Genomic DNA, 141,206 nt, shown 5'->3' on the forward strand with positions numbered 1-141,206 from the left:
CCTCGTAGCTAAGCTAGCTAACGTAGCCAAGCAGAAGCGACATGAGCCGAGACGTCCATTTTGGCTCAAATAAATAAGCTGCTTACCTTCTCCCAGGAACAGCCGAGGAACTGAGTTGGGAACAAAGTTATCCTGAAAAAAGTGTTGGTAGGTGAGAATAACACAGAGATGATGTAGCGCCGCCTCCTCTGTGTCAGGCAGGTGTTTCTTCTTCTTTGGACCGAATAACTGATCCAACCTGAACATGGCCGTGATACGGAAGCCCATTAGTGCCAGTTAAAGAAACAAAAATATTAAGCACGGTGAATCAAAAATATGAGATAAGAAGTCATAATTATGTGATAAAAGGTTGATATTATAAATAAAAAAAGTCAAAATTATGAGAGGAAAAAGTCATAAGTACGAGTTAAAAAGTCGAAACAATTAGATAAAATGTAATTAATATGAGATAAAAAGTGAAGGTGAAATTCTGAAATAAAAAAGTCATGATTATGAGATTTTAAAAAAATCAAGATTATGAGTTAAAAGTCATTAATATGAGATAAAAACACAAATTATGGAATAGAAAGTCAAAATTATGAGCTAAAAAAGTGTTAATTCTGAAATTAAAAAAGTAATTAGATACATGAAAAGACAAAATTCTGAGATAGAAAGTCATTATTATGAGAAATTATAATGAGCAAAATCATTAGATCAAATGTTACAATTATGATTAAAAAAAATTATGAGATGAAAATTGTCACATTTATGAGATTCAGATGTCAGAATTATGCAATAAAAGTTGAAATTATGAGATAAAGGGTATAATTAAGGCCGTAGAAAGTCAAAATAATGTTTACTACTTGTATAATGTACAAGTACCCCGGGGAAGCCATCCCATGTATCTATGGACTCCCCAAAATACACAAGGAAGGAGCACCACTCAGACCCATCAGCAGCAGCATCAACTCACTTACCTATAACATATCCAAGCACTTAACCAGTATCCTACCTCCTTTGGTCGGAAACACTCAACACCACATCAAAAACTCACAGGCTGTCACCAACAAGGTGAGAGAAATATCACTGGACTCAGAGGAGACAATGTTTTTTTTATGATGTCAGATCCCTTTTTACATGCATTCCCACTCAAGAAGCGGTAAATACGGTGAAGTAACGCCTGCTACAGGAGAGCACTCTGTCCAGCAGAACCAACTTTACCCCAGACCACATTTGTGCCTTACTTCACCTCCGTCTGAGGACCACCTACTTCCAATACAGTGAAGGTTTCTACAGACAGAAGCACGGCTGTGCCATGGGCTCACTGGTGTCCCCAGTAGTGGCCAACCTCTACATGGAAGAAGTTGAGAGCAGAGCCTTGATTACCTTCACAGGAACTGCTCCTAGACACTGGTTCAGGTATGTGGATGACACCTGGGTCAAAATCAGAACAAAGGAAGTGGAAGTCTTCACAGAACATATAAATGCTGTGGACAATAACATCAAGTTCACACGGGAAGATGTCAGAGGAAACCGTCTGCCCTTCTTAGACTGTGCGGTACACACTGAAGAAGACAGAAGCCTCAACATTGAGGTGTACAGAAAACCTGCACACACAGATCAATACTTCCTGTTCGACTCTCACCACCCACTGGGGCACAAGCTGGGGGTCATCAGAACCTTAACCCATCGGGCTGAGACCGTGCCTACAAAGACAGAGGGGAAGGAGGAGGAACAGAAGCACATCAGGGGAGCATTTAAAACCTGTGGCTACCCAAACTGGACCTTTGTCAAAACCTCTAAAAGATCCAGAGCAGACAGAGATGAAAGAGACGAAAAAACTTAACATCATTCCTTATGTCGCGGGAATATCTTAACATCATATCCCAGTTCACTTCAAACCTACCGACACGCTGAGGCGGAAACTTGTCTATCCTAAGTTAAGGAGCTTCAAAGTACCTTAGCGATGATTAATGGAAGACCTGGAAACTCACAAGTTAAATCAATATGATTGTTCACATAATAAACCTCAACAAGAGGATGAAGGAAAAATAAAGCAAGCAAGATTTACATGTTATATACACATGTGGTGAAATACTTCTATATAATAGTGTCCAAACTAATATAATACAACGCTGACTGCTTTTATTGGCAAAGCTTTTATTTCATATTAAATGTTCTATCTTCTATTTTCACAGGCAGCAGACGTCTCTCTTCAACAACCTGACCACAGATTCAATGTGTTTTATGAAACCAAAGAGTTCTTCGCCTCAGCGTTAGTCCACTGCCAATCAATTGGACATATTCAGTGTTTCCATGGCGATGCAAAAAGGCTAGAGATGACTCGTCTTTATGAAAAGGTGCAGTCACTGGTGAACTCTGTTTCCGTGTGTGGGTGGATGGACAGGATTTAAAATACCAAGCCTCGGCCACAGGCACACTGCTGGGCACCTTCTGTGACTTCTGCAGGCCAACGAATGCAAGTGACCAGTAATGCTATACGTAAAGGCATTGAGCTTGTTTAGGAGATGTTGTAATGGATAGTAAAGATTTAGTGCAGTACACCAAAGGAACACGTTTTTATATTAACACCCATAATAAAAAACAACTTCACACATGGAAGTATATATTTATTTAAAAAAAAACAACCTTTGTTTTCTTTATTGTTGCTTAAAATTCACACCAGGCAAAGATCAAACTGGTATGAGATGCTGGAGGATGTGTGTGTGGCTACTTCCTCACCTACTCCCTCCACACTTACAATTCATTACCAATAATCCAATCAGTAAAATGAGCATTACAACAAACTCCACTTTTCTCTAATCTTTGCTTTGTCTATGAAATATTGGATCGTTAGGCCTCAAACAGGTCAAAAAGATTATGAATCACTAGCTTGATTTTTAATAATGCACCTAGTTTTACAAGCTTATATAATGTTTTTAAATGTATAAGCTTTAACTTAAAGTAAGAATACACTAAAGCTGGCAAATAAATGTAGTCAAGTAAGAAACGCACAAAATTCCCCTCTGAAATGTGGAGTAGACATGTGAAGTAGCATAAAATGGAAATACTCAACCTCAAGGCTGTACTTGAGGAAATAGAGGTCAAAGCAGAAATAATGCCACTGCAAAGGGGGATGCTGCTGAAAAGGGGACAAGCACGGCCGGGTGAGCGAAGGGTTAACATGCTGTGAAGCTACAGGGTGTGATGTCACACATCGAGGTGAGATTTAGTGGATCAACGTGCCAAAGGTCAAGTGTATCGCTACGAGTGTGATTCTGCAAATCCCATGAGAATTATTTCAGGTTCATTTCTGCTTTTCTTTGAGGGACTGGGATGGATCATGGCAGGAAAGATTGACAGCAGTGTAAAAAAAAAAAAAAAAAAGATTGTCACCTCTACTCACCTTGAATTACAAATCAGGATCTTTCAAATAAAAATATTGCCAGATCAGGTCTTGTAATTCAGACGTAAAGGACAACTGGCAGCTACTGCAAGCGGAGGAGGGATGTGATCACAGGCTGACCTCTGTTCAATTAAAGAGCCACTGCAAAATAAAAGTGGAACCACACCCTCATCCCTCTGCACTGTATCACAGTCCACGTCTTGTCTCCTGCTCCCCATGTCTACTCAGTCTCTCTCTATAAATACATAAGGTGCTGTTTCCAAGGTAACAACTCTATGGAGAATTGGCCACCTGAAATCTAGATGGAGCGGAAAAACAGGGTGAACGGGGGTCTGCAGGCTATTGGATTGTCAGGAAAAGACCCTCATCTTCACTGCGTCACCATCTGTCCAGCTCTGTCCCCTGGGACTACAGCCTTCATTAACCCAGTACAAGATGTACCTTAGACCACTTGTGTCAGGAAAAAATGTCTAAGATGGTTCACATTAGTGTCTCAGGTGTTTTAACTTTAGCTGGATGGATAATTTTAAATATCTTGTCATCTAATTCTCAGCTCTAAATCCTGGAATAATCCCGTCAACATGTGAAGTTCAGAGCAGGAGATCTCACTTCGAGCGCATTTTGAAGCCTTGGAGAATTAATTTTAACACATTTGACATTTGACACCATCAAACATATTGACAAAGTGAATGTTCACTGCATTATTAGTAAGTGAATATCACAAATAACAGCTGTAGAATCTGTCTTGTTAGTAACTGTATCAATAAAGAGCTCATTTAATAAAGGTTTCCTGGTGTGGAGATGAGTCTACCTGCTAACGGTGAGTATATTCACAGTTTTGATGAATCATTTTCTGTTTTTAAATTAGTTAATTTTGAAAGTCAATGCAAGAGGTGTTCTCCTCTCTGACATACTTGTGCGTATTAAGAAGTGTTCGATGCCCTCCAGTGGTCACAGCCAGGAATCTCAGCATTACGTTATATTAGTCTGTAAAAAGACCATGTATACATCTGTATCTAACTGCTTATCATCCTGACATTTCTGAATGGATTGATTTTCAAAATTTCAACATTGAAGCCTTGATCAGGCAAGAAGCTCGAGTAAACAGATGTCCGTTAAATGTTCCTGTTTATTGTTTTCTAGTGGTCACAGCTAAACAACAGTTCTTTATACTGATTATTTCTGTTTTTTACATGTATAATATCAATTAACATGGTAATAAGGTCAATGTTTTTTTTTAATAATAAACTTATCAAAACAGTATAAGGTCCTACACTATGTAATACATACTAAAGATTCAGGATTAAATGCTACCTAAACTGAATGTAAACATAAACCATAAAAAGGGTGAATACGATGTGGTGAAAATGATAATTCTAAGTGCTATATTGTAGGCAACGACGATGATGATGTGACGTTTGTTGGAGTCTACACCAAACATGTTTTCTTACATCAGAACAACATTTGTAAGCCAGGACATCTCTGCAGCGCTTCATTATAATGATGCTTTGTCACACATTCTACCTTAATCAAAAAAAATTGCAGCTTCTTGCAATTTGGATATTGCATTTAGCTATACTGCAATTTCAGTTATATTTTGATTAATTGAGCAGCCTGAACTGTAAAGGAATTCAAAGGATTACATTCATCACTGAGCACAGACATTCATTTCTCATATGACTACATTTCATGTTAATGAAAAGGCAGTGAAGGGGATGTACAATAGAGATCTCTTTATTATAGTGCATTTATCAGATGTTACAAGATGAGTTTAAAAAAGCGCAAAAGGTAATCAAGAAATACATATGCACATACCTTGTCATTTGTACAGAAACGATCTTGAAAATTAAAGCTTCACATCTGAACAAGGGTAGGTGGATGTCAAGTTAAAATACATTTTCTTACAGATTATATACACATTTGTAATTCTTGCGGCATACCAGATCATGTCACTTATCCTATGAACTCTACAGATGTTTACCTAACAGACAAAGGACAAAGAAAGCCCAAAAGAAGAGTCAATCAGTTACTCAAACTTTTCAAGAAAACACCTAAATGTCCAGTTGTAGAAACACAAAAAGGGGAAATTAATATTCCTTTAGAGGTCAGTGTGATAGTATGACCTTAGAGTCATGTTCATTCAGTCAGGACTGTGCACAGTTCAAGATGATAGAAGAGCCTTAGAGGTGAATGGATATGTTGGAAATGGTCTTGTTACTGGGTTAACTGGTGCAGCATTCATACTTGCACACTTAAACTGCTGGTTTAGAGCAATATGAAAGGTTATTGTTGAAGTTCTTTGCAAAGGCTGATGGATAAACTGCAGTCTTCACATAGGCCTGTGTTGTTCAAGCTGATGAGGTTGTGCAAATGGCATCAGAGGGAGATGTCAATAACCCCAGGGGAAGTGCCCGAGCTACATGTAGGAACGAGACCATAAAGCCTGAAGCATAGAGGAAGCATTTACAGTGCTGATTCTTACAGCAGGCCAGCGCAAACACTTCCAGTTCAACTGTACCGTCTATCACAACGCTGACGATTTGTTCAAGAGCATGTGTGTCCTCACATGAACAAAGGAGGAGGGCAAATCTAGAACTGAACCAAACACAATGAGCCCTTTCTGAATCCAACCAATTGGTCCCGAGAGCATTTTACTCAAAAGACTGCACACCTGGCACGTCAGCTCGCGCTTAAATAAACCAGGTCAAGTACATTAACAGTAACGTAAAAAAAACAACAACAAAAAACAGACCCTTACTGAAAGAATGACATACAAGAGAGAAAAAGACTATTAGTAATTAAAAAGCCAGAGTGGGAGCAACTCTAAAAAGGCCTCACTGTTCTAGTGGACTGAATGTAGCTGAAACCCACACATCCACCGATAGTGCCACACTTGACAGACCTCCACATGATTTTAACATGAAACATTTATTGCCTTTTATAGACCCAGACATGACGGATATTTTAATCTCCATGAAAATAAATATCAGTCAAAACCATGATGGGAGGAAACTTATCTACAGGAACCGGTTCTGAATACAATACAGTGACCATTAACAGGAAGATTTAACGGGGCACTATGTAGTTTCGGACAACAAAAATTCAAACTCAGAATATTTACAATATTGATGATGCACACTCAGAAATATTTTTTTTTTTTCCATTTTCTGAATAAACAATGTAAGCTTTTCTCCGAGGAAAATAAGGTACCCACAACACTATTTGAAGCTAGAAAGGTGGCAGGGTCCACCAAATATAAACAAAGTAAAACAGTATGAGACTGTGTTGTCGGTCTGTTTATTCAGTCATGAAAACGAAGAGTTTTTTTTAATTTAGGCATTAAAAAAATGTTTCCCTAAAACTACATAGTGCACCTTTAAACTAAGAATCTGAAGAGTTGAACTGTTGAGAGAAACTGAAGCAGTCATCACCAAAAGTCATAATTTTCAAATGAATGTGAACTGCTCTGGGATGTCAGGTATTTTATTGTATCAAACATGACACGGTTACACTGTGTGGCTTCTCAGAGTGAATTAACTGTTGTCAACAAGGCCTTAATGTCACTAGCAGATGTAAAAACTGAATTAGTGGCTGTTGAGACCAGTGCCTTTGGATGTGCTGAGAGTTAACTGTTTTCAAGGCACAGCAGGGCTGCTCCCACTCAGCTCTCACACATATTCATTCATCCTAAAATAGTCATTCAAACACACCCACACAGAACACAGAGATGCTGGGAAGCACTGGCCAACAAGTCCAACGCTCCAGATGAAAGAGAAGAAAGTAGAGGAGAGTCAAACCAGGACCAGTGCTGCCTCCCATCACACTGCAGACAGAGATGACAGACAGGAGGTAGAGTGATGGATCATTTTTGGCCCTTAAGCTGGTTTGAAAGCCAGTCTAGACCCTCGTAGAGACCATCTCCACTAGTAGCACACGTGGCCTGGATATACCAGCGGCGGTTTCGCAGGGAGTGCAGGCCAAGCTTGTCTGTGATCTCAGCTGCATTCATGGCATTGGGCAGGTCCTGAAAGAGCAGAAAACACAACACTTAATTTAAACAATAATTGCTCATTTTCAAACAGCTTTGTATTAGGCCTGGGCGATATGGCTGAAAAGTATAGCACAACAGTAAAGTAAATTTTGGTCGATATCAATTTTTTCAATTATTGATCATTTTTAATGACCTGTGCTCCTTTCATCATTTTCCAAGACCAGGCGAATTTGGTTGAGTTTAATTCAACCATTTTATCAGGACACACTGGTAATATTCTCTGTCATACAGCGGAGCTGACCTGTCCAATTTTTATTCACCATTTCCTTTCCGTCAGCACTCATTTGGTTGTTAAACAATCAGCCAGTGGTAGAGCTAGTACGGCAGATTGTGAGCCGTGGTTGTCCCGATGGTCACACCAACCACTTTGACTTTTGCAACTGCAGCGTCTCTGGGCTCGTAGGTAGAGCTAACAGGCTGGGTGGCAGAGCAGCAGCAGCCTGCCCTGCGGACAGTAACAAGCCCAGTGAGACTCCTCCAGTGAGGAGCAGCTTGGAGGATGAGTGACACCGAGAGGAGCAGCAGATGTCCAGGACAGAGGCCAACAAGGTCAGTGTGTGTGCTGGCGTAGCTGTGGTTCAAAGTCTGCCATATCAGAACGCAGACATTACCATAACTACTGTGTGAGTTAACTGTTTGATTCAAGAATAGAGAACGGAACCAATGAAGCAAACAGTTTACAGGCAGAGAAGGGCAGGTTTTGTGAGAACTGCCGTGGGGTCTGTAATAAAGCCTCACTCAATGCTCTTCTGTTGTTGCTGATTCACATGGCAATTGTGCCATCTAAATACACACGTTAGCAGACAGCAGACACGTTGTTGTCTGCTGTTCTGCATTTTGAATACAAGCCTGTTATGCTCTAATGATGACAAATACAAATGTAAGCATATGGCTTTAAAGTAGGCTTACACCTAGAGCTCATGTTAGCTGCTCCAAACTGCTATTCCATGTATCAAGAGCCCTGTCCCTTTCCTGTATAGGCCTGTAAAATAAAAGTTGCATAGTGTACCTTCAATTAAAAATGTGTCTGACTGGAGCAGCTGGATCTTACTTAATCAGACCCACACATTTTCCAGGAGCTAATAGAAAACTATTAAGTTTATAAGATTAATTTATTGAGTATTTGCGGACTGAACCTTTCGGTGACGAGCCCCTTTCTCTAATCTTTATGATGCAGCTGCCTCTGCCATCTTTGTTTCTTTAGTAGAGTGCCAAACCCCTGTTCATACATCAATGGCCAAGTGATGGAGACCAAGTTCTCCAACTAACGGAGCTTGTTTCATTCTTTTTTTTTTTTTGACAACAGTGACTCAAACTCACCTGTTTGTTGGCAAACACAAGCAGCACGGCATCCCTCAGCTCATCCTCAGCCAGCATTCTCATCAGCTCTTCCCTTGCCTCACCAACTCGCTCTCTGTCATTACTGTCCACGACAAAGATAAGGCCTGAAAATAGAAAAGAGGTGAGGATTGTGCGAAAGAAAATAAATTAAGGTCTCCAGATGCATTAGCCCAAAATTGAGCTAAAGCTTGTACAACAGACTTGAAGAGATCTAGAATCATCAGAAAGACTCTCACCTTGTGTGTTTTGGAAGTAATGCCTCCAGAGTGGCCTGATCTTGTCCTGACCACCGACATCCCACACTGTAAAACTGATGTTCTTGTATTCTACCGTCTCAACATTAAAACCTGCGGATGAAAGGGAAAATAAAGAGATGAAGAGTGGTTGCACTGCATGGTCTCTTGTTTCCAGTCACTTAGGTGTAAGCTATGAATTTCTCATTAATATGCAGGAGAGGACTCACCAATGGTAGGGATTGTGGTAACAATTTCTCCCAGTTTGAGCTTGTACAGGATGGTGGTCTTTCCAGCTGCATCAAGTCCTACCATCAGGATCCTCATTTCTTTCTTTCCAAAGAGACTTTTAAATATGCTTTGAAAAGCCCCCATCTTGGCTCACCTGCAGAAAGACAAAAAATATTAAGTGCTCAGGTACCTAAAAGTGTGGATACCATACGAAGACAGAGAGATAATAAAAGTGGTAATTTTCCAACTTTGGAAGCTCATGTCGTATAAAAGGCCCAAACCAAAATCAAAAAATTGTGGCGATGAAAACTGACTGTTATGTCGCCTGCGTCTCAGCTGAACAACACAACACACCGCAAAGACTACAGCTGACGGCTGACTGCGTGAGAGGAAATAACTATATACCACCAGTGATAGGAGTCCTATTCGTTATTCAAAAAGGGAATCTGAAAATACTGCAGATATATAAACCGATTTTATGATAAAGCAGCATCCCCCAGGATGAGCTCAGGGACATCTGTACTAATCACTTGCATTTAACCTCCATCATCCAAGTATTTAATTTACAAAGACTAAGAAATAAGAAAATTAAAACTACTTTATTAAAACTAAGAAGTGGATGCAATTCTTTGTACTAAAGAATGTGTTTTTACTTGACAAAAGACTGACCCCGTAACGAATACCTGATCTATCAGTCAATCTGATTATAATTTATATTATTATTATTAATCACCTGGTCAAAAAACATCAGAAAAAAGTTTAAAATGCCCATTAGGATTTCCTCAAGCCCAAAGGGATGATCAGATGTCTTGTTGCTGACTATGATCAATTAGGAAATAGTTATATGGTGGATTCATTTTCTGTTGTTCAGCTGATCAACAGAAAACGAATCAGCTTTATTACTATAATGGTTAAAGCTCTAAATGACTAACAACATTTTTTTCTTTATCTGATTTCTGTCAAGATTCACCCTAACACTCAGCAGATTCTAAATCCTAAATAGTTATGCTCAATGAAAGGAAAATAAAACAGGACATAAACAACCAATATTGTCAGCATATTCATAGAGTTGTTCAATGGCCAACTGTTGGGTTTCCTCCACCTACCATCTGCTTACACTCCAATCATTTTAAGACTTTTACACAATGTTTGTTGACAACTACAGACAGCGTGCCTCAGCTTGTTCTGCTCAGCTGTGTGTTAAATGCACAGGCTAAGAGTGTAACTGGGATAAGCACCATTAAGTAAAAGAGAGCACATTCCTCCAGTTTAGAAACAGCGCGAATGAGGAACTTAGATGACAACATGCCTTCTGGCTGTGTTGGATTCTGGACAGCTGCATCTATTGTCAGTGAAGAAATTGCTATCACTGGCTAGTGTGCGACAGATTTGTGCCTACATGATTGTTGGCTGACATGCAAAAGGTCCAGTCTTGGAAAAAAGCCTGTTTGGTTTAGTTCTGGGGGGTGGACACCAAAACTGGCATTTTACCAATTATGTTTTGAGTTAAACTGTAGATGTATAGTAAATACTTGCAGTACATCACAATCTACTGTAGGTCTGCACTTTTAATTAACAGAGAAAATAATTCAGATCAATTAATTAAAATATGCAGTTTATAAAAGGGACACGATTTATCCGAACCGAAGTGGACATCTCTTAAACTTTTTTGTTGGACCAACAGTCCAAAACCCAAAGATATTCAGTGAATAGTTAGGGGTGTTTTGGCTTATCCAGGATGTCTTAATGGATCTGTATTGGCTAAAATAAAGCAGATAAAAATGAGATTATTTTCTTTACTATATCTGCTATGTGTTGTCCACCTCAGCCTGCTGCTCTCCATATTGACAGCTGGCTCTACAGTGCAGCACTTCACTGCATGATGAGCGAGTGAACATTTGAGTGTGTGAATGTAAAAACTGATTGGCGATTATTATCAATCGACTAACTGTTGCAGCTCCATTATGCAATATTTCAAAATAACTTCTGACACTACAGTATATACTCATGACCAGCAGCTGAGGCTGATCATATGTCAGCCACATTTCAAGCTCTCCAATCCAATCTTACAAGGACGTTTACTGAAACTACCCAATAAACGCACACCATTATAGAGGGTGAAGAAATGAATACAGACTGGTTCAACCTGATTATTTTATGTGCACACAGCACCAGCAAGTTAAAATTTCTAAAGAAAAAACCTTATTCGCGCCTGATTTCTTAACATTACAACATTTCCTCGGGAGCGTACATAGCAGGTAAAACAGTGTGGTAATACCACCAAACTTATGCAACTGCCTCACCTGACTCCACCTGAATATCTGCATGCAACAGTACTCACTCACATCACTGTATCAGAATACAATGTGGTAAAATGCCAAGGATTGATTAACAGGGAGGCTCAGAGTACATGGAGGGGCTACTACTAACTTTATCCTCGGCTTTTATGACGCATCTGTGCTTTGGTTTAACATAACAAAGACAGAGTAGATCATGTTAAGAAGAACATTATTTTTAATGACACTGTAAATGTGCCAAATAAATGCTCACATTTAAAAAAAACAGACTAAAGACAGGAACACCTTAAAGACAACATTAATCATTTCGGTGCAACACATTTAACAAAGACCTGGCTTGTTTATCCAGGTGACAGCATGACAAAGCATGCAAACAACTTCGCTTCTGCTCTCCCCATTATGTTTTCAGTAATCCAAACATCCCAAACACTAAGCTGTGGGAGGTAATTAGCTAAAGCATAATCAAGTATACAAACAATACGATATTAGGATTTGCTAACTGAATTTTAATTTGGTAAAGTAAATATAAAAGGTGTCTGGTCCTGTCTGTGTCATTTAGGATTCTGAAGACTGTGAAGGCTGATGACTATAAACTACAGTCCTGTGATGTAGCACAGCCAATTATGAGTCAGCTGAGGCAAACTGTCAAATACAATGACCACACAACAAAGGACCTATTAACAAACAAAACAGTGTGATCAGGCAACGAGCACTTGGAACAATATTATACCTGAGGCTAAATAAAAAACAATGACAGATAGAAAGAGAGGCTGATATTGCCAAGTCTTTCTTCAAATGTACACAATAGGGTGATTTATAGAGGAAAAATTAAAAACAGTTGTGAAGCCTTTACACGTGCCAGGTAACACAATCAAGAGCCTAAGTTATGCCCCTTCCGGTGGACCACCATGGGACATTATTTCGGGAAAAAAATGTATGGTAGTGAATGGAGAGGGACAAAAAGTTCTGCTCCTGCTTGAATTGTTCAATGAATTACGCACAAGATGTTCGATCATTTAAAAAGGTAATTTTTCAACTTGAGAAAGTCACAGTTTGTCATTAAACAGTCTTGAAATGTAAGACTGTGAAAAGACTGTGAAAATATATAATTCTAATCATACATACCCAAATGTTGCGTTAGTGCTGTCATCTCATTGAACAGTCAACAAAACCCTTAACCTAAACTTTCTAGAGCTCATCCTGTATATTAACCTGCTTGCAGAACTGATTAATTCTCCTCTCACATAACTGCAGCTGTCAATATGACCAGATTGTAAGTTTCACATGTGCTAATACTTTTCTTTGGGAATATATACATCATCAGACTTTATTTTCCACCAGCATTAACATTTAACATAATTTCTGAAATATTCAAATCCTCAATCAGTCATTTAGGGTTGGGTATGTCTTACACGCATGAGGACGTGCTGTTAAACAGTCCCTCCTTTGAGTAAACATGAATGACAGGTTTTTGTTAACGCAATAAGATTAAGGAAGTAGTCATCGAGATTTTTGGATAGTACTACAGAATAAGTATTCACGGTCTGAGATCATTTAAGACCTTGTGAAAACAGAGGGCGCAATATAAAATGTAGCGTTTCTTTATTGACCATTAACTAAGAAATGACACCTACATTTACAGCACATATATGGATTAAAAAGGGCATCATCTGTTTTGCACTGATAAAACTAATCATTTGGAATACTTAAGGTCGGTCACTTGAATCCCCCGCCCTCAAAACAAAATGCTAGCATCGACATCTTTACCATCGCCTTAATGAAGTTACACATTTGTTGACACTAAGGTACTTTGAATGAAGTGTACGTGTTCCGATATCCCTCAACGGTTACGGTGAATTAGTCTGTGGTTGGGTAATTAAGCACCTTTAAACTCTCATTATTAGTGAGATAACATAAGCTATAGGGCTAAGAATCTATAAAGTTTTAGGTTGCTTGCCACAGAGCAGGAAGAGGAGCTGGCGTTAGCCCCGTGCCCAAATGGATACTCGTTAATGTTAGCTACCGTTTCCTCCTAGCCTAGCTAGCTAGATCTTTTAGGAACCAAAGATGAACGTCAAGATTAACCAAAACAATGCACAGAAGCAAGACCCCGTACGCACAAAGATGACACTGTCTGATAATTTCCCTGACTATTATTTAATATGAGTTTATACTTAGAAGTAAAATGTTAAAAACTTCCTCATCACAGTCGTGCTAAAGTTAAAATTGCTAAGGAAACCGCTAACCAACTGTCCCAGGTGTCCGGCTTCAAGCTACCACAACTCAGAGGGAAGTGTAACTATAAAGAAACCAAAAGGCTATTTCGCTCCATCCTTATTTAAATTAAATTTATATCTATGACACTATTATATTACATGTTTCCAAATAATATTTGTAGATACCTTTTACTATTGCTTCTCGATCCTTCGCCGCTGGTCCTGTTCAACAACAAAATGGCGTTTTCCGGCTTCGTCGTCGTCGTCGTCTTCTTCTTCGTCATCACAAGCGTCCGTTTCTTCTTCGTGGTATTTCAATGACGTTGGCGGACGTCGAAATGGTGCTGTAGCGACACCACACGGTATGGAGCGAGCTTGCGCTAGTCAGTATTGTAAAAGGGTCCCCAATAGTCACACTTGAGTAAAATAAAGATATTGTGTTAAATTATTACTTTATTATTACTTTAAAAGTTCATTTAAAAGTCTGATGCCAGTCTAACCAGTGCGACCGGTAGCTTGTTGTACGAGTACATCCTGTCAGTGGGATATATCACTGAAGCTTTAGGCCATTCAAATAACCAGTGTGACTAACACATTCTGACACATTTTAATAACATAAGCCAATGCAAACAAATGTGTCATTCAATATATTTTTTAATATAATGTGTACAGCTGTAGAAATACCAAATATCCGTGACGGCAACTGATTTGTATCTGGGACCAGAATTTGACCTGAGGCAGACAGCTGCTTTTAGGACTTCATCTGACTCATGGTGACTAAAGCTGCAACGATTAGTCGATACATCAATTAGTCGATCGTTTTGAAAATTAATCAGCAGCTATTTTGATAATTAATCATTAAAGCCATGTTCCAGGCAAAAATGCCAAACACTCTCTGGTCCTAGTTTCATGATTGTGAGGATTCGCTGCAAGAAATTTGAGGACATTTGACTTTCTATTGATAATTTTATTTAACTTTGACTGTTTTCAACTAAAATTCTTACATATTGCACCTTTAAGGCGAGTCAAGTCCCAAAAAGAGTTTAGAAGTTTATAAAAGCTTATTTAATTCTTAATTTCATCTCAATAAAAAAACAATCCCTTCATTTATTTTCTGTCGAGAAAAAAAACAGTGACTTGAGTCGACTCGTGCCCAAGTCCAAATCTCTGGCCTTTACAAAGTTTAACTCCATGTTCCCAGATTGAGTTTCTATATTGAATCCACTAGATGGGGCTCCGTGGTTGGCTTTCCTCTAAATGAAGGTTGACAGAGCATGGAGTGTAGTTTGATTGGAAGAACAGACCATAAGGCCTTTAATAACACACTGCATGTTAGTGTCCTTTAATCTCCGACTCCATGGATCATTTATTTCTCATCCATAAGGTTCTCTTGAATGCAGAAGGCTTTAATTTGTTCTTTGAAGTTAATGGATTTATGCTGCTTATCACAATGATTATAACTAGAATGGGGAGATTCTCTTTTTACCTCCGCCAAGGAGTTTATGTTTTCACCTGTGTCCATTTGTTGGTTGGTTGGTTTGTCAGCAGGATTACACAAAAACTACTGAACAGATTTCCACGAAACTTGGATGGCGGATGGGTCTCGGCCCAGAATAGACCCCATTAACTTTTAGTGCTGGAACATTTTTGTTAATTTCTCAGGGAATAATGCATGGATCTTGATGAAAAAAAACAGCCATATTCAAGTGACTGGTATCTATGACTGAGCACAATTTCATGTGCATAAAGGGGAGCATTGGGTCTTAGCGGAGGTATGCGCTCTACTGAGTGCCATTCTAGTTTTTAATTTTTCTTCCCCATGGTCAGGGATGCAACCTGTTGCTCAAGGACACTTCAGAGTGGATGTTAGCTGCCATTCTGGGTTAAACTTGAGGTCTTGTGGAGGGTCACCAGCACCATGTTGCTTTTAAAGATGCTGGGTATCATTTGTCAGGAATGCTGATCGGAATGTTAGAAAATCAGTGGCTACATAAGGAGTTGAGACAGACCACATAAAATGGGCTCAGTCTGATGTTTTGATTCCAGCCCATAACCAGGATGACGGCACACCTGGACATACAGTGATGGGCACCCAGGTGTATTATAGATGTCTATATCACAGCAGGTAAACCCAGTCATTTTGCAGCTCTGACTACCTGGGTGGCGTTCCAGTGGGAGGGAACATACAGTAACAATATTGGAGAATCCAATGAGGGTGCAGTGAGATGATGCCCTCCCCTCCCTTCCTCCTGTCCCAAAGGGCCCTGCCTCCCAGCTGGGCCTGGCTGCACCAGATTGAAAGTCTGTGTGCATGTGGGGCCCCTTAAAGAGGTGCGCCGACCAGACGGCACGGACTTTCTCCGTAGAAGAATCAGCGAGATGAAGAGCAGCGCCAACCCGGCACCATGCGCTCCAGGCTCCCGCGGACCGCCTGCCTACTGCGACTCATCGCGCTCTGCATCCTCCTCTCGCACTCTGCAGCTTATTTTGGGTCAGCAGATTCTATTTTTTACTTCTCTCCAATTCATTTATTGATTGCGTTTGTTGCTTTAATCCTCGGAAGGGATCATAACAATAAGCTTTACAAACTTTAGCCAAATTACGCACGCGTAATTGTGCACAAACTATTGCGACAAATCGTTATTGTGCTGTTCGAAACTTCTACACTTTCTGCAATTTGTCATGCTAATTTTGTTGCGACATCATCAGTGGTAATTAAATGTGTATCTCAAACTAATTAATCTGAATTATTTGGACATTTTTACGCGTTTTTCCTCGATTTGTTTTAGTTTTTCCTGTATGCATATTTTCATTTTTCACTGTATTGGCATTAATCAGGAGAATTAAGACAGAACACCGATTTTTGTAAAATCCACTAAATAAATTAAAACTACAACACACAAGTTAAAAATGCAACTTTATAATGTGTTTCCTCTCTGCTCTCCAAGGCTGACAGGTCGGGAGCCCTTGGTGTTTTTACCGGGTCCGTTCTCCAATGAGCCTCCGACAGGAAAGGCCCACCTTAAGCAGTGCGAGCAGATGACTCTGACCAGGCGGCAGAAGAGGCTGTGTCGCAGGGAACCTGGTTTGGCCGAGACGCTGCGGGAGTCGGTGCGCCTCAGCCTGCTGGAGTGTCGCTATCAGTTCAGGAATGAGCGCTGGAACTGCAGCCTGGACGGCCGAGGGAGCCTTCTGAAGAGAGGTAGGTTGACCATCCAGCCTGTAACTTCTTAGCACTTTGTTGGGTAGTGTGCTTGGTTCTGACCTGAGAACATCCAGTTACGCACTCTTCCTTATCTTTGTTTTTAACCTGAGACAGGTGCACAGCATAAAACTCATCTCTGTGATATGCAGTTTGTTTTGAATAAAAGCGTCTGTCTAGATAAGGTGTCTCTGGGCAAGACACCAAAATGGGATGCTGAACAACATCAATTTATCTTGAAACCAAGTGATTATCTACAGCAGGAGGTGTGAAAGTGGAGACATTTGTTTGTTGAAATTGTGCATCCCTAGTTTGGAGACAGGAATAAAACATGATTTCTTTCCAACTTTTATAAAATATTGACAGTTTTGATTAAAGGCTTGACACACAAGCCGAATTCAAATATATATTTTGCTTAAAAAATCATGTTAATTATCATATTAAGTAGAATCAAATCAATTGTGACTATCGTTTTTGGACTGTACATTTCTGTGTATGATCATAAACTTTAAAGCACTATGTAGTTTGGGAGAAGAAATTTTAATCAGAAGAGAAAGAATTTTTTTATACCTTAATAAACTAAATAAACAAACTCTCTTTGTTTTCATGACTGAATAAACAAACTGACCTTAAAGGACAACACAGTTTCATACTGTTTTACTTTGTTTTCCTCTATGAACAGCTTGTTCATTCAGTTTTGGAAAAAAAAATAATTTCTGAGTTTGTTTTATTGCCTCTTTCATATGTTAATATTAAAATTCTGTTTGAATTTCTTCCCCAAAACTACACAGTGCCCCTGATGTTTTGCCCAGTCCCTTTACTTTACAAGTTTTCAAAAGTTGCCCGTTTGAATGCTTTTCCATGGCCCGATACAACCATTGATTAACTACACTTGAAAAAAAAAAAATGTCCATACTAAATCACTAAGTCCCCTGCAGGTCTACTGTACACAGAAAACGCTTCCAGGCTTTATGCATATGGATATCAGTGTGTGGGAGAACATGAACAGGTCAGCATGGAGGTAATGAGGGAGTAGAGAGCCCAGAAATGTGGTGCGGTGGTGGAGAGCGCTCGAGCCCTGTGGTTATTTTTATCTGGGGAAAGCGCCCATTCCCAGAGGAAAAGGGTGGCTTGATTGCCCACTTTCATCTGGGAAAATCCTTCCTAGTCAAAATAATAATTAATTGGATCAAAATATACCCTGGGTGAAGCAAATAACAGTGTGTGACCAAGAAGAAAAGGTCAGGAGAGGAATGATGACACGAGAAAACGTGCAGAATAATGCTGAGGTTGTGTTAAACCATGACAACGTAGTGAGCTCTTTGTAAACATTATGGCTTTAAAGGATTACTCAGACGCACAAAGGACAGTTTGATGCTTGCAAACTATCAATTAATCCCTTAAGTTATAAGTAGTTTGTACTCAGAACACATGTTTTTAATGCCACTAACAGGTCTTGCATTCAAAGCTCTTTAAAGGGGCACTACGTAGTTTTGGAGAAGAAATTCTAACACCTAATTTTAATATTTACAATATCAATGAGGGAATAATACAAACTCAGAAATATTTATTTTTTTCCATAGCTGAATAAACAAGCTGCTCTCAAAGGAAGACACTGTTTGAAGCTAGAAAGGTGGCAGGGTCCGCCAAATATAAACAAAGTAAAACAGTATGAAATTGTGTTGCTCTTTAAGGTCAGTTTGTTTATTCAGTCATGAAAACAAAGAGAGTTTGTTTATTTAGTTTGTTTAGGCAGAAAAAGATGAAGCTCTTTCTCTTCGGATTAAAATGTCTTCCCCAAAACTACATACTGCTCCTTTAAATTTGTCCTTGATAAAAACAAACTGCTGTACATTTTAATCTCTCCCCATCTATCCCAGCATTCAAGGAGACGGCCTTCCTGCTGGCGGTGTCCTCTGCGGCGCTGACCCATGCGCTCGCCAAAGCGTGCAGCTCAGGCCGCATGGAGAGGTGCACGTGCGACGACTCCCCCGGCATCCAGCATCGAGAAGCGTGGCAGTGGGGGGTCTGCGGCGACAACCTGAAATACAGCACCAAGTTTCTCAAGAAGTTCCTCGGCCAGAAGAGGGTCAGCAAGGACCTGAGGGCTCAGGTCGACACCCACAACATCAACGTCGGAATTCGGGTGAGTGTGAACAAACAGACCCAAAAGGAGTGGAGCAGAAATGTGACATTGAATGTAAAGAGTTGCCTCCCAAGCCCGAGGCGTCAAAAACATCCTTTACAGCCCTGAGCTCAATTAGTTGGGCTGCAATTTTCACACGACAATTATACCTCTGCCACACTCCTGCGCCATCAGACGATACAGAATCGTAATCCTCACAGTGCCAGCCAGACAAACGCCCCCTTATTTGCTGCCGTCGTTGGCCTTGGCGGATAACACAGAGGCAGAGGGTGAGGCAGTGCAGCAGGGAGACAAGACGGCTGTGGGATCGTTGGAGCCAGGTGTTCTCAGGCATGATAAAGCTTGCTGTGCGGGCCTACAGAAAATTAAAGGTCTCACGTCGGAGAGAACGATTATAACCGTGGCCTCTTTTTAATATACGAGCGAGCATTTTTTTCCACTTACTGGATCGCTGTGCTCTTCATAAATCCACCTAATGTTCATAACCGTCACTGTGGAGCTCCGAAATAGCAGGCCCCGGGGTCCTGGAGCTCACACCTAGATCGAGCCAGAGATGGTGGAGACAGCGAGAAAAAAACACAACAGGAAGAAGTGAGGGCCTTATCTCATCTTTGTTGAGTTAAATGTTTTCCTCACTTTACACCAAGAAGAGACCACGAGACGGTTCACAAAAACATGAAGTGGTCAGACCCTCCCTCGTCTCTCAGTAATGGTGCTCTGAAGCCCCCTGAGGGGTTCATACCTGCAAAGGGAGGAACTTAGCAGAACTTTTCAACCCACAGGTCCCCTCTGGCTCCGTCTGTGTGACCTGTCTCTGGCCCCTGCCAAGACAGCAGCTCTCAGGCTGAGTGATCGCGCCCTCGTCGCTGACCATCGAGCTCAGTGAACTATTAACCTATCACAAACAAAACGCTGCTACATATTTTTTGGCACTTCTTGCGCAGAAATTCTTATCAATGTTTTCCATGAGCAGGCATGTACAAAGAACAGGGTGGAGAGATTCCACTGTCTGCGCTGTTTGTCACCTCCGCCTCAGGCTTTCGGAAAGGAGCAGACAGAGCTAGTTTCAACACATTGAGCAAAAAAAAAAAAAAAAAAAAAATGCAAGCGCTGTCAAAGTGAGAAATGTGAGGTAAATGAAAAACGACATGCTGAACAGTCCCCGCCAATCCATTATGTCAAAATTTTTGACTGAGGTGAGCTAAAGGCACCCTCTCTGCAGACCACTACCCACCCTGCAGGAAACTGTCTCACCCTGTCCAGATAGACCTCCCAGATAAGAGGCCAGGTAATGAATCAAACTGGAAAGGAACTGACATGTCTCCCTTTTTTTCTCCTCCCTCCTCCCATCTCAGGCGGTGAAGAGCGGCCTGAAAACAACCTGCAAGTGCCACGGCGTCTCCGGCTCGTGTGCCGTACGGACTTGCTGGAAGCAGCTGTCCCCTTTCCACGACACCGGGCGGCTGCTGAAGTACCGATACGACACTGCAGTGCGAGTTCTGAGCGTCACCAACGCAGCCACTGGGGAGACAGAGCTCGCCGGCCCACGTCGACACGGCCAGAGCCTGCGCACTACTGATCTAGTCTTCCTCGAAGAGTCCCCCAGCTTCTGCAGACCCTCTCGTTACTCCCCTGGGACAGGCGGCCGGTCGTGTGCCAAAGACACCAGCTGTCAGAGTCTGTGCTGCGGACGTGGTTACAACACGGCCATGCACCTCACCAGCCTGTCCTGCCACTGCCAGGTACGCTGGTGCTGCCACGTGGAGTGTCAGACGTGCGTGAGAGAGGAGGAGGTGTACACCTGCAAAAACGCATAACAAACTACGAGATAGGAGAAATATAGGCACAGACATGACTGAACTATAAGCGCCTATAGACATTTCACTGAGGGATCCCACATCAGAGCATGCATTCACAGATCTGAACTCTGACCTGTATGTTATTCGGACCTTCACACGGCAGCCATTTTCCTCTGACGTCACGCTCAGGTTGGGAGTCTTTGTTTGGATTAAAAGTCATTAAAAGGTAGGGAATCTGATAGATCGTGATCATTTCACCCTCTCCCAAAATGATCAGCGAATGGAAGTAAGTCAAAAGTGAAAATCTGGAAGGCTATGGAGCCATATTTCAACACATTCGGTGACATATTTAACCTGAGCATCAAACCATCATATGGCGTGATTTCCCTCGAGATTTTCACTGTCTGTTATCTTTTCAGTTGCTTGTGAAATTTGGCCATATTTCAACGTAGAACAACATATGTGATAAGCCATTAGCTTTAGGGAGACAACAGCTAACGTTAGCATTTAACCACCTGCTAGCAAACATTACATTACATTTGATAAGTTTTACATGATATGACAGGAAAGGCGTAAATGAATTATAAAATATCAGCGCACATCTTGGACACATTTATTTAAGCCTGGAAGTGAAACACACTGGATGTAATCAAACAGTAACGTTAGCTAGGAAGTGGTTGAATGCTGATGTTAGTGAACGGGTTATCAAATATGTTGTTTTACCTTGAAATATAGCCTAACGCCTCTCCAGATTTTAACTATCTACACTGATCAATTGGGAAGAGGTGAAATGATAATTATTTGTCAGATTACCTGTTTTTACTACTCCAAACCTGGAACACACCAGCACGACATTTGAGTTTCCCATCCTGAGCGAGATGACAGGAAAATGGCCTCCCATGCTAACATGGTCTATAAACACTTATAATATTGCTGTTTATTTGCTTCTCATCACCGATTTGATATGCAGCGGCTTACTGTAGGTGAGGATGTTTTCTAACTCTGCTTCTCTCTCGCTGGATGCACTGAAACGCTGCTCTTCTGGGACGAAGGGGAAACAAGCTCTTAAAAAGAAAACTGGTACTGGACCGGATATCACCAGCAGTACGACGTCTGCAGGGGAGCTCTGACAGTGACTTTGTTGTATTTATTGTATCAGTCATCGTGTCTGTTGTACTGCTGCTTTATACTTTATCCTTCTTGTAAACGAGTGTCGCCACGGAGGCTAAAAACGGCCTTAAAAGGAATCCACCTGTCTGTCCGTCTGTCTGTCTGTCTCTCTGTCTGCTGTGTTACGGTTCATTTCTGATTATAAAGCACTTAAGTTGCTCTCGCTACACACGATGCAAAGTGTATAATTAACCATAGAAGATAGAGGAAGTGTTCATGTTTAAATAGAATCACTGGAAGCTGCCGATATACATCATAACTAGATGCATTATTGTGTAAAGACACAAGCTGGGTTTCAGTTGCTCTTATGGAAATGTCTATGGAAAACATGCAGCCTAATGTGTGCTCAACAGAACAAAGGGAAATACCCGGGGTAATAGCGAGGGAAACACCAAACACTGTCTTTGAAAAGCAAAGAATGAAAAACACTTAATTTCTCAACATACCAGCCCTCCTCTTGTTTTCCCTCTATTTAAAGAAGCACACACTATGCTACACTTTCATGTTTAAAATTGCCTTTGAAGTGGGCTAATCGTGCTCCTTATTTCCCCCCAGATTGCTAATCAAAGAAAATCACCATGTTTAGTCTCTTAAAGGACTCTTATGTGTCCATGTGTGCGGGTCAAAAGTGCACACCGGGACCCAAAAGGTTTATTTTATTGGCCAGTTTGAGCTTTATATATATATAATATGAATATAACTCATGTCAGGGTTCCAGCTGTATGACAACGTGGAATCGTAACTTTCTACCTCACTTCATCTTCTGGCAAATATCCGTAAGATTTATGAGCTATGCAGAGCTACAGTAAAGATCATATTTTAGATTTGTGTACAGTTTCTTTTGAATTTGGTAATATATGTCTCCATATTTCAAAAGTTTTTTTTTTTTTTTCAATCTTGCTGCATTACATTCTTATTTAAAATAAATAAGGTTAATAAATGGAAGTACGTTTGTAAGAGCTGTGTGTTTGCTGTGTCTTGTTCACTTGCCTCAGGCGGTCGCCCTCAATCACACTCCTACACACACACACACACACGCAACGGGGATGTGAGCACGATACACCTGCCTGAAACTCCCTGCATCTATCAAGCAAAAACCACTTCCTGTTGATTCGCCCTGCCCTCCTTTTCATCTGAAAGGACTGCGGTCTCGCTGCATCACCCTCAACCGCCAAGTAAAAGGCGAGGGGCGGGTGGCTTGAGGTCACGCTTACAGGTGTTGTGCCTCCAGCCAGTACACCAACCGCGATGACAATCATAATGACGATGATGATGAAGATGATGACTGCTGTCTTGCACAGCATTTGACCCCTAATTCACTATCAGAAAGTCACATTTGGCTGCCCCGGGATGACGATGAGAGCAGTTTACGTGCTATTATCCGTGAATCATAACTTTCCACTCGTTTGCGCGGCATCAGTGAACCTACAGCACACAGAGGGCCTTTGTACGAGGCATTTATATTGTGTGCTCTGGTGCTTTTGATGTTGCTCTCTAATTACTATGATTACACATTATTATTCCTTATTAGAACATCAACCAGAGAGCCCAAGTATTGCAGTGAATTATGAGACAATTTGAAAATTACTGAGTTTTTATGACCTTAAACATCACATTAAAGGATGAACGGTGTATGGGATTATTGGGGTAAATTATCTCTCGGTGTGATGAGCACACTTGCATGCCTCGGGGGCAGGAATTGCCAATTTTGTGTAACTTATTAGGAAAAACGGCACTCAGTAGAGCTCTGTCAAGGCCCAACAGTCCCCTTTTGTACTCACACATAGATACCAGTCGTCTAAATACAATCTTTCATCAAGATCGATGCATTATTCCCTGAGAAATTAACACAAATGTGGAAAACACTGCTTATCTTGCGATGTTATAGAAAGTAAGTTAAAAATTCCCAGATCTGTCACTTTATCCAGATCTCAACCTAAACTTAATGGGGTCTATCCTGGGCTGAGACCCATCCTCCATCCAAGATTCATGGAAATCTGTTGAGTAGTTTTTGTGTAATCCTGCTGACAAACCATCCAACAAACAAACAGACACGAGTGAAAACAGTCTAACTACCAGATTGTGCAAATGACCCCAAATTCTTACGATATGACGAGGAGTGAATAATTAGAGCTGCAGAAAAAACATTTGCTGAAACCTTTTTTCTTTCTTTCTACATCAATCCTGTTTGACAGTTGTGTTTTAAAAGTTATTGTTTTACATTTTTGAAATGCAGCAATTGTTGTTAAAAATGTATTTTCTTTTAGCACTCAAAATAAACTGAAGGATGAAGTGTTCCTACATGGGTTGAGAATACGTTACACCATTAAAAACTCGGCAGAAGAATATTACCAAAAGATGAACGAGACAAAAACCAGACATGATCATTGAGAGTCCTTCTTCTAACTGATAACGAGATAATCACAAGCTCCTGGCTGGAGACAATGGAAAGAAAATTAAGGATGTTTTTCATAGAGATAATAACAATAAGCCATTCATGTTTTTTCGGTTCTTGCTGTGTGAGTAGTGTAATTGTTCTTACTCTTTTGTTCAATTATGGTTACAGACTCTCTCTCCACCTCCCCACACTCGTATTTTGAGTGGATATAATTACCAGAAAAAAACAAAAACACACAATAAACAAAGTTAAAGATGAATTTCAGATTTTTTTATAGATATTGCAATAATATAATTATCACGAATGCTTTAGACCACGATGATCGTTATCATGACAGCCCTGTTTTCAACTGATGTGATCTAAGAGACAGTAAAATAATCGGTAGATTCTTTATAAAACAAGGAATCTCTGTCTGTCTGTCTGTGGTTCATATATTTCTAGTACTGTTCATCCGATCTACTTCACTTTTGGCAGGTTTAGTGCTGAGGACCCGAGGAAGTGCAGTGTCGAATTTGGTGCGATTTGGACACACAACACATTCAATATCAATCAATCTTGAATAACAGTGAACACTGCTCTGTGCCATTGCTCTGGCTTCATGGTTCTGTAGACTGAAGCTGGGCTCAAGCCTGATCCCTCTCACGTGATCTCATGGGGATGCAGACATAAACACAGTGAAGATTAGTGTGGTGCAACAACTTGCTGTAGTAACATGTTGCACTGAGAAAAGAAAACAAAGACAGAGGATGAGTGGGGAGACACAATCAACACAGGTTTTCTATTTTTCAGCTAGAATCGAAGTCAACAGTAGTATGCTAGCTAGCTAACGTTAGCCTCAAGAGCTAGAATGTTTACATGTCGGCTACTCTGGGATGTCTCTCTCATTGGTTGTTGTTGTGGTCCAGCTCAGAAAGAACGGCTGTAATCATCCAGATTTTAAATCATAAGAATATCAAACATGTTTAATATTATCAGGGTGGCCTCGATGAGTGTGTGAACAGTTTAGGGAGGCTCAAGACTGGATCTGTAAACCCTCACATTACCAGACCATCTGTGCCGAACAGCATGTATTGAACAGGCACTAGTTTGATTAAAGGAAATAAAAAGAATTTCAAAAAACAAAACAAAACTGTGGACTGACTGAAAAATAAATTGTCACAAAGCTGAAAACAAGGCTGTTCCTTTGATCCACGCAACAATATGTTTTTGTCTATCTAACAACAGCATCATATTGCCAATACAAACCTTTGTTTGTATCCTTTGCCTCAGAATTAATTTCCCTTCTTGGACAACAAAGTCAACAACTTCACTTCAGTGACACGTAAATGCGTCAGCTGTCTCTCTGGTGTCGGAGGTCAAACAAGTTCACATTTTGTGATTACTGACTCACTATATTAACTCGTCATATTATAATATGGCGGATCAATATTTAACCTCACTCAACATGAATGCTGTGTTTATAAAAAAGCCTCGTTCTTCTCAGCAGAGCTGTGGGATAAGGAGCTAGAGTGAGAGAGTGGAGTGTGTCGCGGGGAGCAGGGTGGACCGGGGTTGAGATATTGAGGGACATAAAGGAAAAAGATGAGGATGGAAGGATGAGAAGGGATAGTTTGTGGCCCCAGGAGGCCTATCCCCTGCTGCTGCTGTTGTTGTTTTATAATGAACTCCTAAAGCCTTCATTTCCCTCACTACCCTGAGCGGAGGGGGTGCAGCGATGGGGGCTGCTGAGTCCACAGCCGGATTCGCACGCACAAGCCCCGAGGGTGGCTGCTTTGAGCAGGGTGGGGGGTTAGACGGAGCAGGGGTGCAGTGTGCAGTGAGCTCCTGTGTGTGTGTGTGTGAGAGACAGTCCTGACAGGAGACAGGTGAGGGCAGAGAGGTTTTTGCATATGTGTGTGTGCATACCTGCCATGTGCACACCTGTGGTCACTTCAGTGGGAGTGATATGTGAATGTTTGTAGTCAGGTTTTCCTGTGCGGGTGTGGGCTACAGTCGGCCTGCTGTATGCTGGAGCTTCCCTCCGTCACCCTGACACACTGAATGACACAGATAATGTAGGGTGACGCTGGAGGTAACACTATCTCTTGTGTCTGTGTCGGCCTGGTTCAGGTAAAGGTTACTATGGGCAGCAGTGCACCGTGCTCTGATAGATGAAGATGAATTAGCACACCGGGGTTGAGACATTTTTTTTTTTTAGATATGTATTATATTTGTGTTGCTTGGCAAAAAGATATTATCCAAAGCAACATACATAGCTTTCAGGTTTATACATCACTCATTTGTAGGAACAGTAGATGTTAACTGAAGCGTGGACGGCTCGGTAGTAGTTTGCTCAAGGACACAAAGTGTCGTCCCGTCCTGTAATCGGAACCTCTGAGCCCGAGGTGAAACATCTTAACCCTGCAAGACTTCCGCCTCCGAAGAGAAGGTGCTTAGATAGCATCAGTGCTCGGCCTAATCCCCACACCCCGACATGGCACAGAGAGAAAATTAAACGATGAAGAGGATGAGGGGAGCAATGGAGAGAAAAAAAAGAGGGAAAAGAAAGAGAGGGAGACGGAGAGAGTTGTGAATACGGCATGGGGTAGGAATTTGGAATGTGAAATGACTAATGCAATTGCTCAACCCACAACAAGAACATGCACTGCCTAGAGCTACGACAAGGCTGAGTGCATACCTCTATGGGGGGGCTGAGCTCAGAGGTTGGGTGGACGGGGATGGTGGCTGACGCACGGGTGTAGAGAAGGTGTGTGACGGTCAATTGAGCAGCAGCAGCAGGGTTGAAATTGCGGATTCACACCTGAGGACAGAGGAGAAGAAGATCAGAGGATTGTTAGAGTATGAATAGTAATAAACTTTAGACAAACATCACAACATTTAGGCAGACATTCTTGTGGAATTAAGTAAACTGTAAACTGGCCAAAAATGATTGGCATCTACTCAACCTCATGCCGATGGAACGTCAGGTGAAGTTTCAATGTCCACAAAACATTTCTGGAGCTTCACAGCAAAACAGCGTTCTCCTAAACAACTGAAGTAGATGGGGACTTATTTTAAAATGTAAAACATCCAGGGTAATCCAAGGACCCGGAAGCCCTGAGACCCCAAATTGATTTGAATTGATTGAGATACTATTTGCACAATTATTAAGCTGAAATCTTCACTGTTGCTGCTAAGCTAAAAGGGTTAGCGTGCACGTTGAGCTCAACTTCGCAACAAGGGTGTAAGTAATATCTTTTCATAACAATTTGGGATCTCGAGGCTTCTGGAGATTTGGATTACTATTATTTGGAGCCATGTTGTGTTTTTGTTTTCGGTTGTTTTTTATGTTTATGTAATGATTTTATGCTGTGATGCTCCAGAAATGTTTTGTGGACTAATAAACTTCACCCAACTTTCCATCGGCACGGGGGTGAGTACAAACAAACAAACAAACTTGTCAAGTGACGGAAAGACAAAAACAGAAAATGGTTTAAAAACGGCTGGATTCTTGAGGATGTGGATCACTGCAACAGCAACACAAAGCTTAGCACAGGAGATAGTGTTTGTGACTTGTTTTCACACAGCAGATATGCTGCAAATGGCTCCTGGTATCCCCCTTGATCAGTCCACTGTGAATCCCCCCACTGGGAATCTCTGGGGAGGAGGTTGTTCCCATGCTGCCTCACTGAAGCACCTGCAGCACTAACAGCGGGGTCTACGTTGCAGCCGCTGTGATAGGGCATGATAAGACCTCATCCACCTTCATAACTGACTCCCCGTGCTCGATATATGGCACTTCTCTGCTTTTCTATCAGCTGCAAACACACCCACACTGACCTCCATTACAACCGAAACAAAACTTTCCCAGAGAAACATCGTGCGATGGAGAAAAACACAGATAAAGAGCAGAGCTATGTGTTCTCTCAGACAGCAACATCTCTCAGAAATAAGTCTGGAATGTCTTCTGTGATTATTTTTGTCATTTCTGCAGCTACACAATTAAACTGTCTGTTGGCTTTGTGTCCTGAAGTGCTCTCACTCATTAAATCATCACTGTCATTAAAGGATTCAAATTCACAATAACGTGCCTTCAAATCTTTTATTATTTGAGCTCTGTGAACTGCACGCTGACTAGCTGACACATACGACTTGATCATGATGGGAGTGTGGTTGAGAGTGGGCGCAGGCTGTGGGTAGGAAGCTGTCAGGCAGGGGAAGCCCAGCGTAGGGCTGTTTGTGTTCCCGTCATCCAACCGCAGGGGTGGACAGCATCTCTCACCCCGAGAGGTCTGGGTGTCACAGGTGGTGTGGCCACAGGGCTGAGTGTGTCTGAGTGTCTGACAGCTGTTTGATCGCTCGATGCTCTTTGAGGTCAGACAAAATAAAGCAGGGAGGCAGAACAAGAGAGGGAAACGCTGAGGCCGACCGCCTTCTCTCACTGGGAAAGGCTGAAAGCAAATAAGGTGAAAGGACCGCTTCAGGGGCGGGTTTAGAAACGTTTGCGTCCCACTGTGGGAGTTTTGCATCTTTCTGCAAACATTTTGCGTCCATTTGTAGTTCTGTTGTGTCTCTTTGTGATGGCATTGCATCTATTCTCATTCACATGTGGTCATTCTGAGTTTCTTTGTGTTCATATTACATCCTTCCACAGCCATTTTGCATCCCTTTGTAGTTGTTTTGCATCTTGTGTCATTTTGCGCCTCTTTGTGGTCGTTTTGAGTCTTTTCACAGTTGTTTGCCACCCTTCACGGACATTTTCATCTTTTGACAGCCATTTTGCATCACTGTGTAGTCATTTTACATTTCTTCTTGTTCATTTTGTGCCTCTTTCTGGTCATTTTGAGTCTTTTGATAGTCATTTGTATCGCTTTGTGGAGATTTTGCATCCTTTGACAACCATTTTGCATCCCACCGTAGTTGTTTCACATTAATTTGCAGAGATTTGCAACTTTTGACAGCCATTTTGCATCCCTTTTTGTAGTCGTTTTGTATTCATTTGTGGATTTTTTGCATCTTTCTACAGCCAATTTTCATGGTTTGTCTCCCTTTGTAGTGACTTTTTATCTTTTGAAAGCCATTTTGCATCCCATTGGAGTTTTTTTGTTTTTCTTTGTGTTTGTTTTGCATCTCTTCAGGGCCATTTTATGTCTCATTCTAGTTGTTTGGCATTCTTTAGTGGATGTTTTTTCTACAGCCAATTTGCATCCCTTATTTTTCATCCCTTTTTTGCTATTGAGTCCCTCTAGAGTTGTTTTGCATCTCTTTTTGGTCATTTTGAGGTTCTTTGCCGCTTTGTGATATTTTTAGTCTCTTTGTGTTTGTTTAAATTTACAACAAAAAATGTTCCAGTCACTTCACGTAGAGGATCGAACACTCACAGGTCAACTACCCCTCACCTTTTCTCTCTGGTGGGGTTGGGGCTGGGGGCTGTGCCACCCCTGGCTCCGCCTCTGGACCCCTTTCCCACCAGGACCCACCGAGACACGGGGGAGGCTGTGAGTTTCTCCTGTCATTTCTCTGACAGGCGCTCATTTGCTTTCATTCAGCGTCTCATCACGGCTTCAAAGACAAGTGGCTCATCTCCCTCGGGGGGAGTGAGAAGATCAGCGTGCCTCCAAAAAATGACTGGTATCCAAAAACTGTTGACCCAAGGCGATTTTGCTCCTCATAATTGGCTTCTTCACTCTGTCTGTCTTGGGCAATCATTGGAGAGTTATGGTGTATTATATTGCCTGGAAAACATCATTAAGTGCGTTGTGTAGAAGTGACTCAATAACATGTCATTTTCTCTTGATGAACAAAACAGTGTTATTGAGGGTGGTGGTGGCAGAGTACACTGAGTGCTTTCTTCCTCTTCCAAACAATAACTCTGCGGCCATGTTGTCTCACCGGGACAGGGAGACTGATCCAGTGCTAAATTCTGTTTGGTTCCAGCTGGACCCCCCAAAGGAGCAAAGGAAATAGCATTCTTTGACGATCCAGTGAAGCGGCCACACACACACACACACACACACATATGTATACTTTCCTTTTAAAGCACTTAAGTACAATGTCGAGGTAGCTGTAATTGAATTGACTATTAAATTTAATGATCTTTTATACATCTCAGAGGGAAATGTTACACTTTTTCTCCAATACATTTATTCGTCAGCTAAATGTACTAGTTGTTCTTCAGATCAAGATTTTATATTTAAAGATGTTTATAAAATAATCAGAGATATAGATTAGACCTACAATACAGTTGTTCAAGCGAGTCATGGCTCATTTTGTGCTTCTTTTAGTATCTTAGGGGCATTTTACATCTCTGTAGGTGTTTTGTGTCCTTTTCTGGACATTTTGCATCTTTTGACATTTATTTTGCATCCCTCCATAGTTGTTCTGTTTTAATTTGTGGTTGTTTGGCAGCTGTTCTTGGTCAATTTGCACCTTTTTGTGGTCATTTTTTGTGTCCTTGTGTTAATTTTGCTTTTTTTCTGAGCCATTTTATGTCTTTTTTAAATTGTTTTGTTTTACTTTGCATTTCTTCTTGGTCTTTTGTGCCTCTTTCTGATCATTTAAAATCTTTTAAGGGCCATTTTATATCTATTTGTAGATGTTTTGCATCTCATTAACAGAGGCTCTCCCTTGACAATATTAAAATAGTGCTCAAATGGTAATGAATCAATTACAATATTCCAAAAATTTATTGTAATAAGCCTACATGATAATTACAATACTCTGAATGGGGCCACCAGGCATAAATAGCATTTTTAGTTTTGATAAGTGAGATAGATGACTTCTTAACAAAGTATGTTTACACTGTGGTATTTCTACTTTAACTTAAATAAAGATCTGAATATTTTCCACCACTGTAAGGCACTAATTCAAAAACGTTTTGAGCAGACAGAACCATAACCTTGCACCATAAATGTGCATTAAACTAGAGCAGTGACTGCATCAAACTAGGTGTAACTACATGTGATCTCTGGGTCAGTCTGAGTGGCGTGATCGTGGCTCCACACCTGGAGTCTGGATTCCAGTTTGTGCCCGTGGTGCTCAGGTGTGGAGGAAAACCAGTAAGCTCATCTCATCCTTTCCTCAGGGCTGAAAGATAAACGACAGACAGGGAGAACCCCACGACCTTGACGAAGAGAGAGCGAGGGAGAGAGAGGTAAATGTGTCTCATGTACTGTTTAGAAATGGTTTGAGGGGGGCCTTGTTTCTGCCTTTCCGTACTTCTCCTCTATTCTGCGCAACAGTTAAAGCTGTGCACATCCAACCACTGCCCTGAGGATGTGTTATGACAACCGAAAACGGTGAACAGCGAGAGCAAGAAGTGGCATGAACAGATCTCAAGGCATCTGACATGTGGGGGTGGGTGAAAAGGACCTCTGTTGAGAAGTGTCTAGCCTGAAGATACAACCATCAACTCAAGTACCATCAGGCAGCCGTGGAAAACTGTCTGGGCCGATTTCTGATTGCTGTGCTGAATGAGGTAAACAAACAAACGGGAGCTTGTAACAGCTCACTGCACTTATTAGGTCAAAGGATGCTTGGGTTTTTCTTCGCTTGCTCTTGGTCTCATTGGTTCTTCCCCCCCTCCCAGTTTGGTAGACAGCGCTGGGATGGAGGGTTGGATCAAGGTGATTGAGATGTGGTTTTGTTAAGGTGCCAGGCAGCGCCCCGGGATGATTTTCCTCACACTAAATCACCAAGAGACTATTGTGAAATGTTCACGGTTTGTTCTGGGAAATACAATCAAGCCACTTTCACACAGTGCTCCTTGACAGGAAACTTCACAAACAACCTGTCTCCTTCCTCAGACATCCTCTCTGAATAGTTTGATATCATTCGTTTTGGTGTCTCTGACTGACCGCAGGCGAGAGGGAGGCTTCTGGACGGACAGACAGGAATATTCTGATACCTATCTGTGGAAAAAGAGGATAGCCTAATTAGACTGAATCAGGCTGAGCTGACAAAAGGTAGCCTCGGGACACTTTTCACAGTCTTTCCTGTCACATGTCTACATGTCAACAGATTATGCTATTTGCTCTCAGAGCTCGTTCTGGTAAGGGGAAAGGATCTCTGCCATCACACCTGTCAGCTATTAAGTTTAAGAGAATATCAAATATAATGGAAAATACAGCCTAAAGGATAGATTTAAGTGTGGGAAGTTTAGGAACAATTGAATCACCTGAACTGAAATGTTGACTTGGCATGCAGGATTCAGTGTCTGCATGACATTCAGTGCTTACATTTAGTGTCCTGTTTCATCTTAAAGGTGCAGTATGTAGTTTTGTGGAAGGACTTGAATTTTTTTTTTAAATGTTTAATTTTTTTTATGCCTTAACAAACTAAATAAATGAAATCGCTTCGTTTTCATGACTGAACAAACTGACCTTAAAGGACAACACAATTTCATTTTACTTTGTTTATATTTGGCGGACCCTGCCACCTTTCTAGCTTCAAACAGTGTTCTGGAGACCTTATTTTCCTCTTTATTCACTTATGGAAAAAATAAATATTTCTGATTTTGTATTATTACCTCATTATTACTGTAAATATTAAAATTCTGAGTTTGAATTTCTTCTCCAAAACTACATAGTGCCCCTTTAATCATGTACCACAGCATTTAGGATTATAAAAACCAAGTTAAAAGATGCATTTTATGAGGTTTTCTCACCTGCTGGTCTGCTACTTGACACTAGGTGGTGTTTCTTCAGCATTTTGGTGAAAGCTCGTTAATTGAGAAAATATTGTAATCAAAAGAGGGCACTGACTATGATTATTACCCTTATAACTGCCTTAACCTCACAAGAATGACAGATAAATAGACGATACCGGAAATAAAACCCCAAATACAGATCTCATCTTACATTTTCAGGGTCGAAAAATAGAAACAGAGTGAGCCCTCTTCGTTTTTCGCCGCTCTCACGCTGACGCCGCAGCACTTCCGCTTTCCTATTTCCGTACACAAACACTCTGATGACGTGTACGCTCTATTACCGTTAGCTAGCTAGCTAGCTTAGCCGGCTGTCAGAATTAGGGTGTTGTAAACTAGTAACGGGACAAAGCGGAGGGAAACTAAACACCTCAACAAACCGCGGAAGATGGAGACTCTTTACCACCAGACGAACAAGTGAGTGTGTCTGTTTCTTCGGAAACTATGAAGACTCTTGGGTAACGTTAGCTAACTTAGCTAATTACCTGCGATTTAACTTTAGCTGTAACTGTAGCAGCATGGGGGGGGATTATTGATCATTAAAGTCGTCAGTTAATGGTTCATTTATGTTTGTAAACGTCTAAAAATTGCCAGGTTATATTTTGAATGATGTGTCGGTTCCTGTCAATTAACGTTATGTTTGTTCCGGATCAGGCAAATCCAGGTGGTCCAGTCTCTTATGGGCAATCTGGAGAAGACGGATCGTCAGTCAGTACACTGTGAGTTTGACATCAGGAGACACTCTGTGTCAAAGTTTAACTATAAGCCCATTCTCCTTTGAATGGTTTCATTCAGTATAGACTCCTTGTTATGGCTGCTCTCATGTATATAATGACAGGAGTGGGGAGGGGGGCGGTGGTGTCTCCCCGCCTGGTTGATTGTTTTCTGCTCTCGGCCAGGCTGGTGCCAGGACAGGAAGAATTAGGGTGGGTGCAGTGACAGAAGCTGGGAGGGCTTCTTCAAGATAATGGTGGGAGCCAGGCAGCAGACAACCCCCCCCCCTGCCCCAGATTATGACATCAGCTTGTGTTTTAACCCACAGGAGGATGTAGCACACTAAACCTTTATGTTGGTTAATGAGAGAGATACACTCTACTGATAAATACTAGAGCCTAGTTCCTGTTTGATCTTTGGAGCTGATGCCCACAAATGATCCCCCAAATGGGGTTATCAGTCACTTCACGTCAAAGGTATGAAATGGAGGCAGGATGTTTAAAAGTAAACTTTATTGTCGTAAATAGAGCAGTGGACTGTAACGGTAAACTGTTTGATTATTTTGAAGTACTGTATCCAAAACATCTTTTCTTCTATAATTGTTAAAAATTAAAGTTTTCATCACAGGGCTAAAAGGTGCCAGTGTGTAGCAGTACTTAAGTATCCAGAGTATTAACACAACATTCTCCAATGTTAGCATTAGCTGTGTGTTCCAGTGGAGAGTTAACCCGGGGCTAGTAGAAGTGCAGTGTGAATCGTACAGTCCTGGGCTCAGGTTAACCCTGGGTTAACAATCTGTGTGTGAAAAGGCACTAATTTATCCCAGGGTCAACTCTTAGCCAAGGGCTAAAGATATGTGGTCTGAAACGCCCTTATTAAATCATTCATCTTTGGTACCCTAAAGAATTGCAGCTTTTCCGATTTGGATATTTGATAATATTTTGATTAATTGTGCAGCCCCAGTAATTTTAAAACAAACGTATTACATTTAACAAGGGTGAGGTTTTACCTAATCATTTGGAATAGATCCAAAAGGAAAATATGATGTAATGTTTTCCTGTAATTATACCAATTGACTCATGTCTCATTTGTATTCTCTCTCTTTCGTGTCCTTCTCTCATTATTCAAGTGTTAGAGAATGAACTGCAGGCGAGAACCGACCAGATCTTCACTCATTTAGAACGTCTGGAGATCCTGGCCAGCAAGGAACCACCAAACCGCCGCCAGAACGCCAAATTGTAAGTTTGGATTCCCTCGTTGGATGGTGACCCGAAAGCGTAAGAGCTGGCAGGGTGAACCATATCTCATAAAGGGTCTGGGAGGGTGGAGAAGATGAGGCAGGCAGCCCTGTCCTGCCCTGTGGCGACGCGGCTCTATGAAAACATTTCCTCAGAAGCCCCGTCATCACCAGCATTCCTGCTGCATTGGGCAAAGATTCATTTCCGAGCTGGGTAAACAGGCCTTAGGGGACATGGCAGCACATCCCATCCTACAGCACCCCTCTGATCTCAGTGGAGCTCCAGTGGGGGCTGAGTGAAATCAAGGAGAGGGGGGGACTGTGAGATTTGAGGGAAAGGAAATATCTTCATCAACCAAGAACAATTATGAATAGTTAGACCTATGTGTAAGATGAGGTGCAATGACACACTGGCATAAATGTATCAAGGAGGTGAAGGAGCATCTGTTAAAACAGAGAGAGCGTTTGTCCACTTTGTAATGAGCTTTAATCGATTCACTGTATTCTTTGCTTTCCCTCAGGCGAGTGGATCAGCTTAAGTATGATGTCCAACACCTTCGGACCGCCCTGCAAAATTTCCAGCACCGACGCAACGTCAGAGAGGACCAGGACAGAGAGAGGGAGGAGCTCATGAGCCGCACCTTCACGACCAACGTAAGACGGACGATATTATATCGTTATCGCAGTATGAGACTATACAACGTCTTAGATTTTAGATATTGGTTAGATAGTGGTATAGGGGAATGAAGTCGTCAAGTAGTCAATGGGGAGAGAAAATATTTCATCCCGTTTGAATTGTGCCATGAATCACACACGATGTCTGTAGACTTTCTAATTATCTACAGTCTTGTACTTGATTATTTTGATGACGAACTTTCTTTAGTTGAAAAAATATCTTTAATTGATAAACAGGTAAAAAGGTGATGGTGTTCAGCTCCCTCAGTGTTACATTCAAATGGTCTCAAGCTGAATCATCTGGATTTGAAGAAAAATGCTTGTTCTTGTTCCACAGGACGCAGATACCTCCATCCCCATAGATGAGACTCTTCAGTTAAACTCCGACTTGCACAACGCACACAGAGGCATGGACGACCTCCTGGGCAGCGGCAGTAGCATCCTCAACGGCATCAGAGATCAAAGATCTACACTGAAGGTAAGAGCATGTGATTTTATAAAAGGAAAGTCAACCATAACAGAGAAAAACCTTCACTTTCTATTTTTTTTAGGATAAATTAACCAGTAAAGCTAAAAATTCAGTTTCCTGACCCGGTTTCTGGTCTCCACAATGATCACAATAGTCTCATTGTTAGTGTGCATATGCTCAGTTAGAGGGTGAGTCTGTGTTTCCAGGGAGGAGATGGTCTTCCTGGTTTTGCTTCAGGCCTCCTCTTATCAGGGTGTGTCTGTTGATCGGCACTTGTAGCCCGGTTGTCTAGCCATGGGAAACTTCTGACGGAGCGGCGCGTCAGGGAGGGTGTTGGCAACTCCCAAAATCAGAGGAATTAGTGTGGATAATTGCATTGTTGTCATGTAATGCCTGAGTTTTCCCAAAACATCGTGTACGTAAGGCTGTGATCAGTGCTGATGACATGGCTCTGTTTGGTCTCTACACAGGGGACCCACAAGAAGATGCTGGACGTGGCCAACATGTTAGGGCTGTCGAACACAGTGATGAGGCTGATAGAAAGACGAGCCACCCAGGACAAGTTCATCATGATCGGAGGCATGCTGCTGACCTGCGTCTTCATGTTCCTGGTAATCAGATACCTGGGCTGACCACCTCTAACCCATCCATCCATCCACATCGGTGGTTTTTTTGATCAGTCGTGGACATCTCTGCAGCACATCATCATCCCTCATGATATGAAGAGTGGCAGAATTTTTAACATCAGATTTAAGTGATTTTTATAAATGGTGCCATTGCAGTTTGTTTTCCACAAATGTAAATGGTTGAAGAAGACCTTAATTACAGACAGTATTTTATTCCACTTGAAAGCTCCGACAGAGCGTTGAACTTTCTGATCGTAGGTCTGCTGCTTTCCTCAGATTGCTGCCACTCATCCGTAATCTAATCAAAACCACTCGGAAACTGTAAATCCCTCTTGTGACTGTACCCAAATGGCTTTTTAAAAATACTTATACAAACTGGTCTTTGCTTTTGCCTCCAGTGAAAACCTGTTTGTTTCGCTCCTTCATTTGTCAGTAATGTGTCGTCAGTGTCATTCTGCCTTGATAAGCGTTGTTCATAGAGAAATAGACATACTACTGTGCAAATACTCATTAAAAGTAATTTAGTTTTATGTGTAGCTGATTTTACACATCAGATACAAACAGGATGGCAACAAGGATCTGTTCAGAAAACTGCAAATATTTTGTAATTGTTCTACATTTACTCTTGGATTTCTGCTTTGGTCGAGTCTCACTATGTGAGTGACTTCATTCTCTTAATAGAATAAAACATGTTTAATTTCCTTGGTATATCTTCATCAAATGACTCTGCTGGTTAACAAAGTCCAGTTCTAACTGATATTGTGAAGAGCTTTCCCTTTCTGTTAGCAGCTAGGTGTGTCAGCTCTCCTGTTGAGTCATCTTTATGGATTTGCTGCTTTCACAAGTCTGTTCAAGGAAACTAGGGCACCATCTAGTGTTTGATATTCAACAGTGACCTCTGCAGGGATTGCTTGACTTTCCCCAGTCAAGTGAAGTGATGCTGATGTTTTATTCCCTCCACCAACAAGGTTATGTTTTCATTTGTGTCTGCTTGTTGGTTGGTTTGTCAGCAGGGTTACACAAAAACAACTGAAAAGATTTACACAAAACTTGGATGGAGGATGTGTCTCAGCCCAGAAGAGAGCCTCATAACTTTTGGTGCAGATTTGGATAAAGGGACGGATCTAGGAAGTTTTTCTCACCGTCAACATATTTGTGAATTTCTCAGGGAATAATGCATGGATCATGATGTAAAAAAATTAGGCGTATTTATGTGGCTGGTATCTATGAGTGAGTACAATTTGGCGTGGTTACTAAATGGTAAATTTAAATTATAGGTGGTTTAAAAGTTAAAGTAACGCAGGGCTACCGAGTTTGATACTGGATTAGGATTGAGTTAATTAAAGGCGACTGAGTCAATAAAGTGTCAAAAAATTGTGAAAAACCCAAAGTGACACCATCAAATTGCTTCTTTTGTCCAATCAAAAGGTCCAAAACCAAAAGACTCTTCTTTAACTATCATAAATGACAAAGACAAAGAGCAAATCCTAACATTAAAGAAGCTGGAACTGAAAATGTTTAACCTTTATACTTGGATTATGACTAAAATTATGAATTTTCTTTCAGTCTAACCGTTGCAGCTCTACTAGAGACTGCAGAGTGCTCAGAGGATTTTAATGTTTACATGTGAATTTCATTAACCCAACATATGAAAGAAAAAAAAAAAGACATGAACTCAAGATTTTATTTGCTGAAACAGTAAGTTTTTGAAAAATACAGAGTTGCTACTGTTTGACAGATCACTATTCCTTTGCCATCCCGGCTGAGATGGGAATTTAGAAACAACCTTGATAAAATACATACATGTAGCCACCTTCCTTCCACCCTTGTAGTTCTGCGTTTTTCCAATGCCTGTCTTAAACCTCTAGAATGTTAATAGGTTAATCTACAGCAGTTTTATTTACAAAATTACACAAAAAGCAAAACACAGCCCTTCTTTTGAAGAGCATTTTGGAAAATAATTTAAAAACAGAAAAATACAATTATTGCAGTATACTACAATCTTATTGTTACATGATGCAGGCGCATCATCTTGATGTACAGATTTCAGTGCAATTCGTTCAGGCGTACCCTCACCACAGGTAACATGAGCTTTGCCTCAGAGCATCGGGGTGTTAAGACCCCTACATCACATCTCCCCTCGCTTAAAGAGGGGGTTCCTATGTGACAATGTCATACCGATTAGGACACCACAGCTGTAATTTCACATGGTCATCATTGGTGGGATTCTTCACATTACACACTGATATATGTACAAGGTACTGCATTACAAAATATTTGAGACCAAGGATCCAATAGAGGGCAAGTAGTCATACGAGAACATAAAGAGTATCAGTAATTATGAAACAAGGTTACTTTACAGAATCGAAGAGCGATGCCACGTTCTTCTCCTGACACGATTCTGCTTTTAGTTTCAGCCATTACGTCTCTTTGGCTGCCGAAATGGGCAAAAAATATAAACCGTGAGAAGAATAATATTTTTAAGTTGAAAAGCAGAAGAACACTTCCAGTGGTTTCTTTGACTCATCGTTCAAAAACAAATGGGTGGTGGAATATAAACCAATGTCTTGAGGAAGTCTGTAAATCTACACCCTGTTTTAAAAATTCAGGTCAAAACACAGAAAAAAAAACCCTCACATGAGCCAGAACAAAATGTTAGTGTCAGATTTGACCCTCACACAGGCCAGCACCACTTTGTGGCTACAACTTACTGCGCTGTGTAGGCCAGTAAAATGGTGGTTTAATGACAGCTTCCTGTCTCACTGCCTGCAAAGACTTCATCTGAAAACCCTAAACCAAGCCGGTCGGGTTAAGTCTTCTCTCCAGTGGTTAGGTGCTGAGACTATACTCCTCCACTTGTATCATCACTCAAGAGCCGTGGTTAGGTGGGTGCTGGAGGTCCTGTCCTGAGAAGATTGGGTGTAGCAGTGGGTGGAGTTGGAGAGCTGCTGCTGCGGCAGCCTGTGACGGCCGAGGTGTAAAGAGTGTGGGGTAGAGGGCTGTGTGTGGTACGTGGTGGAGGGCTAAGGGGGTGTGGTGAAGCGCAGAAGCTGGGATGATGTGTATAGGCTGACCAGAGAGGAAGGCTGTTGGGTGGGCAGGAATCAGCCCAGCGTGTCCGAGTGAGTGTCCCAGAGAGTGACCAAGAGAGTGGCCCAGAGGAGACAGGGAGATGGGGGTAAGGTGGTGCTGGGGAATGTGGTGTACCTGGGCCAACTGGGCATGTGCAGGGTGTGGGTGGTGTTGATGTGCTGGGTGGATGCCCATGGCTGCAGCAGTGGCAGCGTGGTGCTGCAGAATGGCGTGCTGCACTGTGGTGATGGACGTGCCGGAGGCTACAGACACAGGCTGCTGAATGTGGATCTGCTGCAGGGCTGGAGGAGGTGGAGCTGGGGCCAAGTTGGCTGCAGCTGCAGCGGCGGCTGCTGCTGCTGCAGCAAGAGGGAAATGTCTTCACCTGTTTGGCCAGAAGCTGCTGCTGGATGTGCTGCTGTGCAGCCTGCTGCAGTTTGCTGTATTTCTCCATCTCCTCTGGTGTGAACGTGATGGGCTGACTCTCCAGAGGAGCCAGTCCATCCTCCTCCGCCTCCATGCCCTCCTCTTCCAGGGTGGGAGGTGGGTAAGCAGGGTAGGCATGCATCTGAGGCTGTTGTTGCTGCATTTCTGGCATGAGGGACTCCATCATGGGGTTCTGTGACGGGTCCTGTCCTGTTTCTGCTTGGTACTGGGGCATCATCATGGAAGGCTCCTGTTCAAACAAAGGCCGGGGCTCTTGGTGCACCTGGGCTTCTATAGTGGGCTGCGGAGTTTCCTCTGGCACCACTGTGCTCTGTGGGGCCTCCTCCACCTTCTGGACCGGTGGAGCTGGAGGTGGTGGTGGAGGGGGGAACTCCCTGATAGGCTCTACCAGGATAACCTCTGCCTCAGCCTCAGAGCCCTTCCCTGCTCCTGATTTCTCTCCCTCATCAGGTCTCGTTAGGGGGATCACTGGTTTCTTTCCTGCCTGCAGCTTACCAAAGAGTGGCAGCATGGCTTTGCTTCCCAGGGTCGGGGGTAGTTTGGGACCAAAGTAACCCTGTGGTGGGTCCTTAATCTTAAGCCCAGATTTTGTTCCTGTGGCAGAGTCATCAGAGCTCTTTTTAGACTGAACCTTCTCCAGCAGCTGGCGTGCAGTCAGGCTGTTCTTCTGTTCCCCTGCATCTCGGGAGCTCCCTGGCCTCAGACCCTGCGAGCTGGATGAATGTGAGTTGCGGTTAAGGCCTCGTGATGAAGATGAACGTGGAGACTGTGAGCGGTAGATGCGAGAGCGGTTGAAGTCTCTGCGGTGTGTGTCACTATCCGCTCGACTCCTGGCACCTCGTCGGCGAGGAGAGCCTTTGGTGGAGCTGGAGGAGCGACTGGCAGAGCTGTGGCTGCGGCTGTAGCTGCGCCTCCAGGATCTGGCACTGGTGCTACGGCTCCAGCTACTAGAGCTTCTTGAGCTGCTCCTGTGGTGCCGCCGGTGCCTCTTCCTGCGACTGTAGCTGCGTGAACGTGAGCGGGAGTCTTCTGAGGAGGACGAGGAGTATTGATGTCTCCTGGATCGTCTACGTCCTCGGCTTCCTCTCCGCTCATACTCAGAGTCTGATGAACGCTTGGAGCGCCTCCGTCTGCGACCCTCGGTGCTGTAATCGCTGTAGCTGTCTGAGTAGCTGCGGCTGCGGTGGCTGTAGGCGCTGCTGCCTGCTGAGGAGCGCTCAGAGCTGCTGGAGTATGAGTGACTACGGGAGTTTTGGCCTCGATGGCGCCGACGACTGCTGCCCCGTCTTTCCCCCCGTCTCGATGAACGGCTGCAGGACCGCCCTGATTCCTCACTATGGTGGCGGCGTTGTTCTCGAGGACTTGACCTATGATGACGTGACCGCTGAGTCTTAGTGCCTCCTTCTTCTTCACTCTCACTGCTGGGAGGTCGACCAGGACCAGGACTCTTTTGGGCTGAGGTGGAGCAGGAGGCACTTTGAGGTGCACTGGAGTCCGTCTTTTGTCTCTTGCTGCCGCTGTGCTCCTCTGAGGTGTTGGTCTTGTCAGTCCCTTTTCCGGCTCCTCCTTCCTCTGCTCCAGACTTGCAAGGCACTTCCTTCGTAGCACGTTTCCTCTTGCCCGGTTCTGCTCCTGTATTTCCTGTCGCTCCTCCCCCAGCAGTTGTCAGTTGGACAGAGGAAGCAACAGTTTTATCTTCTGACTTTGGTTTTGCCTTTTCCTTCTCATCACCTGTTGCCTCGTCTTGATCCAGAGCTTTATTTTTACTCTTCTTCCGTTTGTGTTTTTTCTTCTTTTTGGGCTTCTCTTGCGTTGCCTCAGTTTCTCCCTCTGCGTCTTCTTTTGCACCTTTTTCTTTTCCTTTGCGTTTTGAGTGCTTTGAAGACTTCTTATGCTTCTTCTTTTTCTTTTTTTTCTTGGCACTACTGCCACCAGTTGCAAGTTTTTGCTCATCACCTTCTGTTTGGCCAGTCTCTCCCTTCGTCACTGGCTTGTCTTTGTCGGCGCTGGTCCCAGGTTTAGTAGTTGTGTCTACTTCAGCTGTGGGGGCAGCTGCCTCTTGCCCCTTGTCATCAGACTCTTCACAGGGCTTCGGGGACTTTGTTGCTTTCCCTCCACGCACTCCTTTGTTGCGGGACAGCTTGAAGTCAAAATAGAGAGGGTTACAGCTGTAAGACAGAGAAGGTTGAGCTTTTGTAAATTCGAGGAGCTCAGAGGGCCACTGCAGGGTTGTGCTCTCATCTTTGCTCAGAACTGGGAAGAAGGGACCTGTGGGGATTTTAGGACCCAAGTTTGTATCTGGAGTTTCCTGTGCGCTCTCTGCTTTTTGTGTAGGTGAAGTGGGTACCATGGGAACTGAGTCAGCAGCACATGAAGGGACATCCTCCGTCTTCACTTTAGGTGATGGAGGGGTTGTGTCTGTGTCAGGGGGTGAGGCGACAGTTTGTTCTTTCTCAGTCTTGCACTCTGTAACGTCGGGCTCTGTCTGTTCAGAACTATCTTCAACCTTTTTCTCCTCCTGCGCCTCTTCCTCATCTTCCTCTTCTTTGCTCGGACACTGATCAGTGGCCTTCATAAACAGCAAAAATTGGAAGTGGGGCTTTACCCGACAGTGGGCTGGAGGTATATAGTGATAGTACTGAGGCTCCTGTCCAGCATATCCTTCCTCTTTTTTCATCATCATCTTCAGTTTGTTGAGAGTGGAGGCTAGAGAGGCTCCGTCATCAGGCTGCTGAGCCTCTTCTGTCCCTGCCACAACACTTTCTCCTCCTTCACCTCCTCCTCCTCCTCCTCCTCCTCCTCCTCCTCCTCCTCCTCCTCCTCCTCCTCCTCCTCCTCCTCCTCCTCCTCCTCCTCCATCACCTCCCTTAGGGCTGTCTGTGCTGCAGCCAGATGTCTCGTCTTGCCCTCCAACCTTCTCTCCCTCCTGGCCCTCCTCCTCCTCCATAGCCTCCTCTCCGTGATCAGCAAACACCGCTGCTGCTGTCTCAAGCTTTACTGGGGCTTTCTTGGCAAAAGAGAAGGACACGCTGACTTTGGATGCACTGCTAGCGGTCGGGGAGGATGAGGGGTTCTTCCCCAGAGAGAAGCTGATGGTCGGACCTGGTCTTGGGGAGCCTTGTCCTGTTTTTTCTACTGGTGAACCTTCCCGGGTATCGTCTGTCATAGTTATGTTTTCAGGTGTTATGATGTCGCCATCTTCTATCTTCTCTCCATCCACGGCAACTGTGGTAGTTTTGAACATAGGCCCACTTCCTGGAGTACTGAAACATAAAAGCATGATAATGTGATGTAAATGTTTCTGACAGAAGTGACAGTTTAACAGAATAATCAAATGTTTGTTTTTGTTTGTTCATCATTACAAAGGGCTTGACAGGTTCCTGATAGTCTTCAGTATCAGGATTCAGTTTTATCATTTTAAAGAGACTCGGAAATATGCACTCCAGACAAGACAAACATGTTTTTAGGATGTGGTCTTTGTCTTTCTACGGCCTTAATTATAATTTGTCTGGCCTAACAGGTTGCACAACAATCCCTTAACACACAGACATGCAATTGTACTACCAACAGAAATAGTTTGAAATCCAGCCAGCAGAGGGCACTCGGGGAATAAACTCTTACCGGTCTTGTTGTTTCCTCTGCTCAGCCAGCTCATGCAATCTGCGCAGCATCTTTTCCTGCTTCTTTCCATCTTTCCGGGAACGTGAGGACACATTGCGAGCAAACTCTCTCTGCTTCAGCTCTTTAAGCCTCTGCAACACACAAAAGCAAAACGATGACACGCCAGGAAAGAACAAAACACGTCAGGATCTCTTCTCGTGCAGTTAAAAAGACAGACGCTTCTCTCATGTTTTAACACAAAACAGATCTCCCATCAAGAGTGCAAATTGGAAATTACAAGTACCTGCTTGTGAGCGTGGTCATAGGAGTTAATGTGGTTGTCAAACTCCTGGTGTTTGGTATACTGTTTGTCACATAGCTCACAGTAGAAATTGGCTCTCAGGTCCTCCAGAGCCTTTGCAATTGCTTTCTCCTTTTCCATCTGGTCCTGTTGTTAATGAGAAACGCACAAGAATGAGTGACTGAATCAGTTCAGTGTTCAACGAGTAGAGGAAGACACTTGATCACAGTAACTACAGTCTTCTGTTTCCGTCCAAACAGACGCATTTACCACAGCAGTCCTGCTACTAGGGCTACAGGGGACATAACCAACACAAATAATCAGAATGACACAAAACTGAAGGACATCACCTTGTATTTTTGCCGCAGTTCCTCTGTGTCCTCTTTCTCCACTTCGAGCACTCTTCTCTTCTCTGTGGCATCCTCTGCATAGTCCAGCTACAAGCACAGACACAGCAGTTACAGTTACAGCACTCACACAAAAAAAAGCACCCCTGAATCAACGAGAGCATTTCAGATTCATCTTAGAGGCCACAAGCTGTTATGCTGTTGGCACATATGGGCTACCGGGATTATGATTGGCCAGTTTGTTATTGCTTGTGTTTTCTTCTATATGATTCAGATGGTGACAGATTGTTTAAGTCCAACGGAAATCTCATTAGTCATCCCTTTATGGAGTAAAATAATGTCAATGCGTTTTTTCCAAATCCATTGTTAATAGTTTTGTTTTATTAAAAGGAAGAAAAACCGTCTTTGGTGAAATATCCGAAATGCTCCTATGGATAAGTTCTCCACCATCATTAAAACAAACAGAAATATAGAATAAGTTTCTCTCTTGTGGCTTCTGATGTTTCCCTTAAAGAAGAAACACAGGACACATGATTTACAGAGCAGATATGTATGCTGTAGCTGACAAAATAATTTTTATTTCAGTTATACTTTAATACTAAAGTCATCATGGATTGTGCCAGCACATCAGTGTGGAAGTAAACAGCCTCCTGAAGGCAGATGTATGACATGCAGCCATAATTGTGAAGGTCAAATGCAAATTACTACAGGAGCTGATGCTTCTATGTAATCAGTGGCATTCAGCAGGCAGCAGATTTGAAGTAGACACGTCTGACCAACTTGTGTTACCGTCTCTTATACCATTTTTAAACCACAATTAGACCACAGATCTGCAACAGACATCTTGACAAACCACTTTTGCATGAACTATGATTTTTGCAAACGATCGCTCTCAGGCTAAAGCATTCACTAGAGCGAAGAGAACTAGCCCATACCATGAGTCTTTTTTGCTGACCGATTTGCATTGGCACCTATTCATTCATTCAGCTAATGTCCTCCTGGCATCCAACTGCACTCAGATTTGTCTGTCAGACTGCCAGTTGGTAAAGCTTGATTGATAACTTCAGAGAATGTTTTTGCTGCCGCTGAGCTTTACATGACTCCTGCTGGAACTTGGCACTGTGCATGATGCTCTTTGGCTCACGTAACGATTTTCTGCCATGGAAATGTATTTGAAGCACCCAATGATTCTTCCACAGACTGTGTGGATGTCAGCGGTTGAGACCAAGAACAGATTTTTTAAAAATATTCTATAAGCTTCACCATTTTGTAATCCGTCTTTGTGCCAAGTGGCCCACAAATTTGCGGCTGAACTGCTGTTGGATGGAGTTGTTTCCACTGAACAGAAACAAAACTCGCACTTCATCACAGGGGTTCAAAATGAGTGTACATTTGACAAACTAACCTGCTTCATACAGAGCTTGACCGATTTATTTGTTAGCTGATGTTATCTGTTGATATTGGCCTCAAAGATCTATTGTACAGGTTTATATGTTTGCCAATATGCACCAATTAGAAAAATTTTGTTTTTAAGAGATTATAATGCAGAAATGCTTGGAATAATTTATAATTATTCAATTCCCAGTAAAGTTTGTTGTTTCAGTGCACTGATGTTGAAGTTTGTTAATCTGTAAAATATGCAGCTTTTGTGTCCGATGCAAAAAATAAGTGTATATTACCTCATGTATTGATATTGGAATAACTCACTCCCTGATAACAGTAATGGCAGAAAAGAAATCCAGTATCAGTCAGTCTCTTGGTCTATATCTGTATCATGCTGAGAGCTACTGAGATCTTGAATATTAGCTTCATGACCAATGGCTGTTATGACATGCCATCACTTTGTTCTAAATTTATATTTAGTTATAGCAGCAATGGCTGTTGTTCAAGTTCCTTCGTTTCATTTCAGCAAAAAAACAAAACGGTTAAATATTAGAGTAGTGAGAGCTCAACCAGGAACTGTTCCTGTCTGATATTGTAACCAGTGTGCACTAAACAAGTCAAAATGCCTTCAAATTCTGCTGAACACTGCTGATATGGATACAGATTATCAGTAATCAAGGCGATCCATACTCAGAAACAATATTCATCCGCAGTAAAAATGAAAATCTTAGTGTAAAATTGAGAATAACCAGTGATGGAATGTACCTAAGAACAATTTACTCAAGTTTTGTGCTCAAGTACAATTTTGAGGTACTTTACTTGAGTATTTCCTTTTTTTCCTCAACTTTACACTTTAAATCCACTACATTTATTTGCTAACTTCAGTTACTAGTTTCTTTGCAGATAAGCATTATTCAGTGTTGATTGGCTGATCAGATCATGTTGTGGGCAAGACACTGAGTGAGACCACAGGCGGAGAAGACGCTGCACCAGAGCCAAAGCATTTAAATTAATTTATTTTATCTGCCATTGGACACAAAAAACACGCAAACTGATAATCAGAAAAAAGTGACCGGTTTTAATAATCTGCCAGGCAGATAACTGATCTATCTCCAACATGTTGGGCCACAGAACGAAACTAGAACATTTAAAAACAGCCTGAAGCTTTCTACCATGTCCCCATTAAGAACATAAATTAGTGATAGGAATTAAAATGAACATCATCATACCTCCATCTCCATCCGTCCCATCCCCATGACATCATATTTGAGGATGATGGGCACAGGGTCGGTGCGTCCTGAGGGAGAAGAGACAGAGAGAGGACTCTGTGAGTTTTTGAGACTGTGACGGAGGGCCAGCTCGGAGACAGCCTGCTTTTAGAGCATAGGGTGCTGGGGTTAGAGAATTTTTGCCTTGAAGTGCAAAGAGACCAGAAAGCTACAGTGAACCAAACACCAGCCATTCTCACAGCTTACTGCAGCCACCAAGTACAGATCACTTTATCTTATCTAGCCTTCCTGTTACATTTGATCTGGCTGCTGATTTCCATTTTAAATGAGTCAAATTAGCTGCAATTTATGTATATCTGGAGAATTATATGAAGTCAAGGGCATCAAGGTTGTTCAGCACTAAGTCTTATTAGAGAAAGACTGTCAGCTTTAAGCAAATCTGTTTCCATATCTTTTTTGAGTGTATTTGAAGCACCCACCACCCCTCCTCCATCCGTTCTTTGCTGCAGTCCTGTTAAACCAGAATGCCAAGTTTATCAAGGACGCTACAGCTTGAGGGGATGTGTGGTGGTGTGTGTGTGTGTGTGTGTGTGAGAAGGGAGTTGCAACAGGCCTGCGCAGCTGCTGCCACTGCGACATCCTCCACGAGGGGAACAAAAAACCTCCCAATATTATCTAAGGCCGATTGCATCATCTCTTTCTGAAATGTCTGCAGGCTGGCTGACCCTTGCAAGCCCCTTCAACTGTCCTGAGGTCCAAATCTGTTCCCTTGTCCCAGGCCCCCTTCCTCATCATGACACGGAGCGGAAAGATTATTTTCCTGTCTACTTAAGCTATGTTATGTAAGCTGTGAAAAGAGCTAGATCGGAAGGAAATTAACTGTAGAAAAATAAACAAACCAAAGACAACCAAAAAAAAAAAAAAAAAAACAGAATGAAACATTAAAGATATAAAATATATCAAAATCAAAACTACTTTGGAGATTGACACAGAATTGCTTAATCCACTCATAATCAGCCAAACAAAGCAGAGAGAAAGACAAGAGTAAAAAATTAAAAAAGGACACAAGCACTGAACTACAGCAGAGTGACGTCACAGGCCAGGTATCGCCATGGTGACAGTGCAAGGGATGGGGATACTTACCTGGTGAAACATGGGTATGGGTAGGAGGAGAAGGAAGGGGAGGACAGACAGACAGATAGATAGACAGGGGAATCTCAACACAAAAGGCATAAAAAGAATTTGGACTAGTCTGCTGCTCCTGTTGCCAGCCAGATACAATAATCAATCTTACTGATAGTGATTATCAATTCAGTTTGGTTTCAGTTTTTTCCTCCCACATATATTAAAGTTAGTTTGTTTTCATGAATCAAGCTTTTATGTATACCATTGGGCATATGGAATAACTACAAGCATTTGGCTTGAAAATTTATAATAAACGTAGTTTGTAAGTAGTTAAAATTCTTACAAATTTGACTAAAAATAAGAAAATACCGTGCATTTTCCACTGTCCTACCAAAGTAACACTTTGAGCCAAGAGGAGCCCCGAAACAACATGTATAATGTACTAATAATGTCATATAACATAAAAAAGGTGTAAATTATAGAATATGGCCAGAACGCTAAGGTAGCTCCAAAAACATAGGGGGCCGAGTAACCACCTACGGCTGCTCTTTGCTAGCTACTGTTAGCCAATTGGCTCATGACTCAGTTAGCCGTGAAACCAGTGGCTCTAGAGTTCATCTGGACAGGGACCTCAGATCACAGGGGAAGTCACAACGGGCGATGGGGCCCAGCTCAACTGGATTTGGCCGCCTGACATGAGAGTGGACACGGCTGGACACCGAGCTGGGACTGAACAGCCTCCAAGACTGACTAAGGTCAGTTTGACAACCAGGGATACAGTAAGGAGGTGATTTACAGCGGCTCTGACCAAGACTATGACTTCAGGGACAAGACACGGCAGGCGGGGACGGGAGAGGCAGAAGAAAACGGCGTGTAGAACTGGAATATTTTCACGTCTTACTTTGAATTGAGGATTTATTATGACCAGACCAGAGGGAATTGTGGGAAGACAAACCAGACTGCGTTGGAGAGTTTGAATAAAGTGTGCACGATGAGTTAACGAGGCAATAAGCTCATCTTAGTTTGGTAAAATACAGGAACTTGAATTCAGACAGTGTACGGCTGGTCAGCATGATAACTTCAGCAGACATCTCCACAACACAGTACATAGACGTTTTTGACATAACTTCAAAACTGTTGTTTCTTCACACTCTGTTGTTAGTTCATTTTTTAAAATGTTTTAAACTAATATTCTGGCCATATCTTACACATTACTCCTTTAAACAGGGCTACTTCCAGGCACATTATTACCTTTCTGGACAGAGGAAGGTAAAAGCCTTACATTTTGTTAATATTTGTTATTCCTCAAGTAATTTAGTCATCATAGCCCAATGACATATTAATTCTGAAATCATAAATGCATGGGCATTGGAAAATATGAAGGCCTGCCTGGACTCTCAGTCCCACTGCAGTGTCTGGCAGCTGGGTGGGCTTTTAGCTAAAAACCTTAACTATGATTGGATGATTGTGGAGGCCTTATTCCACCAAGGCAGTGAGAGGAGAGGACTGATTGTGCGATAACTACATCATAAGACTATCTTCTGACAGACATGTGTGTTCACGTTCTTTGCCTAACAGCGGTAGAGCAGTGAAACCTAAAAAAAAAGGGGGGGAGTTGGTCTGTTAGCCAGCCACTGCAGTGAAACGTCTGAATAGAGTTACAAGCCAGGCCCAGAATTAGAGATTAATGAACAATTACAGTCATCCCAAACTATCACCAATCTTTAAACACAGTGACAATACTTCCACATTACCCATTCCAGTGGAAAAGAAAGGGACCAGACAAAAACAATGTGCATCTAAATCACAGGGTGTGAATCACAAGGTTTTAAAAAAACTGAAAACAAACAAAATGACAATGTTCTAAGAGTAATACATATGCATGATAATATACAAGCAGCAGAATGAGGACTAATACAGAGAGAATTGAAAGCCTATGTAGCATTGGTGCTCTGATGAGAGGAAAACAAAAAAAATGGGAGAAATCAAAACAAAGTAAAAAAAAATAAAAATAAAACAATTCAATTGGGGGATAAAATAACATTTACCACTAAGTTTACCATCAGCACAACATGGGCAGGATCAAATCGCTGTAAAAAAGAAACACCAATTGGTTAAGCAGGAAGATTGAGGCACATAGAGAAGGGAGGGTGGGGTTGGGAGTGTGGTTGTGGGGTTTAGGGGGGGAAGATTACCAGAGGGGCATTGGTGTGTCACCCCCCTCCCCAGCCCCCTCATCCCTTCACTCAGGGCTAGATGCTTACAGGGATTTCTTCTCACCACTCTCTCCCAACCACTCGTCCCAGTCCCCAGGCCCCTAGCCTGGCGTCATCTTGCTCTCTCAACCAGAATATGCCCTTAAAGGTACCAAACTACCACCCCTTACAAAGGACGCCAAAAGTCCCATATCCCTGTAAAAACCCAGCAACCCTTCCCTCTTTACCTTCGCCAAAAACCCCATCAGATAAGAACTTTTGGACGAGCTGTACTGGGTGAGGGAATGGTTAAACATCTACTTTTGGAGTGCCTGTGTCTCATATATCAAGTCTGAGATGATAGATGCCTCTAGGGACGACCACCATTTTCCCCCTTTGAGCTTTTTCGCCTTGCAGACGCTTGTCAGCCCAGTTAGCAAATCTCCCCGAGATTCTCTCATTTCCTCGCTAGCTTACAGCCAGCAAGCTTGTTTTTGGGATGTGCTTGACCCCGGAAAAAGTGAACACATGACACACGTAAAAATGTACCTGAGGAAAGAGCCAGCAAGGCTTTGAGCAGTGCTTAGAGCGGGTTCTGCGTTGCTGTGTAGCAGCAGTTTTACTAAAGTACACTAAAAAATGTGAACTGTGCGCCCATCTGGAGTGTTACATTTCACTCTATCGTGTGAAAGTAGTAGTTCAGTGTGTTACCTCCAACACTGCTTAAAGCCCCAGGTGAGTGTGACAGTTTGAGGCAGGCAGGTGTGCACCTCTGGGACAAACATGCTGTGCAGGAGGGGCAAAGAAACAGGGGGAGGACGGGAGCGTGTAACCATGGGGACAGAGACATTCGGGTGTAGAAGGGTGGTGAGGTTTTCCCTGTAAGTTGACTCTATGGCCCGGTCAGTAACAGACACACTCACACATCTCAGTCCCACATAATGACCACACACATACACACGAGTTTCACAGGTTTGGAGGTAGAAACAGGCAAACAAGCAGAGGGGGGAAAACTTGTCTACTTGGCAAGCCATTCAAATTCTGAGCCGTGGTTACAGCCAATCAGATACCCGACAGCAGCAACGGAAACTCAAAGAGGAAAAAAAAATCTAACATACGTGTAGATGATGATTCTAAGGGATGTGATGGAATCATGGCTTCCTAAATCTATCTTGATTTCAAATGGATTTTGGTTCTTTGTTCAAATCGAAGCACTTTACACTTGTGCAGATTGAAATAAAGGTTTAGTGATTATGAAGCAAAGAGGAGGAAGCTGACAGAGGCCATTAGCCTACGGTACACTGTAAAAGGGGTGTTACATTGAGGTCAACTGCAGAGTGGGAGAAAGAAAACACACCCACACACACACATACTGACATACAGAGGGGATCCAACAAACCTTACCTAAAAAGGGGCAAAAAGGACAAAAGAAGAATAAGAACAAAGTCAATACAGTGAAAAACTTAAAAAGGGGACACAATTCTTTCACTTCAAAAATTCAAAAACCTTCTCTTCTGGCAAGGAGGACAGGACAGGAGAGGAAGATTATGATTGTCCAGCAGACTTCAATGAGATGCAAGGGTGCAATTGTGTTCTGAGTCCACTCTTAAGTGCCTTAGCAAATTTCAATGGAGACGGTGGGCTCCGACACCGGGCCATTAATTCCTACACAACAACTGGACACACTTTGCCGCAGTCTCATCTGCCCACAAAGCAGGATGCTTACATAACCACACATCAGTGATGCCAGCGGCAAAAACAAGAGCACAGTCAGCCCCTGCAACTTGTTCTCTCCTCCACACAAAGCACAAATCCTTATCACATCAAATAGATTGCTATTCAGCTGTTCAAGGCCGGATGGAAATAAACAATGATGAACACCAAACGCTATGCTCAAAAATTACTGCTGTGCTGTCGCTTTGCATTCACTTGTCAACCTGCCCAGAATGAAGCGGCTTCCTGGTCTGCTCTGGTCCCTGGCCACAGTCAGGCTGAGAATACCTATGAGACGACACAGGGGAACCAAGGCCATATATGTACATGAACAAGAGTGGCTGGAGCAGGCACAATGCAGCTCAACAGCCAGTCGTCACATCCGTGTGTTATCTAATGTATAAATGTCAGACAATGACTGATCACTGCTATTTAATCAGATGCCAGTCAATGCGTAGATGAAAATCAACAAGTGATTAACAGCAATACCTCCACACTGACGCACCTTTTAATTGTGAAAATGACTTCACAGACTTGGATACAAACACCAAAATAGAAGATAAAAGGGATATATATTTCTTCTTCCTCCAGACTAACTTTTTACACTGGTTGCACTGGAGCGCCTAACTTCTTCATTTAGGTGCACACAATACTGTCTTAAATTTTGAATTATTTTCTAAACACATGAAAATGTTTAGTCACACCCAACAGAATTTTTTGGCACATGTGTGACCAAAAAAGTTGCACCCCAGAGCCTAGTTTCTCTGTTGAGTCTCAGCAGGCTAAACCTTTTGTTTTATCATCGCCACCTCCGAACGAATATGTCTACACTACTATATGTTTCAGTGTAGTCAGACACAAAATTCATTCTGTGTCTGTTATCAGACAACTGAAAATCGACTTTCCAGAACTTTAAACACAAGGAAGGCAATTATGTGACTATGCTGCCTACAAATTTAAAAAAGCAGCATTATTCTGAACTTTTAATGTTAGCAACTCACTTACTTTGTCTCTGTATGTTCACATCTATGGCCATAACCTACATATAGCTTGGGCGTGGGCTGGAGACTCCATTTCGCAGTTGTGTTTCTCATTAAAATGCTGACACTGAGCCCATGTTACTGCTGAGTTTACAGGGAGAGCCACGCACTTGAGCAAGAGTTGCAACAAAGACAAATGAAGTGGACGGAAATGACTGCGTGACAGTTATAGAAATGAAACTGATAGATCTGAGGTTAAGGATAGAGAAGAACATGGAGGAGGAGGTAGACAAACCAAAATGCCAGAAATGATGTGGAAAAACAAGCTCCATTCACAGCAGACTGCGAGGACTCATTGGCCTGCCAGTGATGACATCACTCACGGACAATGCTATACATCATCCTCTTTGGAGAGTGCAGGGAAGGGTGAGGCTTTGAGAGAGAGTTGAAGTTAAAAGACAGAGAATAAAGATACTGATGAGGAAACGGGGTGAAGAGACAGGAAGAGGCTCAGTGGAAACATGCCAGGGCTCTGCACCACTGCCTCTCAGCCAATGAGTCCATGAGCACAGCAGGGTTGAGCTAATGAGGTGCTGATGTTAGCCAAGACCAACCCACACACTTGACTGTGTTCAGCCCGCTCCCTCTTGCAGCAAGTCAATATCAACTAGGCCATCCAATTACAGATGTCTCCAGAAAGTAAACCTCCTTAATGCAGCTTTCTAGTTGAAAGCTTTCTACATCCTGCAGAATTAATTCAATGAGCTGGGCTTAAAGAGCCTCTTCGTGATACAGCGTTCCCTACACTCAAGGGACAGCCATCTTTAATCAGAATATAAAGCAAAACTTCTAGTGCACACATAATGTTTATATATTTTCAGAGGAGTGAATATTATGCAGACTATACACAGACATAGTAAAACCTTAAAGGGGAGTTCTGGTATTTTTAAGTCTGGGCCCTATATTTACACTTTTTGTTGTTTAAATCATTCATACCTAAAGTGTTGGAATAGATCTTTTGGGGCAACTTCGAGCATCAAAGCTACGTCCACTTCAAGTACTTGTTTCTGCTACTGACAGGCTGAGGTTGTTATTTTAAGTCTTTGACAGCGGTACCGAAACGATTCCCATGGAGATGGACCTTTTTGTTAAATAATGAGATCCGTTTTGTAACTTGAAACAAAGGTCTTGCTAAAGGAGAGGTCTCGCTTTGAAATCTTGCAAGGTGAGTTGTTACAGTTGTTGCCTCATCTCGATTGTCAAAATCAGTTAAGAAGTCAGACATGATCATAAATTCTAGTAAACTTCAAACTCCTCCCTCCAACTCTGACTCACATCTCAGAACGAGACTACTCCTTAAGCGAGACCTGGTTACAAAACTTGTTATGTAACAAAAAAGGAAAATCGTAATGTAACTGCAGAATCAGAGTTCGTCCACAGCTGAGGCTGAGGTGATCTCTGGACAGATTTAAAAACTTTCGGTAATTATTCGTCATTTCAACACTAAAATGTGTAAATATATGGCCCAGATTAAGACACAATCCAAACAGACTCTCAAATGTATGCCTTCTAGTGCTAATTGGTTCTGGATTCGGGCCAATTTTATTGCTACAGAGGCCCGAAACTATAAATACAACTGGCCCAGACAAGGCCTAAGAGGGTCATTTGCCTGTTAATTCATGTGCTTTACATTCCAGCAGAGAGGCCGCCATGTTGGATAGCGTTCCGGCTAACATGTTTGTGTTTCCAGAATCAACCATGTGCTCTTCGTTAGCACTCCTGCATCACTGCCCTGAACGAAAATAAATGTTTCAAAAGAGAAACAACATTTTGCTCCTGTAGGCAAGATATAAACCTGATCAGAGGATGTTTGTTTTTAACCAGGGGTTCAGAGAGAGATCGTACGTGCTGGCACAGCAGCAATCCAAAGACCATAACAACTGGCTAAACAACTGGATGTGAACAAAACTGTGACCAATTACACTGTAATTTTGAAGGGAAAAACACCATTTTAATCTGAGTTGCTGTTAACTAAATGCAACACCGAAGACAAATAAACACTTCACTTCCATCTCCCAACCCCCAGAATCCCTGCCCTCATACTTTCCAAAGCCTCGGGAACATACTCCTCCCTCTTCAAGCTGCAGGAACAACTGGAATTATGTTTGTTTATATAAAAATCCATTTTACCCAGCAATATACACAAAGGGAGAGTTTAGAGAAAGAATGTAAAGAGAAAAGAAAATTTGCTGATATAAAAAAAAAAACCTGGAAAAGTGAGGGGAAAGAAAATGACAGAGGGTAGTGGCACAGTACCACCAGCATACATTGAACGTAGGTGTACAGAAGAGTGAGTCCTTACCCTGCATAGTTTTGCCAAGGCCTTGCCCCAACTTCCAGCCATGTTTCTGAAGCAGCCGGTGCCCGATGTTATCCTAGCAGAGAGAAGAGAGGAGAAAAAAACCAAAAATATTCCAATAATAAGAGAAGCTTTTCCCCGTGGGCACTGGTCAAAAAACAGACAGACAAACAAACAAACAAAATAAAAATAAAACACTCAGATCACGCTATCATCATCAGCACAACCACCACCACCATCACCATCATCATTTTTGTCATCCACATCACCTACAGCGTGTAACATCAGTGTCTTCCAGCACAAGGAGTGGTAAGGGCGGTTGGGGGTGGGAGAAGGGGAGATAGAGGGTGGGAGACTGAGAGGAAGGGTAGGTTTTCCACTATGATGAATACATGAGGCTGTATGTAGCCTGTAAACTACAGGATACCCTCCTACAGTAGGAGTTTAAAAACCTTTTTTAAAAAATTTATTTTATTTATTTATTTATTTATTTGTTTTAAAAAAGGCAAAGAAATTGGGCATGAGCATTTCTATGTTTTTTGGATGATAAAGATAAACACATCAAGTCACATCCACTAACTGAGAAGTTAAGAGGAGAAGGAAGGAAGGAGAGGGAAATATATGTATCACACGCATACATATATGAACCACTACAGAGCAAGATCTTAGTACACAAAGAAAAGTGACACAGAACAGGTATGGAAATCTTGCATTAACAAAACAAGACCAGAATCTCCAAGCTTGCTGTGATTCCGTAACCATGACAAAGGGGAGCACCATGAAACATATGCAGCTGTCACAAAAAAATATAGCAAGAGGAAGAGACAGAAGTGGAGCTAGTGGGCCTTGGATTACCATTACAAGGCCCAGTGTGGACAGAATATGCACGTGTGAGGGGATATGTGGGTGTGCAGGTGAAGAGAGGGAGACATTGTGTGCATGTAGCCCCATGAGATATACTAGAAATAGCTATTGTGCATGTTTTTGGACACCTCTAGCATTCTCTGGTTTGTTATCAACGGTTTGGTCCCAACCACACCAACGCTTTTTTTAAAAATGTGAGACACATTGCATACTTTTAATTGAATCATTCTTGGAGATATCATTACAAACTACGAGATATCACTTTACAAACTAGATGGCCTTTATCAAACTGCAAAGTGGCCGATTGTGGCCTTAAAATAACATTGTGGCTGTATTGCCAATCACCAAATATATCTCGATATTTCGAAAATGCCTCAAAAGCACTTCATAAATGCTATGACAGAGCGACAAAATCAAGCAAGCTAAAACCAAGGCTTACCTTGTCTGCTGCCGGCTACATTTTGGGTGTTGTCATGGCTTAAAAACTGAAACCCATAGAAGGTATCGTCTCATCCTGAAGTGGAAAGTCTGCATATTAACTTCATAATGGATTTGTTATGATCCACTGAAGTTGGACATGATTTTAACATAGTTAAATAAATACCCAATTTTGGTCTGGCGGGAGCCAGGAGGGTATTCAAGTGACATTCAAATAAGTCACAAAGGTTTCGATGAATCAGTAACCTTTAGTGTTTGACTTAATTAAAAAATGTAATATGTAACTTAAGTAGAACAGTCCGGTAAGTTCAAAATGAAACCACTTTACTGTAATAAAACCTTTAAATCAGGAAATGACAACACTTATGTTGTATCATCATATCTAAAATCTAAGATGATATATAGTCTCATGTCACAATATAGATATATGCCCAGTCCTAATATGGACAAGATAAGGCAACTGATAATAAATCAGAGAGGTTTTCAGGAGTGCGAGAACATACACAACAGGAATTCCTAGCACACTCTGAGGCAAATGTGCATGTCTGAGACCATTATATCACTAGTATGGGTCAGCAAGAAAACAAAAACATTAAGTGAAATGCAAGACCGTCCCACCAATACACACTACAGTACATCCTCAAGCACAAATAAACAGGAGACAATGAGATTTCTTAATAAGCAGTGTTGTTCTGTTGTGATTATAACTATTCCAAGCTTGTCTAACATTCACCAGAGTGCTGCATTCTACCAAAAAAACATACAAACCAAACAAAAAGGATATTTATAATCACAAAGAGATTTACATCAACTTTCACAAACAGAAAGTGAAGGGGTTGGAACAAAACAGCATGCAGCTTTTTGTTAAAGAGTTTTAACAAAAAGGATCGTCGGTGTTAGTAGCGCACTGTGAATGGTACACATACAGAGGGGTGGGGCGGGCTGGGGGAGGATGGCGGGGTTAACAAAACTCCAGATGTGTTAGTATCAGGTGGATCAGGCACAAAGAGGAAGGTGATGGCTCAACAGGGCTCAATTAGTTCTCTTTGACAAAAAAAAGAGGAGGTCGGGACAGAGCAGGCTGAGCCATGATGGAGGTGAGTCTCTAGGGTGGTGGAGGTGAGCTTGGCTTGTATGGGTTAGTGCATGTGAAGGGGAGTGGTAGTCACACACACAGCACACACTGCATCTCCGCCCACAAAGGTCTTATTTGGGATAATTGTTTTTTGTTTTGTTTTTTGTATTTCAGAGCAAACTGTTGCCTTCCTTTGCCCTACTTAATATTAACAATCATGATGACTGGAATAAATACTACATCCAAAACATCTGGCTGATGTTTGCCTCTAATACCCGAGGGAGAGGCTGAACCGCTTCACTTCCTGTTTCTGTTTTTCCCTCCATTTCATGCATGTATGCACTGTGCTTACTCTCTGTGACTGTTGGATACCTTCCGCTGTGGGATGAGATAAGACAGGAATTTGTGCTGGGTCTCACATGAACTGGAGACAGCCTGGACTGCTTGTATCATAACTAGAAACTATAAGGTTACATTAACATGCTATCACTGTGTATTAGATGTCCCTGCTTGGCAGCTCCTGGACATTTTTATGAGATATACAGAATTAGAGTCTGTGGTTCTGATAGAGTATGTTGCCTCCTCCCTGGTGGATAAAATGTCCCCTGACTTCACTGTGTAGGAAAACACTGCAGAATTTGCTGCAGTGAGCGCCTCCCCTCCGACCGACATTGGGTATGCTTCTGTCCCTTACTGCAGTATTATGGTGCAGTAACACTCTACACATGAACATTTATATTGATTTGGGGGATTAGCTGATCTATGAGGCTTGGAGCAGGGAGGAAAATAAGAACTAAACTCGCTGAATTCTCAGCCTCTAAACAATCCCTGTTAGCTGTATTTTTTTAATCAAATAAGACAAATCTGACCATGTGCATATTTATTTTAATAAAGCTGAATAAAAACAAGGGCAGGTTGGATGAGGCACCAGTCGCAACTGCTGACACTGATAAGAGAGATTAGTTCAAAATGGGCTCAGCAAAGGTTAGAGGGCGGAGGTGAGGCGCAGACTGCGTGTTGAACAACAGATGAGTGCACCAAAAGAATAGACAGACAGACGGATGAAAGCAACGACGGCGAGTCCAACAGCAGTGCAAGTGGAGTGAAGGCATTTCCATACGAACCTGGCTTTAAAATACTGGGCTGTCAAAAAAACAGTCACACGTGACACAACGTAAGAAACCGGCCAAACGCTTTCAACTGCAAATTCTGCTAGCTTCTCTAGTTTCTTTAAAAAATGCAAATCTCTCTCTGCTTTTAAACAAACATAATACTGTATACAAACAGAAAAGGTAGGCATGTCAATAAATCCACCAACTGACTGTTAATACAGGAGAAAGAAAAATAGAAAATGTTATCCAAACAAAAGAGATCTACAAAGAGGGGGTGTTTTTTTTTTATAAGTGTGCACTGTGCTGTCATCGGCACAGTGCATGGCAAAAGATGTGGGTCAGGGAAGTGATATGCAGGGGACCCCACCTAGAGACCTCAGAGGGTTTAGGAATCTTTTTGCTTCTGTCTATGAAGCCATTTGTGTGTGTACAATATGGGAGTGTTTGTGTGCTCCTGTCTGGGTATAAGAATTTGTGTAACACAGAACAGGCATAGTAATCCATGTAAACCACATATTTTATTTTATTTTCCTAGGGATGACCGCTCTCTACAACAGATCTGAGATATGAAAAGACAACTGAGGCAGGCCCTTTCGGGATCTGTCCTCCAAAAAGTGAAGTGTGCTGCTGCAGTTACTCATCTTCCTCTCTCGTGTCCCTGAGGAATGTCTTTTGGCAAGTGCTGATGGTGGACAGACAGGACCTGCTGTCTCCTGCTCCTCATAAACTCTTGCAGCTCGCTTGTATTTGGTGCTCTGTACATTCCTGGTCAGTAACAACTATTTCAGGTGTGCCTAAATGGAAACAACTGTCTCAGTGCACCAAGAGCCAAACGACTAAAGCAGAAGGCTCCTACTTCCCAGTAAATGGAGGCAAGTGTGGGGATTAAAGATTTCATTAACTAAGTGAGGGGAAAAATGACAGAAGCCAAGTCCAATTAAGATAAGTGTGTACATGTAGTAATTCAAAAATACATACTTACCGTAATTCTGAAGCCCCAGTTCATCAACTGGAAGTTTATCATCGTGCAGTTAAGTTAAAAACACTAAAGGCCAAAGTTTGAGCCGCTCTCCAACGACTGTAACAAAGACTTAAACACTCGCATTCTCACTGAGTTTGAAGTAAGGCGATGGGGTTTGTTTACAGGCAAATGCTTTGGTTATCGTTTTTTTTCCCTTACTCTGTTGCCGACATAAAAGAAAAATATTCAGGGGGACCCCAGCAATGACCGCGAACATCTCTGCTGCTCACCGAGTTAAGACCAGTGCTAAAAAAAGCATGTTGCAGTGTTGTAAAAAAAGTGGGTCAGGTTTTTAAAAAGGACTGGGTTTGACCTTTTCCTTGTGCTCCTCTTTGCCACCGAACAGGTGACAAAAGTCACACAGTTGAGAGTGTCAAACACCTGTGTCAAACAACGTTTGGCTTTAAAGCAAAAGGCTACACAACAGCTGATACATTAATACCTAAAACATCCCCTTTTCTGTGCCGTTTCACTTAATGTAACCCAAGTCCTGTTGGGCTCCAGTATCTGTATTACAGAATATAAGTAATTACTAAAACTTGGATAAAAGGAAATACACAACAAACTGTTTACCAATAAATCTTCCTGTGGCCTGTGAACATGTGTTTCTTAGATTTCCAGTGTGTGTGTGTGTGTGTGGTTTCTGTGGCTCTGAGGCTGCCCGCTGCATATCGCTCAGGGACAGGGTCAGGTAAGGGGAGGAGGGTAGGTTGGAGGGTAGTTTGGAGGGACTGGAGGAGGGGGGGGGGCAGGAGACGTGGGAGGAAATGAGTCTGGGAGGAAAACTGTAGTAGTGATTAGGACAGAGTGTTGAGAGAAAATAGTACTGAATGCTACCAAGTTAACACATGCAATGCAAAAACAATGTTAGAGAGAAAAAGAGCAAAGACCAAAGGGGAAGACAGAAAGAGAAAAAAGATCCCAATAAAGTACCACAGACCTCTAGCTGCCTATAGATCACACACAATAAGTGGCAGGGGAGGGGCTCCGAGCAGCTGGGCCGAAGCATTCAGTGAGATGTAACACTGGTGGACAACTGCCAGAAATCGTACCACCTTTAGAGGTTTGCACTGCGGAGGCAGGGACAGACCTGTGTGCCTAACAACAAACTGCATGTTAGTCTATGTGTTTTAACATCTAATGTGACATTTTAGTTATCCTTCTAAGTGATCATGTCTGTCTCAGATCAGTTTTGAAGCTTCTCCTGATGCTGTGAGGCATTTAGCTCATATGTTGGTACATTTCGAACAGGCACTGTGTCATCTGGATTATGAAAAAGTACCTGATGTAAGTGTCACCAAATCCTCTAAAATCATCTTTAACACTTTCATGATTACTTGTCTGTGGATAAAAAAGTCTGCCACCTTCTTCTTTGGGCATGCAATTTCCAAAGAGAACATGTCAGATGTGCAAGTATAATTATAAGCGAGTAAGTGACAGGACAGCGCCACTGATGTGTGAAGAACTTTGTGATGCTGCAGCGCGGCCCTCAGCGCCCCTCCAAAAATAATAGCGCAGGAGCAAAAAAGAGCCACTCAAGCCAGGTGAGCAGGCCACCTCTCTCCCTTTGTTTTCTCCCCCTCCACCACCCACACACACCGTGGGATGTTTGTGTGCCTGTGAGGAAGCAGGTCATACATTAACATCTATAAAATTAAGGAATTTAAATGCTCTTGGTTTACTCGATTCCGACACACAGTGTGATGTATGTTTTTTCCAACGAATACGACAACTGTTTTTCTCCTGCTGCTGCTGCTTAAATCTTAAGACACGGGCCAGGTAACATTCATTTGCAGCCTACAGCTCCCTTTATTGATTAAGTGTGCCAGGAATGTTTAGTCTAGAGCCTGACCGACATATGGGTTGGTTGATACTGGCCTATCATAGATACATCGGTATCTGGGTATATGTTTGTCGATATGAAATTATATGAAACGTTTTTTTTTTGTTTTGTTTTTTTGAGATTATAGTGCAGAAAAATGAGGCTTGGGGTAATTGTTAATGATGAAATTCTCAGTGCACTGATAACCACATTCAAGAGATCCTTGCAAAAAAATGTGTACATCGACTCAAATATTGATATTGGATTTTGTGCTCCCTAATAGCGGTATCAACATCGGCCCCAAAAATTGATTATCGGTCAGGCTCTAGTTTAGTTTCACCTAATTTATGTGTAATGTTTCGAATTCTTCTTATCAAGCTATTATTTGGGTTGTTATACTGTTTAATTTATTAAGTACTTATGCTGCAAAATGTGATGTCATGTGAAAATACAACTTATTAATTAACTAGTGACCATTTCCATGGCTGACAACTGATTAAGGATGCCTGTTATGCCTTTCTGTTATACACCAATGCTCAGTGCATTTGTTACAGGCTGGAAAAACAACAACTACAGCATTTTTTTGATCTCTACCTGGTTGCTGATCCTGTAGGATTGGCTCACAAAGCACATCCATAATGTGGAGGAGAGGTGACCCGACACTGTGTGTACGCAGGGGAGTTTGGGCCTGCTCACCACAGTGCTTCAGAGACAAGAAGAGGGGGATGAAGGGAGTGGGAAAGACAGAAAGAAGAGAGCTGCCTGCGCTATTATCTATGTGCCTCTTCAGCGAAAAATGCAGTCCCAGTTGCACAAGCACCATGCCAGCACAGAATGACAGAGGGTACTGTACACCGAATCACTGTGTAGTAGGGAGGGAGCGAGAGAGGTAGAGAGAGAATAGATGTAGAGTGTGACAGTAGTGAAACAGAGAGAGACAGTCAGAGAAGCGTTACAAGGACCCTAAAGATAGGAGTAAGAAAGCAGAGCGTGCAAATACAAACCGGGTCATTGCTGCTTAGCTAATAGGGGCCAATTCGCTGCAGGAGAGAAATGTCGAACACCCCAAGTTGTGTACAATAAGATAACTGTCCTATAGACACAAACACTATACACTAACACATAAATTCTAAAGCTACATAGAAACACACTCACTCAAACACAAATGTAGCCATTCACACCATCTAATGTGCGCTCTCTTGCTTGCTAAATGGGGTGGAATAAGCACTGCACACTTTTAATTAACAAATGAGCCACTGCAAATGCACAGGATAAATAATATGGTTGTCTAATCTACCTAATTTGGCTGTTTTATATCCAAGTCTGCCCTGCAACATTCATTTATTCTGTTTTTCTTATTTAAAAAAGGCTGTCATTTCCTTTGTGAATACATTTTAAAAAACAGGGGCAGGTTGAAAAGATCACATACATATATCTAACCGGCAGTGCTCTCTATAAAAACCTCACTCAGAAAAGATATATCCAGTATCCACAATAAAAACTGGGCATTATCAAATATGGAATATGTACTGAATAAGTTTAAAATGGATGAACAACTACAATATAAATGTAACGGCCATTAGTGGCAGTGCTTTATCCACCCCATGCTTTCAGAGTCATCTCATCTCATAGTGCTAAGATGACTAACAATGACTAATGGGATACTGATACAAAAAAATCAACGTTTATCTGTAAGCTCTACATAAAACAGGAAGATCTAGCATATACATCATCATTTTAACTGTCACACAGGAAATGGAGTAGGCAGAGGACATGGGAAGTGGGAGGGACTTAAGGGGTATTAATGGACATGAGACAAGTGACTCTACAGGTTAGGTGGCAAAAAGTGTGTTCAAGAAAACACTGGATGTATCTACATGGACAGAATGGATGGAGTAAAAAAGGTGTGGTTCTTATTTCTCCCTGGACCAATCATCCACTCTCACAGCTGGTCCAATGGTGCGGGATGATAGATGCAGCCTTACCGATTCGATGGGCTTGTCCAGGGACGCCTGCTCCAGCTCCAACTGGCCCTCTTCATACTGGTCAAAGTGATTCCCACCCTGAGTGACACACATTTTAAAGCTTATTTTAGAAAGGTATTTCTGTGTAATGAACACGTCTCACCATTTTCTGACATTTTACAGAGCAAACAATTGATTGAATAATTAGCAGATTAATATATGATAAAAATGATCATTACTCGAAGCACTAATCAGTAGCAGTTAGTGTTTCTGAGGAAAAATCCATTATGAAAGTTGATTCCATGAAAACAAGTCATTTAAAACATGAAGACACTGGCTGTATTTTCCTTTTTGTTTTCAAAACAATGAGACAGCACTGTGCAAGGAGGTGCGCCTACTGCCTGTCATTCGCACTGAATAATAGTCAATCACACTGAATAATATTAATAATATGATAAGAAAAACATTCCAGCAGTTATTACCCACAGCACAAAGGAGCATTATCATCAAGAAGCAAACTCAGGTCTGTAACTCAACCAGTGCTGGGTTGATTATGCTTCGCAAGAACCATCTATGATGAAAAAGGTTGTTTTGTCGCCCAATAGATCCGTTACCTAGACATGTGTTTTATGCCATATTCTGACCAAAATCATTACAATACAAGCTTTCTTGTTAGCAGTGAAAGCCTCAGTCCAGTGCACTTTGGCATTTGTACTTCCTATTTTTCAGTCACTTCCTGACAATGTTGATAAGCCAAACTGTTTGTGAAATATGTTCTGACAAAGCTCCATGAACCAGAGAAAAACCGGTATGCTATCATGCAGTATATGTGACTGTGCTAGTCCCTTTGTTACCCATTATCCCCTCATAACCCATCCCATTATATCTTACATCACAGCTATCAAATTTACAAGTTTATTCAGCCATGATTGACTTGATTTCCGTTTCTTTATTTCTTGGTACATTGTTTCCAGCAGTGACAGCAGTGAACAAAGACTTCCTCCTTAGGTTATTTATTGTCTGAATTTGAAGCACAGCTTTTACTTATGCAACGTATAAAGAGTAGAATATTCATGTTTGAGTCTGTGCCCTGGTTGGGATTGACAGTGAGTAATGGGCTTGGTACCCCAACCAAAAGGAGTGTGTTTATAGAGCAGTTTCTGCTCTGAGACAGATGGCTTCCTCTCTTTAGCAGCAGAGGAGAGAAGAAGGTCATGTTTGTGAGTCCGTTTTCCTCCTGACCTTCAAGCAAGCAGAAAACTGAAAGGGTCCGAAAATAGTCCATAGTATTTTATTATTTACTAGTTGCTTGCAGCTTCTAGCAACAGGACATGTGTAGACAGCGAAATCTAATGTTACTACACAGAAAATATACAACATACACACAGGTTTTATTTCCTCTTTTCATATCTATTTGAAAAACATGGAACATGCACCGCAGTATATTTACTTTCTCTTTCTATCATTGCAGACTTATTACATTGGTGAATAAATGAAAACATTCCTCAGACTACAGCTACAGATGTGCAGCCAATGTTGCTGTGAAAAGACAATGTAAACATGGGCTGGTCCTTGCAAGAGGCTTTACCCTCCACACTCTCTAGGGGAATCTGGTTTTGCAGCGATAAGCAACTGCTCAAATCAGTCCATAATAATGAGGTGATTTGATGCCACACTGGCAGTCATTAATTCCAATGAAACAGGACCCTCATCAGCATGAGTGAAGCTGGGGATTATGAGAAGGGGAGATGCAGAGGAAGAGCAAACGACTTATTTATGAACAAATCAATGACTACTACCCCCCACTCCCATCGCTCCTCCATCCACCTGACACTCTGCTTAGACCACTTAATGTGCCATCAGCACAGCGTCTTCCCACCACAATGACTTCTATTATTCCCTGCTGCTTGCTTCCTCATCACTCTGACTCTGGTACACAAAAACACCACAGCACTGCTGTATAGCAATGATCTCCACTTTGTCCTCTGATGCACATTATTAGAGTAAATTTCCATTTGTTCTACGACAGTGAAATGGATGCTCCACACCCCCCACATTAGGAAATGAGAGAGCTACTGCAGGCCAGCTCTGTGGACATTCATAAATTGCCTGCCGTGTTTCTGCAACTGAGGATTAGCCACATGCTAAAGCTTCAACAACAATGTAAATCAATGGAGCAGACTGAGCTGTTGGACTGGTTATACTGTAGATAGAGGTAGACCATCTGTGGGTGTTTCCTGCGCTGTGTTGCTTGGCAGCAGGCTTCAGTCCATGGAGTCATAGAGAAACTTTCTGAATACTGCGCATATGAATGCCTTCAGCAGATCTCACACACAGTGCTCCACTGTGCTGAGCCAGAGCTGCTCTCAACAGACTCATTCAGACCACACAGCAATTCACCTCACTGACAAAATAGCAGAATACTGAGTTCCCACTGGACACCAACATAGTGGGCAGACAGGAAAAAACATGAGCAGTTTCACAAACTGTTCCTTATACACACGCTTAAACTTGTAGCAGGTTTCAAGTCATACTTGTCTGGCAATTCACCTATTTCGCCACATCAGTCCTACAACAGAAAGCTGACTGCTCCTACAACAAACAGCCCTGAAACCAAGCCAGATCCCCACTGGCTCTGTTGTCCTTGTTCAAAAACACTGCTATATTTTTAATGGGCCGTAAATGACGGAACAAAATGCTGTCAGCACAATGTTTAGATTATTTAACCAAGCCCTTTCTCTGACCCTGAACATCACTGTTGATACAGCAATTCTCCATTTCCTTCACAAATCACCAGGAAAAAAAAAAGCACACAAGGTCACAAACAGGAGAAAAAGCTGCAATGTGCTTCATACGGGCATGAAAATATCTTTACTGTGCAGCAATGATCTTCACATTCATAGTAATGTCCAGGCTATATGTTTATACAGTTAAACGTGTTGTGTGAAAAGATTATTCCTGGAGTAAAGGTTTAGAAACTTTTAGATAATGACTCCTACGCATAACTGGGCAAAACAGCCTCCAATATAATCGAAAAACTCTCGACTCAAGTTTGAGGTTAGTTGAACTGGATACAACCACTCAAAAATACTGCAAAACACGTTAACATGTGGAGCAGAACGACACCTAGTTACACTTAAGATGTTTCACAAGTTGTTACATTGGCCATTGACATTTATGTCAAAGAATTACAAACCTGTTCGGTGGCTTAATAAAACGGATGGGATACCACAGTATGAAAGATGCTGGGTGAAGCAGGGGGATTATAATGCCATCTAAGGGATTCAATACAAATACCAGTGATGAATGACTGATGAAAAACTACATATGTGGATTAAGAAGTGTTTGTAGTCTCGTCTGTAATGCTATGTTTGGTTTTTACTGGGTGCGGTCTTAGATCACAGATAGACAACTGAAAAGCAAACAAGTCATACATGGGTTGTGAAATTCAGCAGCTCAGGTCAAGTAATAATACAAATACTCAACCTGGAAAATGTCATATATACATAATGTTATTCATGTGAAGTAGGGATTTATTAGTAGCTATAATTGATTACATACTTCACACAAGAAAATCAAAACAAATCCCCTTGTGTTTTCATCCTACTTTGTTTTCCATCAAAGAATGTGTTTCCACTCGCATCGTAGAAACAAACAAAATCAAAAATGAAATGGTGCCACCTTAACAAAAGCAAAAAAACACACAAGTAATGCAGTTTAATTAGAAATATATCAGCAAAAGAGTGGCCAAGGACACCTGTTTATCTTAAATCCACCCCACACTTCTTTCCCATGCGCATTTAATATGAGAGATAATTTCACGTAATGTCATTAAATTATCGGACCAACAGATAGCTGACAAGAAGTAGGTCAATTCAGCGTGCTAACTAGCTGCGGTTGTTGTTCTCTAGGTGTCAAAATGATACAGCCATTTCTTGCTAGCGCTAATATTGCCCAACGTGCGTACAAGTTAGCTGTCTGCTAGCTAGCTAGCTACCCATCGTTAGCATATGTCGATAAATAACCAGTCTACCCAAGGTCACTAACAAGCTAGTTGGACTTTAACATGTATTTTATCGTAGCATGGTTAAGGCGGTTACGTAGTATGCATAGTGTTACAGTGCAGAGTCAACTATAGCAGGCAGCCAAACCCTGAGACGTAGGGGAAGTTAAATTCAAAAGAGCCGCAGTGCACTAGACGGATCCACTAGCGGTAGCTTAGCTAGCTTGCAGTGCTAGCAGGCGTCATGTAGACCGAAATGCACGGCGCCGTTTTTAAGTAATTATCAGCCGTCCGTCGCGTTTCGTTCCGTCTTCGTGCGCCTAAACATCCAGACGTGCTAAAATGTCTGCAAAGTGTCAATCGTCTGACATGCATTACCTGGAAATCACGCTCTTCGTTGAACCTAGAAAATCTGTCGGCCATTTTCTGAACGCAGCAGCAGCAGCTTCTGTGCTCGCTCCGTCTGTGTCCGACAGCAGCGCGCTGGAGGGGCGATGTGCACTCCGCAGATACGCTGTGTGTGAACTGACCTTTCACAACAACATCCAGCAGGATGAAACACTCTTACCGATGGGAATTTATTGAAGCCGCTTTAATACTGCGATGATTATTGTGTATTTGCATGCATTCTTTATATATATATATATATATATTTATTTATATATTTAGCTTTACACAAAGGTTTGTTTACAGTAATGGGTGTAAACAAAGCTGGATTACCCCACTGACTGGGCAGCTGACCCAGGAGCCCCAGACTCCCAATGGGCCCCCAGTTTACCTATTTCACTGGGAGTCAGTTAATTTCAAGTATGTTTGGAGATTTGCACCAATAAAGTGCATTATTAAGTAATTGTGTGGTTGTCTTGTAGAGGGGTCATGTTTCAAATATAATTTATTATTAGATATTTATCATTTACACAACATTGCTCAAGATTATTAATTGTATATCATACCGATAAATTATCAGTTCAATATACTGTTTAATGGTATTGGTGGAAGAATAGCCGATAAATGGAAGGGATCATATGAGATACAGTAAGTTGTGGTATGCAAAAAACTGTTTTTTCAGAGAAGAAGCAGGAGAAAAAGAACAAGAAGCTCAACATGCTGTTATTGCGCTCCTGATGTCAAAGAGCCGTGCAGTGTAGACTAGAGAGCCAAACATGTCATCAACAGTGTGGACGTTTTCAGCAGTTTCAGAGGAGGGCAACACAATTTCCACAAATGTTCAGAGAGAAAGGAAGCGTCTAGGAGTTTTAGCACAACAAATCTGATCAGATCTGTGGACTATTATCTGTCTTTACTTAGCCTTTCTTACCCGCAGGTTTGCTTTAACTTCAGGTTAGGAACTTCTTTTTAAAATATAAAAGTGGGAAATTATCAGTTAGTTTATCCAAAAAAAGAAAATCAATCTCTGTATCTCTATTATTTGCTCACATTAGGACAAACTGGTGCACCAAAAACCTGGAAGACAGGTCACCTATTATTCAAAAAAAATGTTTTATGTATTTGATATTATTTCTTGAAAGCATCATGTATAATAGTAAATGTTGTTTTTGATATATGTTGGTCTCCGTGTCTCTGATCACATGATGAAGCTCATGTCTGTTGTTTACTTAAAGGGTACTTGACAGAATACATATAATCCACAGTGGGTGGAAAGTGGGGAGTCAGAAAAGGGACCAGGACAATCCAGCCATGGAGTTAAAGGTAACTATGATACCAGTTGGGTGTCTGAGGCCAGTCCATAGGCTGTGATGGTATGACTATGAACAAATTAATCCCATTAGAATCTGATGGAGATCTATAAATAGACCTATATGTTGTTTATGTCCCCATGGTCATCTTCAAACTATGCATAACATTTCCACACAGCATGATTGTAAGTGTAGGAGACAAAATGTTGCCTTTTATGGTATCTGCCCCGACAGTCTATCCTTGTTGTTTAAGAAAAGTAATAAGAGGAGAACCTGTTGTTTACCATATTCCATATTTATGTCATCTGCTCACAATGTTGACTGCTTTGCCTGAAAGAGTCATTTCAATCTGCAGACGAGAAAAAAAGCTCAGATTTCCTGTTTTCGTATTTTCTGCTCCAAACAAATACTTGTCTGGAGAAAATTGCAGAGTGAGATCCACTCATCTGCTTGTTTTGTTTAAACTAAATACTTCCATTGTTTGCTCCAAGAGTCTCTTGGCTTTTGTTCACACATGTGTGGTGAGTCACGAGAAGAAGATATCCAGGGATTTTACTTGGTATTAAAAAGGGGAAATTAGCAGATCATCAATATCTTTTTTGGCCTCAGCTGACGCATGACACAGACCTTCGGCACAATTCTGGATGCTGGTGTTTGAATGGCTACAGTATGTCCAGATTGATGTAAGAAACATAGATCTATATATATCCAGTGTTTACGCAACTGTGTTGTCAAAACTGATGGACTAACTGAACAAAAGCAGTTTAAAACCATGGACACTGTCGTAGGCAAGTTTGCTGTGTTCTTTGTTTTTTGTTCAAATTTTGGACAGATCCTTTATATTTTTGGAATAACTCCCTTTATACTGATAATGGGAACATAATAAGCATTCATTAAAATTTGTACAGGAGTGAATGGGCATGCTACATGTTATTGTCCCACACCTTAACATTTCAAAATCACATGGATATGAGGACCACTGCAAATCTCAACATATAACTAGTATGAAAGACACCCATACTTCGTCTTTTTATTGCATTTTATACCAGTATAATCATCTTAGATTGCACATTTTGCAGCCTATAAAGTTACATGTAAATAATAGTATTATAATAATACTGATGCTTGTAGTGAAGCAGAAATGCTTATGACTCCATCTTGTGGTGAATCTTGGTTAATACAAATAACCCCAATAAAAAAAGGCATATTACTACACAATGTGCATACAAAAATTATATTATCTTCACAGCTTGATCAAACTTTTGGGACTGTCTAGCCTTATTGGTAGTAAGGAAGTACAGGGGAGCCAACAACACCTGAACACATCAAGGTAAACAGGAAGGTGGCATTGAATAGACACCAAGAAAAAAGTAAGAAATAAACAAGAACAAGTAATAAACACTTGGCTCTACATTGAAACGGATATTTTATGCCATATATTACAGTGCTGTTGCTTGAAAAGTCCTCTGAGTGTACACAACACATCACCATTTCCTCCTCTGCTTTTTCAGGAACTAATCTCAAAACAGGCGCATACAGGAAGTGCACACATGTCAGCTTCAAATTAAAAGCATAACAGTCACTTACAACAGGTTATAAAAAATGCAAAAATACCACTAGAGCGCAAGCAGCAGTAAGAAATACAATCAAAACAACCAGTGAATAATGAAAAAAGTGCCAAGCCCCTTTTGTATCAGCGAATTTTGAATATAATTACTGTAAAATAAGTGAACACAACATTTGCTTTTGAAATGAACAACCGGAAGTTAGCTACTTAGACGGCGATCTCATCGCGATCGGCCGACGCCTACTAATTGGAAGCTGGGTAAGTTCAGACTCTCCTCTATAATTATCAATAAATTACATTGTTTAACTAGTGACACCGTTTTCAGACCACCCTCAGCCTCTTCTCCTCTCTTTAAAGACGACGGTTTTGTACTCCAAAAGTTCAACATCTCAACGCAAAGCAGAAACACGTCGGTCTGATTTTTTAGCTAAATGTGAAATGTCGGTGAATGTGGCTAGAAGGAAGTTATTATTGCGCGTACAGACCCTCAAATAACAAAGCTAGCGGGAAGTATAAGCTCAACTTTAATGGGTATAAATGGCCAAGTTTGTGACAAAGGTTAGAATAATCCAAACAGGGCAGAGTAATACGCTGTCGTTACTGTAACTTTGGCTGTACAGGTCACCAAACTTTTTCAAAACCGCACATACGCCTGCATGAGCCAGATGTGGATGATTACAACAACTGTTGTTCTCCAGCTCGTACTTTATCCACTGCTATTGACTGCTGTTGGGTACATCTGCTTGTAATATACGTCCTATAACAGGACCAATTTACATCACTTTAAGAAGAAAAAAAAAAAGAAATACTCAGAAGATCATATAAGAAGCACACAAGTGAATACAAGTAGTACATTCAATGCAGATAAAAAGCAAGAAAAATGTGTGATTTATCCATTTAAAGTAGACTTATTATAACTGTACTAAGGAGCCTCCATAAGAGTAGCTATTATGTTCATTTCATGTTGTCCAGTATTGACATACTTCATAGCATAAGCCCTAATGTTGGCTGATTGATCTAATAAACATTAAGCCGTCATCAGCTCATTTCTACCACATTTCTTTGTTAGCATTAATCACCCTTGACAGGTACTATATGTTGAGTCCAAGTTCTGCTGTTTCTCACACACTGTACAAATGCAAGCCGGATCATTCTTGGCCCAGAGTCACACTCCTGGCCTGCATTTAGAGCTAAACAGCACTGGCCTGGGTCCATCGACGAATGAGAAACCTATGGTGTCCTGTCAGTGCAAATGTCCTTTCTCCTCTCCTGTGCAAATAAGGAAGAAAGTGCAGAGAATTAAGTACATTGTATGAAATCTGTTCACTACAAACAGTTGTAGGGCACCACACTTGTACACTTCTACATCACAGAGGAGATCGCTACATAACTATATTAGACTACAGTATAGTTTGATATAGCATAAAATACATAAAATGCATGCCAGATTTCCAGTTATACATGCTTGACTTGGATTATACTGCAGTGCTTCTGCTTTGAATTTCACCATTTCCAGTCCACGTGTTCAGTTTAAGTGTTTTTGAACTTTTTCTGTGTGTAAAAAATGCCATTTGCCAGAATATCCGGCCGTGCAACCAATGACTCTTCTCATGCAGCAGATTATAGGTCTGAGCGAAATGGCCTCATAATAATAACATGATATTTTTAGGCTATCGTGGCAATACACAGTATATAACTAATCTCCTCAGAAGCACTTCATAAATGCCAGGACTGGGCGACAAAATCAAATATCATAATACCTTGATATTGATATCTCATCAATACTGTAGGATCGGCTATTGGTACTTTGCCAAAATATTAACACAATGAGATTTTTGATAAATAATCATCAGTAATGTGGATATAATCACTAATTGGGTAAAGGCAAGTATTTAGTAGGAAAATTACATCCCTTTCCTGCAAAGCAGCCTTTAAAAACCAGGAAAAGATGGCACTTATGCAACAATATGTAGTGTTGTATCACTGTTATTTTCTAGATTAATCAATTCATCTTTTTATCTATAAACTGCCCAAAAAATGTCCATTAAATTTCCAAAAGTTCAAGGTGATCCCAAAGGTATTCACTTTATAATGATAAAAAACTAAAAATTAAGCATAAACAACATTAATAAAACTGTGGTCATATTGACTAAGATATGGAAACATCATCAGTTGAATGAAAATTTACAGAAAATGGAGGGCTCCACAAAATTGCTGTGTTTTGCAATTTAGTAACCTATGTTTTTGTTATTTAAAAGGGAAGGGGAAAAAGGGAAGTTAGAAGAGACACAGAGGAGTGACTGAACAGTGTGAGTACAACTTGTAGTCACATCCTGCATATGGTTTCTTAACGGCTCTGGACATGTGTTAGTCCAGCACTGAGACATTTTCCTAAGAAGCAGCGTTCCTTAAGGAATGCTTGGATGTGTGTGTGTGCGTGGTGTGTGTGTGTGTGTATCCGTGGGAGACTTCAGGTTGAGTCCCTTTTCACTGTCCTTACTAAAGGCTTTGGAATTTCATTAATCTGTGTGGGTGTACAGCAGAAGTCGGCTCAATATAGCCACTGACTGCAGTATGTGCAGTTAAGCTCAGGATTTCTCTGCAAAAGTAGATTGTACCACTTCAAATTTACGCTGCAAGTTCTTGTGTACAAGCTTATTACCTGTGCAGTCTGATGTAATCCAGTGCAACAGCCCGTAATAACTCCTATCTCTTTGAATCTCATGTGTTCAGTTCCTGTTGACACTGAGAGAGAGAGAGCTGTGGGTTTAGCTTGGCTGTGGATTTGAAGGCAGTGGTTAAAGGTTGCATTGCATTGCATTTAGAACTGAAACAATTAATTAATAAATCACTTAATTGCTTAAATTAATTGCTCAGTCTCTACCTTAGAGTGGCCGAAAATGACTAAAAATGCTCTTCACAATTTCCCATGGCTTAAGGTAGCATCTTAAAACTGTTTTGTTTTGTCCAAACAACAGAACAAAACCCAAATATGTTCAGTTTATTGACACAGAAAACTGAGACTAAGGGTGCTCTGATTGATCAGCTATGGCGACTGATTGTGACTGGCAATTTTTCGTTACACCTAGTTTGATTGGTTGTCCCCATAAAGGCCGATCAGATAAACACATAAGACAGGTTGTCTATGCGCTGCTAAAATGCTAAAGCATACTGCAGGGCTCGAGACTGAAGTAGTAGCTTAAGGGCACAGAGACTGAGACTGAGACAAAATCTTTCCTAAATACTGTCCTATTTATTTTTCTTTATACTTTTTAATAAAAAAAAGTAATTATTTATTTTCTCCACACTTAAATGGTGTCTTTAATAACTATAGTTGACAACAAAGTTAAGAAACATCCTTTTGATTGGTGATTGGCATCGGCCAATACTGCTTCCAGCAATCAGTAATCAGTGATCGACCTGACTGGATAAAAACATTAAATGATTAAGTGACTATCAAAATAGTTTCATATTAATTTTGTGTTTACTGGCTAATCTTTTCAGGTCTGTAACTGAGAGAATAATAAATAATGAATACAATCGTTTGTTGCCTCCCTAATGGAATTATCTTTAATGTTTAATGTGCTGTATCTTTTGATGAAGTTAAAGATATGACATCTTTTCATTCCTGTGTTTAGCCATGTTGATTTGTGCTGTTAATACTCACTCTCCTTGTCTTGTTCATTTAAATTGAATCACTCCTGTTAGAAATAGAATTGTATGAAACATAGCATTTTCAGACTTTTCTGCCATCTTAACTTGCAATGAGGAAAAACTTTACAACAACTTTTTGATACACGGACCTTCATCGGGTTATTAACCTGATGAAGTGTTTTCCTGACTGCAAGTGAAGATGACAGTGTGTGGGAGTTTTCTGTCTCAATTTTGTCAACCCTCAGTCTTCTCCTATGCACCTGTTGATCCACAGGTGTGCCAAAGTTTTGCTCTGTGAAACTTTACTAAACAAATTTCAGAAGTTAGAAGTTTTGAATTAGTCAGAGGCTAAAGAATATCCCAAATTAAACCCTAACTGCTTATGACAATGTCCACAATCCCGATCCTAAACAGTTTTTCTTAGATATTGTTGTCATGACAGCTAACTAAACATTTATACTCATGAGGCAATAAGCAACTTGCACTTTAGCTTTTTTTTTTTTTTTTTCATGGTTTATGGCGGAGCCTCTCAAGTGGTATTCTGAATTTCCTGTGTTCTGTCTTGGTTTATAAATGAGTAAGTTGTTTTGCCGCTGAAAAGAAAAGCAAGTGAGATAATTTCAGATAGAAGAGGACACCTCACATTTAAAGTGACAGCTCATGCATTTTCTCCAAATTCTCTCGGTGGCTAATATTTTCCGTACGGCCGTCATACTGTCAGATAGCAAACTGTCACTTTTTAACAGACGAAAGAAAACTCTGTTGTTGTTGATGTGAAGAGTGTGTGGACGGATGACATGACATGTGACTTATATATATATCAGCTGCTACAGGGTTTGTTCATCAGAGCACATGAAAGGTCACAAAACTCTTTACATTTTATGAAGTATTGTGGTTGTGTGTGTAAAGGTCAAACTCTGACATCAATGACATCATGCACACAGAAATGTGACTGTTCTGTGGTGTTTTTGACTTTATTAGCAAACATCTATTCCTCAACGTTCTGGTTTTAATTTGACTTTGAAGCGGTTATGATTCGATGAGACTATTAATTCTACTTGGGTATATCTCGACAGTCCACAGAGAGCTCATGTTCTGCTTTTGTCAGTCCATAGTTCATGGTTGATCATCAAAAGCATAGCCAAACATGTTATCCTTTAATCTAGTCAGAGGGAAGAGCAAGTTAGCCAGCCCTGTTGGAGGGAGAGGAGGGAGGGGGGTGCGTATGGGGAAGTGGAGATTCATTTCCCATAAGTCATTGTCAGCCAGCTCCTCCCCCGGTTGGCTGAGAGCCAGCAACAAGCAGAGCAGAGAGCGAAGAGCCTGAGCTGAGACTTTACCGAGAATCAGAACATGAAGGACGAGGCAGACAAACACAGCACCTAGTTTTACTAATGTAGATGTCAGGTTGTTCAGAGCGGATACACGGGAGAGAGAGCAGCTCAGACTGGCATCTGTCGGTACGTCTACACGCCCCTCAGCCTCTCGCACACACAGAGTTGTTTTTGTGGTTGTGTTTATTGCAGTGGGTTTTTCACTATTTCCTTTCCACGTAAATTCATTGGGGTGTGGTGTTGCGCCGTGCTCTCAGAGCACCGGTGCAGCGTCTTAAGAAGGAAGTGACAGTTGCTTTGTTCTAGAAAGTGTTGCAGTGCATGAAGTCGGCACACAAGGTAAAGACGTTACTAAACTTAAACAGCTTTCATTCAAGTTTGATGTCAGTATTTCTTAAGTATTACTTGTGTTAAGGAGCAAGAATATGCAAAAAATTACTGGGCAAATGTTTTGGCAGCTGTGCGTTTGTTTTAAAAGACCTCTGTCAAGAATGTCTATATGTATATGTGCAGAAAGAGTCGAAAGCTAAGTGACAGAAAGAAGCTGCTGTTAACTGTAAAGGGCACACTGATGCAACATGCTGCAACTGTAGTACCCAGTTCTCCCCTTGTGCTTTTAAAACTGTTTTTAATGCAAAGAATCAGTGCTGAGATGAAAGGAGTAAGTCTGAGCGTGCTGATTTTACAGTCATACATGTTTTGAAGATCATAACCTCCAAGCCATCGGCAGTCAATCACGCTAATCTTTATTGGAAATTCAGCCCGGCCATGCCTAATGCGCCGTAGTTGACTTCCTCTGAGTGAAACAGAGTTCTTGCTTTTAACGACACAGTTGCAACTGCCAAAACAAGGCCAGGGTTGAGTTTCCTGTCTCATCTGCCCACCGCAAACTTTCAGAGTTTCACTTTGTTTCAGATCAAGTGATCCTCATGATCCTGAACTCACTTGACAAAGTCAAATATGTTAAACAAGCTTTAAAGAAGCAGATTATTTTGTACATAATCACAGTACAAAGCCTGTCATTGTTGCGTTTAGGTGTGTGCATATTTCTGTGGTAAAGGTTTGACACGAGTTCTACTTCTGCTTTACTTGATTACAACTGGTGATCCTGCAAATAACGAAAGGAACAAAACAAACAACTAACCTAAGAATAAAATGGAAATCACATAAGTAAAAGTTGGTTTAAATGTGAAAATATAATATAAAACAAAATATAACAAATAAATGTGTTTGTCAGTCACTGTCAGGTTTTTCTCTTTATAGGAACCATCACCCACACATTAGCAGATAGTAAAAAGTCCTTTGTTACATTATGGGGAAGCAAGCAAAAACTTAACATTTCTAAAGGTCAGTCACTAGTATTGATGAGCCATGCGATTTACTGTATAGACATGATGCAGTAACACCATGTTGGAGTTTGACTTAATCAGTTTTAATATGATTAATTGAAAGAGCATTTAACATTTACCAGTTCCCTCTTCTCAAGGATTTGATGGATTTCTTGCCATATATTAGTCAGCTGAATATTAAAAAACCATCTTTGAATCTTATGTTTTGACCAGCCATCAGTCAGTACATAACATTCAAAGATGTTTTTTTAATGTCCCACTTTGGCTGTGGGCATTTTATAGACAAAACGATTAAAGGTGTTAAGTCATTTGCCAGGCAATGACACTCAACAATCAACTATCTTTCTCCAGAATCACCTTCCCCACCTTTAATTGAGAGTCGGCAGAGTAATTGCAGCCCCCTTATAAACTGAAACACGGTATCGTCAGTTAACTCCAATACCCAAAGAAAATATTTGATCAGTTTATGGGTTTCCCGAAAAATGACACCAAGATTTCATAAAATAGCCACATAGAGGCTCAGGGGTATATGATTAGATATTATTACAGATATGACTTGTTTGTAGAGCCTAACCAGTACATCAGTTGGCTGATAATAATGGCCTTTCACAGATAAATAGGTATCGGAGTAAATGTTGTCCGTTTTGCGCCAATATAAAAATTAGATTATAATGCAGAAAAAGATGCCTGGAGTAATTAAATAACATTCCCAGTGACGTTTACCTTTTCAGTCCACCAGTCATTTTAGACAATTGTAAAATATCCTGCCTTCGTTACACATCTTTGTCAGTGTTTGATAACCACATTTTAGGGATCATTGCAAAAAAATGTGTGTATATTGGTCAGACTCTACTTATTTGACATTAATGTTGTGCCACTGTAGAGAAATCAGTTGCTTACGATGTTCCCTCTCTCCCCAGATCCAGCAGATGAAATGGCGGTGCGGCAAAGGATTTTTAACTCAACATTACCCTTCTCCGGCTCCTCCAAGGCCGAGCTGAAGGGGTCATTGCCATCCTGCTCGGCTGCGGACCAGGAGACGGAGGAGGAGGAAGAGGAGGGCAAGGACAGCAAAATGGGCTACATAGCCTGTTCCTACAACCCTACAATGATGAAGTACATGACACATGGGACTGCAGAGCAAGTGGGAGAAATGCCACCAAAGACCTCATCAGTCATTGCCCAAGAATGTAAATATGTCTTTTTGATATTTTCTTTTACACTAAATCAAATAAAAGTGTGTCGACAGAGAATTTAACATTTACACTGTCTCCTCAGGTGAAACCCAGGACTTACAAAAGTTTAGTCCATCCGATGTGAAGCCTTCCTTTGTACCCTACCCTAACTGCCTCACCAGGTATGAAATGCAATATTGTTTCTGCGTTTCACACGTTATTTACATTTAGAGAGGCTTACTATATGTTTAATGTCATATCTGGAATTTACATCGTTGCCATACTTCTGTGTCAGTCTTTCCTCAGAACAAAACAACGTGGCGTGCCCGACCACAGCCTCCATCCAGGAGCCGAGCAGCTCATCAGCTCAGCTCACTCCAAGAAAGAAGACCAGGAAGAAACAGAAGCGCAAGGGGAAGAAAAAACAGGAGAACAAGAAGGAGAAGCAGCGACAGAGACATCGGATGCCTTCTGGAGTCCCTGAACAGGAGAGTGGAAGTTCTCTGGTTCAGATCCTGGTATGAACTCTCATTGTTCTTCACATCTCATTGACTTTTGAATATACAAAAGCTGTCAAAAGTACCTTGTGAACTCCTTGTGAATCATCTCTAAGGATGGATTGCCACATACTTTGGCAGCCGGAGGCTCGACCTCTTGACTTGCCCATGCAAACATTAGCTTTCCTGTGTTGTGGAAGTGATTCACTACATTTAGACAAAGCTGCCCCTCATGGCCTTGAACGTTCAGCCACTGAGCAAACACACCTGAGAATGTAAACAAAATGTAGTCTGATGGTTTTTGCTTGTCTCCTGTAGGTGGAGTCGTCTCTTGGAGGGAGAAGCAACCTCAGCACTTCATGCTGTAGCAGCATTGAAAGCTCAGAAGAGCGGGACAGAGGGCCTTCTCTCTACAGCCGACCGATCTACAACACAGGCTCCAGCTGCTCTCCTCTGCCCTGGAGGGACCCCGTCTGCGACCCCCACTCCAGTGTCTACTCCTATCAGCAGGTCAGCGACTCAGACAGCCTCAGTAGTCTGAGAAACTGTTCGCTGGCCCTCGCTGGTCTCAGGGGTAGCGTCAGTCAAGGGGACCCGTGCTACGCAGGGCCCTTTTTCAAAGATGTGGAGAGGGATGTCAGAGAAGAGGAAGAGGAGCTCTCAGAGTCTGATTTTGTCCCCAACGAGGGATTATTCTACTTCAATGATGTACGTTGTGCTTTAGTCTACTTCCTGTCTTCCGTCTTGGTTTAAATGTGGTTCTGCTTAACTAACTGGTCTCTCTTGTTCAGAAATTCCAACTTGTGGACTCCGAGTACAAGGAAGGGAGGGAGTATGTCCTCGAAGAGTTTCTCAAGGAAGGCTCCTATGGCGAAGTACACATTGCTCAAGATGTCAACACAGGCTTCAAATTTGCTGTCAAAAAGGTAAGGCAGAGCATATCGCTCTCTGTTTTTTTCCACTGCCTGGTTTCAAAGTGTGCTCTGATTGCTCACTGTTTTTTTCCGTCCTCACAGATTGCCCTGAAGAGGTTCAGCAGTGAGGAGGTGGGTGCGTGGAGTACCCTCAGATCTCCTCGTGTGGTGGAACTCTTTGGAGTGGTCAGAGAGGGGCCTAACGTTGTCCTCTTCATGGACCACAAATCTGGTAAACAAGCCTCACTTCTGACTGTGCTTGGAAACTTTTGAGTGAAGTGCGGTGAATTAAGTGCACAACACATGCACAGTAGGTGCAACCTGAGGATAATGAACTACAGAAATATGGATGCAGTTAGTGTCAAGATGTGGAAGTGGGTGGTTAGGATGCCAGAAATGACTGTTGACCTCCAAATTACAGGTGGCAATGCCTGCCTGATAAACATAATTACATATCTCATAGTTTGTCTTTGTCATCAAATTCCAGGCCATAATTAAAGGTATGAATGTCATCAAGATACAGTCTTTATCCTGATCTGACCTTATCTTTTATTTCAGGCTCTCTGGGCCAGCTGATAGCAGAGCGTGGACGGCTGCCAGAGGACCTAAGTCTCCACTACCATTCGCAAGTCTTAGCAGCGCTGGAGTACTTAGTGAAGAAAAAAGTGGCGCATCTAGACATTAAAGGTAGGTTAAACACATTTTTTTCTCCCTTATTGTTTCCCAACACACACAAATTCACACACAGGAACTCCACACAGACTGCCACAAAAATTCTCCAACATACAGTGCCAACATCCCAGTACTTTTTTTTATGTTTTTCTGATGCCCCTCTCTGTATTCAATGTTGTTTGTCCTCCCATAATGAGCTTATCCTAATATGCCTAGTTGTGTCTCACTTGTTAGGTCTCACTTCACTAAATAAAGGCAAAAAAAGGGGGAGCCCATACATAAAAAATATTTTACTACAGAAAACAGAAGTTATGTTAAGAAGCCAAAATGTGAATGACGATGACACGAAGAAAGCTCATTTGATTTCTTGAATGTGTAGCCACAAAACTACTGATTAAAAACTAAATTGAAGTGTTAACTAAAGTCATGACTACAATTTATATTTTCATCATATCTTCATTTATTTATGAAGACATACAAGCATAAAAAGACATACTGGGGTATTTATATTTAAATTGGTGCTGAACACACTAGGTTTAACCTCAAATGAGCCATCATCATTAATTTATCCAAGAAAATAAAGCAGCAAATAAGTAAACAAACCAGAACATATTCACATTTACAAAGCTCGAATGAGGGAATAAATAACAAAAAAACAACAACCAAAAAAAACAAATTAACTGATCAAAATAGTTGGTAATCAAATTAATCGGTGACTAGTAATCGATTACTTGTTGCAGCTCTACAGCAAAAGCAAAGCAAGAAGCCCTTTAAACACGTGGGTGAGAACAAAATGTTCATCTCTTCATCGTCATGTGCAGATATTCCCACTTGTACGTCATGTCAATTTTTGTTTGATACAGTCCACTACCTCTAGGATGACGAACGATCTAAAATATGAATGTAAATGTTTGGACTAAAAAAAGTAACTGCAGTGGGTTAGGGTTAGTTATCACACGAAAACGCAGACATCAGATATTGGCATTGGCCCCTAACAACACTTTCAAGATGAATTTCGATAGAATTGTTCAGATCAAAGTGGCACAACAGTAATATCAGTAAAACTGGATGTGTCAGCTCGACTTTTACTTGTTGTCATACCTAGTGGAAAACAAAAACACAGAGAGAGAGTAAGTCAGATTTCTAATTAGTTCTCATCAGAGGACTTTGTGCAGCTGTTGTGTGGAACACAAGTGTCATAGATACAGTCTTGATCTGATCCTCAGCACCTGTGTTGTGAAACCAGACTACCACAGAGAAGGGCTGGGAATTTCCCACAGTGTGACTCACCGCCGCTCTTTAGAAATGGCGCATGTGCACAGAATCAGGAGAGCTCGAAAGAAAAGGAAGAACGAAACAGAGAGGGGGGGATGGGACGGACGGGGAGCAGGAAGTAGTCAGAGAGAGAAGTACAGACAGAGACGTAAAGACAGAAAGCAGAAGATGAAAATAAAGTGGAAACAAGTACAGAAAAGAAGAAAAGAGAAAAACAGAAAGGGAACAAAGGGTGAGAAAAAAAACAAGACTTAAGCTGGAGGACGGACAAACAGCTTTATTGTCCTCTTGCAGCTCAGGCGCCACCTGGTGTCTGTAATGCCTCCAGAAAAGCAAGGCAGTAACACCAAATCGCTTTATCTGCTGCCTGTTTGTAACCAGACTCCACATTCATTCCACATTAAAGTGTTTTCTATAGCAGCTGTCCCTCAGTGACCTCACATATTCCTCTTATTCTGCCCCATTTGTCTGTGTTCTGTCTGTGCAGCTGCCCTGTTTCTAATTATGTCATCCAAAAACTGAACTACACAAGTCATGGAAACCAACAAAGTGCCATTGAGTTCACTGAGCAGTGCCAAGATTAATGCAGCGGATTACTGACTGTGCTTGTTTCACTCAGCTGACAACGTGTTGCTGTCGGAGGACGGTAGAGACACCTTCCTGTGTGACTTCGGACACGCAGAGAGACTTGACAATCAGGGACAGAGTCTGAGTGGGTCCAAAGGTAAATACTGCAAAACTTTTCACTTAAGAAGATGAGTAATTTATCCACTTCCTTATCTTAATTAGTTGTCCTCTCTATGTAATTCAATACAGATCTGAAGGGCTCAGAAACCCACATGGCCCCAGAAATTGTTAAAGGGGAACCCCGCGGAGCCAAAGCAGATGTGTGGAGCAGCTGCTGTATGTTACTGCACATGCTCAATGGGTGTCAACCTTGGACCAGATACTACACCTGCAGACTGTACCTGAAGGTAAAGTTAACAGTGACACTACGCCTTGCTATTTCAGTACAGATGTTCAGTACACTCTTCACAGTATTCAAGTCAGACTTTGACCGAGTTTGTGATATTCACAGATCGCTAACGAGCGTCCGCCTCTGAGAGAGATCCCACCTGACTGTAGCCCACTCACAGCTGAAGTTATTAAGGCGGGACTTCAGAAGGATCCAGTCAAGAGAGCGTCAGCATCTGACCTCAAAGAAAAAGCCAACAGAGCTCTGAAAGAAGGTAACTATACCGTACATTATATTTAAACCTGAAAATATTGATGGTATTACTTTTTTACAGCCCAGAGTAGTGTCTGCAGGCATTCCTTAAATACATCAGAAGTCTGTATGTACCCTGAGAGGCAAAACTGAGGGCAAATAAACTGTTCATAGAAACTGCAGTAAGAAAATCTCCTTAATTGGAGATTAAGATTGATTCTTTTGGTGTGTAAAGACTTTATATGTTTGTCTGCTCGCAGTGGGAGGACTCACCAGCCCAGTGAAGGGACCCTACACCGAGCCCCTGTATTTTGCTGACAAACCTCCTGACTCCCAACTCATCAATAGCAGCATTGACTGTGAGGATGAGGAGGAGCATCAAGAGTCTGTAGAGAAACTGATCACAGTGGGGAGGAAGACAAAGAAACTGGGTGATGACGATGAAGAAAAGGAGGCTGAGTCAAAGCGAGGCTCGCCTTTCTGTCCACAAACGCTGATTTCTGAGCCGAACCATAAGAGGGCCAACAAGATCACCACAGTGCCTGAACTTGAGCTACGTAAACTAGAGCGAGGTGAGTTTTCTCTCAGTTTCCTGCTTATTTTTTGTGTGCGTCAACTATTGGAACTCTTCTCATTGTTTTCCTGCTTGTTTGTAGATTTCTACCTGAGCAGTCTGTCCCAGCTTCACTCGGCTGAGATGCAGGAGCAGCTGTTGTCTTGTCTCAGCAGTGACCCGTATACCAACTGGGAACCGTGGGACAAAAAGGTAACAAACAAAATAGAATATACATTTTTCTAATTTAATCTAATCTAAAACTGTCAGAGTGAGGTTGATAAATAGTAGATAAGGATCTGAGTTATCAATTGTGGCCCAAGTCATCATTTTTTTCTGCTACTCATAGATCCAAAGTAGTGGAATTTCCTTAAACAAAAAAAAAGTTTTACCGTCATACAGTCCAATTTTAAAGCCGTGTAGCAATCACACACTTTAGGTGCCTCAAAGTAATGCAATAAGAAGAGATTAATTGGAAGTGTATGGCAATATTTTTTAAGGTTAGACTCCATCTATGTGGAGCGTCTCCAATAAGCGTAAGCGTTGAAGACAAGAAATGATGAATGACAGCGTCCAGGAAGTAACTGTCTTGAGGAACGCCCGGAGATAGATTAGCAGTCAGATATGGTTTCGCTGGAATTGTGACCGTATGAACTTTGAGAATGGGGAAGTGACAGAGAAAATTAGAAGATGAGAAAATGGCAGCCTTTCCAATTCCTAACAATTCTCTATAAAAGTTGTCCAAATACTCCATTCAAACACAATTTTGTTGGTATGCATCCACCTTGGCTATTAGTATTAACAGACCCACTGTTTGGCTTGTGTTCCTCTTTTTAACCCAATATTCCAGGACTCTGGCCGCTGGTCCATGAGCCCAGCAGACGACTTCAGCTCTGGTGTCTTCTCCTACAACAGTCAGCCAGATGTGCAGCTTTTCAGTGTGGATTTGCTGAGTCACACACAGATACCACCTCCCTGCTGTTTTGAAGGTGAGATCAAACATCAGCATCTCTCTTCTTTTAAACTAATGTGGAACCAGCTTTTAAAATGTGAAATCATGTTGCTCCAGGGGTGGATGTCTGCATCAGAGACTTCAACAGGAAGAGCATCCGCATCAGAGAGACACGCCGGGTGAAGGTTGGCCACATCGCCACTGGAATCAGTGATCAGGTGAGGGCTAGCAGCCTCACACATGTTCCATGTCAGTCTCTTTCAACGTTTGTAAAGACAACATTTGTTTAATGCCTACGTGTGTCTCCTTTTTAGATCTCTGAAAGGGTTTTCACCTTGGAGACCCAGCAGGGCCAGCATGTTGCTCATGATGACGAGGTGCAGGAGTCCGGTCTGGAGCTCTGCTGTGTTCTTGCTCCAGACTTCGACCCCGCCTGGAGGTGGAGGATCAGAGACGGAGTGCTGGAGACGAGACAGAGGCCATAGCTCTCTCCTCACATCAGCCGCAGCCTCATCTTAACTGTTTTACATGTGGCCTTCTGTTGAATTGTGCTTTCATGAGGAGTAAAAAGAAATCAGATGAACCTGCCTTTTAGCCAACAGTTTTTTGTTGCGGTGTTGCTTTTGGTCTCTAAAGTGCTTATTGCTGTCTGAACTTTTGACCACTGTGATGTTTACATGTTGCACCTTTTCTTGTTGCATGTTTACATTGAGTCATTAAATGGTTAATGAAGCTACGCTGAGTGTGTGATACATTATTGATCCATAATACCATATTGATTAAGTAGTTTACAATCACACATAGTGACTATGACTTTAGTTACTGTACCTGGGATTTATTTTGTCTCTCAATAACATTAAGTTGGACTAAATTGACATTTCTGGGTTATAAATGTTGTTTTGACACTATTGTGTGCACAACATCCTAAAACTCAAACCACGCCCACCAAAAAATACAACTTTGCATAAAAACGCACCTCCCTAAAATCCCATTTTTATACAGTAGGATTTCCTCCAATACCATTAAGAAAATGCTTACATTAGCATGTCAACATGCTCACAATATTCATGCTAACATGCTGATGTTGACATGCATTGTCCTTAGTTCTGCAAATAAGTAAGAAATAAGATAAAAATCATATTAAACAAGCTAAAGTTTAGACCCAATGATGGCGCTGTTGGAATCCATCAAATAGTGGCTGACAAGTTTCAGGAAACTAATAAGCTCAACCTCAAGGTGACGCTACCAGAAATGTTAGAAGATCACTCAAGTCTGGGGAACATGATATAAAAATATGTATCAAATCTCATGGCAATCTATTAATTAATTTTTGGGATATTTCAGTTTTTCTGAACCAAAGTGTCACCAACATGGCTAAAATTTATTAGTATACAATAAATCCTCTAGGAGCCTAGCAGGGTAAATGGTTTAATTGTTTATCAGATTCATTTTTCACGTTGGTAACGCTGTAAGACTGTTGAACATCATCCTCATTCTTATATAAACATACAAATCCACAGCCACAGTAAGAGGTAAAAGATTTATTTTCAATATTACAGCTTACAAAGTCACTGCAAAAAGATTTTCAGGGAGACTGGAAACTAATTTCAACTTTACAAAGGCGATAGAAAAAAGGTGAAAATTTGAGATTATCAAAGTGATTTTGTTGTAAAAAAAAAAACAAAGAAAAAAAAACACCAAGGCACTGACAAACAAAGGGAAAATGTATAAAAAGCCGTTTACTGCGTTGATAAGATTGCAGTCTGAATTACTCACGTAAAAATACAGTACTTTGAACATGTGTGAAGTGAGGTAAGCATCTGTGAGCAATCCAGTGCTTTCTGTGTCTGCAGTGCAACACCTTCTGTAGACCACAGGACATGTTTTTTCATGACATGTGGCTCCGTTTACAACATATACAAAAATAGGCAGGTTTTTTTTTTTTGTTTAACTGGAGCCACATTAAGGTCACAATGCTGGTCGAAATGCCCCCAAGGCAGCACATGATTTAACGTTGAACAAGATAAGAATTCAGATTTTTTTTTACCATGCGATGATTCATGTAGAATGTAAAGATAACTTTGTACACAGGTCCCTGCTGTGGCAATTTGATAATCCACTGAAAAGAGGTCGAACTGTGCATTCAAGGGGAGAAAATATTTAACGTAGCTTCAGCCTAAATATTATCGGAGGTGTATGTTCTTTCCAACTGTATCACTTTCTTGATACAACTCTTTTAACATGAAGGAATGTGACCACCCTCCGTTCATTGCCACCAGATCATTACAGATTTACAGCAGTAAACACTCACAAATACATATGAAGATGGAATCTCTAGCTTACAGACACCATGATGAGGTGGATGGAGACAGTGGGAAGATCAGAAAAGCAGTCTGAGTGGAACAAAAAATAAAATTACAATAGAAATAATGCAGAAAGGAAACTTCCAAAAATGTTCAGTCCATATATCTTTTTATGGCAGAAGACAGAATGCAGTGACTCTTTTTATATGTACCAAGTAAAAAATAAATTACTTAAAATGCATTCTCTGTTCAAGTCTAGCAAACTCTCCACCATCCGACTGCATTGTATCATGCACCGCTCACTTCCTCTCTGGCAAAGGGATCATGGGTACGACGTTAGTGCATTCAGTCCAACTCCCAGTCTTTGAGAGCGAAAGGGAGGCAGGAACGAAGAGTGGCTCTTCGTATCCAAATACATGTTTTCAGCTCCTTCACTCTGCCCTAACTTCTTTCAGTTGCTCTTGTTCAAGTTTCCCTCAGGCGTAGCTCCTCCAATCTTTAATGTGTCTGCTCTTCACAAACCCCTCACAACTTGCGAATGACGATGACAGTGGTGAGAACGCCAGCCAAGAAAACACCCACCGTCTGCCACGTGGGTGTGCCAAAGTAGGAACGAATACCCTCCTAAAAAAGATGAACAACAAACCATATATGAGCATGTGTCACACAAGCAATCAGCAGCAGAAGCTCAATTACTAATTAATGATGTTTGAGCTGCGTTTGATAGCAAGCTCCTTACCCAGCCACCTTGCTCCCTGATCCAGTTGATCAAATGTTCCTGGAGATAGTCGATGGTCCAGTTGATTATTGTTCTGATGATATCAGGAACTTGGGTCAAAAGAGCCTGAGAAAGTGTGAATGAGAGATGATTCAGCCTTGTGGTCTTTGTTAATTAATTCTAATACAATAATGAAGCTATGTCTCACTTTGTTTTGTTTTTATAATTCGGTGAAGCACAACAGAGGAGTTTAACTCACTTTGATGACAAGTCGACAGGCAAAGTAGAACAGCGCCACCACCCTGCCCCAGTTGAACTTTCCATCTGAGAAGATCTGAAGGGCAACTTCCATAAACACGTCTTTTGTGGGATTGAGTGCCGAGCTGTTTATCATACTGAGGAAGACAACATTCAGCAATTAGGGACAAGCTAATGCTATAGCGCAAACTGCAGATGGAGGGCAGAAAGTGAATTATGACACAAAGTGATACAGAAGATTCTTGGTGATACGTAGGAAGCTGAGATACTGCTCATTTGTGCAGTGGCTACTACTTCTCTAACAGTTTCCATACTTTGTTACGTTAAAGTCAGTTTTTTTTTCTTCTGTTTTTGCTGGAGCTTGTACCCTTTTAACAACAACAACAACAATAATACACAGCAACAATAACTAACTTCCCTTCATCTAATCCATTCTGCGTTTCACTTCTGTCCTCCTCTAAATTTCACACATCATTAGAATCACATGACTGCAATCAACCTATTCATAATTGCTCAAGCCTGGAACTGGATTGAACTGACACATGAACAGGTTGTTCACCTTTGGAGCTCTACATTCCCATCCAGCTCATCTCCAATCTGCTGCAGGCACATGGCAAGTTTCTTGTGGTTTGGGTCACACAGCTCTCCTCCACCCAGCTGTGCCCTGGTCACTGTGGTTTTGCTGTCTCCATGTCGCTGAACCCGCTCGTAGATGAAACTACACGAGACACACACAGATGATAGCAATTGTGATCTTATTGCCCAATTCAATACCAAGTTAAACTTAAGTCAATAAGTATGGCGTGTACTCACTCTTTTAACAAAACAGCTCCTACTTCCAGTATCTGATCTTTAGTATTTCCTGAAAGACAAAGGTCAGGGTCATATTACACCGTGCTAGAACAACTGTTTACTTTCACTTTAACACGAATCTAAGGCCATACTTTACATTAAATTGGCTTAGATTAGCCAAACTCAAAATAACGACTGAGAAAACATTATATTATTGAGTATTTGTCTGTTAATGTATATATACTCGTGTGTATTCTTAAATACGTTGTGTTTGCATGTAAAAGCTACCTTGTGAGAGACATTTATGGTGTACAAAGGCAGCACATAGAAACATTGTTATTTGTTAGCTAAGTTAATTAGGCTCAACTAATTTGCCGAAGTTAGTCAGTGTTGTGTCTGCATAATATTGCACGTCTACTTTGGACATTTTCGAGGTGAAATAATGCTCCTCTTTCCACGTTTTGGTTTTGTTAAAACATATTTGCTAACTCATCCTTGTATCCAGGCAGCTAACCGAGCTAACTTATCTGTAAAAACGCAGAGTGAGTGCTAACAGCTAGCTAACGTTTAGATTAGCTATCTTGCTAACCTCAGTTCAGCTAGCTTATCTCACCGCTGACAGACAAACAAGCTACAACCGCAAAACAAGCGATAGTGGTTAAAGTGTCAGATTATATATGTGTACTACGGCGTTAACGACGCTGTCACAGTCAACTTAAACGTAGCTATAACATTGCTGATGCTAGCTAAGTACCTTGCTCGCCTACTCCCGGGTGTGATGCCATCTTGTTGTCTTGTTAAGATTGTTCGTACTTCCGCACAATCATGTGACTATTTTTTTATTTGTTTGTGTCAACCGCAGCCGAAGGCGCCTCACGGTTTTCAGACGTGCTGCTCCTCATCCAGCCTGATGGGACTGTTGTGCTGCTGCGTTAACGTTGCGCTAAGTAAGAGGAGGTGACATCATCCACTGTTGACTATGTTTTACAGATCAGCGTGACGCACACAGCGCACGCGGACGACGTTTTCACAGCGTTTTGAACGACAAATAAAACAATTTAAAAATATTATATTCACGCAATTATCTGCGTATAACCGTCTGTAATGTTAACGAAACATTGATTTTTTTTCTTTTTTTTCAGCCTCGCCTTTTCTGTGACGTCATTTCCCGTGTCTCGCCGTCTTCCGTTCGTCGCGCGCACTCTCAGGCCTCTTTACGACTCGGCTGGCAAAGATGGCGGACGCACAAGTACGTTCAGCAAAACGGCGTGGTGAATTTAAATCGATCATTTTACATTTTAACGAACACATTTACCTGCTTATATTACCTATATGCCTTCACATAGCCTTTATACACGTCCCTGGGCTGTTTCAAAACACTTTCAGGCATTTATAGCTGCCATTTGTTGATGCCGTTCTGTATACCCTCGTGTAACGTTGAGCTAGCCGGGTTGCTAACTCGGTTAGCCTAGCTTACTACAAGTTAACTCCCAAGTAGCAGTGCCTTTCTTTGTACGTACTGCAAGCGGCAGCGATTCGCAGCAAAACATAACCCCTATAATTTATCTTAACGATATGTCCTTTCAGTGAAAGGCGATCCTAGTCCTTCATTAGAGGAAGTAAATCTTAGCCCCTGGGGCCGGGCGGTGTTAGCTTATGCTAGTGCTTCTGCCGAGTGCAGGGAAGTGTGGACGCGGCGACGTGGTTTCTGTGTTAACTTGCCGATCTTCTTGTTTTCACAGACCGAGCGGGCTTACCAGAAACAGCCCACCATCTTCCAGAACAAGAAGCGTGTTCTGGTCGCTGATGGTGGCAAGGAGGTCAAGGAAAAGCTCCCCCGTTACCACAAGAGTGTCGGGCTGGGCTTCAAAACCCCAAGAGAGGTAACTTGAATTGTCCAATAAATAATCCAAACTAATGTAGACACTACTAGAGCTGTTCAGTTCTTTTTGTTTGCTGCAAATGATGTTTTTCTCACGATGGTCTTCCAAGCCTGCTAGGTTTTGACGATAATGCCTTATGGCAATGCTGATGCAGTCAAGAGTTATTATAATAAGCTTTTCTTAGCAAGGTAATGTGTATTGTATAACACTAACAATGCCTTGTGTTTTCACCAGGCTATTGACGGCACTTACATTGACAAGAAATGCCCCTTCACTGGAAATGTCTCCATCCGTGGCCGTATCCTCTCTGGTAAGTTTAACACAACTCAGACATTAGCCGGGCAGCTCTGGCTTGGGATGCTGAAACAGTGTTAACCTGTGGCCTTGCTGTCATTTGGGCATCGCTTGGCTTTATTATAACACAGATAATGTCAAAGTGACCTGTAAACACTTAAAAGCATACCTGACTCTGCAGTAGTGATGATTTAGGTAATTATCTTGCACGTAATCCAGAAATATAATTTGCAAACAAAACAAAGTTCTGCACTAGTTTAAGAAAAGTCAGTGAATGGTTTGTTAATTTTGTTGTACAGGTAGGGACAAGTCTAGAAAATGAGTTTAAATGGTTTAATTTTAGCACTACGTGGGTTAGAATGTCACTGAGTATTGATGTCTCAGTTAAGCACAAGATGAACACTATCTGACTGCAAATAAAAGTCACTTGAAGCAACCCAAGCCAGAACAGTCTCTTTATAGGCTAACTTACCACAAACTCCATATTGACTTTATATTCTCTTGTCACTGTCCTGCAAATGATGTTTTTCTCACGATGGTCTTCCAAACCCTCTGGGTTCTGACGACAATGCCTAATGGCAACGCTGATGTAATGGAGTGACACTATTTAAAATAAAATTAGGCTACTTTTTAAGTTCTTGTACTTTTTGTTGTTTTTAAGTCTTCACTCTATTAATAGAAAGGGTTAAAATTCAATTTCCGTTTTCTGTGCGGTCTACAGGTGTGGTGACCAAAATGAAGATGCAGAGGACCATCGTTATCAGACGCGACTACCTGCATTATATCCGCAAGTACAACCGTTTTGAGAAGAGGCACAAGAACATCTCTGTCCACCTGTCACCCTGCTTCAGGTAATTAACCTCATGGCTCCTGCAGTTGTAACAAACATGGAAATATATGTTCAAAAAGTCTGAACATGGTGCAGTGATTTGTTTCCCCCTCGGCCAAGTTTGATATCAGGTTTAATTTCATAATAGTGAAGTTTAAAGGCACAATCAAAATTGGTGTATTTGTTCTGTTATAGGTCTGTTTAAAAGTCACTACTTGTGATATGATCTTAAGAAAATGTATTATTTGCTGCAAATGATGTTTTTCTCACGATGGTCTTCCAAGCTTAAGAAGCGCTGACGACAATGCCTTTGGCAAACACTGATGCAGCTTAGCTTTACACCTTCTGCTAAAACCTAGCTAAAAAATGTTGCGGTCAAAGTTACCTCAACAATTAATATCTGTCTTGATTGTGTTTTTCTGCAGAGATGTCACAGTTGGAGACATTGTGACCGTCGGAGAGTGCCGACCACTCAGCAAGACTGTGAGGTTCAACGTCCTCAAAGTGACAAAGGCCGCTGGAGCCAAGAAGCAGTTCCAGAAGTTTTAGATGTGACTTTGAGCAGGAAGGCTGATGTTGGCTGACTTGTGTCACTGTCAATAAAGAAAATCTTGTTTAAATAATTTCTGCTGTTTGTCTCATCACCCCCCTTGGATTTTGAACTAAATAATATATATATTTACATGTAAACAGTTCTGCTCCTTCTGTTTTATTTGTAAGTGTATTCAGTTATATGTTGTACATAGTACAAGTAGTAGAATGTACATAGTAATTCATGTGGTGGCACACTGCATATTATCAGCCGGTGTGACATTTTAGATTGTCTATTTCAGGAGGCAATCTTATTAAATATAATTTTGAACATCAAATTAAAACCTTCCTTTTTGAAGGTCCTATTTGTAAGAAAATATTGAGTCTCATTCCCAACTTATTATATACTGATGCTTTGGGGATGACAGCCGATGTGACCTTCAGTCCCAAAGTTTTAGTATTTTGAGTTGGGAATGAAACCCAAAAATCAACTCTTGCATATGGGATCTTTTCAAAGGAGCGTAATATCTGCTCTGAACAACTAAAATAAAGCTTGAAATGCTAAGTAGAAAAAAACACTACAATGTAATCAAAGTGGTGCAGATCATATCTTATTAAAAATTCAATTTACAAATTTACATTTCAATACTGCATGTTGAGCCCAACAATGAGCAATAAGGAAAATGCATCTAAATATTTTCTTAAAGGTAGTGATGTGCCGTTTCTTCACATCTTAAATAGACCAGCCATTCTAAACTGAAATGTATTTACTCAATCTGAAATCAACATGACAATAGTGATATGGCAGCCAGGCTGAATTAGTTAAAAAAAAAAGGTTTTCTGCTCCTTGAATGGTCTTTTCAGCCTCGAGCATTCACCAGACCCTACTATTAAAATTTCTTACTTTACACAATCAGTCCAAGCACAAGCAGATTTAGGACATGACTGGTGGATACAGTGAAGAGAAGAGAGGTCCCTCTTTCACACATTTTCATCCTAAAGAAATCGTACAATCCCTTTTTTTATTTTATAAACATGAGCAATGTTGGGAAATCTGAGAGTTTTGGTGTGCTTTTTATATTGGATTAGACCAGAACATACAGAAAATGACAAGTATCAAGGTTGTGGGGGTCGAGATGAAACCATATATTTCTGTATTTGTAGAGGCTGCATGCTGGACCCACAGTAAGAAGGCCCCTGATCCTCACAACTCAACTAGCTGTAATAAATACATTGTTACACATACACATTATTTTCATGCTTTATCAAAACCACACTGCACAACAGCGCCACCCAGTGTTTCACAAATTCACAACATTTTCTTTCCAATAAAATAAATGTGTCCAGCAGATGGCGACAGATGACTGTTTGATGCTTGGAGGCAATTTCGGACACTGAGTCAGGTCTCATGTTTAGCATAGTGCATTGGTGGAAAGTAACTAAATACATTTACTCAAGTACTGTGCTTGTGTACAATTTTGAGGCACTTGTGCTTTACTGGAGTACTTCAATTTTGTGCTACTTTATAGTTCTCCACTACAATTCAGAGGCGAGTACTGTACTCTGCTACATTTATTTGATACCCTTAGTTACTTTGTAGTTTCAGATTAATAATATAAAGTCAGTAAAATAAGCCCTGTTTTATAATTAAAAACATATTGTTCTGAAATGGACAATTCTTCTTAATGAATATGTTTGCTTTTGTTACATAAAATATGTTTTTTCTATAATATTTCTTTGAAAATTTTAATTTGTGACATTTTGGATGCATGAGTTTCACTTGTATCAGAGTATTTCCACACTGTGGTATTGCTACTTTCACTGAAGTATAAGATCTGAACACTTCTTCAACTGCTTGTAATGTGAGACGAAGTAACAAGCGGACAATGCAGGATTTTACAGCTATGAACAGAAACACATATTGCTGAGCAGGAGGAGGGAGCATTATCAGAGAAACAAGGTGATTGATCACTGTCGTCCGATGGCTTCGGCCTCAGTGTGATGACGCTGTAGCATTGAGAAGATCTGACCTCCTTCTTTTGTACATTTCCAGCCGTGATGATGCTCAACAGTGTCTGAGATCCGTACGCTCAACAAGCTTGGATGCGAGTGCATTCATGGCCCGTCTGCATCAGCTGAGTCATTTGCATTTGTCCTTATTTCTGCTCTAGGAGATGACAGCATTTCTGTATGGGAATCAGTAAATCCGTCCCCCCTCCTCCATCCTCCATTTTGCACTCAGCCTGGCCTTCTGTCTGCTGAGTGCCACATTATTAACATAATGATGCTGTAGATGTTTATTCTCTAATGCCCCAGTGAATGTGGACCATATGGCGATGACGTGAAGAGGGGAAAGTGCTTCATGTGAGCTCAGCCGTGAAAGTAGTTCCATCACAATCATTAGCAGAGTTTTGAAATAACCAAACATTTTCCTCAATTATAGTTTTCCCTTCTGTGTTTGTTGCACTAACAACAATCCCAGCTCTCCCCCCACCATGCTACAATATTTACCTAAACAGCAGAGTCTCAGCTTCTCACCACAAATTGGTCCTCTTTTGTACTGGGGCTTTCCCAGGTCCTTCTCTCCATGGGCGCAGACACTACAGGAGGGTGGGACGGCCTCAGGATGTTCTCTGAATAACAGCCCCTCTCATGAGCAGACACCCCGGGGAGCAAGGCAGCCCAGCAGGCCACCCAGCCCACATGAGTGCATACATGCTCCCACAGAGTGTTTGTCTGAGGGCAGAGGTTCTGATCCCTCAGAAAGTCCGAGCAACCATAATAGACCCGGTGTTGAACTGTGATGAATATGTGCTGTCAGAGAAGCATGTTAGTGTAGCTGCTTGTTATCTGCTGATCTATGTATGTGTGTTCTTTAACTTAATCAAGATAAGAAAGTCAAAATAAAAACATTTGATAGAACTGGTAAACAATCTTTAACTTCATCTTTTCATGATCTACATATTTATACGCAGAGAATTATGATGCAAAAGTTATGTAAGATTTAGATTTTCAGTGTGTTGACAGTGAAGAGGAACACTTGTGTAACCAGGCAATTAAAGAAATTGCTCAAGTGAATCTTCACTGTTGTGACACAGTTGGATCATTTCAGACCATCTTGCAAGCCGCAGGATTTCATTATACTATTTATGACCCTTCCACTTTGTTCCAATTCAAATAACAAATCAGCTGCTGGGTTTAATTGTATGTTACGTAGATTATAGAGATTGTTTTTCTTTCTTTCTTTCTTTCTTTCTTTTTCGTTTTTTTTTTTTTTTTTGCAGATTTATTGCTGGTTTAATTCAAACAGCAAACTCCGGTGTGGAGGACTGCCATTAAATGCAACAAAAAACATTAATTAAAAAACAAATAATGAATGTTTTTTGTTGCATTTAATGCCATTTGATTTATCACTTAAGTTATTTGTTTGTTTTTGATTTTTGCAGATTCAGTCCTCCATACGTCAAATCTTGAAAAGTGAAATCATGTAATTCTCCAGGCGGTGATGTGAGTTTCAGTGACGGAGAAGCCATCTCATGTTTCTGCTTAATAACTCTCAATTTTCCATTTGGAGCCATCACCAAAAGGTGGAGGTGAACATTGATTTAACAGATTTAGTGCTCCGTCCGTCACGGGCTGACGACCCACCCAGGTCAGCCCGGTCAGAGGTGGCCTTCTGTAAGTCTGTAAAGAGAGTAAGAAATGCCATAAACAGATTTTTATAGAAACTCCTGGATGGATGTCTGTGCTTTGTGTGTGGCAGCAGACACACTCAGTCTTTTGAACTGTCTCACTTCACATTCCTCCACTCTGCCAACATGTTTACCCAGTGTCACGGAGCATGCTTGCAGTCGTGCTTACTTGTGTATCTAATGGCAGGGATGTTAGCTCAGAGGGTCGACCCAATGAGGGTAATGGCCACTATGAAAACAGAGGCCTTCTGGTGTCCCAGCAGGAGGCGTGGGCATGACGGAGGAGGAGGGGGTCGTATAGTCCCATGCTGGACCGTCGTTCTGGTTTGTTTGGAGGCTGTCAGCAGCTTCCAAACTGTTCTCCAGCAGAAGCAGCAGCAGAGGACCTGATGGGCTGAACAGATGGAGGTTAAATGTAGACGAGCCTGAGCTGTAACAGATAAAGCCCTTCATCCTCTGGTCTGTTTGAACAGATGTGTAGTTTAAGACTCTTTCAAATGTGCATATGTGCATTCATTATCTATTTACTCTATTGGTCCAGACTGTGGCTGGGGTGGGTGTTCAAAATGTCGAGGCGTATTCTTACACCGCAGACTTTCTTCTTGCCATTTTTTCCCTTCAATATAATATGCATCCATTAAACCCGTCATCACTATCCAGCGTCTCACTGCTGGGATGCACAACAGGAACACTGTGGGCTCCACTTCAGGTCAGCGCAGGGTCACTCTCCACATCTGGACGTGTCATCAGCCCTCCAGATCCACACAAAGACAGCCAATGTCCTTCCACCAAAGATGGACTGCAGTCTGACAACATCCTCGTATAAAACATGTGCCATTACGTTGTGTCGCAAACAAATGATGGTGTGTACGGGCTGCAAACATATTAAATGTGGGATTGTGGGGCCTTCTGTTGGTGTTTGAAGAAAATGAAAGTCGATCTGGTGGATAATAAGCATGTCAAGATCTATTGCTGTCAGGTTAGAGGTTCTGGTCACAGTGATCAGTGTCTGATATCTGCACCGGGAGCTTCTTAACTGATTTTAAGTGATTTACCAGATGTGGTCCCAGAGTGTGTCCCTGATAACGTGTCTGTCAGCACATCGATTACTTAGATTTCTGATTTGTATTTTCATGAGAGTTAAAACAATCTGATGGGTAAAGTTTTCGAACCTGCAGAGCTCCATCTTCAAGGGTATCAGTGACACAACCTTGATTGATCGTCGCTCACCTGGCCTGTCTGTTAAGCCGAGAGCCACGCAACACATCCAGTCCGCCCCTAATTCAATATTCTCATGTTCAGCCGTGTTCACGCCTGCCCGTCAGACAGACTGCATGTCTGGCATGCGTGAGCATAGTGGGCATCTCCAATTTTACACCATGTTGTCAGATCAAAGCGTGGGGCTGGCGCTGGCGGGTCACAGGACGGGGTGTTGCGTGCAGCAGCGCTCTCGGGTCATGTGTGAACCATCTAGCATGGCTGTCATCGGAGCATCCCTGGGGTGTGCTCTCGATGACTGATGGCCTCACGCTGGAGCCCCGAAACCTACAGTCCAGAAAACAGGCAGCTCTGGACTGCAGTGCTATGTGATGGTGCCAGAGGGCTTATAGGCGTGCAGATGGAACATATTCATGTACACAGATATGCTCTGTTTTGGCTACAAACGCATGACTTGACATTTTAAAGCACAAAAGATGAAGCAGATCCCCTCCACACATGTATTAAGGCATAAATAAAGGCTCTCTAATGTAATTACTCTGATATGCAAACATTTTTAATTTCATCATAACTGAGACAAGATGTCTCCCGCTTCACTGTGAAGTCCGTTCTCAGTGTTTGAGCGCTGGAGGCTTCGCGTTTCTACATCACATTTGTTTATGCTGAATATTTGACCAATTAAAGGTGCAATATGTAATAATTAGTTAAAAGAATATGTCGAATTGACAGTTTTCATGTTACGACATCTATATGTGAAGTTAGCATGCTAACTAGCTAGCCAATGCCTGTTACAGTCCTGAGATAACACCCCACCACTGCTCTGAGCTCCCAGTCCGGGCTGCTAGTTGCATGGCTAACTGAGCTAACTAGCTAATGGCAGTTATAGTTAATTAGTAGTAGTTAATTTTTTCAGCCTACCATTGTTGAAACAGAGCTGCTAATATTATTGCTGTAGCAACAGCAACAAGTTAGTGAACTGCTGAATGAGATGCCCTGTTTGTCTGTTGACCGTCTGTTCTCCAAAATCCAAAATATTTCCATGCTGCTGATTTATTTCTGAAAGGAGAGTGCAGATCCTTCTCTCAAAATCTGATTTTCAATGAGCACACTCTTCACATAAATCTTTTTCACACTGAAGCTAAAAAAAGACAGTTTTTGAGTGGATTGGGACTTTAGTGAAGTCAGAAAACAACAAAGAAGTACAACACAACTACCGGAAGTTTCGGTCCTTTGTCCGCGAGAGTTTCTTGCATTCTTTGAGCTTCTGTTTGAGACTGTAACAAAGGAACTGTAAAGTGTAACACTTCTCTCTATGAAAGGTAACAGGAGAAACTCAAAGCAACGCCCCACAGCAACAGTTTGTGCCGCTATTGAGCGGCTCCTCTCCAGCGGGAGGAATTCACCCTGGCAGATGGCGGGGCCGAGGCCCCCGAGGCCCCAGGCAATGCTACACCCTGGGACCCGGATACCTAATCGTGCCCTGTTGAGCCTCTCACCTGCTGCTCTGCCGCTCACAATGTTATCTCATCTCCCTGACCTATTGTGGCTCCCAATGGTGATAATGACAGTTGAGAGACCCACGCAGCGCCGGAGCAGAGGCTCGCTCTCCCCGGAGAGAGGCAGGATCATGGGAAACCTCGGAGTAATCGATCTCTCCATCTCGCCTCCTCTGGTGGATCTCGTTTCTTATCACGACCTGTGGACAGCTTGTGTTTAAGGCTTTGATTTTCAGCGTAGCTATTAGAGTTTTTTTTTTTCAATTAGGTGTGGTTGGTCCCTTTAACTCTTTGACCTTATATGTTGTGGTGAACATAGAGAGGAAGTAACTTTAGTGTACTTAAGAGGGAATATTTTAATTAGACAGCAGAGCAAAGCAGCGTAATGAACAATCTGACATGATAAATAAGACATTTCATTTGTTTTTTGATGTTCTGTTGTTATTTCTCTAAAGTGTAATTTCACAACGGGACAACATTTCCACTCTGAGCCCATAAACTATCCAGACCATTGATTTGGTCTCGGGTAACCACAATTGGTTGCATTTTGAAAACCCAGTTCTCGCAACCTCCTTAACCAAACCACAGTGCGGTGTACAGTCTTGTTGTTGTTTTGTCCTCCTTTTTTTCTTGCCCTCCACTGTTTTAATTTTCGCTCAGTCATTTTCCCTGAGAAAACACCATGCAGTTCCTGCGTGACCTCGGTTCCCACAGGCTCAGTCAGACACTGTCACAATGGCCCAGTTCTCACTGAGCTCCAGTGGATCCTTAATGAGACTTTCATTGCTTCGGCTCCTCATCAGGCCGTATAATAGAGTCAATGAAAATGATCTGCTTTGTCAGAAATAACTGGGATTATCAATTCTGTTGTTCGACATTTTCTCAGCAAATGACTCCCAATACTTAATGAGAATTTGAAATTACAAGATAAAATGTTCCACCTCAGGTAAATGTTCTCGATACTGACAAAAAGTTACACATTGGACACATCTAAAGACCTCTCTCAGCGACTTGTGTGATACCTTAAAACACTGCAAAAAGTGTTTATTCCGTTATTTAAAAACACAAAAGACTAAATTCTTGTTTGATATATAAAACACATTCTGAATAAAGTGATAAAACTTGTAAAGATGAATGTTTTCTTGTAACGATGTTCAACATAATTGGTTAGCTGGGCCCTGTATATTACCACCACAGTACACGTTATTTAAGAATCACTCCAGTTATTTGGTATTCCACCTCTATAAAGTCCTACACTTCCCACAATGCAGTTCAATAAAAATGTCATTCTTGAATCCTGAATGTTTGCGTCCATCAAACTCAGCACACATGAATTTGAAATCTGACTAGCTTATTTTTTTCAAATTTGAAAAGCCACACAGCTGCTTTGAGAAGCTAAAGTACTGTTTTTGTTGTCTTTAAAGGGGCAGTTCACCCAAAATATCAATGTATCATATATGAGAGGCTAGCTAACTAACGCATGAACGCCATGGACGTATAGCTGGCTAACTTAGGGTTTAGCGCCCGACTACCTTGAATAGAAATAAAATTATTTTTAATCTTGCGGCTCCTCTTGACATTCCCAATTTTATGGGACCGAAAGGCTTATCTTATGGTAGTCAAACGAGCCACGTGGGTTGTGACGCTCAAAAAAATGATCCACCGTTTTACAGCTTCTTTTGTCACAATGTAAGCTTATGGAGAAGAGAAGGCAGACATCTCTATGGCTGATATCTCCAAACACAACAACAGTGCTCCAGATCAGAGGAACAATATGTATTTTTGTGAACTTCATGTGTGAAAGCAGTGCCCTTTAAGAAAAGAAGTGAAACTTAAGTTGTTGGTGGCAGCTCTCTCTGCAACCCTGACGATCAAGTTAAATGAGGATGTATTTCCAAATCTTTTGTCGCTTGTGTGTTGCAAACATAAAGAGAAGGAAGTGAAGGGAGTGTCACAATGATCTGTTTCATTACCAGTTTCTATATGAAGAGAAAAATGAGGATGTTTTGCTGCTGAAGAGAGAACAGGAGAGATCATATGGAGCGAGCACACCCGATCACTGTGTGTGTGTTTTAAACTGTTGTCTTTGTGGTCTTACGATCAGTGTGTGACCAGGAGAAAGGAAATGGAGATCTCAGACAATGTAAAGAGAAACGGTGTGTTCAGTTCTAACTAAGATCTCTCACAGATTTGACCTCATTTAACTTTGATGGCCACGTTACTGTAACTCTTCGCTTTAAGGAGGATACGTTGAGTGAAACATGCTCAAACCTCACAGAGTTTGACAGCAGACGTTTGGTTTCAATATACTTTGTGATGCAGGAAATCTGGAAGATATTTTATGTTTTTCCAGCTTGGCAGAACAACAAACTGTGAACCAAATATGCGTAATGATAAAAATCTGCCCCTAATCATGAGATTCTAGATGTTTTTCAGTTTGTACAAGGCTCAAATGTCAGTTGGACCAAATTTATAGAACAAAGATGTTGTTGTTGGTGAATCCTGCGACTTTTCACTGACAGAAAAAGGGGAACATCACAGAAACAACGTTGGATTTTTAGCTTTATATAACAATAGACAATTGTGCAGTTTATGCCCGCATGAAACAGAAGGCAAAGTGTTATTTGATTCTGCATATTTAGGTGTTTGCTGCATAAAAGGTCAGCAGCCAGTAGTGTTGGCAATGTCAATGTCAGTTACGCGCCCCCGCCATGCAGCTACATGTCAAGGTAGCCAACTCCGTCTGACCGGCAGCTCCCAGTGAGCATGGACAATTGAGTGATGACAGGCTCGCCAAAAACAGCCTGACTGGAACCTTACACAGCATCCGAGACCGACGGCTGCCAGTTTGATGACAGGGAATACAGTACTGAGGTTTGGCTCTACGCTACCCCAAGATACTGCTACTCCCTAATGTGAGGCAGCTAAGAGGACTGCTAACGTTAGCTGCATGACTAAGAGAGCAAGCGGTGAAAGTCTAACAGCAGCTAAACTCCGTAAACAACCGCAGGACTACCATGGATTTGATTAAAAATGGTAAAAAAAAAAAAAAAGCATTAATCATTTCAGCTCAACTTTTTTTTAAGTAACTGATTTCCATTAAAAGTCCGACTACAAGAACTTGAGCAGACTTATATACTAAATGGTGTCTTTGTGTGAAAAATGGAAATGAAGACGTCCATTCATACAGAGATCACGACCTCCGTGTCCTCAGTGGAAGTTATGGCCTGGGCTGACATACCTCTTCTGCAGGCAAAACAAATTTGGGGCAGGGACCCCCTCCCTGAGAAACAGAGGAGAAGGGAGGTTTTTCACTGCGACACGAGCGATAACCTCGTGCCATTGTGTGCCTGGCTGCCTGAACATCTCTGTTTCACCTCCGCGCGTAAAACATGATGGAGATAAGAGCAAATCCCAAACAATCTTCAGAAGAAAAAACAAATGGGACATTTTTCTTCCGCTTAAAGCAAACAGCGAACCTCCTTATCTTAAGATAGATTGCATCTGCGAGACCACCACAATTCAAAGAGAGGAAAGTCTGATGTTTACGCCTCTGGGGACGAAATGGCATTTTGTAACTTGTATGAAAATATACTTTTATGTTTACAGACTTAATGGAGCCTAAATGCAGCCATTTATAGAAAAAGCTAATGGCCGATGTACTTCATCATAAATCAGATCATCAGTCATGTAAGGCTAGAACAGCGTTATATTTGTTGTGTTGTGATTTGAATCTGTGACACACTGTCATTTTTATTTGCCTCCCACAAAGCAGGCATTGACCAAAGTGGGTGTCTCTGGAAAGAAAGAAAGCATCATGACCACGGAGTGTGTGCCAGGGGGGACAGGGCGAGAGGGGACATTTATTTGGCATTCTTCCCCTTTATTAGACTTTTATGACAAAGTGACAACTCAGATTTGTCCCTGGGGCACTTAAAGGGGCTATATGTTGGAAGTTTAGTTGTAAACATTCAAAACTGAACTACAATTATCAACAGAATGTGAATAAATAGCAGTTTTGACATTATGATGTCTGCGTAATGTGTCCCAGAGATATCTGCTATAATTGGCATACTAACTGGCTAGTCCAAAGCTCCCCTGGTCCCAGAGCGCCCAGTTTTAACCGCTAGCTGCATGGCTAACTGGGCTAACTAGCTAAGGGCAGCTACAGTTAGCAGCAGTTACTTTGGCAAGAGGGTCAGAGGGAGTATGGATTTGACAGGTGGCCAATTCTTACATATTGCACCTTTAAATCTGTCTTAATCTCAAGTGAAACAGCATTTAGCATTATCTTGAGTAAAATTGTGGATTTCTCTGGGTTTGAACAGAAGATACAGAAGGACAACAGAAGGACCTGTCATTTTTTGACATTTTGATCTAGAAATGTTACACATCACTCCTTTAATTTGCTTGATGTCACAGCTGTTTGACGTTCTGGCATGAACCTGTTTCAAAGTTTTGTGTTCTTTTAAGGGGGAATGCTGATCGCTAAAGTCGTAGCCTGCACACTGGCTCTGTTCGAGGCACAGATGTGATTTCAGTGACGGTCCACTTGTTACATAAGTTGACCTACTGTCCAAACAGAATCCGTGTATCGTTCCAGTAATGACAATAAATTGCCTCAGAGTCAGTCAGAGGAGGATTCCCTTTCATCAAACGCATCTTTGTGGTAAATCCAAGAGCTACATCCTGCACTTCATCAATAACAACAGAATCAATTTGTTTGCTTTCCACTTATCAAGTGGAAAAAAGTGACTCTGTTAACGACACACACATGGAAAGAGAAAAAAAAAAAATCAGCGCTGCTCTACAACCCAACGTGGTGGCCCCAACATAAACAGAGATCTGTGGAGCAGGGGTAAACTTCCTCTGCTTGCACTGGTGCACACACTTCCTGAGGGGATGAGCGGTGCATCAGATTAAGCGCCGATCTCCATAAAGGCTGGAAGTGTTTCACTCTGCTGGCAAGTGAGCCAACCAAGCAAATTCAAGCCACATGCTAAACTCAGGTCTCCATGCCCTCATGCTGCTGTATTTAAAAAAAAAGGAGTGTTTAACAAAAAAAACTCAGAGATTTTGCTGCAGATAGCCAGATGTCTAAATATTTGCCATGCTCACAACATGCCTCTAGGTCTGTGTGTCCAGTGCTCTGCTCCAGACTGAAATGTCTCAACAGCATCAAAAGATCAGCATTAAATTTGCAACAGATATTCAAGGTCAATAAAGGATCAATTCTTACAACTTTGAAGGCACAGCGAGTACTATTTGCAGCGCTTCCAGCAAGACGAAATGTTCTCTTAAAGACCTCAGCGTCTGCTAGAAGGATTAGAACAGGATTTTGAGTGTTTACTCATGGTTCCCAGACGATGTACTGACTAATGACTTTGGAGATCTGCTGATTTTTCCATAAGCCTCAGTCATACTTTATTTTCAGTGCTAATTAGCAAACGTTAGCATTGTGATTGTGAATAAGATAAAGGTTATATCTGCAAACATCAACATGCTAGTATAATCGTTGGGCACATGTTAGCATGCAGATGTTGCATTCAACTATGCACCACTGGGACAGCTCACCCCAAACTCAAACATACTAAATATAAGTATTTTAGATGTATAGGCCCTTTTTCCTCTCGCCTGTCACCTAATTATGCATCTAGATTTGTTTTTGGTGTGAGTTGAAGAGTTTTGGAGATACCAGCCTTTTCTTGAATATAAGGGAACTAGACGGCACTCAGCTTGTGGTGCTCAAACCACCTAAAAAAAAAAAAAAAAACATTTGAAAAAGTCAACAGTAAAGTCTCTTTCCAGAAATTAATGACCCAGTTACTCAAAATAATCCACAGAGCTTGTTGTGAGCAGTTTTGTGTTCTCTATCACTGCATCTACTCGTGGACGAAAACTTGCTGATGCTACAGTTCCGCTGAGGAGGATGATATTTATGTCCACATCCTGCGCTGTCACGAGCATGAACTTCTCGTCCTGCACGTTTGTACTGTTTGCTGGTTTATTTTGGCTGAAAGAAAATAGTTCTGACATGAAACTGCTCACAACAATGTCTGTGGTCTATCTTGAGTAACTGTGTCATGATATCTGGAAAGAGACTTCACTGTTGAGTTTTTTTAAATATATTTCGGCACTTTGAACACCACAAGCAGAGTGCCATCTAGTGCCATTATAATCAGGAGAAGGCAGATATCTCTACAAGATCCAGCAACTCACACCAAAACCTTGTAGACAGATGAAAATCTATGAACTGTGCCTTTAAACACTGCCATCTTGGGAAATTTTCCGTTTCAACCTGAAATCAAGCAAACTTTTAATTTTGTCTACCGTTCTGTTTGCTTAAATTAAAGCAGCCAGTGACTCGACTTCCCACTATTTTCTGCGTTAAGACGACTTTCCTCTCTTCTAGATGATCTCAGCGCTGAGATGTTTTCTGAGAAACATGCCTGTTACTTTATTGTTATGGGGAAAGTGGATTATCTAGCTGTTTCCACTAATTCAGTGTGTTCGACAGCTTATTTTTGATTTCCTGCTCCACGACTGCAGATTAATATCTCGGGGTGGCAGCAGCCCAACTGCAACAAACCCTCTCGACAACGAGGGTCCCTAACCTCAGCACCCTGAGAAACACTATAGCCGGCCTGAGAAGGCATAGCAGCGCATAATTTGAGACATGATTGTTGAACAGTAGATATGTGTGAGTTTTAGTGGCCTGGGGGGAGTCCCACCCATGGAGACTGGAGAGGAAACTGTGCAGATGGAGGTCAGAGTTGGGCTGCTCACATCCTACTCTCTGTTTGTCCTGTTATTCCAATCTACGCCAACACGCAGGCGGGATCTGAGATAATGTTCAGGGAATCTTCTCAAAAAGCCTTTTTCTTTTTAAAGCTCCGCTCCGCTGGAGGATTTTACATTCAACACGACCACGAAAGCATGAAACGACACTGAAAAAGCCACAGGATTTAAATAAGCAGTTGTAAAATGTGGTCATAGGGGTAAACTTGCCTTTAAATCTCACAAAAGCCACATAAAACAGTATAATTAGACAGGATTTTTAATCTTAACTGCCATTTGTCATCTACAAAGCACCCCAGAAACAACATTACAGCATGACTTGGCAAGCGTTAACGTCCTCAGAGGCTTTGAAGACCCTCCAACTGACGTCCATCGTTTCCATACATGATGTCCCTCTGTGATTTCTTTGCAGGATTTGTATTATGTTATTTCCAGGCTGCTGCTGGATTTGGCTCGCAGAAGATAAAGTTGGCTGATGTCATGTTTTTCATGGCATCGACCATCCACAGATGTTAAATATATCTGAACAGATATCTATAACGGTGCCTACATGGGAGTCAGAACAAGAGTAGTTAAAAACTGTATATGAAGACAGGTCACAGGCTGATTGATATTTGCTATCTACTAGAGACCAATAACACTATCATATGTTATTTTGAGCCGAAAGTATTTTGGTGATATTACAGGAAAAAATATCCAGGACAGTGTTTGACTACAAAGGTAACATCACAATGAGGACTCCTTCCTGGAGATGTGACTGCGTTCAGGTCAGGGCGAGCCACGCCAAGCCAACTTGAGACCAATGAAGCGGCGGCGATGACCTGGGAAATCAGGATGTCTTCCGTCAATACTGCAGAGACAAAGAGATGTCAGAGGACGATGACCCTTTCCTGCTAATCAGAGGGAGAATCGTGGAGAGGAAAGGACTCCTCCCTGAACCTCTGCTCAGGCAGTGATGAGGTTTCCATGTTTGTGTTGGCTCATGGAGGTACGACAGTACCTGTATCCTCTCTGGCAGAAGACAGGGAGCTTATCTTTTGGCTTTGTGAAGAGAAAGAGTCAAGTTTGTTTATCATCTCCTAAGTTTTGAGTGAATTTCCCTTCTATCTGTGGATCTGTTTAGGCTCACGGTGTTCAATACTTGCCACTGTATAATGGGCCATGTAATAACGTAGTTTCCTCTCACATTGTTTTGCTCACATTCTTGTCTAATATAATCCATAAACAAAGTTCTTGTAAACTACAACTGACCTACACTAACACAGCCCTGAGTCTACCTGTTTCCATGTGAGTCACCCTCTTGTGTGTTGCCTTTTGAGCCAGATAGTAGCATGTTGGTTTGCCGGTGCAGACTGAAATATCTACAGGATACAGGATGGATTGCCATGAATTGTTGTACAGACACTCACAGTCCCCAAAGAATGAAGCCTGCTGACTCTGTTGATCATCTGACGTCCTCTGGAGCCAACATTTAAGTTGAAGTGACGTGTCTTGACAACTATCGGATGGATAAAGTTGCATTGTATTATATCATATGATAATGTATATTGCACCATATTATACTGTATCGTATTGTAACTTATTCTATTATATTGTATTGTATCGATAACCATGACATTTGGTGCAGACACTTTGGTGACACCTTCATATACATTTTTGGTCCTAGGTGTACTTTGTGTTTACTGCCAAATAGGAACATGTTGCACGAAGATGGTAAACATTATACCCATTGAATATGGGTTCATGGTAAAAATGAATGACGATCGATTAAATATGGGGATACCGCTGCACGTTTCCGGACAGGCATTAATAACGTTGCACTCACTTGTAAAAATGAGAAGCGACATAAATCGTTAAGTAAAGAATGAAAAAGAGAGCTCGAGAGTATTTCATTGTGCAAAAAGAAACAAAATGTGCTTTAAAATGAAATAATTCAGTATTTTTTAGAACATTCTCCTGAATCCTTTGATGGATTTAGTGACATGATATGAAACTCTTTGTGAAGTTCCTTTAGATCCTTCAACAATAGCTCTACTTTGAGGAGACCTTTTCAAACATTATGGCCAACCCATTGGCTGAAGATGCATATCTAAGTATGATCTGACCTGTGCTTTCTTCATGCCGACTGAAGTTCAAGATTTGTCCAGAGCCCTGACTCGCTTTCTTTCATCCGACGGGATCATGTTGACCGTGGGCTGTGACCCCGGTAATGTTATACAAATGTCATGCATCATGGGACTGGCGGCTCCCGTAAGAGGCGAGCATTTGGCCTGCGAGCATTGTCGCAGAGAGGGGCTCTTTGTAGAGACCTCTGGCAGAATGAACAATGGTGTTTTACGGACAAGGTCAGCAAGAACAAAAACCACAGAGACTGTTGCGCAATATTTTCTGCTCGTAAACGTATCTTAAAAATGCTTCTGCTGAACATTTTGTGTGATTTCTCAAGCTCTTTCTTCCTTTAGGCAATGCTTGAGAGGAACAACGTTTTTAGTGTTGCGGTGCAGTGCTGTTTATTAATTATAGCTCTGTAACAGTTTGCAGATTTATCATGTCCTTTATGGCCGTTCATTCTGTGAGCTTTGATGTTCAAGGTCAGATGATGAAACGTTTTTGTGTAAAAATTTGGATGGTAAACTTTCTTTAACAAGCTTGGCAGCAATGTGTTATCATAATCCTGCCGAGGGAGGATTCAACCTACAGTATACTGAATGAAAACCTCGCCTAACAGTTGGTTGCAATAAGGATGTGACCAGCTTTCCTTCAGCCAGTTGAATTCAAAGGTTTATTGCCTGTTTAGTGCATACTGAGATAACCCGATGCAGCCGGGGCTTTTGATCAAAGACATCAGCAGAACGTTGCGTTCCTCCGCAGTCGTCACCTCAAAGGAAATGACTCACAGTCCAGCTACAGTAAACATTCAGGACAACAAGCTGTGCTTTTTATCTCCATCTTATTTCTGCTGCACCCTGTGGCTTTGAAGCTCCGCGGCTGAAACCGTCCCCAGACATTAAAGCTTCTTATTATAGTCGTTGTTTATCGGTTCGAGATTTAGCATTGTGTTTGTGTGATCTGCAGAAACATATGAAAAACAATGGGGAGCGAGGAATGATGGGAATGATGCGCAAATATTGTTCTACAGACGTTTAAGTACAGTTTTGAGATACTTTAGATGATTATTTCCATCTTGTTTTACTTTTATAGTTCAACTCCTCTTTCAGAGGAGAATATTGTACTTATTACTCCTCTACATTATCTGACAGCTCCGTTTGCAGGTCATAAAATAGGATACATTTTTTTCATTAAGCAGTTCGATTAACTCATCCTTTTTTCAATAATTTCTGTATTTGACCTCACATCTATGTATATCGGAAGGGATTCTCTGCCTTGTAAGACCATTTGGGTGGTAACATGAGAAGTTTTCTGCAAAAGTAGACCTTTATGTGATATATTAAAGATCCTCAATAACATATTTTTGTTTAATGGACTTTTACGCAGTGAATTTATTGTTTTCAGGTGTTTTAAAAGAATATTTTCAGTTTGGTTACGTTCAGGCAGTAAAACTACCTGGTTAGATTTAGGAAAGGATCGTGGTTTGAATTTGAAATAAGTGAACATTTAGTTTTAATTTAACATGAGTCAGGAATAGTGATGATAACAAAAAATAAAAAAAATCATCTCTGTTTGAAGTTAAAATCGACGAGACACCCAATACGAGCAGACGAAAATGCGCTTCAGGCACACAACACTATGTGTGATGCAAGGCGTTAGGTGCTGCCCCCAGGCAGTATTCAGGGAGTCGCACCTGGGGACAGCGACCAGGGAAAACAATGCCTCTTCCTGTTTTGGTTGTGCAATGGCAGAAGCACTTCCTTCGTGCTGTAATTTGACCTTCGTTTTACCATGAAAAATTGAGCCTTTTTCAATTTTCAATTAGCTTCAAGCCACAATTTCTCTTTTCTACGAAGGAAGTACCTCAAAACTGAGTACGTTTACTTCGATTCCACCACTGCTGCACACAAAGGGGAGTTGATTTTGATATCTACATTTCATGAAACCTAACTGCTTGTTTGTTTGTCTTCCTGTTTAACTGATCTCATTCTCAAGTCAAATTCAGCTGTAAATGTTCTTGTTGAAAGTGAATCTGATTCTTGAGTTTTCTGCTATCAGAAGCAGAATAAAGCCTCATTCTGTCTCTGATCCCGGAGCCTAAAGTCATATTTTATGTCTCGGAGAAAGACGGCTTAGTGATGCAGCACGCTGCCATGGAAACCAGAGCGGTCTGTTGTGTTGCTTGTGTTAGAGATCCGCCCTTTTGCCCTGACCCCTTCCCTCTGTGGCGGCACACTTTCCCCGGGGGATTTCACATACAACATCTGCCCTGTCCTCCAACCCCCGACCCACCCACTCCAAAAGAGCTTCTGGACGGGCTTTTCTCAATAAAGGCCGTCCAACACACACCTGCTGAGAGGGTTAGAGGTCAGCATCCAGGCAGGGACACACTATCCAGCCTGAAGGGCATTCTTATACAACATGGCACAGGAGAAAATTATTACACTAACTGAGTAAGAAACAAAAAAAAAAAATGATCGGCTGTCCTACAACATTACATCAGCTTCTCAGAACACTTTCCCTTTTTCATTTTCCCGAGTTGTAGCGTCTGGCAACTCCGTCACGTGACCGCCGAATGTGTGGACAGAAGGAGAGGGAGTTCCCTGTGGTGTCTGTTCGCTCGCAGCTCTGCCTGCTGCCTCACCAGGCCCTAAAGGAATCACCAGGCCCTCATCAATCTGCCTCCGCATTCCACAATAGCTGACAAAGGGACTCCACTCTCTCCGCGGCAGATGGCTTCGCCTCGGGCAGTCTACGCCAAGCTCCCATTGTGTAGACTCCAGGGTTTGATGCAGGGACCTTTGCTCCCCCTCCCTTCAGTGTCACAGACCGATACGAGGGTGCAGAAGTTGAATTAAACCGCTCTGTGTTTGGGTGAAATCAACAAAATATTTTATATGAGCAGCAGTGTGTTGATGAGGAAATCCAGAGGGTAGATGAAGGAGACGTTTGTGCTGGGACAGAAAGCCGTGATCTTCCTGGATACAGGAGGTGAGCGTGCAGCAGCACTCACAGTTTTGGAAAGCCATGTTTTCTGTTGTTGTCTGCAACCAGGAAACATTGAGGCAAAATAGAGCAATTTTGATGGAAGACAAAAAAACATTTGAGGCAAGGGTGGGAGATGAAGTAGTAAACCCTCCACCAGAATCACCAGTATCATTACCAGCTTAATGTTTACTGCTAATGCTTTGGTAAACCGAACTAATGGAACAAATGACAAAAAAATGACACTCCTTAAAAGATACTTTTTTCGTTTGATGTCTTTAATACATTTTGCTGATAATACTTCAACTTAAGGGGAGACACTACAAGTGAAAACATTTTTTGAGTTAAATTTTTAGTTTTGGGGCTATTTTGCTTCCAACCAGTGGCATTTCTAGAGTCTTTTGGGGCCCCGGGGCAAAAATTCCCAGGGGGCCCTGCAACCAGCTTTCAACATCATTATGTTATAATCAGGAAAATCCAAACCTTTTTTTAAATTTTTGTTTCCACTGTTCACATTAGTAGAATTTTCCAATATAAATAACATGAAAAACAAGAACAATTACCGTATAGTGCCTTGATAGGGAGTTTATATGAGTGACCATCAGGGGTCCCAAACGTTTGCCTGGTTTGCCTCTCCTGGTGCAAATCTGTTGATAATACGTCTGCTTTCACACTTGTGGAAAATAAAAATCCAAAACACATTTTTAGTATTTATTTTAGTTCAGATTTCTGTTCTGGGAATAAATAGACAGCCCGTAAACCTAAAATATCAGAAAACATGTCATACAAAAAATATTGTCTATTGTAAGTAATCAACGGGAGGAGTTTCATCAGGATATCTATTAAAATTTTTACCATATTCACAATTTTCTGGTCTTAAAATGTTTGGAATTTTACATCACATCTATTTAAAGTCCATCTTTTTCTACTCTGAGTGAGTAATCTGCTTATTCTGAAGGTTTTGAGGGAGGTGTTTAACAAGGCCCGACTAGTGGTGGTGATTAGGTGAAGGCTCAGCTTTATCCAAACTCCTGCTGTAGTTTCGCCCCCAGATAAAGATACACTGAGGAGGTTTTTGTGGGATGTGAAGGTGCAGTTTGGTTAAAGGTCTTGTAACAATTTTATGGCCTTTTCTTCACGGCTCTTCCCTCCAAGAAATTGGAGGGAAGTGAAGTCCTCTTTATGATGTGGCATTCCTCCTCGAATGTGCTCACTAAAAGCACGCAGCAGCTTTGACCGACTCCATTCACCAATTAACACAAAGCTGCCTCCCCATTAGAGAGCACGCAGCCCGACTCTCCGGGCTTTTTGTGCGGGAGCGGGCTGCGTTTAACACATCTGTTGTCTCCCATGTCTGAGCAACCCATACACAGGTCTGTTCACAGTGATCCTTTTATTCAGCCCTGAAAGGACCTATAGGGGCTCCTGATAGATGGCCTTCATTCCAATGAAAATGGCAAGCCGGATAATGAGAAGAATGGCGAGCCACCACTCCAGCACACCCCCTGGTCCGAGCCCCTAAACATCCTTTTAAAAGGCTCCTCTTAAACAGTCTGATGCTGAGTCTAATCATGTTGAAAGGAGAAACCATGTTTTATTTCCCGCTTCTTAAGCTGCTGCTGTTTCCATTAACGTTGAAACAAATTAAAATTTTATGAAAAGAAACTTGCGTCTGAAACATTTCAATCGAAGTGAGGAGGAACAGCCTCCTCATTCGTCATATGACGTCAACCCGTCAGTCCAATCGCCAGAATAAATATTCAAACTTTACGTTTCTTTAGGTTCAATTTTCAATTTTATCATGTGACAACGCTGTTCTTCTGACCTGATTAGGTTTACGCCCAAAAAACACCTGGTTAAGGTTAGGAAAAGATCGCGTTTGTCGTAAAATACCTGCTTTTGTCACCACAAACATGGCTGGAAATTGTGCCAAGGTCTCCTTAAAAACATTCAGCGGTTTCACGCTTACGAATGTTGAAACACAGTCTCGGACTGTGGTTGCTGGCATGGCATGGCTTAATCCTTTGAGCGACACACACATTTTATTAACTCAGCTCACGTTTTTTGAACTTCTACTATCATAACTTTATGTTTAAAAATGAAAATTTCAGCCACAATTTTTCCAGCCCGTTCCTACAACACAGAGGCCTGCGTGTTGTGACTGAGGTCAGAGTTTTGTGTTGGGGGGTCAGAGGATGTTTACCGCAGCTCTTCAGCATCAGTGATCAGGACAGCACATGGATGGAAAGACAATAGACAAAGCAATGTCCTATTTAAAGATGGGTCACTGCTATTTATAAAGCCGTGAAGAGGCCAGAAGGAGGTGGGACGAACACGAAGACAACATTTCTTTCTGTCTAAGATTCGTCTGGTTTATTCTTGTGCATCCACTGCGACAGTCTCCAGATTAATTAGATTAAATTAGATTTTGAGTTGATTTCATGACATTTATCAGCCTGTATGGCTGCCCAGTGTGTCTCTCACTAATGACCAGTAATGCTGCTATCAGAGTGAATCCAGAGATCCGGAGGTCTCGTCCATTTATCACACTAAGCTCTTATTTTGACATCTCTAAGAGGCCCAGTGGAGCTTGTTACATCAGTTGAAAACAGAGATAAGTTCAGTCTGTCAAAACAGCTACAGAGGGCATTACTCTGCAGGGTATCTCTGGTATCAGTTGTGGTGGAGGCTGCGTCTGTTATCTGGAGGATGATGCCGCCACACAGGAGCTTGTTAATTTTCTGGTGGTGTGCCGTCCTGAACGTATCCTGTGTGTTCTTCAGAGATCTTCCCTCATCATTGTCTATCTGCTCGTGAGATCCCCCTTTAAATCAAAATAGACACTTGTGGCCGGACACAATGGGCGGCATTGTCTCCTCCTGAAAGGAGAGCATGTGCTTTGCTAATGCCGCACTCGCAGCAGCCAACCTCCGGGACAACTTCTACATTCAGCCTTTGATTAAGGAGCACAGTTATGCATGGATGACTTCCTCCAAGGTGCCTGGAGGTTGTGGGAAAGGGCCAGTGAGTAAGTGTGGCCTCAATCGGGGGGCCGGGCCTGCCTCGCTGAAAGGACTACACTGACACTGGGCCGAGTCCAGCTGAGCAAGAGGGGGCTCACTGTAGATCACATGACCAAGACTGTCTGACTGTGATGGGACACACGTGTGTGGGCTCTGACTAAGAGTTGTAGGGCATCTCAAGGCATATTAAGATCATGTTGAAGGGTTTAAAGCTCATCTACAATATGAACAAAGTGGGAGTTTGGATAGATGTGGGATTACTTTTAGTGTTTTAAGACCATACTAGCCTTTGCCTTCTTTCTGTCATTCAATCTTTCTCTGTACATTTGCACAACAACACAGTTCAGTGGTTCTACCTGTTTCTGATGAAGTCAATTCTGCAAACCTAAAGGTTCAGGGGGCATCCGGATTTGAACCGGGGACCTCTTGATCTGCAGTCAAATGCTCTACCACTGAGCTATACCCCCTTATTTGAAACCCCAGAAAAAGAAGTTGACGAACGATCATAATTTCTACAATATGTGTCAGCACATACTCATATACAGTATAAGCATAGGTATGGTGGTGGCAGGCAGCTCGGTGTGACGGCTGCCGAGCAAAAGACGACGTTTGAACATTTGTAAGAATTGACAGCTTGTTGCGACGTAACGAGATAAGCAAATGGCTTCATTTCTGAAAATGTTTTACTCGTGCAAGAAAAGACAGATTTTTACTGGAGTCCTTTTCACTCAAATGATGGGCTACATACATCATTGAAGTGTTTCAGCATGTCTATCTTTAATTCATCCATTGTTTTCTTGCATAACTTCACAGTGATGCAGCTCAATGATTCTTGCCCACTAAATGCTTTCAAATGAAGCCATTTGTGCAAATATTGGACTCCATTTGAGGGTCAGGGGGCATCCGGATTTGAACCGGAGACCTCTTGATCTGCAGTCAAATGCTCTACCACTGAGCTATACCCCCTTTAAAGCTGGCTGCAGAAAATGAAGTACTGATGGTTCAAGAAGGATCTTTCACAGGGACCAGGTTTGTCCCGATGGGGATGTGTTGTTTTGTACTATATATAATATATAATATTCTAAAATTTAACGCTGGGATTGTACATTTTTGCCAAACAGTGACACTTTAAAAGAGTGATGTTGACATTTAAGAGCTGAGAGATGGTATTAGTGTGAAAGGCCACGGTCCCAGAAAGTCCTCCAACACCTGTAGCATGTCACGCATGTATGAGTTTGGGACAATTTCGTTTTTGTAAATATCCAGCCCCTGCTAAAGGTAAGGGGGCATCTGGATTTGAACCGGGGACCTCTTGATCTGCAGTCAAATGCTCTACCACTGAGCTATACCCCCACAAAAATAAGCATTTTTTTGTTGCCACAAAGATGGCAGCAAAATGTCCCTGTGGTCCCTGGCTTGACATTGGAGGTTTAAGTTTGATGATTGGCTGCCAGAGTTAAGAATAAACTAAACACATTTATGAATCAAGGGGGATTACAAAGAACTACTTCTTCTTCAAATCGTTTATTAGTGAGCCAAAAAAGCAATACAGTCATCAAAAAGATCCACACTGAGGCGGTATCAGTGCAGGTCTGGTCCTGGAGGGTTGATCCGGGGTCAGGCCTGTTTGTGCCCAGCCTGATCTCAGGACATCTGTGGTGTCGGTGTGAGTGCTCGGACACAGACGACCTCCTATTAAACAGTGTGATTAGTGTGGCGCCCGTATGGAAGCCTGGGAGGGTGACGGGTCGGCTGCCTTCTGAAGGAGATTAATACAAGAGCGCAGGCAGGGAGGAGCACCTGCCATCCGTCTACTCAAAGACCGGCAGAGCGGGAGATCTAACAGTAACTGTGTTTGAAGTGCAGGGTGACCGCAGAGACCCTCGGTTCTCAATCGTGAGGAGCAGCAAAAGAAAGCAGCGGAGCTCTGCTTAAATGTGTCCGAGAATGAATGCAATTTGGTGCGAACCTTAAACCCTTCATGTAATTTTTCCAGATATCTGTAACGTGATCTCTTCATGCAATGCAGCATTGAGGGCCCAGCCTAACCTGCTCCTGTCGTGGATGTCTCCCATGGGAAATCACAAAGCTTGTAAGCAGTGCTAATGCTACAGTTTCCCACGGATACTACAAGGGCTAAACAAGGCTGATACACTCCGAGAGGTCAGCGACGAATCGTGTTTCTGACACCAGGGCGCAGATATTCACTCAGTGTGAACAAGCTGGAAGATTTACTTTCAATGAGAGCATGATTTTACATTTACAGTTTGAAAATTTTGTCAGAAAAAAAAAGCGCCAACATGCTAAATCCCTGCTCCTTTCACAAGCTCCTGACAGTAGAACAAGGCCTCCGCTAATCCATTTAATATGAGAGGATCAGACCAGTTGGACCCACCACAAGGGATAAACTGCTGCTCTGTGGGGTGGAAGCTGCTCTGGAGTTGCGCCAAAACTGGAGCCAGGAATTAATCCCGGTATCAAAATGAGCGGATTCCCTCAGCTGACCAGGTTGGACAGTCTGGGAAGAAGGTGAGTGTTTACGTGCGTGTCTGTAACGACGGCGGATTTTCTGACAGGCGGTATGTTAAAATACGACATGTGGCGAGCCCTGCTTAGCCTCGATAGCCTTTAATCCTGCTATCCTTTAATTTTTGTCATTTAACGCCAGTTTTAATTGCAATTAAGGGATCACGAAAATAAATAACAGCTTTCGGAGATTTAAAAAAATGGCAACATCTGCATTTATAAACATAAAGGACAGGAAAAACATCTGCTCCAACTTTTTGATTCTCATTGTTGCATGTTCAATCAATTAACAGAATGTCTTTGACAATTAGTGAGCATTTACCATATTATCTCTCGCTGTTTTCAAGTCATAAACTCTCCTTCACTCACATCTGTGTTTCATTGTCATGCCTCCTTAATTTGTCAGTCCTCCCCTGTTGCTGTATATCACCCTGCTCCCCGCGGAGCTCCCTCTCAGTAAACAATAAGCCACTATTGAACTTTGCCACTCTGCATTAGAAAAACATGAAGAAAAATCCAAATGAGTCATAAAAACAACAAGTAAAAGGTTGAAAAAAGAGGGGGTAATTAACCTCGATCCTCTGTAAATGATTAATCCCGCTGGTTGCTAATGGACAAACATTGAAATCCTAAATAGATACAGATGGAGTGTCTTGCAGACATGATTGACCTTGACTTTCTAACCCATCTGTCATTGTTCACAGGATCATAGGAGAACATTGTGTTAAAGCATATCAGAAATATTCAGGCCTCTCCTGACGGGGAATGTCTGCAGTGGTTGAGTTTCGGGATACCACAAAGCCCAGAGGAGCGGGAAGTGAGGAGGTTTCTAAACAGATCCAGTAACGGGACACTCTGAAGTGAGAGACCCAGAGGAGTCTCCTCGCCTTTGTACCTGTGGTCAAAGAGCCACCAGAATCAACAAAGGAGCAATTTGCGGCAATGAATGATGCTCTTTTTGTCCTTTAATGGTCAAGATAGTACAAAATGCTTTAAGATTAATAATACGTTTTAATTATCTTCCCCTCAAGACATCAATAACGTCTCATTTTAATTTATTTACTCTTTCCTTGCGTTAACTTTTAAAACTGCTGCTTGACTTCTGCACAACCAGAGACCTCCTGATCTTTAGTCAAATCTGCCGCTAAGCTAGCTACATCCCGTCATGGTAGCAGTGTTTTAGCATGTCCATGCAGATGCAGATGTTGGGGACTAACCAGAGGGGAGCTGCAGTTGTTTAAAGTCTGGACACTGCCACACAGAGTTTAAAAGCCTCCAGTTAGTTAGAACTGAGGAAGCCTCTTGGATGAGAGGCGGAACGTCTTCAAGAAACTGAAACATGTCGAGTTGGCTAAGATACAGCACCTAGAATTGACATCAGGTGATTTTCCAGGAATGTCTGTATACTTTACAAAGAAGTAATTCAGTTTCTGTTTAAATTGAGGGGGCATCTGGATATGAACCAGAGACCTCTTGATCTGCAGTCAAATGCTGTACCACTGAGCTATACCCCCTTATTTACAAGGATCAGAAAAAGAAGTAGAGGTAATATCATAATTTCTACAATATGTGTCATAGCACATACACATACAGTATTAGAGTGGGAATGGCGGTGGTACACAGCTCAGTGAGACGGCTGACAAGCAAAAGATGACCGCTCAAAATGGCGTTTCTACATTTGTAAGCACAGAAACACTGGATGTTTTTAACCAGACGTTGGGAGAATTCACAGCTTGTTGCGACAGAACGAGATAAACATTTCTGCTTCATTTCTCCTGCACAAAAGAGAAGCTTTTTAACAGTGAACCCTGCCAATGAGCTGCATACATCACTGCTTTTTAAGTCATCCACTCATTTCTTGTATATTTTCACAACACTGCAGCTTAATGATGTTTGCTCATGCATTCCTTTCCGATGAAGTTCATCTCTGTGAATCTAAAGATCAGGGGGCATCCGGAATTGAACCAGAGACCTCTTGATCTGCAGTCAAATGCTCTACCACTGAGCTATACCCCCTTGAGAATTAACAGCGCTACAGGAAGAAAAATAATGACCCACTGGCACATGAACACATCGGAACATTTTCCAGCTGTGTTTTTGGCAAAAAAACAGATATTTTTGTTGAGAGTTTGGGACAATCGGCAACTGAAAACTCTTTTTTCATTTTTTTTCCTACTATTTCCAGCTGTTTAGTTGTCGACAAAAGCTGGTGAGCAAAAAATGATCTTTTCCTAACCCTAGCCAAGTGGTTTTTGTGTCTAAACCTAAACAGACTATAAGTACAACTTTGTCAAAACTCAAGTGTGCTACTGTGATATGTATATCTTTCATTCACTCTTGTGTGTTATCTTAAAGATGTAGCTCAGTGATTCTGACTTTTCATAGAGCCATTTATGTGAATCTAAAGGTTAGGGGGCATCCAGATTTGAACTGGAGACCTCTTGATTTGCAGTCAAATGCTCTACCACTGAGCTATACCCCCACAAACTTGTGTGTAGTAAAAGAGGTAAAATAATGACCCACAGATATTTTAAATTTGCACGTAATACCTATCATAGATGGCTTTTTGAGCTTTGTCAGCATGAAAACACTGAATATTTTTAACAGCACATAACCAGATAAGTCAAAACATGATGTAATGACATAACAGTAAACAAGTGGTATTTGTGCCGAAGCCTAACCAGACCACACAACTTGTCAACTTTATGAGCCTCAGTGGGTTTCAGTATTTTAACAGCATGTGTATCTGTAATTCATCTATTGTATATTTCCACAACAATGCAGCTTAATGACTTTTGCTTACAGATCCCTTTCAATGAAGTTCATCTCTGTGAATCTAAAGGTGAGGGGGCATCCGGAATTGAACCAGAGACCTCTTGATCTGCAGTCAAATGCTCTACCACTGAGCTATACCCCCACAAAAAATACTAGTAGTAAAAGAGGTAAAGGAATGATCATAGATGGCTTTTCGAGCATATAAAGCATGAAAACACTGGATATTTTTAACATGACCTCGGGACAATTTACAGCTGTGACAGATCCAGATAAACCAAAGCATGATGGCAACCAAGTGGTATTTGTGCCTAAACCTAACCAGAGCAGACAGCTTGTCATTTAACAGTATGTGTATCTTTAATGACTTCTGCTTATGGATTCCTTTGTGATGAACTTCATCTGGAACTGAACCAGAGACCTCTTGATGTGCAGTCAAATGCTCTACCACTGAGCTATGCCCCCTTTACATTACCTAATTGTACAGGAAGTTCAAGACTGACTCTGTTTAGGAGAGGGAACTGACCTTTAACAGAGGCCAGTTTTATTCAAATGGGGAATCTAAGAAGTGGTGATCTTTATTTCAGACAGTTGAGATTGTATATTTTTACAGTATGTGTCAAACAAATTCAGATATTAAGCTGAGAGACAGCAGTGGTGTAATGGCTGCCAAGCTGCAGTGAGACCACTGCTCGAGAGGACCTTCCAAGTGTGTAACGACACTGAAGGACACATTTGTGTATTTCAGAATGCAGTATTTGTGTATATTTCCCCCTGCTAAAGGTTAGGGGGCATCCGGAATTGAACCAGAGACCTCTTGATCTGCAGTCAAATGCTCTACCACTGAGCTATACCCCCTTACAAAGTACAGGGCAAAAAATGAAGTTGGATGAGGAACAGATCCTCCACAGAAACCAGTTTTATTCAAAAGGGGATGTAAAGAACTGGTGATCGTCCTTTTGTACTTAACTTCTTTATTTCAGACAGTCATTTTCATTGTGGTTGTTACCACTAACCCCTAAAATGTCTGCAGCCACTCAGATCTCCTTCGGGACAAAAAAAAAGAGAGAGAAATTACACAATGCGTGCAACACCCACATAACACTCCGTGAGTGAAACCTCAGCAGTTTCCCACCGGAGCCGGAGCTCTGCTCTGCCTGCCGTCCCGTGAGAGTCTGACACATCAGACTGCCCTGTCATTTTCACAGTATCAGATCCCACAGCCCTATTCTTCCACCATAATACACACACACAAACACAGATCATATCTCTGCACCTCTTCATGTTTCACAACATAAAGCCCTGCCTGTAACTCTGGTGAGAAAAGAGACAACACACAGCCACTCTCCCCCATCGTATGTTTGGAGTTGTGAGGCTGTTAAGAGACCAGACTAGACTAGAGTCCTCCTAATTTAATGTGTCGATCATTTGATGCTCCCAGAACAACAAGAGCCGGCACAAAGAGAGAGTGCTGGGAAGCATTAGGCTGACAGAGTGGAAGTAGGGCAGACCAGGGGGTGACGAGCAGGTCTGAACAGTTATGCAAATGGCTTGTGTTCGCCTGGTTATGGAGAAGAGAGTGAAAAAGGGAACAATTATGACGGGAGGGGGGCTGCTTTAAAATAGGACATCAACCACCAGCCGCGAGTTTCCTGTTTTCATTGGATCTGCAGAGTCGTGTTTTTCTCCTCGGCAGCAGAGATCTCCCTCGCCTCAGAGCGCCGAGCTCGTTTATTTAGCCAAGAAATTTAGAGTAAACTTCATCGCTACTGATACATCCTCCGACAAACCGAGAGTCAGCCGAATCCCACATGGATGTTTTACATTTCCAACAAACTCTCTGCATTTAGTGTCCTGTGATGACAGAAAAACAAAGTCATACTCAAGTCATTTATAAATATATTTGCATGTATGTAGTATTTACTGTATACTATGGATCGATTACCGGATCAGATATTCAGCATTTTTCTGGTTATAAGAGTTGACCAATCCAAAGTCAGGTGATATAGCATCAACCCTCATAGCACACATACATCTCGCAGAGCGAGTTTCGTTGGCAAGACGTCGACCAAACGTCTTCAAGTACCTCAGATTAAGTACTGATTATGCACAGTGCCTCTTCAATGGCTCACACATTTCATGCATTTCGATGAGAACTATTTAAAGCACCTCAATGGCTCCTGTGTCTTCTCTTTGTCTGCTGGACCTCCCATTGTTTGTCCCAGCAAGGTACCTACAGACAAAAAGACACTGTGCATTGGTCGGGAAAAATGATCATTTAACCCGACACAAGGGGCCTTTTCATAGGCTGATTTTGGGACATACAACCATCGACCTCCTAGCTCTTAAATTTACATTCTGATATGGAAATAACTCAAAGTTGTCAACGGCTTTTAGAGGTCCCTTGAGCTCAGTGAGCTCTTAGTGGAAATATAAACCTGAGGGGTCTCCAGTGAATATCTAGTTTCCAGCAACAATAAGTGGTTTTGTACAGTGTGGAGAGAAGTCCGTGCTGTTGTGAAACAAAGACAAATATTCATCTGATTTAACAAGGCTGCTGTTTCTGACTGATGATCTTTACAGCTCCAATTATTGAATAGAGGAAATTATGTTCGACATGTCTGGGCATGCCAGCATGTAACCTGACGCTCCTGAGCTCCTGGCTGATCATTTACAGTTGGAGAATCAAGTCTGCATTCAGCTTTGAGAGTTGCAAACCAAAAGCAGGATTTTGATTTCAAGGCTGACAGCTTGTTTCCACATAGCTCTGTGTGTATGTGAGTCTGCCTGGAGTCCATTCATTCATATGGGATTCCTACAATATCTGTGGGATGTGTTTGGGGTGTTGTTTCCTTTATCTCAGCTCAGAATATGGTCTTATTCTCTGTTTCACCGGCTCGTTACGTTCACCTGAAGGAGCTCGATTCAGACTGATGGGAACTCTCCCCGCAGATCAATAAGAATGGGTCATATTTATTTGTCTCTGGGAGCAGCTGAAGCGTTCTCAGCCGCGGTCCTCGTCCTCGGAGAGCTTCCTCTAAAGTTGCATGTGGAGGGAAACTGAAGCCGAGTTCTGAGGAGGACGCCCGGTCCCCCGGCTCTCACTTCTGGTGTGACCTGTAATCCCATCAGAGCTAGTGTGTCCATACTGGGAAAATAAACAGAACTGAAGACTGATCCCGTCACCCAGCTCCCACTGATCTCCACAGGGTAGTACCATTTATACTTTAGTATAGCTCTTGTATGTAGACTCAGACATGTAATACTAGACATGCAGGAAGAATCCATCATGTTTGACAAACAACAAATAATGAGGGTGTCTGACGAGTTTTAACTCCGCTAACATGCTCATCTTGTTTTTTAGAGACTTGCACCATTTTTACACCAAAAGCAGTGCATATACAGGTTTTTTTTTCTTTTATGTGAGTAAACCGATAAAAAATAGGCAATTAACTTCTTTCCCATCGCCAGCCGTTGAGTTGGCTAATATTTTACGGTGGTTACTATTTTTTACTTTTTATTTCAGTCTCTCTTCCAAATTCAATGCCGACTGAACAATGTCTGAGTTGCTAATAACTCGGCAACGTCCTTAACTTCAAAAATCATGAAACACTTTTACACCAAAGTTATATATTGTAATATGTATATATGCGGGTGCTTTGAACGTGGATAAATAGGCAATTGACTCCTTTCGCACAGCTTTTGGAAGTTTTTGGCACGTTTTTTCGGGACAAAGAAGTGAGCCATCCCGCTTCTTTCTCACCTCTGTTAAGAAGATGTGCAGAACCAAGGCCAGTGACGATGTTTTTTGGAAGTTACTCTTTTATATGCTATACTTCAATCTTTCTTTCAAACTCAACGCTGTTCGAGTGTTGCTTGAACAGGGACGAATAGAAAACAATTTGCATGCCAGCATCCAAAACTTCAAAAATGAGTGTTTCCACCCAGGTGTCATGTTTCCATCACAGGAAAGCGACGGAGCTGGAACCAATAAATATGAAAAAGTCATTTTAACCAGGAATGAATGGCGATTGTTCCCTTTCCAACTGAAGACAAAAGCCATATGTTGGTGAGTGTTGGTGGCTTTTCTGACCGGGGTGTTTATTTAATGAGCTGAGCGGACTCAACTCAACATTTTAAGTTGACATGAACTATGTAGTTATATTGAGTATATTCTTGCAGTATGATTTTACATTTGAGAAGGTGTCCTGAAATATTCATGTGACCCTACGAAGGCATGAGATATGGATGTATGTTATTATTTTCGATATATTCATTTAGTTTATTATACTTTTGGAAATTATTTTTGTCTCTGTGACAATTGTTGAACAAAAACCACCACAACACATTACAACAATTACAATCAAAGACAGATATTTAACAACAAAGTGCTTCAACATCACCAACAAGACATCACAAGGATTGGTTGGAGTGTATAAAGGATCTCTGGGCATTAGCTCATATTAAGGAGCACTAAAGAGAAAAATGTCTTTAAGAACATGATCCAAGATCCAAGAGAGTTTAGTTTGCGGGAGGTCTCAGACTCATCGTCCACAGCGGCATCTTAGATTAGAATATGAAAGACTGGAATTCAGTGGACACATATTTGAATCAGTAACTAATAAACAAAAGCTTCAAACGCTCAGAGAACCATCCGGAGGAATGTCAGACGGACTGAAATATAAAAATAAAAGCCAGCGATGTGGCTTTGAGTTAATGTCTTCCATGCTGCGTTGGATCCATATGCAGAGTATCAGGTTATAGCTCGTCGTGCACATGTGTTTTCACTCTGTTGTGTATCAAAGAATGAAAAGAGACACTGTTTTCTGGACAGTTGTGGCGCTCTTTACCTGCCATATTCATCATACATAATCAGCTTTGTATAGGCAGGATCTATAAATAGCAGATCCCCCAACATGCTGATACCATCAGGGGTAAAATCAAGCACACTGTGGTGTTTATTTGTGGGTTTGTGGGCGCTGTGGTGAGGAAGTGGGCTTGTCTGAAGAAAACTGGGTTTAATCTCACTGGTATTCAGCAGTAGCAGTAGTTCGAGGGGGGGGGGGAGCTCAAAGATGAAGTGGAGCTGTGTTCAAAAGGGACAAGAAAGTGTTTTTCTATCGGTGTCAGTGGAGCGAGCAAAAGGCTGAAGCGAGGGGGAGGTTGGAGCTAATACGGCTGCAGAACTTTAACAACCGACATTGTTTTCACGAGTCCAAAGGAGCAAAGAGAGTTTCCGAGGTGGGACGAATGCCCTGCAAGCTCGGCAGAAAGAGGCGGATGATCGGAGAAGAATGAAGGCCACAGAGACAGCCCCCTCTGCCTGGTTTCTTATGCTTGCTTTTAGACGCCTTTTCTATGCACACTTTTAAAAGGTGAATAAAAGAGCTTGTCAGGAGCGACAAAGCAGAGAGGTAACTCATGTCCTGTGTGCCAGAGTTAAAACAAAGAAACACCTGCAGTGGAAAATGAGTTTTTCTCTTGAAAAACAGCTCTCCGACTAGTCCAACTGAGGTAAAGACAGAGGAGTTAAAGGATAAGTTCACTCAAAAATTTAAATTTCAGTCTTTAACTGCTCACCCTCATGCTGATGGAAAGTCGGTGAAGTTTCAAAGTCCACAAGACATTTCTGGAGCTTCACAGCAAAACAGCGATTCTCCTGAACAACCTGTGCTGGGGTAAACGTTGTATTACTTTAAGCAGTAACAAAGTAATATATTCATTTCTAATAGGATTTCCAGTATTATTACAGTTACTGTGTCTAGTAATGTGTTACCACCCAACATTAAGTGATTATGATATGGCTCCAAGCCCAAGTTTTTGCAGTGAAGTTGTCTTTTTCTAATCTAAATGCAATTTTGAATGATGGTTAAAGATATTATAGTAGAGAGTACTTCTGCGGTTATGTTGGTGAAAGTAACGCAAAAGGATAGCAACTAGTAATATGTGATACATTACATTTTTTTACATTTTAAAACAAGTCCCCATCTACTTCAGTTGTTTAGGAGGATGCTGCCACACTGTTTTGCTGTGAAGCTCCAGAAAAGTTTTGTGGACTACGAACCTTCACCTGACTTTCCATCAGCATGAGGGTGAGAAGATAATGATTAATTTTGGGGGGAACTGTTCCTTTAACTCCTCTGCCTTTACTTGTATTTGCAATAGTCATATAATTGTTTTTCAAAATCTTTTTCTGAGGGAAAACTTATCTCCACTGCAGGTGTTTCTTTCTTTTTTTTTTGTTTGGTGGACTTTCGACATGAGGTGAGCAGATAAAGACTACATTTAAATTTTTGGGTGAACTTTTCCTTCAACTAGAGAAGCAGTGTTGTGAATGTAGGGCGTGACTCAGACTTTGCCTCATACACCTTAAACAACATTGACTTTTTGGGAGTTTATCACAAAGGTGACCTTACACTATATCTGGAATGACACCAAAACCATGTGTGTTTTCAGCTGCCTTTGTACAAAGCAAACAGATTTAACCTCATACTTTGTATTTTGTTAAATTCCCTCAGATTTTATTTGACCAGACATTTGTTTGATTCTGAACCGTCTAAATCTGGTGGCTCCTGCGGGTCGGTGGGGGCTCACTGTGGCTCCACCAGCTGCGTGTCGCTCTGCACGTCTTTTGGTGAGCGTCCCGGCAGCAGACGGCACTCGGTTGCGAGAGCCAGAATTTGAATAACAAGTGTTCAGGAATGGGCCAACTGTTTAGAGTCCTCACAAGGTCAGCGAGGAACAATAGGGGCTGTTTTTTCTGAGCTCACAGTCGGCTGAATCCAAACGGCTTCACAGGTCTGACTGCAGGTTTAGACCTCAGAGTGTGTGAGTGATGCAGGTGCGGCTTTAACACACCTTTCCTGCAGTTTTGTTTTCCTTGGGTCAATCTTTTACTCACACTATCTCCAAAAGCCAAACTGAACTACATGTAAGTGACACAGAGAGTCACGACCACGCCTCTTTGCTGCGTCACTGGCCGGCATGCTGCGTTCAAGGACCTCCCATGAGGCGTGGCCAGCACGGAAGCTTATAAATGCCCCTTCTTTTCTATTCATCCATATGTGATTGAGCCATGCACCCTGACGGACGCGTCGTTTAAAAGGAAAAAATAAATTTAAAAAGCACCATATGGACTTTGCTTTGGAGTTTCGTTGCGCCGCTTCATAGTTTTTAGTCTTTTTTTTTTTTTTGGTTTAATCATGTTGAAGAATAATGGAAAGAAGACAGCCATCACTGCAGCCAGCGCAGCCTGTGTCTGCCTGCTGCTGCTGGTGGTCGCCGTGCAGCAGCAGCAGCAGCATCACCGGGCTCAGCTGGATGAGGAGCCGAGCGCGGAGCAGGACGCAGGGACGCGCGCTCTGCTCCAAGAGGAGGACGCGCCGGTGAAGAGCGGATTCTCCGCCTACTTCACCAAGCTGACCCGGGGCCGCAGGGAGGTGGAGAGGCCCGCACGCTCCCCCGCGTCCTCCGCAGACCCGCCTCCAGCCGAGGACATCAGCGCGGATGACATCTTCATCGCCGTGAAGACCACGAAGAAGTTCCATCAGTCCAGGCTGAACCTGCTGCTGGACACGTGGATCTCCAGAAACATGCAGCAGGTAAAGGACGAGTGCAAAATTAATTCTTGAAAGCAGTCATGTTTTGTGCACAAGTAACTGTTGATTTGAGGGGATGGTGAGGAGGTGATGTGTGTTTCATGGCTGCATTGTTCCTCCTGACACACTGCTGAGTTTCTCCAGCTCTGTCACTTTTTATTCTCCTCTGAGTGATGTCCCTGAGAACGGAGGGAGCAGTTTCAGCTCTCCCTCTTCTCCCTCCCCTCTCTCCCCACTCTCTATTATCCCTCCTCCTCTTTGGGTGTCCCTGTGAATGCCCCTGGTGCAATGGATGCTTCACAGCACCAAACTCCAGCGCTGTCCCCCTTCCAGGACTAACAAAGCGTCTTTCTGAAGGGGGAAGAAAAGCTTTCCCAGCCCCTTGTCTCCCCTCTCTCCATGGGAACGTGGGAGCCGAGTCTGGGTCAAGCTTTGCTGGAGGGATGGGAAAACTGGGGGGCTTCGTTAAGGGGATGCTTGGGGGGACAAAGGGGTGCATCTATAGGCAAGTTTGTGCCGGGAAGCGAGCTGCACAAAGACATGCTCGGCTGTAGTCAAAGTGATTTTATCCTGCACCCAGAGGCGTCACATGTGCTTCTTTCTGAAGTCTTTTTAATTTGCCTCGGGCGCTGTCACACACAGGGTTTCTCTCTTTTATCTCGAGCACCACTAAAGTTTCCTCTCTGGAGGATAATCACAGGCTGTCAGTCCCTGATCAGACAGAATCACCTGCAACATCTGCTCACACTGCACAGGTTGATGTTAAGTTAACCCACCCAACAGCAGGGCTCACAGGCAGGGAGGCAGCTGGTGGGGTGGCTGCGTGGACAAAAAGGACAGACTGAGCCCACAATGCAAGAGGGAGTTCCTGCAGGAAGGGTGACAGGTGGTCAGGAGAGGGTAACAAAGGACGGCCTTAATGCCAGCCATATGATGCTCCCAGTTCCCACAATGTACATATGGTGCATCCTCAGTGTTCAGGTTTGATTCTCACGCTCAGCTGACGAACATCTGCGGAGTTTGGATCGCTTTTAGAGACACAAGGGAGAAAAGTATTGTTTCTGCAAAGACTTTGTTATTTCTCACTGCTGTCAGTGAGATCCCTTCTCCTGTATGCAGACGGAGCTGCTGCTATCTGCTGCTGTTTGCATGAGAAGAGGGAGGGAAGATTATCTCAGTGATAGCTGTGTTGACACAATAGTGCCTGTGGCCTTCTTAATCTTTGAGCCCATTCAGAGAGTAAACAGCATTTATGTGAAAAGATCTCCTTTGTGGCGAGAACCAAACCGAAAGACTGAAGTCATTTTTTAAAATCAGTACCTCTTCCCCAACAACAAAGCTTCAGAACTGTAAAACAAAAGAACAAAATTGTCCGCAATACTTCTCGTTCCACAGCGTTGATCGGCCACAAATTGATCTCTAAATCTGGCAAGTAGCAGCTGCTTCTATCAGAGCGTGAATTCATTTTGCAGCTGGCACCTCCATCTTCATGGTGTGCCATGCATTCCTCTCTTAAGAGTATGATAATTAGCCAGCAACCCAACAAAGAGCGCTTTTAGCGTTTAGAAGAAAAACACTTGGCCGAGTAGTCGAGTTAATCAGAAGGATTCAGAAGCCTGGGGTCGAAAAAATCTGTGCCTGCTCTTCATCTTTTACTGTCCGCGCTGTGGCCATTCAGGCACTCTGATGTCCAAATCATTTGTCCTGATAGAAAAATGCTTTGAATTTCTTGGACAGAAGGGGGAAGTGTTTGATGGAGGGAGGGGAGCGATGCCCTTCCTTCCCGTGGAGCTGGAGACAGCCAGCCAGGCACCACGTTCAGCTCAGACAGGGCCGTGCCAGGCCTTCCTGTGGTCAGGAGTGCAGCCCCCTCCTCCTCCACCCTGTCGCCTCTTATCTCTGCTTCAAACTCTTTCTTTCTTTTTGGTAGGAATTAGTATTCACCGAAAGAAACTGTTCTTTTAAGTTTCAGTTAAGAAACAAAGGCGGACTTTCCCGGGAGGTTTCTCTTTAGTTAACTCCTGCAGCTGTATGCAAATGCTGGCAAACATATTTCGAATTTACCCAGTGGAGACTTTACCCAGCATGAAAACTCGCAGCATTGTTCTATTCAAGAGGCTCTGGTTGGAGGGGAGGAGGGGGGGCAGGATAGAGGGTGAAGTGGGGGTGAATGGCCACACATGGTTTTCGATTTACTAATCAGCAGTGAGACCCCCCCTCCTCCTCCTCCTCTCTCCTCCATCCTCCCTCCCTCCCTCCCTCTCCCTCTGTCAGTGCCCTGGCAGCTCTGGCAGCTGCCTCAGTGATTAGGCTGTCTATTCAACGGGCTTTAAAGCAAACAGCGCCAGCCTCTGATCCCTTCACCAGCGAAAACCACCACCCTTCCTTAAACAAATACAAGCATCGAGCTACATCTGCTGGGAGTTTGCTCCACAAATAAAAAGTTCAGGCGCAAAAGAAAGAAAAGCATAAAAAGTGGCCCAGCAGCAGCACCGTGGTGAACTCCTGTCAGCGAGGGCTGAGGCGCCACGACCTGGCGTGTAGAGACACGTGGCGTAGATAAGGTAGCGTGATGCTCGGCAGGTGCTGCCTCACCTGAGGTGAAGAGTAAACAGACCACTGGCGGTTACAAAGCTCAGCGCCGGCGGCCTTTTCATCATCACCATTCAGCAGCTTGCACCTGCTCAGTCTAATCTCCCCCTGCTCCTTTTGAAAGTGTGTTCCCGTCTCTTTGTTGTTAACTCCTTTTTATGAGTAGCTGCTACATTTAACAAGCGCCTGCAGGCTCGTGGTTCAATTCTTGAGTCTGTCAGTCATACAGCAGCGAGCACACACACAGAGGATTGTGTTGCTGGTTTGTCAGACCTGTTTGCTGCTGTTGAAGCCCGGCAGCAGGTCCAGCAGAGCGATGGGGGCTCAGCCGGGGGATGGGGCGCATGAATGGGGTGTGCGTGGGGGCGGACAGTCTGCCTCCTGCTTTGTTCTATGTCTGGGATGCTTCGGGACGGCTGCATAGTTGCCATGGAGAGAGTGAAACACGGGACAAAAGGGCTTTATTAGAGCCGGGGGTTGTTTAACTCAACGTGTTTTCCACTGCATAAAAGACACGTCGATTGATGCTAATCGCACCGGGCTGGATGCGAGGAGGAAGGACTTTGGAAGCACTGTTGAATGTCATCGTGTGATCGCGCCACATGATCACCCAAAGTCGTTTTGATTTTATGGATTTAAAGAGCAAGTGCACTTATCTGTGTTGTCTCTTTGTTTGTTCACAGTCGTACATCTTCACAGACGGAGAAGACGAGGAACTAAGAAAGAAAATTGGTGAGTTTCATGAGGGGGATTTCATGTTGGGAACAGAGAGGTGCTTTGAGAAACTGTATCAGACGTCATTAACGATGATAAAAAAAATTGCTTCGAGCTTTTTTCTTCTGTGAGCCTCCACTGATATATCTCTTTTATCGTCGCCACAGGGAGTCATGCAATCAACACCAACTGCTCTGCAGCTCACAGCCGACAAGCTCTGTCTTGCAAGATGGCGGTGGAATACGACAAGTTCATCGAGTCAGGGAAAAAGTAAGCATCTCCGACGCTTGATTTTTATTTTTAATGCTGATTTCTTCATCAGTCTGGATCTAATAAGTCCTCTGTGTCTGCTGCGTAGGTGGTTCTGTCATGTGGACGATGACAACTACGTGAATGTTCGGACTCTGGTGAAGCTCCTGTCCCAGTACCCTCACACCCAGGACATGTACCTCGGTAAACCCAGCCTGGACCGGCCCATCGAGGCCACAGAGAGGCTGGGCGACAATAAGATGGTACGCAGAAGATTCTTACTTTTGGTGTCAGATCATATATATTTGTCAGGTTATTCTGTGTTGACAAACTTATTCTGTGTCCTTATAGAAACCAGTCAACTTCTGGTTCGCTACCGGAGGAGCAGGCTTCTGTGTGAGCCGGGGCCTGGCGCTGAAGATGAGCCCGTGGGCCAGGTGAGACACAGATACAGAGACCTCACATTTGTAGCTCAGTCTTGAGGACGGAAATGGCAAAACATGGGAGATGTACTTGTTTGCTTTTCAAAATAAAAGTGTGTTCAGTCTCAAGAATAATCAGCTCTAACCAGGTGTCTGTTTTTTCGTCCCTCCAGCGGCGGTCACTTCATGAACACGGCAGAGAAGATCCGCCTGCCCGACGACTGCACCATCGGCTACATCATCGAGTCGGTTCTGGGGGTTCCTCTGACCCGCAGCAACCTGTTTCACTCCCACCTGGAGAACCTGCAACAGGTGTCAAGATCTGAGATTCACAAGCAGGTGAGAGGCTTAGAAGCTCATCTCTTTCTCCCCAGGATGAAGTCATGAGTCAGGTGTTTTTTCTGTGATGCTTATATTCTGTCTGTATCTTATCCTCCAGATCACTCTCAGTTATGGGATGTTTGAAAATAAGAGCAACATCATCAATTTGAAAGGGGCTTTTCCTGTGGAGGAGGATCCATCACGGTGAGAGACTGTTCTGTATTTAAAGGGTAACTCCACCAGTTTTACACGTTGAAGTCCGTTTACTGGCGACAAAAGTAGCATAAAGCCTTTTGTGTCCTGCTGCCTACATCACCCACAATGCAACTTAGCCAATGAGTGACATCACTGGGGGCAATTTATCAGATTACATGCAGCTTCCTCTGGAGCCACAAAAGTTTTTATACTACTTTTTTCAAATATGCAGTAGTTCTCCACAACGTGTAAACTTCACTTTAAAATTGGTGGAGTGACCCTTTAATGAAGTGTCACAGATTTAATCTCAGTTTTAAGACTTTCCAGCAAATCTAACTCCAACTCTCTCATCTCTGTCTTCCAGGTTCAAGTCTGTGCACTGTCTCCTGTACCCAGACACCCCCTGGTGTCCCCCCCAGGTTGCCTTCTAGGGCGACCGCTCCTTTCTCATCCTCGTCCCCGTCCTGCCTCGGTATCTGAAAGGCTCGTGGGGACCAGTGTTTGGTATCAGACCGCGCCGCTGCTGTATTTGCAGTTGTTTGCGGTCTTTAATAGTTTTACTGGGCTGCTGTGCGGCCCGCCTCGGGACTATATTCCTTCCTGTCCTGGAGCCTGGACCTCGTCTCCAGCTCCCGGCAGGAAGTAGCTTTCAGCGTTAAGCTTTGCAGGCAATCAGTTGAGCTTTGTGATGTATATGTTGCTTGTAAATGTATCTGCAATTCTCATAGAATGTATTGTCATATATTCAAGCCTTTTTGCCAGCTTTACATTAACATTTATTTTGTTTTTTGCGCTTTTTAAAAGACGGTCTTCGTTTGTAGGCTTTTATCACATATAATTGGCGATTTTTGTTTCACTCCGATGACTCCGGACAAACGCTCTAATATGAAGATGTTGTTGTGCTTTTGAGTTAACAGTGTTATTTCTCCCACAAGCTGAGCTGGCAGTAGGCAGATCTCCAAATGCATCCTTAACTGAAGTATATCAGGACGAAGCACTTTTTGATATTTTTTAGCAAACTGACCTAATTTACGTCCTTTAATGACATGCTTCAGATTTGTGTCCAAACTAACGGAAAATTAATTAATAACCCCTCAAAATCTCAATATCTATTCAAGTTTTATGTATTTAATAAGACTCCTTGCATTTGTCACAATCAGGGAAGAATAATGAGTGGAAGAGATTTTGATTTCGGGGTTGCAATCAGCTTTGAAAAGTTTATTTTTGTTTGTTTTATAATTGCACAGCTGAGTTTCAAATGAGCTGGTATTTGCTCCTGGAAAGACGCTCACCTCACGAGGCTCGACAGTGGCGAATTAGTGACTTTCGTCTCGGATGTAAGCCAGTTGGCATCTAAATAATAACCACATGTGTAATCTGAGCCACAGTCTATAATAGTTTGCACAAAAGACTGATGTGCCTCCTGTTATTATAAAATTCATGTTCTTTATTTACACACAACACTGGCTGGTTACTGTCGAGGCCTGTGAGGTGAGAACTTAACAAGAGCAACATCAGTGTTTCCACATGGAGGTGTCTGTTCCCTCTGTGTCCTCTCTCACCCATATTGGGTTACGCTGTACATCTTGATGACAGTATTGTGTACTGTGTTTAAATTCGTAGTGATTGTATAATGTGTAGAATGTAATTCGTGGTTTACGTACGCTTTTAATGACCTGGACATGATTTTTTTTGTACTGCTTTGAACTGTGTTACATGACTGTGGTGTTTATTCTCCAGTATCTGGAGGGTCTGAGCAGTTCATTCCCAATACTGGCTTCTCAGGGATTATGAGCTGATCCTGGTATTAACTACCATGGGACCCACGGTGGGACCTAAAACTTTGAATAAAAGTGCATAACCACTGAGAAACATTACATATTTTGTCATGTTTTTATTTGCCTGTCTTCTACGCACCTTTCATATTCCACATAGTTACTTTTTTAACCTTATATTCAGTGTTAAGTGACACTGCACAACTAGTAGTTACTACTAGTTACCTTTTGTACAATAACCCAGCCAGATTTGCTAAATGTGAAGCTACAGCCAGCAGCCGGGGCGGCTAATTTAGCTTAGCATGAGGACTGTAAAGAGGGGGAAACAGCCAGCCTGGCTCTGTCCAAAGGTGACAAAATCTATAAACAAGCACCTCTAAAGTTCAGTAATTAATACATTATATGTAGTTTGTTAATATGTTATAAAACGGTAAAGTGTAAAATCGACTTGGTGTTATGTAGCCTAACTGACTGGCTAGGCTAACTTCCTGGAGTTACTAATTATTTACCTTCTTAAGATTTTATAAGCCGGGAGGTAGAGCAGGCGTCCCATGTACAGAGGCCCCGTCCTCGCTGCAGCGGCCCGGGGTTCGAGTTCAATCTGTGGCCCTGAGCAGATAAAATTAACTCCACAGCTGCCTGCTAACATTGAAAATGCTGTTCACATGAACACATCAGTCCAATTATATAATATATGTAATGTCACTCTGTCAGGAATCCTTGTAAACTTTTACTTGTGATGGATTATTTTTACAATGTGAGAAGAATGCAATACATTTCAAGACTATAAAAGCCTCTTGTAGGATTTTACACTCTTCTGTTCTGATGAAAAACACTGAATACTTGTAATTCTTCTAATTGTTATCCTAAATTCCATTAAAAAAAAAAAAAATGTTATTAGTCTGAAAGCATGCTGGATGAACTCTAGCAGACCCAGAGCTGAAGATCCATCACCAAAGCCTCGCATGGGAGACAAATTACTTGGAGCAAACATCCCCACCACAAACCATAATCACAGCTTTGCCTTCCAGAAATGTATAGTGGGAAAAACGGCAAGTCTTTTATGTGTCTAAACCTCATGTTCAAACAGACATCAGTCATCTGTGCGCCTCTTTCTTCTCCCAGATCACTCACAAAATGTTTCCAATTAATCTGTACAGTAGTTTCAAATCATACATGGTATGAAATAGCACAAGCGGAGCAGTTTGATTGGTAGCTTTAACCATTTCTTTAGCCTCAGCCAGACTGCTAACAAGAGGAAGAGACAGATCCCTCCTCTGGCACTGCACCCATGGGAAAAGAGGGCATGTGGCTTAAGCATAAAACTCTTGTATTATTAAATTGGCAAGCTGTGAAAGTGCAAACAGTAATCGGATCAGCAGCAGTTTGATCTTTTCCTACAACAGAGGAAGGTTTTTACACAAATAAATCATTAGTGTGTTGGTGTAATCTGCCTCTTTTAAAGCTTAAACTCTCAAAACCGTCTCTTGTATGTAACATTTTTAAAGTCATAACCAAAGAGACACTATCAAATCATTAAAAGGTAACGAAGCATTGCAATGAGAGGAAATAAAGGAGGCGTATGAGATTTAAATTCGCCTATAAGCATTTCCTCCAGCTTATTTATAATCCTCACGCATCAGTGATCCCTTAAACATACCAGTCTGTCACATCTGTGAGCAACTTTGAATGAATTGTAGTTTTTCCTCTGTTTATCTTTCCTTAATGTTTGCTGTTGCAATTATGTCTGTTCCCATACAGCAGCTGCAGAACAATAAATACAGTGAGACTGAGCTCTAAAGTGTACGCTATCAGAATTTCAATTTACACCCCGAGGCTGAGGCCAAGATTTTCAGGAGACAGTTTGGACAGAATACAGAGAGGAGGGACAACTTGAGACACTAAGAGGGAATTCAGATCTGGCACTAACGTCCCTCCTGAGTGATCCGATCACAAGTGGACGGACCATCACACGTCACATCGCTGGGACAAACAGACCTGATGTTTTTTAAGCAAAGAAAGAAATATCTGCATGCTTAGCATTTGCCGTATTAACAAGACAGCCAAAATAGTTATTTGTTTTTGTAAACAGCATTTAACAAAGTTTATAAAGTTCCTCCTGATGCAAGAACTCTCAAAATTGAGTGTTTTTTAAAGGGAGTCTGGAGACTTTCTCACCTGGAAGCAAAGAAGCTGCCTATATGGTTGATGTTTACTGTATTTGTGAAATCTGACATGTTTCCCGCCATTTTGTGTAAATGTTGGCAGGTAAAGACACACTTTAGACACAGAGGTGGACTGGCTGCTACAGTGATGTCACAACAAACTGAACATTTTTATAAGGAAAGAAACAACTTAATGTATTTCATTTAATGCCGAATTTACAGGAAGGTACAAATGATTTAGAATATTCTGTAGCTGTTTCACAAGGTTTGTTAAGTTCCTCCTCACGCAACAACTCTTAAAATCACAATATCTGTAAGGGAGTCTGGGGATGTTGCCGTTACTTGTTCAATGATTATATCAGTTTGAACAGTGTGTTCATAAAAACATCTGCTAAAATCTTTGGCAGGTCTTTAAATAGGAAGTCAGGAGGCCTATCGTGATTGACTCAGGTGTAACGTCTGTTGCTCAACTCTTACAGTGGAGTGATTTCAGTAACGCTGTTTTGCATATGTATGCTGTGGCAACAGGTGAGAGACTACAAGAACACAAACCTCCAACTGCAGACTTCCACCACGTGTCGACCGTCTAACTGTCAGTTGTGAACTATGGTGAAATATGACTGGAGGCTGTTTTGCTGATTATCTTCCAGTGATAGAAGATCCCATATCCAAAATGTCAATCATGTTCTGTTTACAAAACATAAACGACCTGCTTGATATTTGTGTCTGTCTCAGTTTGAGTCATACTGCCTACATATTTTCCCCCCAGGGAGAAACCAAATTAAAAACCACAGAGTGTCCTGTCTGCCATCCACGTACTGACCTGACAGCCTGAGCTGAAAGCCGTTTTATCATTGTTGTGACTACAGCTCATGCATTTCTGGATGGTAAAGAGGGCTGACCACCCCTGGTAGTTGTCTTATTTGAATCATGGAGGGGTTACTGAACAGACCTTTCATTTATAGACCCAGAGCCCCAGGAACAGAGCCGCTGTACGTGTCTGTTAACCTTTGCTGTTGGAAAGTGAATCAAACGACCACAAAGAGACGCAAAAGAGCTACAAACCGACTACAAAGGGACACAAAACGACTTCAGAAAGACACAAAATGACTACAAAGTGACACAAAATGAAAACAAAGAGACACGATACAACTGTAAAAAACAACAAAACGACTTCACAGAGACATAAAACGACAGCAAAAAGAGACACAAATCGATGAAATACAAAACAAGACACAAATTGACCAAAGAGAAACAAACCAACTGCCAACGGACACAAAGCAACTGCAAAAAGACGTAAAGAGACACAAATCGACTAAGGGATGCAGAATAAGACACAAAATGACGACAAGAAGACACAAAGTTTGATGAAAAATGACTAAATATTAATGAAAAGACTAACAAATGGTCGTTGAATTACTAAAAGAGACACAAAATGATCACAGAGGCACAAAGTGACGACAAGGAGATGCAAAATAAGATGCAATGACAACAAAGTGACACATAACAAATATGAAAAGACTACAAATAGACGCTCACAAAGAGACAAACGACAACAAAATGCAAAAATATACAATTGACTAGAGAGTGACACAAAACTACATCAAAAAGATACAAAATGACTTCAAAGAGACACAAAGTGACACACAACTTCAACAAAGTTACATAAAACGACAACAAACAGACGAAAAACACAGAGAGACACAAAACAAGTACAAGGAGATGCAAAATAAGTTGAAATACTCAAAAGAGATATCAAATTCCTATAATTTCTACGTAATAAAGTATAAGAACATGTTTAAACTCCGGATCTTTGAGGCCTCACAGGTCTGAACAGTGACATCATGTCAGCCCGTCTGAAGGTGACAGGAAACACCGCTGCTTGTAATAAGTCTGTTAACAGTTTGAACCCTGCTGATTGAAACACAAACACGTGGGTGTGCTTTCTTGCACCTCCCATCAGCGCTCTCAGTGGAATATGTGAAGTTTCACAGCTCTGTAAAGTCGCTCTCTTTGTGTTTGTCCGGCTCAGAAACAAAACAGTGGCTCTGACTGTCAGTAAAATGAAAACCTCCCTGAGTGGGAGGTGAGGAGCTGGAGTAATCTGGTGAAGTCTGGATGGCTGCCACAGAGGGACATTCCTGAGAGTGCAGAGGATTACAGAGACGCTGGCCACTCACACATTGTCTTCATGACTGGCCTTTGCTATATCAGTCAGTCTCCAATTAACAGCCTGCATTGTCTGCAGGATTAGGAGCGGCGGGACAAGTCCCACTGGCCCACAGAGAGATCTCACAGCAACTGGCACAGACATTAATCCTGCTCAACATGTGCTCTACAGGCAGACGAAGTGGCTGTTTACGATAATCCAGGTATCACATATCCCCGCCAGAGAAGGACTTGAACTTCAGAGTAAGGAGCACTTGAGTGGAGGACTTGAGGAATGTGGAGGAGGACCAGCCTGAGTGGCTGAAGCTGACCAGGAGCTTTTTTGTTTTGTTTTTTCTCAGTTGTTCTGCAGAAAATGATTTTCATATTAAAAGTCAGTTGATCCTGTAAGACTCGGCACAAAAATCTTTGAGTTTTTGGATTAATTTTAAAATTCAAGTGTTTAAATTTTTGGCAGAATGTCAAAATTGTAAATTTAGCTTCTTTAAATGTCTTTGTTTTAATCAGAATCATGAGATCAATCTCACATCTAACTCTCTTCTGTTGTATAATGACTAAACTAGATATCATCTGCTAACACTTCAGTGCCTCGTATTTATTATTTATAAACAGTACAGAAACAGAATGAACTGTCTTTTTGTGAAGATATTTCTGTTATATTGTCATTCATTTCCTGTTTTGCCTCACATGAGTAATGAAAGTTGTTGCTAACTACTTCCAGAAACACTTTAAAAGACCTTAACTCTGCTAACAACGACATCATAGTTCATTCTAAACCATTTGATTCAAGGCTAAGTTCACCCAAAAATGAAAATTCAGTCATTATCTCCTCACCTCCATGCTGATAGAAAGTCAGGTGACGTTTCTTAATCTACAAAACATTTCTGGAGCTTCACAACAAAAAAGCATTGCAGCGTCCTCCTAAACAGCTGAAAATAAACAAAAATGGCTCCATATATCTCGTCCGGCAGTTTAACCCAAGTCTTTGGAAGGCCTGAGATCCCAAATTGATTTGAAAAGACATTTTTAAAGCCGTAGCTGTAGCTTCACTGTAGCTGCTAAGCTAAAAGCATTAGCGTGTAAGTTTTATGGAGCCATTTTACGTTTTTTCGGCCCCATCTACTTCAGTTGTTTAGGAAAATGCTACAACGCTGCTTTGCTGTGAAGCTGTGTTTTGTGGACAATGACATTTTGGGTGAACTGATCCTTTAAACTTGGTGCTAACTACCTCCAAAAACACTTTAAAAGACCCTGTGCCTGCTAACGATGACATTATAGCACATTTTAAACCATTTATCAAACATTTATATGCTTCAAGTGACTAAAAAATAGGCTGTTTTTCACTTTTACAAACTTTTTTTGTCAGTAAAAGGTCAAAATGTTAAACTGACAGAGTTTTTTTAGTTTAAATGGCAACATAAAATGTATTAAATGAAGGTAATTTGCATCAAGGTGGGATAACTGAGTCATGACGCTTGACAGAAATGCAAATCAGGATGCAAATGATGCTGGAGAACCTCAGGCAGTCGTCACTCATCACTATCATTATACAAAGTAACATTATGGGACAAAAAAGGAAACACGGAGTGAAACAGTACAGTACAGACAGACTAAAGTTTTAATGCAGCCATTTAGATTTACTTTAAAAGAACAGGGAGGAAAGTTCTTGAAGCGTCGCGGTGAGCAGGAGCAGGACAGCTCCATAAATCCTTCACCGGGTCCTACGTGCTCCCTCTGACTAGTCCGGGTGATGAGCACAAAGGAGGAGGTGAGGTGTAAATAATGTGAGCGGTGACTCCCAGGACACAGCTGCCTCCCTGTGAGCCCCCGGCCACAAAGGAGACAAACCAGGCACCCTGTCTCCTCCACTCCCTCTCCCTCCTGAGCACGGCAGCACACAAAGCAGCAGCAGTTCCCTCCAGAAATGAGACACAAAGGTGCTCACGTCCTGTGTTTGCATTGAGGGTTCACCTGCCTCATCTGTCCTGTGATGACCACAGTCCTGCACCAAAAGCAAGATTCAGTGACATAATGACCCTTCTTCTTCTTAAGGTTCTTTGGACAGAACCAGGAGGGCCATGACATCATCCTTTCCCCCGATCAAGTGTTTTTTGTGCCTAAACCTGAGCAGACCATAAGCACCCAACCTAAATTCACATAAAGTTGCGACATAATGGAAACGCCGGGTTTCAACATATCCGTTGGCTTGACCGAAAGGTAAATTCCCAACATTTATTCCAGTGGTTGGGTTGTGACCATCCACTGTGAGTGTCTTTAGTTTGTTGGTCTCATGAAAGGAGTGGAAGCATGTAGTAGTCAGAAAGTTGGGAAGTACATCTAAATATTTATGGCACGCTGTTTAGGAAAATGCCAGTCAGTAAACTTACTGTAGACATGATTTATATCTGCTCAGTCTGACTCGTCGTTTGTTGTGGGTACGAAGACCAGAATTTCATCTGGACGAAGAGTCAGAACCCGCAAGGTCTCAATTAAAAAGGGCAGTGATGTTTCCGGCCTCATTAAACGGGTGCATTTTCTAATGGAAGTCTGGTGCAGCCCTAACTCTCTCGTGTGTCTCCTGGCCGTCGTGCAGCTGCCTGGCAGCGAGGAGAAGGAGAGCCGTGGTCTGACCACCTGGCAGAGAGCCTGGCCAGACTCAGGAAGTGTCTGTGTGTCTGTGTGTGTGTGTGTGTGTGTGTGTGTGTGTCCTCCCCCCGCCGCCTCCCCTCCCTCTCCATTCAGCTCCTCACCTCAAAGCATTAGTAATGCATTCCTCCAGAGCAGCAACAAGCAGGGTAATTCAATTTCCTCGACAGTGAGACCGTGTGAAATTTCATTTGCATCTCTGGGCCTGTGTGTAAGACGGGTTGTAAAAACCTCTCTGCCTCCATCGCGCTTTGTTTACTGCTTTGTTTAGCTCGGCCCACACAATAAACAGCAGGGAACCTCGCGGGATGCTGTAATCTCTGGATTCATCTTTTGAGACAGAAAATACCCTGAAAGATTAAAGAAAAATGTTGGATTTAGAGCCAAAAACATGGTGGATTTGGGATTTTTTAGTGTTCTGTTTGTAGGTTTTACCCAAAAGACTCAAGTTTAATGAAACATTTAAAGCCTGAACAATCAAAATAGATCAAAATGTTAAGAGTCAGGAGATAAAAACAGTATGATAAAGGAAGTCGACTCCATCTATCTTATATAATATAATCCATTTTATCCCCCAGACTTCCTCATGAGACATCAGTGTTTGGGGGCGACAGCAGCTGGCTGGTGGTATGACGGAAGTTGACAAAACCAGACTGGTGGCCCGGTGCTGACACTGACCTCTCGCCTGCTGTCGGCCCAGAGAGGTCACAAACACAAAACTGCCTTTCTGCTCCGCTCAAAGTCGTCTGCAGACAGGCCTGAGGTCCGTCTCTGCACTGCAAGACCAGCAAATACCAACATACACATCTCCAGGAGGAATAGCACCACTACCATCTCCAGGAATCCAACAGATTCTGCATGAAGCGTAGACAAAATCAATCTGAAACCTTTAGAAGTAGCATTTCTTCAGCTTCTAGTTATGTGATTATGCAGCTTATGTTCTCCTTGAATTAATAAAGGTTTGTTGGGCTGAAGCTGTGATTGTCGCAAAATTTCAAGTTTCACCTATTTTGCTGCCATTTTGGTCAGGTCTCTCTTGTAAAAGAGATAATCTCATCTCTAATGTATCACTGGTTAAATAACTAACAAAGTAAGCAGTAAAGGAAACATTCAAACTTCAATCTTAAACATTCAAATGTACTTTTCAGACTACAGTCGAGTGTTGGGTTGAAACCTTTATTGAACATATTAAGGAGAGCAGTGAACCTGGTAACTAACTGTATCAGACTCTCTTCTACTGTGTTGTTTGTTATTTTCTACTCTCTGGTCTTTGTCTTGGTCCTTCCATTATCTTACTTGGTTTGGGTCACATGGTCACATTTCTGGCTATCAATCCACTTGTGGATAATGTAGTCCTTGTGTGG

General features: G+C 42.0%; 8 protein-coding genes and 11 non-coding genes across 21 annotated transcripts; 8 read left to right on the forward strand and 11 right to left on the reverse strand.

Annotated features, from left to right (window-relative positions):
* Positions 1–5,103: 5,103 nt before the first annotated feature.
* arf2a (ARF GTPase 2a) lies at positions 5,104–14,030 on the reverse strand. Its single transcript, XM_073494074.1, has 5 exons — positions 13,941–14,030; positions 9,241–9,395; positions 9,014–9,124; positions 8,757–8,881; positions 5,104–7,409 (listed from the first exon to the last, which is right to left on the reverse strand). The coding sequence occupies exons 2-5, from the start codon at positions 9,383–9,385 to the stop codon at positions 7,248–7,250; spliced, it is 543 nt and encodes a 180-aa protein (XP_073350175.1). The 5' UTR covers positions 9,386–9,395; positions 13,941–14,030; the 3' UTR covers positions 5,104–7,247.
* Positions 14,031–16,037: 2,007 nt separating this feature from the next.
* wnt9b (wingless-type MMTV integration site family, member 9B) lies at positions 16,038–23,024 on the forward strand. The gene is made up of 4 exons (XM_073495088.1): positions 16,038–16,245; positions 16,703–16,956; positions 18,837–19,102; positions 20,458–23,024. The coding sequence occupies exons 1-4, from the start codon at positions 16,160–16,162 to the stop codon at positions 20,917–20,919; spliced, it is 1,068 nt and encodes a 355-aa protein (XP_073351189.1). The 5' UTR covers positions 16,038–16,159; the 3' UTR covers positions 20,920–23,024.
* A 10,385-nt stretch (positions 23,025–33,409) lies between these two features.
* Positions 33,410–37,574, forward strand: gosr2 (golgi SNAP receptor complex member 2). The gene is made up of 6 exons (XM_073493841.1): positions 33,410–33,569; positions 33,807–33,871; positions 34,996–35,104; positions 35,625–35,757; positions 36,116–36,256; positions 36,718–37,574. The coding sequence occupies exons 1-6, from the start codon at positions 33,541–33,543 to the stop codon at positions 36,877–36,879; spliced, it is 639 nt and encodes a 212-aa protein (XP_073349942.1). The 5' UTR covers positions 33,410–33,540; the 3' UTR covers positions 36,880–37,574.
* Positions 37,575–38,543: 969 nt separating this feature from the next.
* Positions 38,544–68,401, reverse strand: gpatch8 (G patch domain containing 8). Its single transcript, XM_073493842.1, is given in 10 exon segments — positions 38,544–40,311; positions 40,313–43,194; positions 43,255–43,655; positions 44,014–44,144; positions 44,297–44,440; positions 44,644–44,730; positions 47,253–47,320; positions 55,628–55,700; positions 63,942–64,019; positions 68,302–68,401. Coding segments are annotated over 10 exon segments (4,479 nt in total). The 5' UTR covers positions 68,347–68,401; the 3' UTR covers positions 38,544–39,741.
* A 2,967-nt stretch (positions 68,402–71,368) lies between these two features.
* Positions 71,369–85,505, forward strand: map3k14a (mitogen-activated protein kinase kinase kinase 14a). 3 transcript variants are annotated; one of them, XM_073494591.1, is made up of 16 exons: positions 71,369–71,445; positions 78,445–78,714; positions 78,803–78,881; positions 78,995–79,217; positions 79,515–79,904; positions 79,988–80,122; positions 80,213–80,342; positions 80,669–80,797; positions 82,677–82,781; positions 82,874–83,031; positions 83,136–83,286; positions 83,525–83,836; positions 83,921–84,030; positions 84,668–84,806; positions 84,887–84,987; positions 85,084–85,505. In XM_073494591.1, the coding sequence occupies exons 2-16, from the start codon at positions 78,459–78,461 to the stop codon at positions 85,252–85,254; spliced, it is 2,589 nt and encodes an 862-aa protein (XP_073350692.1). In that variant the 5' UTR covers positions 71,369–71,445; positions 78,445–78,458; the 3' UTR covers positions 85,255–85,505. The 3 variants fall into 3 exon arrangements, with proteins under 3 accessions (XP_073350692.1, XP_073350691.1, XP_073350693.1); XM_073494590.1 differs by lacking the exon at positions 71,369–71,445 and adding an exon at positions 76,175–76,301; XM_073494592.1 differs by lacking the exon at positions 71,369–71,445 and adding an exon at positions 76,436–76,514.
* A 790-nt stretch (positions 85,506–86,295) lies between these two features.
* On the reverse strand, positions 86,296–89,958 carry baxa (BCL2 associated X, apoptosis regulator a). Its single transcript, XM_073494593.1, has 6 exons — positions 89,595–89,958; positions 88,862–88,910; positions 88,608–88,766; positions 88,050–88,185; positions 87,812–87,916; positions 86,296–87,696 (listed from the first exon to the last, which is right to left on the reverse strand). The coding sequence occupies exons 1-6, from the start codon at positions 89,623–89,625 to the stop codon at positions 87,598–87,600; spliced, it is 579 nt and encodes a 192-aa protein (XP_073350694.1). The 5' UTR covers positions 89,626–89,958; the 3' UTR covers positions 86,296–87,597.
* A 54-nt stretch (positions 89,959–90,012) lies between these two features.
* On the forward strand, positions 90,013–92,469 carry rps11 (ribosomal protein S11). Its single transcript, XM_073494594.1, has 5 exons — positions 90,013–90,089; positions 90,583–90,723; positions 90,958–91,033; positions 91,739–91,868; positions 92,272–92,469. The coding sequence occupies exons 1-5, from the start codon at positions 90,075–90,077 to the stop codon at positions 92,393–92,395; spliced, it is 486 nt and encodes a 161-aa protein (XP_073350695.1). The 5' UTR covers positions 90,013–90,074; the 3' UTR covers positions 92,396–92,469.
* Positions 90,798–90,881, forward strand: LOC141020301 (small nucleolar RNA SNORD35). The gene has a single exon (XR_012180828.1). It is a non-coding gene; the product is annotated as a small nucleolar RNA SNORD35 (small nucleolar RNA).
* On the forward strand, positions 91,531–91,614 carry LOC141020302 (small nucleolar RNA SNORD35). Its single transcript, XR_012180829.1, has one exon. It is a non-coding gene; the product is annotated as a small nucleolar RNA SNORD35 (small nucleolar RNA).
* Positions 92,096–92,179, forward strand: LOC141020279 (small nucleolar RNA SNORD35). Its single transcript, XR_012180807.1, has one exon. It is a non-coding gene; the product is annotated as a small nucleolar RNA SNORD35 (small nucleolar RNA).
* Positions 92,470–114,093: 21,624 nt separating the features above from the next.
* Positions 114,094–114,165, reverse strand: trnac-gca (transfer RNA cysteine (anticodon GCA)). The gene has a single exon. It is a non-coding gene; the product is annotated as a tRNA-Cys (tRNA).
* Positions 114,166–114,592: 427 nt separating this feature from the next.
* trnac-gca (transfer RNA cysteine (anticodon GCA)) lies at positions 114,593–114,664 on the reverse strand. Its single transcript has one exon. It is a non-coding gene; the product is annotated as a tRNA-Cys (tRNA).
* A 315-nt stretch (positions 114,665–114,979) lies between these two features.
* Positions 114,980–115,051, reverse strand: trnac-gca (transfer RNA cysteine (anticodon GCA)). The gene has a single exon. It is a non-coding gene; the product is annotated as a tRNA-Cys (tRNA).
* A 2,615-nt stretch (positions 115,052–117,666) lies between these two features.
* Positions 117,667–117,738, reverse strand: trnac-gca (transfer RNA cysteine (anticodon GCA)). The gene has a single exon. It is a non-coding gene; the product is annotated as a tRNA-Cys (tRNA).
* A 430-nt stretch (positions 117,739–118,168) lies between these two features.
* On the reverse strand, positions 118,169–118,240 carry trnac-gca (transfer RNA cysteine (anticodon GCA)). The gene has a single exon. It is a non-coding gene; the product is annotated as a tRNA-Cys (tRNA).
* Positions 118,241–118,634: 394 nt separating this feature from the next.
* On the reverse strand, positions 118,635–118,706 carry trnac-gca (transfer RNA cysteine (anticodon GCA)). Its single transcript has one exon. It is a non-coding gene; the product is annotated as a tRNA-Cys (tRNA).
* Positions 118,707–119,069: 363 nt separating this feature from the next.
* trnac-gca (transfer RNA cysteine (anticodon GCA)) lies at positions 119,070–119,141 on the reverse strand. Its single transcript has one exon. It is a non-coding gene; the product is annotated as a tRNA-Cys (tRNA).
* Positions 119,142–119,782: 641 nt separating this feature from the next.
* Positions 119,783–119,854, reverse strand: trnac-gca (transfer RNA cysteine (anticodon GCA)). Its single transcript has one exon. It is a non-coding gene; the product is annotated as a tRNA-Cys (tRNA).
* A 6,241-nt stretch (positions 119,855–126,095) lies between these two features.
* On the forward strand, positions 126,096–132,964 carry lfng (LFNG O-fucosylpeptide 3-beta-N-acetylglucosaminyltransferase). The gene is made up of 8 exons (XM_073495192.1): positions 126,096–126,597; positions 129,870–129,918; positions 130,068–130,170; positions 130,259–130,412; positions 130,501–130,586; positions 130,745–130,910; positions 131,011–131,096; positions 131,452–132,964. The coding sequence occupies exons 1-8, from the start codon at positions 126,199–126,201 to the stop codon at positions 131,516–131,518; spliced, it is 1,110 nt and encodes a 369-aa protein (XP_073351293.1). The 5' UTR covers positions 126,096–126,198; the 3' UTR covers positions 131,519–132,964.
* Positions 132,965–141,206: the final 8,242 nt, after the last annotated feature.

The sequence above is a fragment of the Pagrus major genome, chromosome 23 (assembly GCF_040436345.1).
Source record: "Pagrus major chromosome 23, Pma_NU_1.0".
Classification (NCBI taxonomy): domain Eukaryota; kingdom Metazoa; phylum Chordata; class Actinopteri; order Spariformes; family Sparidae; genus Pagrus; species Pagrus major.

Coding starts and splice junctions, on each gene's coding strand:
- arf2a (XM_073494074.1), bottom strand. CDS start 9,385: ATGGGGGCTTTTCAAAGCATATTTAAAAGTCTCTTTGGAAAGAAAGAA. Junction 8,882..9,013: donor TTACTTCCAAAACACACAAG/GTGAGAGTCTTT, acceptor TTCTATTTTCAG/GCCTTATCTTTGTCGTGGAC. Junction 7,410..8,756: donor TTGTGTTTGCCAACAAACAG/GTGAGTTTGAGT, acceptor CTGCTCTTTCAG/GACCTGCCCAATGCCATGAA.
- wnt9b (XM_073495088.1), top strand. CDS start 16,160: ATGCGCTCCAGGCTCCCGCGGACCGCCTGCCTACTGCGACTCATCGCG. Junction 16,957..18,836: donor AGGGAGCCTTCTGAAGAGAG/GTAGGTTGACCA, acceptor CATCTATCCCAG/CATTCAAGGAGACGGCCTTC. Junction 19,103..20,457: donor ACATCAACGTCGGAATTCGG/GTGAGTGTGAAC, acceptor CTCCCATCTCAG/GCGGTGAAGAGCGGCCTGAA.
- gosr2 (XM_073493841.1), top strand. CDS start 33,541: ATGGAGACTCTTTACCACCAGACGAACAA. Junction 35,758..36,115: donor GCCGCACCTTCACGACCAAC/GTAAGACGGACG, acceptor CTTGTTCCACAG/GACGCAGATACCTCCATCCC. Junction 36,257..36,717: donor ATCAAAGATCTACACTGAAG/GTAAGAGCATGT, acceptor GTCTCTACACAG/GGGACCCACAAGAAGATGCT.
- map3k14a (XM_073494591.1), top strand. CDS start 78,459: ATGGCGGTGCGGCAAAGGATTTTTAACTCAACATTACCCTTCTCCGGC. Junction 80,798..82,676: donor GGCGCATCTAGACATTAAAG/GTAGGTTAAACA, acceptor TGTTTCACTCAG/CTGACAACGTGTTGCTGTCG. Junction 82,782..82,873: donor GAGTCTGAGTGGGTCCAAAG/GTAAATACTGCA, acceptor AATTCAATACAG/ATCTGAAGGGCTCAGAAACC.
- baxa (XM_073494593.1), bottom strand. CDS start 89,625: ATGGCATCACACCCGGGAGTAGGCGAGCAAG. Junction 88,911..89,594: donor CCCGGGAGTAGGCGAGCAAG/GTACTTAGCTAG, acceptor TTTGTCTTTCAG/GAAATACTAAAGATCAGATA. Junction 87,917..88,049: donor CCTGTCGACTTGTCATCAAA/GTGAGTTAAACT, acceptor ACACTTTCTCAG/GCTCTTTTGACCCAAGTTCC.
- rps11 (XM_073494594.1), top strand. Junction 90,724..90,957: donor GCTTCAAAACCCCAAGAGAG/GTAACTTGAATT, acceptor TGTTTTCACCAG/GCTATTGACGGCACTTACAT. Junction 91,869..92,271: donor CACCTGTCACCCTGCTTCAG/GTAATTAACCTC, acceptor GTTTTTCTGCAG/AGATGTCACAGTTGGAGACA.
- lfng (XM_073495192.1), top strand. CDS start 126,199: ATGTTGAAGAATAATGGAAAGAAGACAGCCATCACTGCAGCCAGCGCA. Junction 130,587..130,744: donor AAGATGAGCCCGTGGGCCAG/GTGAGACACAGA, acceptor TCGTCCCTCCAG/CGGCGGTCACTTCATGAACA. Junction 131,097..131,451: donor GTGGAGGAGGATCCATCACG/GTGAGAGACTGT, acceptor TCTGTCTTCCAG/GTTCAAGTCTGTGCACTGTC.